Genomic DNA, 144,179 nt, shown 5'->3' with positions numbered 1-144,179 from the left:
GTGGTGACACAAAGGATTTTAGTGCAGCTGTGTTTCAGCATCAGTTCTGCTCTGTTTGAAGGCAGAAACAGATTCTGGAGGTGGGATTTGTAATGGCCACAAAGCATCTGGCATCTCTGTAACTGTCCCCTCTCAAGACCAAGGAAAATTTCTTGATATCTTTTACAGCTCTGATTAAATGCTGCATGTGCCAATGACAGATGTGTTTAAAGCTACTTCCCTTTTTAAGCTACAGTGTTTTATCTGTGTTGAACTTTCCAATAAAGGGGATAGGGGCAATGACCTTAAGGTGAAAAAGCACAGGTTTATGTTAGATATAAGGAAGAAGTTCTTGACCATGAGTGTGATGAGGCACTGGAACAGGCTGTCCAGTAAAGCTGTGAATGCCCCATCCCCGTGAAAATGTTCAAGGTCATGTTGGGCACGGCTCTGGGTACACTGGTGTACTGAAAGTTGTCCCTGTCCATGGCAAGGGGGGCTGAAATTAGGCAGGCTTTAAAGTCTTTTCCAATCCAAGCCATCCTATGATTCTGTGATAACAATGGGCAGGGCTTTTCATGGAAGAGAACTGATAATGATGTATCTATCTAAGGGAGTGTCTCTCTATGCCCTGTCTGTACATACAGAATAGATATTTAATTTTTTTTCCCTCTCATTAGCTTTATTTTTTTCGGTTTCCTAAGGTCTTTATGACATTTTATAGTTTACAATATATATATGAGTTAACATTAAATTTAAGGGTTCACAAACACCATCTCCAGGCCAGTTTGAAGCCCATGCTTATATTAAAATCTGCTTCACATCCACACAGCCTGGTTACTAGTACTTAAGGTCTTGGCTGCACACTGGTAGTTAGGCCTAGAAACACAATAGTCAGAGCAAAGTCAGCTGGCTGTGCTGGGCACTGGAAGATGCTACTGCCAAACTGGTGAGTCACAGCTGGGAGTCAGGGATTTCACCTCTCAATCTTGAGAAAAACAAGAACTCAAACTATGTGCCCCAAAAAGCAATATATAAGTAACTGATTCACCTTAAACTGTTTGAAAACAAATTGAAACATCAGCATAAGTGAAGGTGATGTATCTCTGTCAATCTTTTTAAGGAAATAATTATTGATCTGCCAGAAATTATGCACTCACTCAAATTATCACAATCCAGATGATGGCTTTGTGCTTAGTGTAACTTACTTAGGAACAAACAGGAAATGCCATAAATACATGTTAACACTACTGCCCAGTGATATTGGGGCTGAAGAATAACTCTTCTATTTCCTTCCCCTTATTTTACCCACATATGAGCTATAATTATATGGAAATTAATGCAAATGAACATTGATTTTCAAATATGAAAATATTGTGTGAATTTTTGCATCATTTTCACTTGAAACACAATTGCTGCCAGTCATAACTCTTCTCCAGCTGTTTCATTCTGACAGTTTGCATCATCCTGCTTTTATAGATTTTCCTGTTATAATCAGGTGAATTACCTCAGAATTCCATAATTGTTCTTTGCTAGTACGTCATGGCTTCTCACAGGGAAAAAAATGCAAGATAAATTATGTTTTCATGCTCCTATTTTATAAAAGTAAGCAGAGAAATACACAGTTGAATTCCAATTCAACCAGAAGCCTAAACAAAGACTTTCTGACTCATGATGACACCTTCAATCAATATTTTCCTAAGCAATCAACATAAAATGTAAACAGGGTAACTGCAGTGCTGGTATGCAAGAAGCAGGCTTCCTGAAGAGGAGCAATAGGCTTGTATCAAAATACATGCAAAGATGAAAAGGATATGGCCTAAGTTCAAATTTAGTTAAGCAGTTCATCACATGCTGAACACTGAGCAACTCAGTAGACTGAACAAAGCTAAAAAGCTGACTGAATGGAGCTGGGCTGCCCACGCTTGACTTTCTTCAAGCAGTCTTTGACATAATTTGGAGTTCCTTGGGTTCCTTGGGACCTAGCTTATATTCACCCATCCATCCTTTTATCCATACTACAGCTGGCACCGCTACAACCCTTGAACTGTGAGAACTGAGTTGTCACACTCTGCAACTGACCCTGTATGAAATAGACCCTCCTTCCTATGTGTGCTCACACACACTGTTCTTGAGTAAAAGTAAGATGTTCTCTAATCTCTTTTCACTGCATCTTCCTACAAATATAACAAGAATATTGGGAAAAACATAGTTCACTCGCGTGGCAGAGTTAGCCTTGGTGTTTGGGGTAGCAGAATATTTGCATGTAATTTTGTAGTTTGTGCAGAATTTCTAGGAGTGCACTGGTTTTCAGCATTTTTATGGGTTTTTTATAGTAAAATAGGCTGTCCAATACAATGAGAAATTAAAACTACTTGAAAAAACCCTGGAAGATTTCTTGAATTTTATTTTCATTGATTCATCTGTTTTACTCTTAAAATGTTACTGTTTCTCATCCCATTTATAATGCACTATGTATATAAGCCAAGTAGAGTGTTGCTGCATCTGTCTTAAAAGCAGCCTGTGGCACAGGATAAAATTTACCTTCATGGTGCCCTGAGTATTCATACAGCTAATGGTCTCCACAGCTAATAGATTAGACCCTCTTTTGGGAGATCCATGTGCCTATACAGAAAATAAAGTCATTTGCCAGATAATTATGATAGGTTTGCAACCGCTGGAAACTTCATGACCAACTCCAGTGATGTATTATGGAGGCTTAACTACCTAAGCAGCGGGATTAAATTCCATAGCAGCATGACGATATTTGTCTTTGAGTTTTAAGATACTGAAGATCTAGTTCCATGCAGAAAACCACAATGTTAGGCTTTATAAAAAAATTCTTGCAAGTGATAATATTTACCTTCAGATCCTCCAAAAGGCAAAATTTCTTTCAAAATTTTCAGTACTTTTTATGTGGACAGAATATGAGGATCTCACTCTTTCAGATTTTCAAGTAAGTTAGAATCCAGAATATAATTGTTGAATATTGAAGGGAAGAGGCTGTGTTGAAAAAAACCCAACAAACAGAAAAACACAGCAAATATGTTTGGGTCATGCAGAAGTCTAGAAATAGAGTATTCTGAAAGCTGGTTATGCACTGAATCATCACTCCTTCTGCAGTTCACATTTTTTGTGTTGTCAGAAAGAATGTTGACTCATAAGATTATAGACAATTTATACAAATGGTAAACACACCTTTTTATACTATCATTCGAAATTTTCACTTGGAATGAAACAGAATTTCAGAATTTTTTAGAGCTTTTTATGCCATTAAAAAAAAGTTTCCAAAGAGGGCACACATCAGTAAGGCTTTTCTAGATCAAAAGCTACTTAACTTACCTTTCTCTTTCAGACAATTTGTCAAATTTACTGAAGGAAGAAGCATATTTAGGCACTTAGCCACTCAATTTAAGCCACTTTAGTTGTGGATTGCACTGAAATCTCTAGTCATCTTTTGGAGCTGGCCAGTTTCACATATATGATGGAATAACCCCTGGAACACATGGAAAAATTAATTTAATTATTCATACCTAAATTCAAGCCTTGCTCAGGGTAGTAAAGGCATCCCTTACTATAATTGTAACATTTTAAAAAATGAAACACTCCAGTGGTTTGGAATGGAAGATTTTTTTTCTTTCTTTCTAATCCATAGAAACCTCACCCAATTACCAGACATTGTTACATATCTAATCATTAATTTTAAGAATTGTGATGGGTGTCTAAAAATTAAAGCTAACCAAAGTGCAAGCTCTGATTTCTAATATGTAAATCTCACACTGGTCCATTGTGGTTCTCTTTAGGATTTCTTTTACAAGTGACTAGTTACAAGTGACACAGAGTTTTTCTTGCTTCAGAGCACATAACCTTAGTATTGTCATTCTCTCAAGACCTAATGGGACATTTCAGAGAAATGGATGACCGGATATTTCAAAAGACTTATTTTGAAGTTTCAACAAATTCTGAGGTTAATTGCTATCTTGGGATTTGGACCAGATGACTACAAAGGTCCCTTCCAACCCAAACCATTCTATGATCCTATGATCTTCAAACCCAGAGATGACTCATGTACAAAGGAATCATTACCACTTCTTGGTCTCCAGTTAAATTCTCTTAAGTAGTTTTCAGGCTGAAGTCAGCCATGTTAAAATAGCTTTCTCCATCTCTTTCCTTTATAAAGAAGATATCTTTTTCTTCTGCAGAACCCATTTTCCTAAAAACACATTTCAGTTGAACCAGAAAAAATATGATCCCTTTTTCAGAGGAAATGTTTACAATAGAGGGCTATTCCATAGGATAAACTACTCAAATGCATTTCTGCAGATGAAATGAGTTAGAGATAAAAGAAAATTTTCTCTTAAAATTAGATACTTTACATGAATAACCACATTGCAGAGAAATGACCTTTTTTCATTCTGTAATATAATTTCATATGTGCATACACAGTAAGTAGCTGGAATATCTGGGGTTCTTGAAAACCAAAAGTGAAAAAAAGAGAAAGCAAAATGAACAATTATGATGATAACTTGCTGCAATTTAGGACAAAAGTGATGTTGTGGTAACTAAATAAGATACAGATAACAATTTGCTCTACTTCTTGAGAAGATGGTGGTCATGCAAGAATGAATGTATCTGCTGTTAAAAATTCTCTCAGCCTTTGTAAGGAGAATAGAATGGTAATGTAATTTTAAATAAAGCAGGAAAAAGATAATTTTTTCCAAATTCTAGGTAAGGTGTGTTTCCTTGCATTGTATATATTTGCACTTTTTAAAAGATACATGCTCTCCTCCATGTATGCTTGCCTTGTTTTCAGGAGATGTGCCTGTTGAACAAAAAGAGCTAGTAACACTAAATTAAGAGGTGAATTAAATGCTTGTGAAAGTACCAGTTGGCAGCCTAAGAGCTGGAAAGACCAAGCTACATTCTTCTTTATATAATTTTACCAAGATTCAAGCACCAGTAGCATTTCCTGCAAACATCTTACAGTGAAGTCATTAGCCTAGCTTGAAGAAGTACCAACTCCAAGAGTCTAACCAGGTTATGAAGGTCTGAATTGGAACATTCTAGTCTCAAACAAATGAGGAATTAGATCACCGAAATTAATCAAGTTAAACAATGGAGATGGAGATGGAGATGGAGATGGAAATAAAGAACTTAAGTGTGCAAAATCCTATTGCATATTCATGAAGAATATCTCACCAGCTGCAAAACCAGAACATCACAACCTGCATCAGTGACAGGAAGATTGAAAGTATGTCCAGTCAAACTCTAAATGCTTGTGTGGTGCAGCTTCAGTGAGACTCTGGAGGGCACCATCACTGGCAGGTTAATGTCATTTGGTGGCTTAGCTGACCTGGTCTGGCTGTGGCTACACACCCTCTGCATGTTCCTCAAGAGGGAATCTTGGGGATTAGCTCATGTTGAGACCTACACGCAGACTGAGAATGTTAACTTGGGCATGAGTATGAGTAAAACCTGCAAAAAACATTGATTGTAGAGGAAACTGTACCCATTCTGATGTAGACTGTGATATATTCTTCTTCCAGTTTCTGTAGCGCTTCTGTCTCTGACACTTAATTTTGTTTCTAAACATCCCTCCACCCCAACCAAGTACATAACACCATATGGCTTCAATTCTACTGTGTGAAGATAATACAAAGGAAATGTCATGAAAATAGTTTTGTCATTCTCTAAATGGATGCTTAAATCCTTTTGTTATTTAAAAGGCAGCAACTCCCAATCTTACAGGGTTTTACTGTTTAAATTTCAAATTCTAGAGATGATATTTCCTTGTGAATAGACAGAAATAGTCGCATTTATCTGAAATTGAGATCTCTAATTTCTACCAGTTTATCTGTTTTAAGATAAGATCATCAGGAGCTTAAAATTTTTCTTTGTTTTGAAAAGCATTGTTATTTAAATAGTGTATAAAAAGATACTATAAAGTCCTACAAAATTGACTACATGTACAATGAAAACTCTTGACCTATTGATGACATATTCAAGGAGAATTGACTTCTAATTCTGCAAAGAATATACTTTGGATTTGTGGATGGAGAGCTTCACCATGATGATTTCAAAGATATTTATCATTGTCCAAATTCTCTAATAGAAGAATATAGAAAAGGTATTCTGACTGAGATTAACATTATTGTGTCCTTAACTTTTCTCTACTCAGGTTTGCTTTTCTTTCATTTATAATTTAATTACAACACTTCAAAATTGCAATACTGTGATTGATTTTTAATTTGAATATTCTTTGTAGAGCAAATACACTTGTAAAACCAGAAATCTCAAGAGGCTTTAAAATAAGAGACAGTGAGAATTGGTCTACTATTTATTGTGCTCTAGGTTTGTATGAGTTAGTTATTTCTCGTATAAACTTGTGCAGTATTCAGTATTTGAAAACACCCCTTCCTTTTCTAGGACTTATCATTTGAAGCTAACTGAAGTGTAATTTGTACTTTAAGGAAGTTATTTTGAAGGAGGAAATCATTAGACTCCAGATATATAGGAATTCAGGGACAGCAGGTCTAGTTAAACAAATATATTTGACTTTTCTGGGGATAATAAAGGGAAAAAGGGAGGTAGTTGGCATTATTTTGTTTAGACTTCTAAAGCACATTTTACATGGCATGACAGATAAAAGAAATTTTGAAAATAAATTTTGTGTGGGTTATAGAAGGAATAAAAAAATTGGAATGTGGCTAGAGGAAAAAAAGCAAAGATCTATGATTTAAGCAGTAAACCTGGGCTAAAAGATAGTAATTTGTTCGGTTCATTACACGATATTTGTTAATGTTTATTGTGCAGTTCCTGACCTTTCTAGCAGTAAACTATAGATGAGTTTAAATTACATTAATTTGTTTTTAATTCCCACAAAAATTATGTAATTATACATTAGTAACCTAATTCTAGAGCCTGGTGAACCTGGGTAATAAAATTCAACACAAGCTAATTAGGTATTGAATGTCAATTTATTTGATCTCCTTTACAAATTCTTATTTCAATGCATTTCTATAATATTGATGGAGAAAAAAAATCATACTATTTTACCTTCTAACTGCTATCTTTATTTGCTTGTGTTAAAATTGTGTTAAAAACTTTGTAATAAAATTGTTAAACCTTTTCTGGCTCCTAGTCATTGTTTCGGCTGTGCAATCAACTTGTGTTATATTAGTGTTGAACAAATTAGTGTATACCAATCACATTTCACATGTCCATATAGAAATGTACCTTTCTGTAAATAAGAAGGAGGCTGGAGGAGAAGCTGCAGAAAAATCCTTTTGTTTAATAGAATTCTACTTCAGCACAGGTCTTCCATTTTTTTTTTTTAAGCATATTCATGGTCTAGTTAAACATATTCCTAATTTTGCTCTTTTGACAAATTGGTTCTAGGCTGCCTTCTTTTGAAGGAAGACTGTGTCTGGCTGTTTACTAATTTAGAACATATAGCATTTCAGCTCCAAAATAAACACACTGTGGGAACAGAGGGTGGAAGAATGAAAATGAGGTTCTATTGGATGTTGCCTCTTTTTGCTAACAGTGCATCTCCAGCTATGTAAATGAGAACAGTTGCAAGGGGAAATGTAGTCAAGGGTTCAAGCCAGGTGCTTTCTTCCTCAGTCATATAATCATAGACTATCTTGAGCTGGAAGGGATCCATAAGGATCATTGTGTCTCTTTCCTGTTTATTACATATTATTATTATTATAAGCATGGCATTTCAAATATCTTTTGCAGCAGTATGATTCGAAGACATTAGGAATTATTTCGGAAAAATATTATTTAAAATAAAAATGTTATTAAGTGACTATTTAAGTCAGATTTACAGTATTCACTGAGAAATAAGTGCTTATGACAGAGAGTCCAAGGACACTGAGTAAACATAAAGGATTGTAACTCAACATGACTTTTTTGCCTTTTTCATTACCAAGTCTGGAGGACTTGGCACAATGTAGTTCTACAACAGGAACATCAGATTTTAGATCTATTAACAACAAGTAAATTATTTATCAACTTACAGGATATCAGGAGTTATTTGGCAGTTGGCAGGCATCAGTAAGCCATAGATTAATAGGATACCACTATTGTGTAAAATATATTCTGAGCCATCTATTTCAGAACAAATTTTTTTTAATAGATACTCTTATTAAGGACATCAAATACCCTTAAGCTGCTTTTTTCACTTGCTTATTGCTCTGTCTATAGGCATAATACTATGTTTTATAGAGACTGAAAGGAGAAACTGAATACATTGCCAGTTATTTCTGAAAACAACATTTATGTACAGCAACTTAACAGAGGAAAGGATTTGCACTGTATGCCAAAATCAGTACAATACTTGGGCACATTCTGAAACAGTTTTTTGGTCTTGTTACAATGGGAGAAAAAGTGGCAATAATAGAAAGACACAGTTGAAGATAGCGAGAGCCCATTTCTTCAAAATTATCTCATTGGGAAGCACACCCTGGGCTATACCAAAAACAAAGTGGCCAGTAGAACAAAGGAGGTGATTCTGCTCAGCCCTAGCACTATCCACCACTAGAATAATAACCATGTCCAGCACTGGACACCATTTTCTGTGCTGTCCTCATCACAAGAAAGACATGGATCTGTTGGAGCTGCTTCAGAGTAGGACATAGAAATGACCAAAGGACTGGAACATCTGTTCTGCAAAGACAGGCTGAGATAAGTGTGGGTTGTTCAGTCTCAAGAAGAGAAGGTTTTAGGGAGGCCTCCTTGTGGCCTTCCAGTACTTAAAGAAGGCTCATAAAAAGAGGAAGAGCAACTTTGTACATGGGCAGAGAGTGAGAGGACAAGAGAGTACTGCTTTTAACTGAAAGGAGGTAGGTTTAGATTATATGTAAGAATAAATTCTTTGCTGTGAGCGTGGGGAGGCACTGCAACAAGTTGCCCAGAGAATATGTGGATGCTCCATCCCTGGAAACACTCAAATTCCAATTGGATGGGGACTGAGCATCCTGTGCTAGTGTTTGGCATCCCTGCTCATATGAGGGAATGGAACTAGAGGAACTTCAAGTCCTTTCCAATGCTGGCCATTCTATAACTCTCACTGGCAGTTTCAATCTCATCCCAGAGGAGTGGCTTGTTTCCCAAAGGGCTTGTTCAAGGCAAAATCTAGCAGATAGATAATTTTCTTGTGCTAAAAGATTTTCCTATTCTTATATTCTGCACTTTTACTCCATATCATGCAACTGTGAGCAAAATAGCATTTTGTTGTCATCTCTAGTTGCAGCTGCTTTTCCTCTGTAAAATAACTGAAAACATTGAAGCTTTTGCAGCTTCTTCTGCTTTCTGAAGTGCCTTGAACTTTCTAAGCTACCTGTCATTTCAGTATCTCTGACACTCCTTAAATTTTATCTTGTCATACTGGATCAAGAGCTTAGAAAAAACCAACAAACCTTAGGCATTTTCCTTTTCAGATGTGTTGCAATGGAAAATAAAGGCTTCAGCGAAAGGCAATTTATCCCAAAATAGGAGCTTTCAAAAATTCTCCTGTAAACTTCAAAATAGTTTGAAGATCTCCCTACCTAGGATCCCAGGAGAAGCCAGATGAGGGGGACAGAGGATGATAAGTAGGCCATTCTATTTAGGTGAACTAACAGTTATGTTAAGTTAGAAACACTTGGTAGTGTGTTTTCTGTTGCTTAAAATACTTGTATATTTACATTTTCCTATAAAAATATTAAGAGGAATAATACTTGATGTGAATAACAAGTTCTGAGTGAGAAGTAAATCTCTTGAACTACCATTAAATTTAGAAAAGAATATCACAGAAATTATTAGTATAATTTTCCCAATTACAGTTGCAAATAAACCATATTTTTTCACAGGAAAATGTCACTTATAGCAAAATAAAATTTGGAAATGCTAAATTTTTTTCTTTAACTTGACTTTTAAAAAACGCATGCAAGAATGTTGATTTAGTATAAAATTTTATATATTAAAATAATAATATTGTCCCTACTAATACTTTTTGAGCTAGTAATAAACAGTTATTAAAAATGGTGATCAACTATTACATATCCTATTAGCAATACTTTAAGGGTTAAAACAAACAACAAAACCAACCAAAAGCCCAAAACAAACTCCACTGCCCTCAAAAAACCCCAAAGAACAAACCAACAAAAACATCCCCAGAAAACCCAAACCCAACCCCAAACCTTAAAAATTAAGGAGGAAAAACAGCCCTGCCAATATCTGCATATAATGAGCAAGGGATATGTAATAGGATATATTAATAAAAAGGGTAAACCCTGAGAACTTGGAAGCATGGAAAATAGATAAGGTTAATTAACCCTATAGTGATGGCCACTCCTACCAGATGATGGACACCAATTATGTGCTGTTATTGACCTCATAATACACAATTCTTCATCTAAAAAGGAGATAGCAAATAACCAGTCCTCAGGGACAGATAGAATCAGTTTGAGAAGTGCTTACTAACATTCAATTCTCATTAAAAAATCCAGCGGTTTTGATAACATTTTTCATTTTATACATTCACACACTAACCAAGCAGTTTCTGTCACCCATCCCAACACAAGAAAATCTTGATATTTGTGGGCTAAGCTGAGTGATCTTTTCAAGTCAAATAAGCATTTTGATAATTTTCAGAGAAGGACTATAACACCAAAAAATGTTGTGCTAAAGGAAAAATGGTAAGAACCAGATAATCTGAGTCCACTTACATGATAAGTTCAGCTAAATATTTAGGTTAATATGCTGGGAAAATAGCAAGGAACTAACTCAATGGCAAGCGTTAAGCTAATTTCCATGTAGAAACATAGTTGCTTTTTGAGTAATCTACCCCCTTCCTAAAATTCTGTTTATATATAAAAACCTGCAATATTTATGATCATGGACAAATCACATTTTTTTTTATCATTCCAACCTTTTTTTCCCCACATTTCATGGTAATCAGCTAACTAGTTTTACAACACATAAAATCTAGAGTTATAGTCTATACAGACACACCACCACTCCAGGGTATGAAACAGTTCATAAATGTTTAAAAAAGTGTTCCTGCCCCATTGGTTTTCAGACTATATCACTGCTCCACACACAAAATGACCATCCACTTGTTATGATCCTAGAGTACATGACTGCTAAGAGGCTGAGCAAACATGGAAACATATAACCTTAGTTTGGCAAAGTTATTTCTAAGCTCTATTTGCATCAAAAAAAATCTGTCTTGGTTTTGGGAGTTAGGATTTATTTTTTCATCTCAAAGTATGCACATGTAACAGGGATGTTATGAATTAGTATTAAAAAAAAAAAAACAGCCCTTGAAGCAGGCATCTGGGAATCTGACACATAAATGAAAGAGTAAAGTTATTTCTGCATTTTTTTGTAGAAGCAAATGATATTACATAAAATCTTAATGTCAATTTTAAGTCATACTTTTTATGGTTTTTTTTCATTTTTTATTATTTTTTAGTTTTCTGTACCCATTATTATCATAAACAGTGTCTCATATTATGGTAATAAGAAAAGGCAAGAAGAAAAAGCCATCGTTCCATAGGAAGAAATGCATGTACTTAGGTAGGCATCACACAGAGTTATTTTCAACACTTTACACTCATCAGATCTGATTTATTGTCCCTCCACATACCACAGAAGACTCAGAAGCTAGAATAACACTTGTAAAACAGATGTACTCATAAAGGAAATGTACATATGTATATAAATCCTTATCCAAGTACCTACATTAGATTTAAGTTATCAGTGGCTGTGGCTTGATTTCCCAGTAGCTGTTGGATGGCATTCAATGTGTTCCTAGAAAGCATAATCCTGAATATATTAATTTGAAAGAAAGAGAGCTCATGGTCAAAAAGCACAGCTTTCAAACAGCCTAAGCACAGCTCTTCCAGCTAAAATTGTAATGTCGATGAACCTAGCTGATGTAAGATACCCAAAGTGTCACTGCAGTGTTACTTTGAGGAAAAACATGATTTCCACAAAATATCCTGATTTGGAAGGGAACTACAAAGATCAAAAGTCTAACTCCTGGCCCAGCACAGGATAACCCAACAATCTAAGAATCGCACTGTGTGCCTGAGAGCATTGTCCAAACTCTTCTTGCACTCTGTCTGACTTGGTGCTTTGACCACTGCCTGTTCCAATCCCTAACTATCAACCAGGCAAAAAACATTTTTCTCATATCCAGGCTGAACCTCTCCTGACACAACTTCAAGCCATTCACTCTGGTGCTGCCATTGGTCACCAGAGAGAAGAGATCAGTGCCTGTCCCCCCTCTTCCCCTCGTGAGGATGCTGAAGACTGCACTGAGGTCTGTCCTCAGTCTCCTCCAGGCTGAACAGACCAAGTGACCTCAGCCTCTCCTCACACAGCTTCCCCTCAAGGCCCTTCACCATCCTTGTGGCCCTCCTTTGGATGATTTCTAGTTACTTAAGGTCTTTTTTATGCTGTGGTGACCAAAACTGCACAGAGGACTTGAGGTGAAAACAAAATCCATTGCAGACTGAATACCCTGTCTTGGGAGGTTAGTACTTTCTAAGAGCTTAATACTTTTCAAAATGTTGCTGCTTATGTTTTTTAGCTCATCAATGAAGACAGTTTTACCAAGAAACACCATTCTGTATTTATTTCAGTGTTTCTGAATATATTTCTATTTCTGCTCTTCATAAATATCCACAAGTGATATCAAAGGAAATTTATAATATGAAACCAGGGAATATTTTATGCCTCAAGAAGCATGTGAAAATAATCCTATAACCACCTGTGCCTTATTTTCCTGTGCAAAACTTCTGCTCTGTTAGACTATAACAAGCAGAACACAGATATCACGCCTGAAAGCAGTTTTTTCCCCTGTGAAAGTGCAAGGAGATGACCTGGGATTTTTCTTTAATGTTTTGAAATGAGGTATCATTTGCATAACTAAAATATTTCTGCCTAAATATTGTTCTGAAAAAGCATTTTGAGGCGACATTGAGAAAGTTCTTCAATATTTTACCTCTGGGAATGAAATTCTGACTCCACCAAAGTCAAAGCTTACACTCACAATATCAAGGTTGAAGACGAACTATTCTGTTTCAAAAGTTTGTATCAGAAGAGAAATACTTATTTCCACATATATACTAAGGATCTATCTGTAACATGCTCCTGGAATACTTAAAAATAATAAATTGTGTTCTTGACCAAATGCAAATCTTGTCATAACTGAATGACTACTCTTTCTATTGCAAAAGAAAAAAAAAGCTCATGAGCATATGAAGTCTAGATACCTTGCCTATAGGAACACATATATCTAAAAACATTCAGTCTATGAGTAATGTTCAGATATAATGTAAAAAAAAACCCCAAAACTAACAACAATCAGCAATGATATATTTCTTCAAAACAGTGTGGAATGTAGAACCAGAAAATCTTTCTCCAACCCCAATTTCTCTTCTGCAATAACCTTGCAATATACTTACCACTCTGTACGCCACTGAGTGATTAAATTTTGATGAAGCTATTGTTCCTCAAAAGGAAAAATTCAGCCGAGAACTTTTGTCTCCCACCTCATTTTTATGTCAGGATGCAGTCCATTTTGAGTGAGAAAAGGACTTGTCATTCAAAAAAAGGAAGGTAGATTTTAGTGTTAATAGCTCTAACTGGAGGAGCCACCAAGTGCTGGAGCACAAGAGCAGCTAACAAGAGGTGTATGTACATGTCATAAAAGTGTTTGAGATGCAGTAAGTTTTCCAGCCTTTACAGTCCAACTAGGAGATTCCTACCTAATACAGTTTTATTGCAGAATATGAATCAGACATTCAAGTATGAACAGAGAGCAATGAACCACATTAAAAAAGGGGAAATGTATAGTTATACACCAATGATATTTAAAAATGCTCAGTAAATTATGTCTATTAAAGTATATTACACTCTAAATTAGACTCTAAATAATTATCATATTTGGAACTATATGCCAGAAAGCAAAGAGAAATGTAGCTAAAATTGTTTCAGTTCACCTGTTTGGGTTTTTTTTAATTTTTAGAGTATGCATAAGTATACCATTAAAAAGTAAGAAAACTGTAAGATTAATCTAACTGCTCCTTATTTTATGGTGGCTTTACAAACAGTCTGTCTACAAAGAAATTGTTTATATCTTAAAATAAGAAAGAAACACCTAAATGTTTCCTTGGTGGGTTTTTTGTGTCACTAAATTCTGAAAGCTAGTGCATTTTAAAACAAATGATGCCAGAGAAAAACCCAAACTAACAAACACAACTTCTTACTGAAGTACAGAGCTATATTTCTATTGCATTGTTATAGAGGTTCTTGATGACTTTACACAATCATATCTTTCATTTCTGAGCACTACAGATTTTGACAGAACTCGTTGATGTTATATCTGGAATAAATATGAATTTATGTTTTAAAATATGCTTATCACAATAAGCAAACACATCCACAGTGAAATTTCCATGTTGTGAAATAATTTTGACACAATGGTAAGTCAACTCCCAGTCTGAAGGGCATTTATTATTTTCACATCTTCCAGCGAGAATGTCAATTTTTCCATAAGGAAATCATGCAGTTATGAAATGTCAAGGCTTGAAGTTTCATCTGAATTATGATAATTTCTATTGCACCCATTTTTGAAAAAAAGTTATGTTTTTAGACAGGCAGTTGTGTTGCAAATATCACTTGACTTTCTTTTTGCCTAAAAAAATAATTTAAAAAACCCCAAACCCAACTCCTCAACAAATAAACAAACAAAAATGACAACATTCCAAACAGACAAGATAAAACTTTGAACATACCCAAGCCACTTATAGGGATTATGTGATATAAGATAGGCCACTCTACATAGCACATGAAAACTGGAGCAAGAGCCAGCTCAAACTCTTGGTTTCTTTGGAAGGGGTTGGGAAAGCAAGAGTGACACATCAGCTGGAGTGTGCTGAATACAAAAAAAAAAAATCCTAGATAAATTGGTTGAAGAGGTATTGTAGCATCATAAGCACAAGGAAGATGGAGATTTTTTTATCAGAGGTGGATAGAAAAGAAAATCTAAACGATGGAGGTGAGCCTTCTGGCATTTGTCCCTGATAGGTCCAAAGAAATTGTATATTCTGTCTGCATCTTCTGCCTAAATAAACAAACCTGTACTAATAAATACCCAGATGTTATCATCTAACACAAGACTATCTTAATGACTTTGAATATTATTTAATAGCGAGAAAAGGGAAAACATGTTTTAGCATGCAATCACTGCATAATTTAGGTTGGAGTGACCTCTGGAGGTTATTAGGTTCAACTTTCTTCTCACAGCAGGGAAAATTTAGAACAGGCAACTAATCATCTGTACTGTACTGTGTCACATTAAACCATTTTCCTAATATATAATTGGAACTTTACATGTTATAGATTGTGTGTCTTACTTCTCAACCTGTCACTGAGCCCTTCTAGGATAAGTTTATATCTTTTATCAGGGTATATTCGAAGACAGCAACTAGATAACTTAGTCTTCTCTTTTTAGGAATGAACAAAACCAGATCTCTCAGCCTTTTCCTGAACTTCTTGTGTTGCACTGCCTTGAGCTCTTTCAGGCCTTATGAGTCCTCTCCAAAAATGTCCAACATTGTCCTTCTTCATCTGGAGAGCCCCAGACTGGGCACAGGGCTCCAGACACAAAAGTATCGGCTAGTGGAGAATAATTACTTCTAGCCTGCTGGTTAAATTTTTGCTATTACAGCCCAGAGTGCACCTAGAAAATATGTCACCACAAGGACACTCTGCTAACTCATGTTTAGCTTGTGGGCCACCTGGGTGCCCAAGATCTTTTTCTGCAAAGCTGCTCTATGCCCCAGTCTATATGGTGGTATGGATAGGTGTTGGATTCTTCCTGCACATTTTTCAGGTGTAGGATTTTTCATCTCCTTTTGTTGAAGTGCTTGAGATTATTGTCTGCCCACTTCTTCATTTGATATGCCTCTGAACAGCAACTCTGCACTCCAAAGTATTGAACACTGTCCTCAGTTTGGTTTTGAAGCACAGTGAAAAATGCCTCCTGTAACCAATTTCCACATGGACTTAGTAGCTTTGATCCCAACTTTTTCAGCCCAGGGCTTCTGAGAATTTTCTCTCGGGGCCTCTTGCTGATCAGAGTGACCTTGAGAAAATGTTAGAAAGTCTCTTTTCCCAGCCCGGCACTTGAAGAAGGAGAAGCTCTTCAGTTCTCGGTCTCAAGGTTGTTTATTGTATCTTATCTATAAAACATTTTCTCCTGTCCAGCTGAGGTTCATTTAGCAAGACAGTCCAGGCACTCTGCCCACCTCCCGGGCAGTGTTATCTTTTTATACTAAAAACTACGTGTACAATATTTACAATTACTTTCTAATACCTATTAGCTATGTTAGACAGTGAGCTTCTACTCAAAACCAATCTAAAAGCGCCAACATCACCCAGAAGATGGAGGCTAGGAAGAAGAAGGAGAAAGGCTGGTCACACCCCAATTCCTCCATCTTTCCCCCTGAACCTCTGTTCTAAAAACTCCAAAAAATCTATTTTTCACCCCGTGATAAATTCACTATCATTCTACTTAAACTTTTGTGGCTTGTAATTCTTTATACAAGGTGGGTAATTGTTTTTTCCAAGGGCTAAATCAAAGGCACAGGGGTCTTGGGCTCTGTGCCAGGGTCTCTGAGCCCCCTGACAGGGTCTCGAGTCCTCCATGGCAGCCAGAGGAATTTCCTGGGTTCCCACAATTTTCCTTCAGGCTTCTTTTTTATGTATTTCATCCACATCTCCTCAGTTTGCCCATAAGTAGACTATGGAAGAACACGTCAAAAGCCTTGAAGAAATCAAAGTCAGCATTCAGAGCTCTGCTCTTGGAGAGTGCCAGTAATCCCTTCAGCAGAAGGCAATCACGTTAGCCAAGCACATTCGTCCTTGGGAAATTTGTTCTGCATTTTCCCACTTATCCTTGCTTTTTTGTGCCCAGCCATAGCTTCAATAACTGGAAACTACACATGACCAGGAACTAGTTCTAAATTGTTTCCTTTGACCAAAACAGTATTTGGAGCTGCTTTTCACCTTAGTTCCTTTTCTTTTTTTTGCCATTATAAAAAACTCTGAACATTAATGGAGTGAAAAGCTCACTATCTTGTTACAGCTTTGTGCTACCAATAATGACCATAATGTGAAAAAGTTCAGCTCAAACTTTTCTCTGTCCTCAACTGCTCTTAGCATTGCTATCCTAGGAATGATTCTTTTTCTATGAAAGTCATTATTTCTGAGACCCATTTAGCATTTTCTGTCTCCAGCAAAAAGAAGGTGTATCAGGAAAACCCTACCAGCTTGCACTCTAAATCAAAAAGCAATAGGGCATATTATTATGAGCATGCACTGAGCCTGAAAGGTCCTGAAAAGTGCAACTCAGGTTTTTCTTTTTCCTTCCAATTAAATTAGTAAGTTTCCTGTCTATCTGACAATCGTGCATATTCTATTTGACAGTGTTTTGTTGGAGATCACAGGGAAATCCCAGGTTGGAATTTTTATTTCTTCTGTTTGTAATGGACTTTTGTAGCTACCCTGCAATATAATTAATTAAGCTGTCAATAAATATTGCAGCCACTAGAGAAAGATAGCCTGTCAGTACTTTCCTCAGATGAAAGGCATATTAGAAATGTTTCCACATCTGTCTGAAAAAGGTGGAAATTGACAAATAACTATCTCAGCACTTCACTCTCCTGCATGATTATTGATAATTAAAGCTCTTCATCTGTTCTAAAACTACTTGAGACTTTCAGTATTTTCTCAGAGGCAGATCAATAATTATGAAGAAAATTAATTTAATTGCTAGATAAAATTCATTCTGAAAACTACGAATGGCCTGCAAGCTACAGTGGGAGGGGGAAAATAATTTTATGGAAGGCTTGATCAACTGTTTTGCAGTTAGATTTGTTTTTACCTTGGAGAAAGGTCAGGAAAAGACCAGATAAGCTGAAACATAACATTAAGAATGACATTATATACTGTATAGCCTTTAGCTCAATATCATGGGTTTCTATATTGAACTGATCACCTTAGCAGAGATAAAAAAAGAACAAAACTGATTAAACAAGCAAACAAGCAAAAGAACAAAGTAGGATAGATAAAATAAGAAAGATCAAGATGGGAGCCTGATTCCTTTTAAAATATATATGGTTATGAGAGACTGTGCAACCAAAATAAATCAAGATTTTTAGATGTCCTGAAAGGACAGAGCACATACAGGGTAGCAAACAAAGTCCAAGAACCATAACAGGCAGAATTGACAAAAGTCATTAACACATAGTTTTCTTTCTGGATAGTTCAACATTTTGTATATCGATCACAGGCTCTAGGGGGAAAATAGTAAAAAAAAACAACAACAACAACAACAAAAACAAAACCAAAAACCAACAACAAAAAATAACACAAAAAAAAAAAAAAGGCCTGCTATTTAGCACTGTCAATTTTCCCAGTTTAATCCCAGCCAGCAGCCAAATCCTACCCCACTTGCTCACTGCCCATCAGTGGGTCTGGGGAGAGAATCAGAAGGGCAAAAGCTGGAAAACTCATGTGTTGAGATAAAGACAGCTTAACAGGGAAAGAAAAATCCAAAAGCTGTGCACACAAGCAAAGGAAAACAAGGAATTAATTCACTTCTTCCCATGGGACAGAAGCTGTTCAGCCATCTCAGGCAGAGCAGGGCCCCACCACATGTAATGGTGACTTGGGAAGACAAACACCAAAACTCCAAGTGCGCCCTGATTCCTCCTTCTTTCCTCCACTTTATATACTGAGTGTGATGCCACAGGGTAAGGAATATCCCTTTGGTCAGTTGGGGACACCTGTCCTGGCTCTGTGTCATGCCAAATTCCTATACATCCTTAACTTCCTCACCAACATGGCAGTACAAAAAGCAGAAAATGCTTTGGCTTTGTGTAAGCTCTGCTCAGCAATAACAAAATGTTATCACTATGTTCAGCACAATCATAAACAAAACAGAGCCCCATACAAGCCACTGTGAAGAAAATTAACTCTATCCCAGCCAAAACCAGCATATTGATAGACTTAATTTCTAAAAAAGCACACAGTTCAAATTACAGTGAGTGCTAGGACACATAACAAATACCTACATCTCAGAGATTCTGTCTTAACCTCTCTCTGCCCTAGAACTGGCTCAAGAATCTCCTGCTGGAGTGAAATTGTTTTTAGACAATGTTACATGAATGAAACAAAACATCCAGTGTTATTACTTCAATATTAATTAGAAAGAGTGAAATTAGGCTTGCTATTTCCAATGCTTAGGATGGGATAATGTTGTCTTACCTGTAACATCAACAGAGCCCATATACAACCAAACATGTAGAATCGGAGCACTTAGAAATAGAAATATTTCATTTGATTCCCTCATAAGTATCAGAAGTATCAAAACTTATACTGCTTAAAAATAAGATACTGAAAGTCTTCCCCTTGGTAGTCATTCCACATACATTGATGTATAATGTATTTATCACTGCAAGATTAAAATGCTTTTCAAAGCATCTAATTTAGCATCAGCAAAGGAAATTAGAAATGGATTTTTACATTACGAATCTAAAGAAATCAGCAAGATACTTTATGTGAATCCTTCTAGAAGAACCTTATTGATTACCTGAGAGTCTTTGGCTATACCATTCTAAGAATCAGGCTAGTAATGCTTGAAGTGCATTTTCTGACACATCTAAGCATATTATAAAATTTGCTTGAGAAGGCATAACATAAAAATAAACAACTTTTCCCTCCATGCACACAAACCCCAGATAAAAGCTTGACTAAAAAGAAGTATTTAGATATTTCAAATGTGAAAATAAATTTAACTTTAGTTTTACTTTTACTAAAGTCTCCCTAGATTCACAGTTAAGAATGGAAGCATCTAACCTCATGCACAGGAAAAGTAACATGAGATCCATCATGAGGAAGGAAAAGGGAAAGGAGCCCAGTGAAGCCATGTGTATCTCACTACCATTTGAAACTAAAACATTTTTAGTGCCTTCTTCTGTACTTTAATGGTTGAATTTACATTGATGAAAGGGATAAAAGCTGAAAAAAACTTCTAAAGAGTTCAGAAAATAAAAAGGTGCAACTAGCTTTAGTTTGTTGTAGAATTTGGACAGAGCACCATTATGGGCCAATAGCAGTCATTATTACTGTCTGCAAATTAATGTCACAGTGCATATTAAGTATGTACTGATGCAAATAAATTATTATAAATGATCTCTTGAGCTACCTTTTCTTTTTTTTTTCTCTACAGAGTTCTTAGTTTAATACACAAGTTTTACCCTTAGTTTGAGATTAGTCTGTAAAAAGTGCTAGCAATTGCATTTAAAACTTCCTAGGACTCAAGCTGAATGGCTTGTAAAGGAGTAAGGGAGGTCATAAGGCAATAAAAATCATTCAGCAATAGCAGAAATGGACCATATTAGTTATTATCTTGAACGCACTCACTGTGGAGCTAATTTATTTGCTCAGTAATTTCTTGCAAAATAAAGACTCATCATAAAGCTTGCATATTTTCAAAAGCATAATTAGAACAGCAACACAGCTTAGAATTTGCTCCATTTGCAGTACACAGAATGCTGCACTAACTCTTACAATATATCAGCCCTGAGGTTCAATGGAAAATGGGTCAGTAGATGAGTATGTATCACACAAGCCAAAAAAGCTGACAGATCATTTTGGCTCATAGATGTTCTTGTAGATCACATGACCAATGAAGGCAGAACAACATTCCTGTTTATAATAATCTAATAATGTGTGGTGGGTTTTTTTGGAATATGGAGTAATGTGTAGCTGCTCTTTGACTTAGAATAAAACTGGTTCTGGTTTTCTTCAGAAACACTTGATTCCTATAATCAATATTTAAAGAAAACAGCCACAGGACTTACAGATTTCAAAAAAACTGACAACAGCATCTGTTGTGTTCTATTGTATCTCATACTGTAAGGTCTAGATTGTCTGTGGTATGGTAACTCACTAGCAGAAAAAACTTAATGATGTTAACTTGGTACAAGACTTAAAGTACTCCCAAGTATCTGTATGTAACCGTGCCTTGAAGTTCAAAAGATGCAATAATAATTTAAAATCACAACCATCCAATATACTCTTCAGTGCAAATTTTAAATTTATCATCTCTTTCTTTGAGTTATTTTTACTATTCCATAAATGCCCCAACAAATATTCCTGTATATTAAATGAATCACATAAATAAAATCAATAGATTTTTACATTATTAATTTAAAATGCTTATCAAAAATGGGGAGTTAATTCTATGAATAACCAGGGCAGAGAGTTTATACTTTTTAACTTATGAATTATGTATCTACCCCTGCAGAGCTTACATGAGCAATATAGAGTGGACAACATAAGTGTCCCTAACTTCAAGACTAAGATACTGAGAAAACCCAAGAGACTGACATCAATGAATACCTCTAACACATCCTTGTAAAATTATTACATTTTGTTGGTTTAGCCCTCACACTTTGCAGATAAGAATGGATTTGATACCTTCAGAAGAAATATTATGAAGTAAGTGTCATTTTGCCACTTTCGTGCCTGAACCTTTCAATGCAGTATTCACAAAATAGATATAATAAAGGATGAAGCCGTGCACTCGAAAAGGCTGAAGTGGTTTTGCTCTCATTTTCTTCTTGTGTACCATTTTTAAAGGTGCGGAAAGCAAGAAAACAGAACTTTTAGCTCGTAATACCTCTCCCTCCATTTTCAATAGGAGTTTATAGACTGAACACTATGGAGAATGAACATAAGAAACATATTAAGGGCTCCATAGTTTAGAGTGGTTTGAAGAAATCTCTTGCATATGCTTTACTCTTCTGTCTTCAGAAAGTACTAAGTGGTCACTGGAATGCAGTCTAATAAGACTCCTAATTACCATGAGTTATGTGGACAATTTCTTTTCCTCTGTGTCTTCTCCAATTTTTTATTGTCTTATCCAATGCACTAAAATTCAACAATGATTGTAAACTTAATGTTAAGATACTGTAGCTGAAAGCAGCACAAACTTAAATAATGGAAATGTACACACTAAATTAGGCCAAGAAGAAAATAAACAAACAAAGCCAAAACTAAAACATTAATATCTATGTCATTCTGGCATGAAGATAGAAGGAGCCTGAGTCGGAATAATGTTTTATTTTGCCCTGGGGAAAACTAAGGTCAGCACACCAATGCTCAGTTTCTAAACTTCATACTATATCTGTGGCAGAAAGAAATGGCACTTTATAACCACCATAATTAATTCTAACTACCAACATTTAAAAGCAATTGTGTTAATTAAAGACTGTGCAAAATGTTTATTTCTTTTGGTATTTATGGTAATAAAGCATATCTTTCCCAAACTGACATTGCTAATCTGCAATTTATCTTCTTTTTATAGCTCTTCCAGAAACTCTTGTTTTGATCATGAGAGGAGATTTTTTTAAATGGCAGAAGTGCAATAGGGCTTTAGACAATTATATGACAAGGTTCATTAACAGTGACAAATGTTTACCCACTGCTTGTTCAAAAAAGAAAAAGCTAACTTCATGCTGCAAGAAATTAAAGAAAACACAGCCTAACACAACTGCTAAAGACTGCCAGACCACAAGCTTTCCAGTTATCCCAACTATTTCTGAAGTATTAGACCTTATGCAAGGTCATAATGCTCAACTCATTTCCCAGTCACTTCAATGGTATATGTCCTTCCTCTTCCAAGAAATTGCTTTCAATATTTTCTCATGGTAAGTATTATGTGTCTCTAAGTCTGAAGTTGAAATCGAAATTATATTTTAGAAGAAGCCTGAGAAAATGAGTGAAGCCACCACACTCAGTTTTGACACACAGAGAATTTACTTAGGAATTGTTCAAATCTTTATGGCCTATAAAGTTAAATGGATATTTATGATGTCCTTAAATGTCAGGAGTATTCAGTCTAGTCAGATGCTAATGTCTGAAGTTGCTATCAGATTTAAGAGTCTGCAGAGAAAAAGAAGCAAAAGATCTGCACCTCAGTTTCAGTTCCTTTTTAGATTTATCATTCTTCCAATTATTTTTTGTTCCAGATTTAGTTTGGGGGAAAAACAGGAAAAGTAATAATCTAACTAATTAAAATGCTAGGAGCACAAAGAGCAGCAGTAACATAGAAGAACAAAAACTTTCCCTTATGAAATGTTTTACACTGTCAGAGGTGGTCTTAAAAGACTTCAAGACTGAATTCAGCAAAACAGATCTACAGAAGAGAACTACAAAGCTATTGTCATTTGGTTCAGAATGACTGAAATCACGAAGAACCTTTCCTTTGGTCAGCTAAAAGGGAGAAAAAAAGGAAAGAAAACAAAAACAATATTCAGAGTAGGAATAGGGAAGAAGCACAGCCATACACGAAGCTCTTGTGGCATCACCAGTGAAATACTCCATACAGCTCTGAGTACACAGGGAGCTCAAGCTGGGACAGGAGTAGGGAGGCACTTCAGGCAACCTATTTTATATGATGAAACCTCTCTAGCTAGATGGATAGAACCTGCAGATGAAATCATAATACTTGCTGAGATTTTCTCTTTTCATTCAGAAACATTTACAGTATTGCAATACAAATATAAAATGCTGACAGCTTGAAATAACAAACCCTTGGACAGCTAAGTTGTTAATAATAAAATATTATCTGCATGATACTTCTTATATTTTAACTATAATATCCTATGTAAATTCCTGTGCCATTATGGGGACTTAATTACACAGAAAACATTACTGTAGTGAATGCTGTAGCAGAACATTTTCTTCAACCCCTGTTTTGCAGTTGCACATCAAGGTATTTAGAATATTGAATAGATTGAAACCTTCACATGATGATAGATGCTTGACCATTAAATATGTTTTAAAGGCTCTCTCGAACATGTACATTAAGCAAAAAGAATACTATTGAGCAGCATAGCCTTTTCTTGAGATGATTTCAAGAAACAAGCAGGCCCTTAAAATGAATTAAACCAAGATTATATATTGAATTAAATAAACTACATTTTGCACATTAAAAAAAAAAAGTGAAATATAAGTGCTTTTGAAAACATTAGAAGCTTTTCTGTAACTTTCAGAGTTCAAGTCACAGCTGACCCTACAGTTTTCAGAAATATTGGAGAGCTACTTCTGAAGCATGAGACAGCTTTACAGTGAAAAGGAAGGCAGGAATGTTACTCTACAGTGCAATAAAATATTTTCTTACAAATTCCAAAATGATCCCCTTTTATTGACAGAAAAATGTCATATTCCAAAACATAGAAAATATTGACTCTTTGGAGTCAAAAACTGAAAATTAGCAGGATTATGGGAACAGGCATTTCTTTATGTTGAAGAAAAGAGCAACAAGAATATCCAATGGATCACCAAACACTAAATTACATTTTTTATAGAACACAATGCCATGTATTTTAGAAGAGAATGAAAAAAAAAAATAGCTAATAAAACTGAAAAAGAGTCAAGACATTTCAACAGAAGTAATCTGCCAAGAACTCAATGATACCAAATAGAAAACCAGTTGAAAAGACAAAATATAAATAAACCAAGTTTCAACATGTAAGACAAAGGGACATTTCAGGTGTTTTCTAATCATAACAGGGAGCTAATGGCACTGTTGCTTTACTTTTATAAATGTATTCTCTTTCATCTAAAATTTAGTTAGATTCACTGTATTTTGCGGAACTTTTACTGGGGGCAACAACCTCAATACTCCAGTGGTTCCTGAGGCCTATCATACCCATTTTCTCTCATTCCAGCAGTATTCCTTAGCACAAAACAAGACTTCCAAATATGTTCCTCCCCTATCTACCATTTTTTTTTCAGAACATGCATATCATCTCCAGATATTTATGTTGGTACATTATTAAAGGCATGAAAGTAATTATGGCTGACATCTATTAGATTCAATTATTAGCTGGAAAATCATGCCCAAAATTAGTTGTGATTCAGTAAAGAAACGTATCTGTACCTCTTAATTTGGTTGCTCAGAAATTATCAGTTCTTCCTTCCCAATGACAACTATGTTCAATCAGACAGGATTTGTGAATAGAGATAAAGGGAATATGACTACATCAAGCAGAAAAAATCAAATATGATTAGCTAATAGAATCACCCCCCAGTAATCCTGACCTTCACTCTCCTGTTGTGCATGACTGGAGAAGTAGACACACAGGGCTCCTTCTCACTACCAAGTTCTTACCCATTTCAAAATTTATTGCCCATATTCTGACAGCCCAGCTGCAGAGAACCTGCTATAATTGGCTCTTCCTTGAAGGCTGTAAAATTTCAGGCATTTTGCTACCATGCTGAAGGTCAAAAAAAAGTTCTCTACAGGAACTTTTAACCCAAATGGCCATTAAGGGTGGCTCCCATATGGAGATGATTGTGTCATCCACAATCTGCCATTTATGATCTGCCATGTGTTATGATCTTTCTGTTGGCTACTCCTCTGGCTGTTTGTTCTGTCTCAAACATTATATCAGATTATTTTTCTGTGTTTCTTTTTCCCCTTCTAAGCATAAAAAAGTCAGTGACATCTAGTAACTCATGCTGCATATCACTGGCATTTTTCTTTTGATCATATGCTGATCACTTAATTTTGCTCACATCTTAATCCATTTTAAGAATCTAGAGGCTTTTATTTTATGGCAAGAATGGACCCCAAACCCAACACCAGAACCCAAAATCCTTCCCTGTAACACAAACCAAAAAAAAACCAAACACTTATTTTAAAAATGATTGGGGGTTTTGTACTGAGTTTCTTTCTTGTTAATTTGAGAGTTCAGTTCCTGGAAGTTGTTTTCTTTTTTATTGAGGTCCATTTTTTTCTAGGGATGGGGAACTTCTCCATATCTTTCCATTGAAGCCTATTTTTTCTATTAAAAAATGAGAAAACTTCTCTTTCCAAAAGTGGAAATTTACTATTACGCAAGGAAAGACATGCATCCAGGCATTTAGCTTCCTCTGTTTGGAGGAGATTTGCAAAATGTGTCCCTCCAAAATCTTGGGCAGCCCTGAGACTGGTATACAGGCAAACAAGTGGCAGATCATACTTACCTACAGAGAACCACTGCATCAATAGAAATACATTCATCATTTATTTTCATTACTATCACATCTCTTTGGATAGTACTTTGAGAAGTTTAGCTTCTCAGACTCACAGGTCCCTCAGCAGCTCCTAGTTCATGCTTTCTAGACCCTTCACCAGCTTTGTTGCCCTTCTCTGGACTCGCTCTAGCACTTCAATGTCCTTTTTGAGGTGAGGGGTCCTGAATCTATCACAGTACCTGAGGTGTGGCATCGCTGGTGCAGAGCACTGGGGCACCATCACTGCCCTGCTCCTGCTGGCCACACTATTCCAGATACAGGCCAGCATGCCTTTGGCCTTGTTGGCCAGCTGGGCACATTGCTGGATCATGTTCAGCAGGCTGTCAACCAGCACCTTCAGGTCCCTTTTCACCGGGCAGTTTTCCCGTCATTCCTGTCCCAGCCTGTAGTGCTGCAGGGGGTGTTTTTGACCCAAGTGCAGGACAGAAACCTTCACCTTATTGAACCTCATGTGGTTGTCCTCAGCCCATCGATCCAGTCTGTCAAGATCTCAAGGATAACTTGCTAAAGGATAATATTCCCTGCCCCAAAAAATGCTAAGTATATGAAAAAGACCAAAGAGATATGCTCGAACATCTGCTTTACATGGGGAATTATCATCATAATTATAGATTGTCATATAGAGAGAAATTCAGGAACAGAGATTTATTCAGGAACATCTTTCTCTCTTCCTTTTTACTTTTTCCTCCCCCAAAAGATAAGCTTTTCCCCACAAATGAAAAATAACAGAAACCAAAACTAAGAAAACAAAACTCACCCAGAAGCTATATCTATATTGCCCATTAATTTAATTCAGACTTCAAAATTTTGTAGCCTACAATAAAGTGGTACAGTTTAAACAAAATTAGATTGGTGTCTAAACACTGAATCATTTATGAGCACATTACATAAATATATTTACATTCTGTGCCACATTTTTTGCATTTGGCCTAAAATGCATCTCTGGAGTTTGAAACTTTATATTATCTTTTTTTGAAATCAAGGCCTTTGGATAATTACAGTTACTTTTATATAAAGCAAAAACTCTGCAATCTTTCTAACTTATTTCTAGAGGTAATTGCAATTTTTGTGGTTGTATTTTATTGCTTTGCTTTGAAATAAATAGTAAAAAAATGGCAAAAAACTCATTTAACATTTAATCTTTATGCCTATTTTTTCTTCATGAAAACTTTTGATTAAGTACCTTCAGATAGGTTTAATTCTGTAAATGAAAATAAATATTTTGGTTTCAGAATTACCTAAATACATGGAGAGGAATAATAATTAAATATGATAGTCTGTATCCACTTGTCACTTGTGGCTGAGCTCACATGGATTCAGGTTTTTAGAAAATTATGCCTGGTTGGCACAATACTGCAGATCTTCAAAGTTTACATTTTATATTTATTTATTTATTTATTTATTAATAAAGGGATATCTTAATCACAAGGAAGTAAATGTAGTTGTATACAGAACACTGTCTTGAGTTTTCAAACAAGTCAACAGACTAACACACAAATACTAGTGCATTAGGATTTTTTTTGCAATTTGCCATAAATACGAGTTATTAAGTTTCAAGTGCTACATTAGAAAAAGTAGATGAAAGCATCTCATTGTAGTCCATGCTATCAACTGGATGTATGATGACAAAGTAATTGACAGTTCATATGTGACATCATCAGGAACAATTTCATGGCCATTTTAATGAAAAGAAGGAAGTGGATATGAAAGCTACATAGACAAAACACAGTCAAAGCTCAGGTACACACAGGGAAAGATCATAAACAATAATTGTCCTAAGAGCCTATGGTGGACCTCTGAGCTGGTGAGACCTCTCAGAAGTTCTTGTGTCCAGACCGTCTTATATAGAGGGTTCCCTATAAGGAACAAGTTTTGAAAGCACCAATTTATTAGACTATAAATCAAAATAGCAAATTTTAACAGAAAAAAATCAAAGTGACTTGGGCAATCACAATGTGGATAAAAGGGGTTATACCCAACTCACCCCATTGCCTCATACGTCTTTGTAAGAGTATCTTGCTTCCAGGCTTGGTTTGAGTCCCTCAGTAACCTTCTGTGCGGCAGCAAACTCTGCACAGCTTAGAAACTGAGTTTTTTAGAAGCCCTTCCTTCTTCATCAAAATTGACATCTCCCTTCTCCTCTGAGCAGTCTAGCAATCATGCTGTTCAAACTGCCTTTCCTCCAGCTCTTCCCAACATTCCTTACAGTTTCTTTTCTCTTCTGCATTTGACCAGGATCAGTAGTCACAGATGGTAAGGATCAATCGTACTTTCAAGTGGCTCTGCCTGACACAGTATTTAAGGAATTAAAATAAACTAAATATGTATAAGGAGGAAAAAGACACATATTACCTCTCCTGATGGCCTACTAAGTTGAACTATTTATATTAAAATGGCATCAGAGATAGAAATCAAGATAACAAATAGTGATCAGATACTGCCATTCACTAATATCCATATTTTCCACAAACACCAGAGGAATTTCATTAACACTGGAGGATGGCATGCTTTTCCATGTGTAATCCCACCCACGACTGATCTGACAATCTCTTGAAATCAGTCTGAACTCCTCCATACAACATTTCGAACAGTCTTGTCAGGTCAGAAGTCATGGGTGATACACTTAAAATCACTTTCCATCCCCCAAAAGATCTTCATGATCCCTTACATACCCCACTGACATCAAAGATAATTTTGGAGTTTCCCTCAGGTCTCTCATGTGGCCTCCTTGCCTCAAAGGCAAGGTTTTGTGTGATGTGAATGAACCTACACTCAGCAGTGCCTTGGGAGTGCAATGCAAAGCCAGACAGGCAATTTTCTGCCAAAATCTGTCTGATTCATTCTGTCAATTCCTAGTAGCCTAAACAAATTTACATCATACCAAAGACAATAAAGAACAGCTGAAAATTAATATTTTAATGTATAATAGAAACAGAATGAAACTCCCGTAAAAACAGCCACTATTATAGTTGTAAAATGTGCAGATTCTGAAATCCCGGACCTAGAGAATATGAAGGTTCAGGACAGCCAAATGAGTCACTGCTTTTGCAGATGTTGTCTCCTATATCTTTCCTGATAACATTTCCAAGCACATGAACTCCAGATCTGATACGGACTTAGGAGGAAATGAGGGATGGGTCACATTACAAAGTCTGCTACACAACAACTGCAGTGAAAAACTGACTCCTTAACTTCCTCACTAATGAGCACTTATAACACTTTGGAAAGACAGAAGAGTTAACATTTCCCCACATAGAGACAATTGTTTTCTAATGTGTTTCCTCTGTCTGCTTGGTCAGTGCTCAGCTCTGAGCAGAGGCAGCTGCGTGGGGACGCCCCATACCTCCTGCAGAGCTGGAGGCAGAGAGGTAGGTGGCACAAACACATCAGCGATGGCAAGTGCCTTCCCATCCTCATTTTGACCTAGATTTAGCAGAGGACTGTGCCTTAACTTTAATCCAGTAAGATGTCCTATCACATTTAAAATAGGGCAAATTTCACAGCTAAAACAGTGATGGATGGCTCACTGTAGTGGGCAACAGTGAACAACATTCCCTGCTGTGTATTGGTTACTGTCAAAGCTACTCACTAACAATCCCAGTAGACTTTTCATCCCAAGAACGACTTTACCTACTTATCACAGACACATTTGGCTTCCTGCAGCTCTTAACCTTTCTAAAACTAAATCACTAGACTATTAATTGATTTATCATTGTTGTCTAGGAAGAAACTAAATTGCTGGAAAGTGAAGATGCCAATAACATTATCTTGGGTCAGACAGTGGCTTGGCATGGGATGTGAGTGGGCACATAAATTAATTTATATGCTTTCAGGTAAAACACTAAAGTATCTCATGGTGAAACTAACTAGCAAATTTCTGCAAGGATAGGATGCCACTGGACATTGTGAAGTTTTGATTTAAATTCATTTCTACTTGTTCTTGCTTTATCTTCCTTCTAAGCTGGTTCTGATATTTCTTTTGGGAGAAGAATGTCTCAGAGTAAATGAAATAATGTTTGTTTTTCATTATTCTGCCTAAAAAGTGTTTTCATTTGTTGGTCAATCCTCTCTCCTTTCGCAAGCTCTTCCAGAGCTCTGGCTACAGCACAACCTGTCTGGTGCCCTGCTGGACCCAAATGCCCTGCCATATTGCCTGCAGCTCCCCCTTTCAGCCATGAAACCTCAACCTCTTGGTTAACTCCATAGATGCCCCCTCCTCCTTCAGTCTTTTCTCTATTTCCCCCTTCATCTTAAATACTGTAGTTTATCCCTAAGTCCTTGTATTGGGTACAGGTGCCCAGGCACTGGCCTGGCTGGGGAGGGCTGCCAAGGGTGGCCTCCCACGAGGAACACAATTTGTTCCAACCCACCCACTTCCAGGACACAGTTGAGCACCTCAGGCATGGGTGTGGTGTATCTGAGAATGTGTGTTTAAGAAAGGGTAAATAATGCTGCAAGCAGTTGAGAGAGAGAAGCGAGAAAAATGTGTGAGAAACAGTCCTGCAAATACCAAGGTGAGAGAAGAAGGAGGGAGATAGGGTGCTCCAGGCACTGGAGCAGAGAGATTTCTTTGCAACCCCCAGAGAGGACCGTGATGAAGCAGATATTCTTACTGGGGAGGGTACCACACTGGAGCAGATGTACATGCCCTGAAGGAAAATGCAGCCAGTGTAAAAGACCCCTATTGAAGCAGGAGAACAGCATGAGGAGAAAGGAGCAGAAGAGAGGAGCTGTTATGGATTAACTATAACCCCATTTCCCATCACCCTGCACCACTGTGGGGGAGGAAGTTTGGAGTAAGGAGTGAAGGAGTGAATTTGATGCTGGCAGGGAGGAGGGATGAAAGGAAGGTGTTTTGGTTTTTGTCTTCATTTCTCATTATCCTATTCTATTCTTAATTTGAAATAAATTAATCTTTCCCAAGGTGAGTCAGTTTTACCAGTAATATTAATCAATAAGCAGTTTACCTGTTATTTATGTCACCCCTTGAGCTTTTCCATCCTATTTTCTACTTGTCTTGTTGAGTAGGTGGAGAGGGAGAGAGAAGCTAGGTGGGCATCTGGCAGCCAGCCATGGCCAGCCCACCTGCCCCCCCACCCAAAAAAAAAAAAAAAAAAAAAAAAAGGGAAAAAGAAACAAAATAGGAGCACCACTCTGTTTTTCACTCTGCTCGAGCACTGCATATTTGTTCAGCCCAGAGTACATCTTGTGTAAACAGAACAAAAATCCAAATTGCTGGAACACAGGCTGGTTTAATATTGTACAACTCTGATTGCTAGCCTGTTAAAATGCTCATAATTCATAATTGTTCCTCAATTTGATTACCCACAATCCTGTCTGACTTTCTCTCCATTTCTTGCTAGTGGATTCCTTGGGGGCTCAGAGAAGCACTAAAGCTGTTTATAATGGAAGCATTTGCAGAAAGGATAAAAAAGTAACAGTGGCAGAGAGGAAATGGTTAGGGAAGATCCTTATCAAGTTCATTGCTCTTTAACACAGAGACCTCCTGTGCCACCACACTCTTAAATTTCATCCATGCAGAGGTGAGTGCATACAAAGATAATCAAATTTTCCACATATCACTGTTAAAATTCTACTTGTGTGTGTTTGCTGCCTGGTCTGCAAGTAAACCACTCCTAACACATCCTTGAGTCCTCACACCTTGTTACTCACCTGTTTGCCTGCAGATTTCCTGGCTGTAGAGCAAATTATGTTTTAAAATAGCTCTGGTAGGCAGTCATGCAAAGCATGCACCTCATCTTGTCTCTGTAATTGCACCCAGAGGCATTTGCCACACTGGCCCTGATCCCAGAGCTTTGGCTCACATGGCTTAATGCTAATGACAGGGGTCACACAGAGGCTTTTGATGGTCAGTATAATGCCCAACACAACCTTCTGAACATTCCTACACTTGTCAGGTAATCTCTGGAATAAATGTCAGGGAAATGCTACATTATTTACTGAGTGGATACTCAGTAAATAATGTAGCATTTCCCTGATATTTATTCCAGAGATTACCTGACAAGTTTTATTTCCCTGCTTATGGAAGTAGTTGGCACCCTCTGGTGGTGTGTGGCTCCTACTGCTTGACAGCTCTCCCCAGATGCCATAAGCAGCACCAAAAGTGTGGTACCGATCTCTGCAGTGATGACAAAATCGCCAACAAGCCCTGGGAAAAAACACTGCTCAGTTCTGAAAGCAGACTCAACTCCATTCATCTGCTCAGATATCAAACCACCATGCTGTAAAAAGTAAAAAACAATTAAGAAGAAGCCATTCTTTTTCTCAGTCCCTACACATTTGAAAAAACAGACAACCCCAAACCAGCCTGCACTTTAATATTTTATTTGGTTTAAGATGCTGAAAGTTTACAAAAACACCATAGAAAATTAAAATGGAGTCAAGCAGGAAAGATACCAGGACTATGAAACTTGCAGTAACTTTTCCAGGTGTGTGTGTCTCTTCCTACAGGAAACGTTATACTAGAATTAAATTCAGACTTTTTTTAGTCTTGTTTGTTGGGGTTTTTTTGGTTGTGGTTGTTCATTTGGGGTTTTTTTATGTTTTACAATAGCAAAGTAAAATTTCACTGACAGAGCTAATCTAAATCAAATTTCAGATTGGTTTGACTGACAGGTAGGAAGAAGGAAGCTGCTTTACTGGTGCCTACCTTGTCATGCAGAAGGTTATGTAAGCTCCCTCAAAGCACTTGTTCATAGAAAGGGCAACACACAGAACTGTACGCATCACATGTCATGTTATGAAGGGCAATAAGGCAAATATTATCAGACCTCGGGCTGTGTATGCCCTCATTCTTTTTTTTCTTTTTGTCAATGGAGCGTTACTGCTGACAATACTGAGAATGTCATGGCCCTTACTCTGACAGCACATGAATCAGTGAGGAAGAGATTACCAATTTTTCAAAATCATATCTTTTGCAGACACACATTCACATTTGTGAAGTACAGGTGGGAGCTGCAGTTTGTTCAAAGCTGCTCCAACAGCCATTTCAGCTGCCAACTAATAATTGGAAATGTTCAATGGAAAGAATTATCTACATCATCTTTTCCTAATGAAAAAACATGGTATTTTCCATAATGGCAACAGAGCCTTGTAGCTGTTTTCATGGAAATTCAGAGCATGCCTTTTCTCTTAAGAAAGGAAGCACTTTCTCTTAAGAAAGGAGATCCAGTAGCAGAGGGAACCACCATGTTTTGGACCCAGTTTGCTTATGTCAGAAGTAGGCTGGTAGAGAGGGGCAATACTCTTGAGTTTTTCCGTAATTGTCCTTGATGATCACCATTATGAAGAGGAGATTATTGTCTCTCTCTCCCTCTACCTCATATATAGTGAAACTGAAATTAGGATCTGCAAGATAACTTAATTTATTGGGTTTGCACAGCCAAGCTTTGATAGTGGCAAGGTTACACAGGTGACTTCTGTGAGGAGCTGCTAGAAGCTTCCTTCACATCCAACAGAGATAATCCCTGGCTGCTCCAAAGGTGGACTTGCTGCTGGTCAAGTCTGGGCCAATTAGAAGTGACGGTGATATCTCTGTTGATAACATATTTAAGAAGGAAAATAAAGTTATTGCACAGTTGTAATTGGAGCCAGAGAAGAGCGGAGTGAGACCACTGACCAAGGTCAGTGGAAAAGGAGGGGGAGGAGGAGCTCCTGGCACTGGAGCTAGAATTCCTCTGCAGCCTGTGACGAAGGCCATGATGAAGTAGCTGTGTCTCTGCAGCCTATGGAAGTCCATGGGGAAGCAGAGATCCACCTGAAGCCCATGGAGAAGTCCCACACCAGAGCAGGTGGATGCCCGAGAGGAGGCTGTGAACCCATGGCAGGTCCATGGAGAAAGGACCTACCACTGGAGCAGCCAGGCCTTTTCTTCTCCAGGCTTAACCACCCTTGCTGTCTCATCTTGTCTTCATAGCAGAGGTGCCCCATACCTCTGATCTTTTTCACGGCCTCCTCTGGACCCTCTCTAACAGGTCCATATCTTTCATGTTTTGGGGATCCCATGGACCGAGTGCTCCAGGTTGGGTCTCACAACAGCTAAATAAAGGGGCAGAATCATCTTTCCTGACCTGCTGGCCACATCTTGTCTTACGCAGTCTCGGATGTACTTTGCCTACTGGATGGTTGTCTGGATGGCTCATGTCCAGTTGTTTATCCGCAAGAACCCCCAAATCCTTCTCTGCAGGAATTCTTTCAATAAGATTTCCATGACCCAAGTGCTGCACCTTTAACTTGTTGAATTTCATGGCAGTCTCATGGGCCTACTCTTTAAGCTTTTCCAGGTTCCCAGATGGCATCCCATGTGTGTTGCTGTTGTGTTGTGTCAAATGTTGTTGCCTGCACTGCTCATTCAGCTTTATGTTATGTGCAAACTTTCTGGGTGTGCACTTGATCCCACAGTCAATATCATCAGGTCCCATAGTTTGTGGCTGTTTAACACTATCAAGTGATCCTGAGCTTGCTACTTGCTTATAGTGGTAGGGACTTCACTCCCCTCACACCCATGCAGAGAACTTGAGAGTAGAAAGCCTGACATCAGTGAAGATTGAGGAAAGAATTCATTGAGTGCTTCAGCATTCCTATAAGTTGCCACCAGTTTACCCTTCTTGTTTCTCAGAGGGGTACATTGTCTTTGGCCTTTCTTTTCTGACTTGTCTACTTTTAGAATCCCTTTTTAAAATTCTTCATGTCACTTGTCTAGTCCTGCTCTAGCTTTGCCTTGGCTTTCCTAACTACATCCCTATATATTCAAAACATATCCCTGTACTCTACCCAGGCCACCTCCTTCTGCTTCCACTGTCTGTGCATTTCTTACTGCTCAGTTTGAGGAGCAGATCCTTGCCCAGCCATGACAGTTTCAGGCCTGCCTCGCTCCATTTCCTACACATCAGGACACAGACCTCTTGTGCTCTAAGAAAAGTGGCCTTAAAGAGCAGCCAGCCTTTTGTCCTTAAGGACAGTTTCCCAACTCCTTAAACAGCTGAAAGATTGGTCTTGCAAAGTTCAGGGTTTTGATCTCACGCCTCATTATTTATCACTTTTGAGGGCTGGGGTTATTCCTCAGTTTTGTCTTCATTCTCTCTTCCAGTAGCGACACCCAATAAGGGAACACCGACAAGGTTGCTCAGAACATGTCCTGGAAAAGCCAGCACTACTGGATCTATATAGCCAGCACTACTGTATGGATCAGGTATACCTGAAAAATGCTTTATTTCTGCTGGTGGAAAAGAAACAACATCCTCTTCTTAACCTGATGATAGAATGTCCTCATTTACCCTAAGCCCTCTCTGACACCAGATAAGCTCTCCAAATTTTATTTACAAAGATTGTGCTAGCCTTCATGGTGGCTAAAAGTACAGAATTTAAGGTCGAGATTTTAATTTTGTTGCCATCCTTCTCAGTACAAAGGGGAATTGGAAAACAGCCTATTTATTTAGCAAGGTAATAATTTAGCTGCTGATTGATCAGTTTAAGGATGATCATATTTCTAAAAATTCCCCAATTCTAGTTAAAACTAAATCTAAAAAATTAATTGCTCTTCATTTAAATATTTACCATATAATTTCATCTTTGGCAGCATTAAATACTATGCAATATTCTTTTTGTGTTTACATCGATATATGTCTCTGTCTCTCTGCGAGCCTCTCAGGAACCCTGGGCCAGTCCCGAGTCGGCAGACACCGGGTGGAGCAGCCCCAACACGGCCGACAGCGGGGAGACACTGTCTGTGTGTGCCCCGAGGGTACTGAGGGCACCTGGGCTGGGGGCAGACACTCTCTGTGTGTGCCCCGAGGGTACTGAGGGCACCTGGGCTGGCGGGGAGACACTCTCTGTGTGTGCCCCGAGGGTACTGAGGGCATCTGGGCTGGCAGGGAGACACTCTCTGTGTGTGCCCTGAGGGTACTGAGGGCACCTGGGCTGGCGCCTTTGCAGCACAAGAGACACCAGAGACAGTGGTAGAAGAGAAAGGGCCGACTCATAACAGGGGTTAATCCAAGGTTTTATTAGGATCCCAAAGGAGCTCCTGCACCTCAGGGGGCCTCCTGCCGAGAGCCCCGGGAGATGTGCCAAGGTCACATTTAAAGGGAGGTGGAAACCAAAAGTAGATAACGTTTTACCAACCAATAAGTAACTCTAAGGGATGGGTACTGGGGGACAGACATATAGGACAGCGTATGGGGCAAGGCTTGGGGGGCTGACCCCTGGCCTCTGGCTGATCACTCGACAACTTGGACCGAAACTTCTGGATGGAGGGATGGGATGCTGAGTGATTGACAGAGAGCCAGGGTGGGGGTTTGGGGATGATCTCATCCCGGAAGAGGAATTGCACAGGTTAAGGGAGGGGGGTACAGTCTGCAATAAACCATTTGGGAAAAATATGGGAATACAAAACAAAACTACTTCAAAGTATTACAAAGTATAAAAACGCACTGCAACAGATATATATTATTCTGGGAAGATTTCACGTGCTCTGCACTTCAGCTTACCACAGCAGTGGTTTGAATTTGCCTCAGAACATGAATTTTAAAAAGTCTCTTCATACAGTATATGGTCTTTAGATTCAATTAAGTTGAGAGGGAGAATTCTGGAACTGTCAGCTAAGACCTTTCAAGGTTGGTAATATTCTTTACTAATGTCTGTTAGTTGTCCTCAGGTCTTTCCTCCCTCATTCTCTCCCATGAATATACATGTCTATTTTGCTTTATCAGGTAAGGAAAATTTAGTGTGCTGTTTGTAAGTTTTGATTTTACTTTCTATTCTGCATTTTCCTCAGGGTTGTGCATACTATTTATAATGAATGCAGATCTCAGCTGCTAGTTACAACAGTCATTTAGAAATTATTCTTTTCCATCATGTCAGCAATTATCTACTGAATTTAATTTTGAGTATAGAGAAGACAAAGATAAAAAATAAAAGCATCCACACATACAAAAGAAAACATAGAATCTTTTTTAGATGAAACCTGTTTTTGCACACCTATGAATACAGTAAATTTTAATCCAGCTGACAGATCTAGAACAAAATAGAGTTAACATAAATATTTGAACATAAGGCATTGTATGCCATGCATGGCACTTGCTCACTCTCTCTCCCCTGGGGTCTTTGGACATGGGATTCCTTTGTTTTGTTTATGTTTTTGTAGGAATATTCTTCTAAGGAATAGAGATGTACAAGTCATTTTCTGGAAGATCCACCAGGTCAACCCAACTATTTTACCTTCTCCTCAAAGCCTATCTAACGTCTTGTAAAGTTCCATGGCAAGAATATAATGACCCCAGCCTAGTTCAATCTCTTTCCACCATATGTTATATGAGTAAGAGGTTTTGGGTTTTGATCTCTTTGTTCCAGGCATCTGATAATTTATAGCTATAGCATTTTGATGGATGGACACTAAAATATATTTAAGGCAAGAATCTGAAAGGGAAGCCAGATTTGTGTTGGTCTAGCAGGGGCTGCATGGATGTGATTAAAGTTAGGGATGAGGTTAGGATTGAGTCTAATAGGCACCTCTGGGTTTAGGAGGGTTTACTTCATACAGGTTACTATGCCTGAAACCAGTCTAGTTTTAGGATCTGTCCATGCAAGATTTCCTGTTCAAGTTTTTATTTGGAGCACTCAATGCCTCTTGACTCAGGTTTTTCCATGTGATAAACACCAAAGGACTTGATGCTATTGTGTAAATTGGATAGGAGATTTATCAGATTTATCTGGGTGAAGTTCATTGCAAGGAGGAGGCATTGTAAGGCTACTGAGCAAGCAGTAGCTAACTATGTGTTTTTCTTCTCTTGTGCAACCCAATAACTTAAACACATTGGAGACTGTCCATGCACTCCTTCTTTTATAACACAAAAGTCCAGCATGTTTTATGCCAATCTATAACTCCATGGAATTTTTATAAAGATTGTAGACTGTTAGTCTTTGCCTATTTCCATTGTCTTTACTATACCCAGAAATCCCATCATTTCAACATTTCATCTCAGTTGTATCACTGTGATTTTGGTGCACTTGATGCCAGCGGTAGCAGTATCTTAGCAAGGCCGGTATTCCAGCTGTGTCAAGTTTCAGGTACTGTCTAAATCTGCTTTATGTGTGAAGCTGATGTGCTTGTTTGAATTTGATCTTTGTCTCCTAATGGACATAAGAAACCTGATTTTCAGTTGTCAATTGATTTACATTTGCATGACAGTTTTACAAAGGAGACAGAGGAAAGGGGTGATTCCTTTTAAACTTTCTACTTTTCTTTTCAAGAAAACTGTCAGAGCATGTTTCTTCACATCTTTTATCTGTCTTGGCTTATATCAAACCTATTCACTGCAGTTGAAGTTCTGGTAAAACACTATATTTTGGTTGTGTTTCTTTTTGAATAAATCAAAAACATATTTCTCTCACCACTAACCAATCATTATTGCTGTGATGTTTGAACAGAAGACAAGAAAAGGATCTTAAAATTAGAATTGATTGCTTGGAGGTGAGAACTTTGAACGAAATGAACAATTAGGGAACAGCTATCACCAGCTATTTTCCAGTGCATAAATTCCTGTCCCTTCTTCATTCATTTGTATTACATCCAGACCAGAATATCAAAAGGAAAATTTGGTTTGGCGCATGGCTCACATAACCCCAAATTCTCAGAAAGAAGTGTTTTGTCCATGATTGTTTTTAAACAAGTTCCTTGTCTTTGCCGTTAGGTGTCTCTGTAATCCTTTGTAAAGCACCATATATCGCAGGACTTTTTCAATGTTTCCTGACTTTAATACAAGTCAGTATTCTTTCTAACCCTCTCTCTTATGCTTTTATTTGGGATCTTTAAAGAAAACAACTAGAAAAAATTCTGCAGTGTTGCATCTTAACATAGAGAAGTAAGGAATTTCTTAATGCTGCTTTGTCAGACTACAAATAAAATTCAAAGCATCAATAAAAAGTCTTCCCCCAGTATACTTCTTGCTCAAGTTGAAGAAAATTGAGAGATAAGGTCTTACAAAGATAAGGTATCCATTGTCTGTTGAATCTCTATGTCCTCACAACCTCTAAGCCATCATGTAATTATTGACTGATTTTCTAATCAAAATATACCACATTTTATTTTATCTGTATTACAGCTATCCATAATATCAATGTTTTCTAGAATGTAAACCATCCAGCTAAGTTTGTGAAAGATGCATCTGTATCACCATGCTATTTGAGAAAAGGAGTTAAGAAAACAGAAAGAGCTGTAGGATAGCACCTATAAGCAACTCCTGTTACTTCGCAATAAGAGATTAATCAAAGCTGCCCAATCAAAACAGGAATCTTAGAAAATAATCCTGACATAGGTAGCAATAAGAAACAAGAGTTTTTTCATAATAATCTGTATTAACTTGGGACAAGGACACCACATGTGCCAGATTAGTCAAAGACACACGGTCTGCCTAAGTATTAGATCCTCTGAAGCAAAGGCCAGCAGCCCACGGTGCTTTCTGAGGAGTGACAGATAGTGTGACAGCAATTCCAGCTGTGGGCTGGTGTAGACATGATTGATTAAGCTGTCAAAAATACTTCTAGAGTTTAGGTGGCTGGGATAAGAGGAAATCTAGTAATATTCTGGTTTGCACATTTTTATTTTGGTGCGCCTTTATTTGGTAAAGGTAATATAGGTCTGGACACTGGGCTAGAATCTGTGACTGACTGTATAATATGAAAAAAATTGATACATACATCCTTGTTGCAAATAGTTTTTCCTTTAAGGATTCTGGTACCATTAAAACCAGGTTTATTCTTACAAACCACCCAAACTTTCAAGCAGTTGCAAAATCCAACATATAAGTTATAAAAAAGAATTTATTTCATCCAAGACTCATCAAGAAGTGATAAATGTGAATTCCAAAAAGTGCATTTTATGAAAGCCACTTTTCAGAGCAAAACCACATTTCAATGTCAACTGAGTAGATGCTTTATGTTGTAGAAAAAACAGCTTAGTGTACCATCTGTTGCTTTTAATAGCAAATGAACAACATGAATTGTAGTTAATACTGTTGATGTAAAATATGAGGGATGTTATCAAAACTGCTCACTGATTGATATAAACATGTTTTGAAATATGAATGAGTTCAATAAATTCAATATGCAACTTTTACAAGCCAGCTGTTCTCAAAAGATAAGGCAGTAAAAGATTTTTAATGAACCTCATGCCAGGCAAATGCAAACTCATTTCTCTGGGCCACATGATGGTGGAAGAAGCATTTCCTACCTAAAGCACACATAGAGTCACAGTTTCACTTAACCCCTTCCATCTTGGGAGAACTAATTATATCTTGTACAGAGCAATGAGAGAAGTGGTATGAAAATATCATCAGGCATATGTGTATTTATCTATATTTATCTATCCTATCTATCTATCTATCTATCTATCTATCTATCTATCTATCTATCTATCTATCTAATCTATCTATCTATCTATCTATCTCTATGTCTGCATCTATCTCCTTAGAAGAGATCTTGTGACAAAGATTTTTTACAAAGGTGTCCAGAAAAATCCGCATAGCACTTCTTCATTTTCTACTCTCCATATGATGGTACAATGAGGTGAGTCATAGCACAGGTCTTGGCTCTGGAAATGCTTCTGTCCTGGGACATGGCACATGAATAACAGCCCAGCCAATGAACATGACAGCTGCCTTTGAGAAGTTCAATACTGAATCACAAAGGAGTGAATCCTTATAACAGCTTCCTCATTTTAATACTGAACATTATACATCCTCTATATAGTATGCAATTTTAACACTTTGAATGATCAAGTTTATTATTTAGGAAATTTATTTATACTATTATAATTAAGAGCAGCCATGCTTCATTTCCCTTCTACAAGATGGTATCTCATTGCTTTTAATATCTGCAAAATGTTCTTTCTTATCCTGAATGGTTCAAGAAAACAGACAAGTGTTTCTTGACAGATAATAAGTATCTGAAATCCTTTAAATAGTGTCTATAAGTATTTGGAGGAACTTTTGCTAGTTTTGTTAATCATCTAGAACACCAAATTGATTCTTTTTATCTTTACTAATCTGAAAATAATAGAACATAAAAAGAGCACTTAATTAATGCCATTTATTTTTTAAGAGTTTTCAGATCTCATTGAAAACATACAATTTATAAATCATCACAGGTTTTAATTTAACATCCCTGTGTATTACTCACCCATGATGAATTATATTCTACTTAAATAGAGCTAAACTAACTTCTGGCCCAATTACCTTTCTGTACCTATGCTGAATATTGGTCAGTAATAGGTGTAAGCCATTTAGTTTGGGTTAATTTAGCCAAAAATTACTATCAAAATTATCAGAGACAAGTGGTAAGATAATCTCATAGAATCCAGAATCTGGGTAGTCTGATCTGGCTCCTCTGGTTCCCTTTATAATATTTGGGTTTTTTGTATATTTAAACTTGTTTGAAAGTATGGATGTAAATTGATAAATTAGGACAATGGTGGTGCTGGTAGATTGACATATGGCACATGAATTTATTCCTCTGGGAGTAGGGTGTTAGGAAGTTTGTGAAAGTCTAGTGCATACAAGTTTATATAATTTCATCTAACTTACACATACCCTGGATTTTGACTGGTGAATCTAAACTGTAAACTTGCACATTTGAAGATGTTTATCACAAAAGAACTGCTTGTGAAACTTCAGGGTATTTTTTCGTGTGGCAAATGTGCTTTGTCCTGCTTTGCCTTACTTTCATAGAGCCTTCAACTTCCAGAGTATTGATCAAATTGACATTTCTTTGACAGAATTCCAGGGAGCCCTGTAATGTTCTTGGCAGTTCCACCACTAATAAAATTGTTTCTTTACAGATGGCAAGGACTAACTTTATATCCTCAGTAGGAGGCATAAAGAGACAAGTAATAAAATGGTTTTCAATAACGAAGTTCAGTATTGCATGTTATAGCTTCACATCCATAGACAGGCCATCATAGAGACAATACCTTTAAATAATTAACAGCAGGGAGACATATTGATGCTTAACTGTCCTATCTTAAGTCCTGTTATCAGTAATGACAGTGACCATACTCTATTAGCTCTTTTCAGGATTTTATTACTGGAGATGATCACACTGTATCTAAAGAAAAATTAATAACTAAAGGAAACCAACCTGCTCAGAATTCTATTAACATTACTCCAATTCTGTGTTTAAATTCAATTATATAGATTCCTTCCAGGAGCTGTTGCTTTATATGACAAAACTTTTGCTCATGGTTTTTCAGATGCAAACCCATTTCTTTACCTGATAAATGTGGAAAATTTTAAATTACACTATTACACAAATGCAATTTACTGAGGGCAGGGGAGTGTTCATTTGTTTAATAAGCTTTTAAAAATCATACTGAGAGAGCTTTCCATACATTTATCAGATATGAACAAGGTTTTCTTATCTTGTCTCCTGGCCACAGTGCTGTACCTAAACATGTATATCACTAAAGCAGTTGTTATGACTAGTAACAAACTAGTTTAAATATGTATGCACACATATGCATATTAAATTCTGCTGGGAAGAGATTTCTTACAGCAAATGAAATCATCCTTCAGATTTGAAAGAGGCTTTGGATTTACTGAACAATGCTATAATACAAAAAGATTTATTATTTTAATTATGTAAGACAGTAGCAATTGTTTCTGATGCAAAACAAGTCCTGAAGTCAATGGTATTTGAATGAATATATGGATTAGACTGTGGTCTGCTTGTTGGACAATTTACATGCCAGTCATGCCCTTTTACACTTTGTATAGAGACATAGTTCTTTCTTCGTTCAAGAACTCCACTGGTTAACAGAAATTTAAGTGAGAACTGATATCGCTCCACTGGTTAACAGAAATTCCCAGAAAGAATTGACTGGTAAGTAAAAAAAAAAAAAAAAAGTAATGTCAAAAGCAAGTTCAGGTAGGCTGACATAATAAAATTGAAATTAATAGATTCCACTGATAACATTGCTTAGTTTGATTTAAAATAGGAAAATACTTCTTGTAGCTATTTTGTACATAGCGATTTTGATACTGCTCTCATATTCAGGAGTACTGAGCATACTGCATTTCCTTGATCTAATTTATATCAACTCCAAGTAGTGCCCAGGATTGTCTTTTCACTGTTTTTAAGCTTCAATTCAAACAGCTCTCTACTCAGTTAGTTTCTCAATTCTCAAATATTTAAAGGGACAATTTGAAGATCTTTACATATTCTGATGTGGATCACAGGCAAAAAATTACCATAAAGTACATTAGGGTTCTATAAATCTGTGCAGCCAGAGTCATGTTATTTCAGAAACATATGACACCTCAAAAAAATTTGACACATATTGGTCCATTTCATAAAAATCTAGAAATATATTCTGTATATTTCTGTAACATTTTTCTGTATGAGAAAGAAATATATATGAAGGTATCAAAAGCAGATGTCTGTAGACTTTTGCAGAGAGGAAGACATGAACCTTAGCCCTCATTTTGTCTGTCATTAATAAAAGTTGAGCTTAAAGCTGACATAACAACCATCTTTTCCATTATTTTTTAATTTAATTTTTAAATACAAATGACTTTTTTTTCCTAGGCTTAAGATAATTATTATTAAGCTAAAAATTCTCTGAAGGTTCTGTTGCATTCAGTGTGTTGCTGTTCTTGACAGGTTAAATGTCAACACTGTCAAAATTTATAAAGTAATGGCTCAGAGACTGTGGAATGGACCAGCCATCTGGGAAAATAGACAAATCAAATAAGCAGGAAATAACAAAAACACAACAAAGCAACCAAACTCCTACAAAATGGGAAATTTCTGTTCTTGTCCATGCAACTCAGATTAAGTAATTCAGGACTTAGTTTGGTAAAGACTTTTCAGAAGTTTGGGGTTTTTTTCCCAGATATGCTTTACAGTTCTCAAAATCTGAAACTTTCATGCTTAACTGGCATGTTGTCTTATGACTGATGAATTCAAGTAACTTCTAATTGAATTGGTCTGATGTGACCAGTAGTAATACTCTAGAGGAAATAGATTTTATATGGTCAAAATTTTAAAGGCCTCAAATATTTAAAGGGACATTTAAATGCCTCAAAAAAGGGCCTTCAAATGTCCCTTTAAAAATTTACAGAACATCCCATTTAAAAGATTTATTAGAGATCTAATTGTTTGACTTGTCTATATTAGTCATGTTTTTCATTCCGCTCCATGTTGATGGAAGGAAATAGTTTAAGTGCATCACCTTCTACACACTTCACACTTGACATTGGACAGAATGCAAATGAAATTGCTCCTCAGCAGGACACAATGCATGGAAGGGATTGTTTAATTTTGGTCCTTTTTCAGCAGCACAACCCCGGTAAATGCTCTTCTTTGCTGTGAGTTCCAAAGTGAAGAGCTGCTCCACTCCTCTGAATGCTTCTGAGCCCTGCACCAAGCCCTTCCAGTTGAAAGGTGTATGTGGAATTTAAGTTGCTGGACAGAGATACTTTCCTCATGCAGGACATGGATCTGGTGTCTACAGCAGCTTTTCTTTTCTCTATTTACTCATTGTTACATATTTACTTACAAAAAAGTCCTCTCCTTTTCCAGGGCAGGGTCTTTGCAACAGCAGTGGAAACTAGGTGTAGCCTTTAGTCTGGATCAATTACAAGTATTTTCTTCTACAGCACTGCTATAGAAATGTATGTCCCTAAAGGCAACCATCACAGTACTGACAAGAAAATTGCTTTTTATTAGAACCAGACAAGTCACACTGACATGTTAAGTAAACCATGATTTTATGTATATTCTGAGGCCTGTTGGCTTCACAGACAGCAGGGGGATAATGCTTGCATTTATATCCCCGCAGCATTAAAGAGCATATGCTTGCCCAGCTTGTCTGATCGACACCAGTAGAGTTTTGCCCTTGACAGCTCCTGTTTATACAGATGGTTTTAAAAATGTTATTGGAAGAGAAAACAGCCTGCACTGTAGGAAGCACCTTACATAGGAGCCAAGACTTAACAAGGAAAACTATTTTCATCATTCTCTCCTGTTCATCTAGAAAATTTGAGGAGAATTTGAAGGTTGACCTTAAAACTAAATTTAGACTTATTTTTGTCTGTTATATTTAGACATGTCAAGATTTTTTTTAACGTGATATTTTGAAGATCCTGTTTAAGCAATTTATTAAAGATCTGGTTATTGGACTTGTCTATATTAGTCAGGTTTTGCATTCTTCTCCAAGTGGATGGAAGGAAATAGTTAGGTGAATCACCCCTCACATCTTCACCTTTGCCTTTGGATGGAATGAGTCACTCTCTAGAGAAGCCTGTACCTTCTTGAAAGCTGCAAGGGGAACAGAGCAAAACCCGAAATAGATAACTTGTATGTAGGACCAGTATTTATTTCCAGAATCACATTGAAGTTAGGGAAAAAAATTTCCCATCACTATCAGCTGCAATAGGGCCTCTATCCTTTGTCATGTGAGCTGACAGCTGTAGGACTACTGCCACCAGTCCTACAACAATAATGTGCCTCTGCAAAGTATGCATTTCTTTCAAAGGTGCGGGCGGTGGAAGTTCTGGTAGCTGGTTTTCCTCATCCGGAATATGATTCATTCTCATACACTCATAAAAACAGCCCTGTCCCAGCTGTCTGCATTCATATTTGGCTAATCTCAAACCCCTACCCTCAAAACAAGCAGAGCAATACAGAAGACCTGTCACTAAATTTACCTTTCCACCTGTGGTGAATGAAGGTACCTGGGATGAAATCTGAGCTTTGTGAGACTTTTGACATTGACTTCAGCAAGACTGAGAGTGTGTCCCAGAAAAGCTCCCCATTCTGTGGGCTAAAAGCCTAAACTAAAAGCATATAGTATAACAATAAAATATATGCAAATAATTAATTACCGATGTTACAATTCCTTTAACATCAGAACATGCTCACCTCCTCTGCAGTTCATGAAAACTGTTCACAGTATGTCTTGCCATTGCATTTGAGGTGGTGGTAAAACGACACTGCTGTTTGCAGACAATAGGTATTTAACAGTAACAATATGAAAGCCAACTATAAGAAGATAGACAAATATATGGCCAGTCACTGAAACAGAAATCAAAAGAAAGAGCTTTCAGAAATTTATAGGACATGCCATTAATCTGGGATAATGGAACTGAAAAGACAATATTTTTCTCATCTTTATGAATTCTAATGATAAAATTATATACTTAAAAAACCCTTACGGTAAATTTGTAAACAAATGAAACTGCTATATTTGGAAAATTTTAAGGATTGTTTTTGCATGAATATCATAAAGTCATGTGAACATACTATCATGTTCAACAAATCATAGAAAACAGGAAAAAAAAACTTAGAATAGTCAAATTCAAAAATATTCAAATAAAGTTTTCCTATATCACTGGTCAGTAGTGTACAAGTTTGAGGGGAACACAGTTATCTAATGCTTAATATATCTTTTTCTTCTACATTAAACATATCCTCCAAATTTTTGCCTATACAGGTTTCACAGCGACACAACACAGCAACACAAACACCTTTAAAGTAAAGTGCAGTTTTGTGCACTATTCTAGGATGTCAATCTGCACTGATTAGAATTTATTTTTAAACCACAGTTCAGTCAACTTTAGATGAGATGCAATAATGACTCTGCTTGGGCAGTACTGTGATGTAAGCTTTAGTGAAACAAATGGATTTTTTTCTGTTTTACGTAGATATTTAGGCACAGCACCTGTAGTACTTGGAAGTAATTCTCTTCATTAGGGAAGGATGCATTAGCCCAAGGAAAACTATAATGAAAGAGACGTAAGAAGCTGTCATGTTAAAGACAGAAGTTTGTTTACTGTGGGAGGGGACAAAGCCCTGTTTTGGTGAAAGAAGTAAAAGGTAACCAGACATCACTAGAGCCACAGTGCATTCAATTTATGCACAGACATCTGGCCAGTAGCTGCTTTGGTGAAGGTGTTGTACAGAATTGGAGCTGTGTCCCTACTGACAGTGTATTGAGAAGTTATTGGGTACATCTGAGAGCCATTTAAATGCAAATATAATGTGAGTTTGTCATTGACTAAAAACAATCTCCCAGGCAATGACATTAATAATTAGAAACCATCTGGTACCATGAAAGTTTACAGTACTTTCAGTATTTCCACAGGCCAAAAGGATGTAATTTATCTCCTACTAAAACAGAAACACCTATGCTATATGTTAGTGCTCCAACAATTAATATGCAAAATCAGATCCATCTTGATGTTTTTCCTCTGTGCCAAATCTGGAAAATAAATAGATGAGAAGTCTGGAAAAGAGAGTGCCATAAACTTCACAAAGGAAGTTTAAAGAGAACACACACAAGTTTAAAGAGATGAATACCTGAGAAGATGAAGGACGTGTTTGAAACTTTGCTTTCTTTTTACCTGATAAGATTATAAAGAAAAGTTGATAACTCAGCTGTCATATCTCCTTAAAAAATTATATTCTGTATTTTCAGTGTTTGGTATGTAGAAGTGGATTCAAAATAAATAAATAATGTCAACAGTTTCTCTTTTCTGGCCCTTAGAAGTTTGGGGGGGTTGGAATTTTCATGCTGTAGGGACCAAAATGAAAATGTTCTAGTCCATCCATCAAAACTTAAACTGCCTTTCATCATCATTGTTTTCAAGCTAATACACCCTAAAAAATGTATGGGCAGGTTATTCTCTATTAAAAATAATTCAATAACATCACACTCTCAGTCTCCATCTGAGAGATTAAGTGCCTACTGAAAAAAGAGAATTTTAAATTTAAATTGGTAATTGCAGTAATTGTCTTCTCCAACACCATGTTCACATGACATTTAAAATTGTCAACTTCACTTGGTAGCTTACATGAGTTGAAAACAATACAGAAATTCAGCTTCAAAGTTTATTAGTGATAACCAGTTACTAAGGATATGGAAGAAAGCAAAAATTAAGATATTTAATTTTGAGAATTTCAATAGCTAGAGAAATAACAGGAGAGGCCCACTGTAAGCACAAAAAATTGCAGTTTTTATACACAATGAAACTGTTGAAACACCCCAGTGTGTGGCTATCAAGGTAAAGTGGTTTATCCACTGTAGTTCTGATCTGAAAAAAGCAGGTTTTAAGGCTGAACAGTCAACATCTGCAGACCATCTTAGAGCCTGTGTTTCTCGGGCACAGCTGTGCTTCTCAGGCCATAGTCTATAGAAACTGAAGCTGTTCCTAAATCTTATTCTTACATGTGCCAGTGTCGTATCTCTATTTGTTGTTCTTATAATTCATGGAATATTTTCTTTCAAAAATTCTCTCAGAAATAAGATATGCCAGAAGTACTGAAACTGAGCCATCAAAATAGTGAATAGCAAATGTATTGACTGTGTGTGAAGAGGGTGTTTAAGTGTCTGTATGTCTTTGTGTGTGTGTGGCAGATTTTCACATCTCAGTTCAGGAACAGTATTTTTCCCTTGTGTAGGTGAGTATGGCAATTGAGACTTTCTCTCAAGTTCTCAAGACGCAGGATTTCCTATGTTGTTGATTTCCTGCTTGTACTTTGAAATATATAAGCTCTGAGTAATGAAACTGATTTCCTAGGACAAATCAATTTGAGAATCTCAGCTGTGAATCAAAATAATTTTTCTGTTTCTGGGTATAAATTGTCAGATTAAGAGGTCCTGATATGGTTTTTCTTCTAACATGCACTGCTCTGATACAAAATCAAAATTCTCTCTCTCTGGTAATTATAAAAAATGTCACAACACATTAATGGATTGTTTTATACCCTTACTTCAACCATTACATGATGTATAAAAAAATCAAAACCACTTGTCAACAACAATGCTTCGTTCAATAACCTTGTATGTAATAGCTGCTTAAGTAACTAATTTTCATATCAGAATCCATTTGCTCTCTTTTTGTACATGAGGGGAATTATTTTCCTGTGTGCTTGTGACTTTCAGTAGCAAATAAACCTTAACCAATGAGACAAACCTACATAAATATTCACTTCCCTATAATTTTCTGTTCATTTTCTATGCCATCTTGCCCATCAGCGTGGTTTTCTAATGTTCAACCATTTCACCTCTCTTCTGAGCTAATGCATACACATTATTTTGAAAAGAGAAACTAGCAATAAGGTATTCCAGATATATTTGAAACAATGATAATTTCATAGATAACTACAGAGCATGTCAAAGATTCTTAAGAGTGCAGGTCTTAGGTGGTCTGTAGATAATACAAATTTGTAGATATAACACATAAATTTTCTGCAGAGCACTGTCTGAACCAGGATAATAAGCAATTTGCCACACCACAGTGACGTGCTTGAATGAATTCTTGCATTTCATGTTTCTGTGTGCTTTAAAAAACCTCAAAACCAAACCAGATGTAAAGGAAAAAGGAGATTTGTCTTAGACAACTGAAAAGAAAGTTTAGTGACAGCCATGTAATTTGGTCACTTTGAATTTATGCTCTGTAAAACACATGCAGATTCTTTTTCAAGCTGGAGATGCAACTCATCATCCATAAAGTCCTTATTTTATAGCATCATTCACTCAGAGAACAGATCCTCCAAATCCCCATTCCTATTTTTCTCATGACTTTTCTTGCTTGTCAAAGCTGTTGAGAGCTTTATAGTTTGTGCTCTTCACAGTTTGTTAGCTTATTTTTATTGAATTAAAATATATTAACATAAATGACAGAAATAATTTACAGAGCTTAAAGGAAAACAATTCCAAAATATTTTGGCAGTATTAACATATAACTTTTTCAAGAATATAAAGATGCATATTATAAACATTCTTGTGCAAGTTAGGAACACAGATTAATTACAGAGGGAAATCTATAAATAGTTTTAATCAGTGTTATTGCTGAAAACTAAGAACTAGCAATAAGAAAATAGTACAATGAAGGGAAGAGATTATATAAAAGAACAATCTTAACATTAATTTTAAAATTATCCAATATAATAGCAAATTTCAAAAACCAGTGGCCGAAAGTCAACCTCAAAACTGTATCTAAAATTCACATATAGAGATTTACAGTATAATTGCATTATCATCTACAGTCATATCAATTAGACTTATAGACTATAAGTGGAAAATTGAAAATATAATGGTGAATCTTTCCAGTGTTCAAATAGAATTTTTGACCTATACAGCATTTTAAGTTGCAAAAATGGGATCAAATAGGATCACATCAATCAGGGGAGATACAAACCATGACAAGAGTCACCTAGTAAGGCATTGAACTTCTTATAAGAAAACAAATTATAGGGTGAAATAATAATCCCAATTACAATACATGCTTTGATCGTAATGTTTCCCCAAAATTTGGGTAAACCAGCAAGATCAATGCATTTAATTTCTAATGGGAAAAGAAAGCTGGATTAAATGTAACAGCAAAAATTCTTGAGGAGTATCATTATATCTCCCAAACAGATTTTTCAAGCAGGTCTATTTCCACTTAAGTTCTCTTTCAGTCAACCAAGAAACTCTGTCCTTATGGAATTACTGTAAAAGATGTAATTACCTCAGAAGCACCAACAATCTGTCCCATGTTATTTATTTGTTTTGATAAGAAAAAAAAAAGTAAAAAAGAAAGAAAAAATTAACTAAACATTACAAATAACTCTTTCAAAGGTGCCATATAAAACAAAAAGGAAATGAGGAACAAAATGGTCTGTTAAAAAATGTCAGTTTTTGACAGAACTTTCTACTAGTACAAGGCAGCAATCACTTCAGAGTGTTGGCAAGAAATAGAAAATATTAACACCTTCACATAGGAGGAAAAGGAGAAGAATGTATCAAGGGTGTCTGGATTTAAGAACATCTTTCAAAAATCTTTCAAGCTCTTCTTCCCTTTGTAAATCACTTGCTTGGAAGTTGTGAAAATTACAATTGGCAGTGTCTAAGTTCTCTCTACTGCTACAAGAGATTTCTGGAAGTCCAAAGGCTGTATCAACCACTTCACTGTTCAACCTCTGGATTTTGGTTGCTGCTGATTGCAGTGTTTTAAGGTTCTCAGTTTGTGTCATGAGGATGGAGAGAAAGCAAATATGTGCTCAAATATATAAAGTGGTTTTTAGTTGCCATATTTGTTTCTTTCATAACCAGATATAGAGATAGAGGTAATTTTGGGACACAATCAGATCAATATTGAACAACTGCAGTAGCCTGACAAGATTTCTGCTACAAAAGTGTTATCTTTAGAGGCATCTCAGACAGAGACAGTCCTGCAGATGTCCAAGTCAGATGTCATGTAACTAATCAAGACTATGAAGCCAAAAGCCCTGAAGCCATTGCTTTGCCTGTATTATCAGGAATTCAGGATTTCAGACATTTACATTACTTAATTAGCACTTTTTATTTGGAAAATACACAGGTTCAAGAGTTAGGGGAGATTTTTTTTCTAAGAAACTCACAACAACCAGTACTAAACAAGAACTTTGCAAATCCCTTCTATTTTTTTTTTTTTATTTTAAATACATCCTTTATTTGCCTTCAATTTTGTACCATATTAATATTCTTTAGAGACCCTTGAAAATCATCACTCTTCATAGACTAGTTGATGATTTTGTGTTAGTACTATCATTACAGGTTTGGTGACAGAAAGTAAAGTCTCTGTGGACATTATTGTTTTTACTTCTGAACATCAAGAATTCACATACTAGAGTTCTGGGAGTTTTAAACTTAAATAATCCCCTTTTCCCTAGAAACTAAGAAATATTCAGAAATGTATCAGCATTGTTAATTGTAATTTAACAATTTATTTTATGAACATAAATCCCTACTTCCTAGACCAAATATTCTGAATGTGACCAGCAATGCTTAGACTTTAAAGGGTTTTCTTTGCTTTTAAGCTACACTGGGTGCTCCCCATGAGCAGTGAGCCACACACACAGCCATAGTCATGGGTGAGGTATGGGTCTTATTGTCTTCAGAATCTTCTAAGGTCTCAGGAAAGGATGCCACTTGCTTATAGCAGATTTTGCTGGGAGTTTGTTCATTTTAGGTAGTAAAGGCCTGATCCAAACCCCGATGAAGTCAATGGAAAAAGTCTCCCATTGACTACAATGGGCTCTGGATCATGCCCTAAGTCCATCCTCTTCTTTAATCCAGGATTAATAACACGATGTCTTTCCAGTAGCCTGGAGTGCCTAAGATCCCAGAAATTTCAGCTGAAGGAGTTCACTTTAGATTGTCATTCCACTTGGAATTTGAAATATGAAGTCTTGGTCTTTTTCAGTGAGAAGAAAACTTTAAATGGAGGCATTTTCAGTTCCTGGTTATAGTCAATCCCACCAGTTCATTGAAAATCCTTGGGCATCCTAATGAGAAAACAGGAAGAGCAAATGGAGCCAAAGAAATTTACGTTTTTCAGGGCACACTTCAGAAATACAGTGTTGACTCTGGTTTGACCAATGAATGTTGATGCTTTTGGAGAGATCAGTGTGGAGCCTGATTACAAAGAGCAAATTAAAAAATTATAACATACTTAAATATATAAAGTTTTTGCTGTACTTTTTAAAATTAACAGATAAGGAGAGACATGACATTTTTCAAAGTGTTTTCTCAGTTTGCACAACAAAGCACCATCAGTTCTTCAATAATGAAGAGGGATAGAAAGACATTACAAATAGCAATAGTACCACTAAGTTTTCTGAACTTGCAGATATGAATTGTGAATGTTATACTAGTACAAACTTTGACAGACAGAAAGACAGACAGACAGTAAGTGGATAGAATAAGAATAGTGTTATTAAATCAGATATAAAAGATATCTGTAATAGGATCCATTTTACATAAAAATAAAAATCTGAAACAAACACAGTTTATTATATTACTATTTAAAAATTGCATTTCTGATAAAGTGATGGATAGATCAGCCATTCCAAAAGATCTCTAGTGCTATTCACTATTCACATTTCATTAAATTGCCATTAGCATTATTTATTATTTTACAATTATTCATACTGACAAAAATGGCTCAAAAGTTGAAGCATGTTTTTTAACCCAATTACTAATTGTTCTGCTAAATAGTAACATCCAAGTTGCCATGTACCTTATGATAAGGATATTTATAAAGTTTTATCTAGGTCTTAAGAAATCAATGGAATTTTGCCATAATTTCAATAGTATTTGCTATTAAAATATAAGTACATTTATTGATCTATAAATTCTTACAAACATGTCACCATCCTCCCAATAAGCCAGTGAAATGTTAAGGTTTTGTGCTTTCAGTTTTACTTCTTTTTTTCAGTGACATTTTTTCAATACTCTTTGACCACTCACATTTAGTTTTAAGCAATTTAAAAGCCTGCTGACAGATCTTATACTTAATAATTTTAGAGATAATGGAAGGAGATCTTAAATCTTCACATCAAAATACATCAGTTTTCCAGAGGAATAAGTTTATTTTGCATATATATAAATAAAAACTTGCTCAGCCAAGGACTCTCCCAAAATACAGAAAAAACTCCTGTTTGGATCCACAGTATGAATCATCATAGACTCGTATATTTCTCTCCAAAATATCTGAATATTTTAATAAAATGATGTCATTTTTACCTCTTTCTTTGCCTAGATGAATTGAAAATAAAAGTAATCTTATTACTTTGCTGGAAAATAAACATGCAATTTTTCAAATCTTGCTAGTTTTTGCCAAAGGAAAGTTTGCTTGTAATACAAGGTAACTTTAATGACATCTGAAACTCACATAGTCATTGACCAATATCAAGGAACACCTGAATAGAGTCTAACATGTCCTCCTAAGTCCTTTTTCTCCTCCATCTAAAAATTCTGGCCAGATACACTACTTTAGCTTAGAATATAGTATTTAGTAGCACAGAAACTACCCCAATTGCAACTCTGTTGAACAAATCCAAGGACTCTTTTCAGTTTAACTCAGTGTCTTTTTTCCATCCCTTCATTCTTGTTGAAATTAATTTTATTCAATATTGCTTCATCCAAGCCATAGTCTGAAAGAGAAAATGAAAGGATCCCACCACCTGGATCAGGTGAAAAAAGAGAGAAAATTAGCACAGTTTAAATGCTGTTTTCTGGAGCTAATATAGACAAAATAATTTCCCATCTATTTGTTTAAATAAAAGGCATTAATTTGTTTTCATGTGGTTTTCAATATATCCACTTATCACTTTCATATGAAAGGCTGTGGCTACAATCAGGAAGATCAATAGACATCAAAGCTCTCTAAGCAAGGTTTAGCAACTACTTCCTTAACACATATCTAGCTCGGCTACTAAAATTAGCCTGTGCCATTGGATTATAAATAATATCTTGATCTGTGGTTCCCATTTGATTTAACTAAACAAATATTACATTCCTGTCTTACAGTGACATTGGCAAGATTTCAAAACCTGGAAGCTGTCCAGGATGTACAATGCATAGAAAAGACTGTACATTGATTTCCAGACAAAAGAAAAAAATATCAGTCAAGAGGAAATGCTTTACTGGAGAGGTCTTCAGAGCAAAAGGCTGAATTGAGAAAGGTTCTTTCTTGCCCTTCTATGTTTAGAGCAAGGAATTTAGAATGTGTAGGAAAACACTCAAGAACCCTCATCAGAGGGAAAAGGTAATGACATGGTAGCATCCAATATAAAGTCAACAATAGAAAAGGTTATTCAGACATCAAATAGGTTGTTTTCAGCAGTTTTAAGTCTTTCGATATACATGAGACAGGCATTTCAGATCAGTCTGTAATATTCCTTAGAGACCTAGTTAAATCAATAAACAAGGCCATAATGAATTTGCAAGACAATTTTGTCATTAGAAAACCTTGTAAGTAGTCAATAGTTTAATTCTTAAAAGGAATGGGAATTGCCCTCATGCATCCATCACCCTACACTCTTTAATTTAGGTTTTAGAATAAAAAAATAGAATTAATCACACAATTAAAAATAATGTTTTCCTGACTTGGCACATCAATATTTTGGGTGGAATTTTACTTTCTTCCTTTCTATCCCCTTGCTATATTATTAAACGGAAGTAAAAATTTAAATTTTCCTTAATTTCAGATGCTCTAGAAAGGCCTTCAGTTACCATCTTGCATATACCAATATGCTGTGTGAATGTGCACAGAAAAGTGATAACTAGCATATTTTTGGCCTTGCAACTAAGGCCCAAACCAATAACTGTAGTGCAAAACCTTTGCTTAGAGCAAAGTTAGGATTTTCAAATATTTGCCTGAATGGAGGGTAATAAATCTTTGTTCTAGTATTAGCCAGGCAGTGCTACTGATACATACTCTGCCACCCAACAAGTACATGGTCACCAGAACAAATCTGAAGGAAAATCAAGCCAGAGTCACACAGAATCATAAATATTGTCAGAGACTTCCAAGATCATCTAGTCCAGCCATCAGCCTCACACCACCATAATCACCCCTAAACCATATCCCCAGAGAAACCTGGACTCCTCTTGAACACTTCCAGAGAGGGTGACTCCACAACGTCCCTGGGCAACTTATTTCAATGATTAACCATCATTCTCAGTGCTAAATGTTTTTATAATATCTAATTGGATAGATATTATCCAATATTTCCCTTGCACAACTTAAGGCCGATTCTTCACATTCTTTTAACTAAAAAATGACAGAAGTGACTGACTCCCACATTACCAGAACCTCCTTTCAGGTAGTTTTAGAGAGCAGTGGGGTCCTCCCCCTCAGCCTCCACATTCCCTTTCCCTTCTTCTCTCCACCACTGAAATAGCTTCCTTTGTGTAATAGATCAACATTCAGGAATGTTTTAGAGGTGTTGCTTTGCCCACATCTCCTGCTACAAGCTCTTATCTGAATCTTGAGTCCCTGATATCACATTCCTTTTACCTGTATTGTCAGGGATAGCAACCAATGACAAAAAATTGAATCAAAAGGCCTTATTTTCAGTTATCCCTGGTGTAAGCACTGATCTGATAGATTTAAAAAGAATGAATGGATAAATGTAATAAGGCTTCAGAAATTAATCCAACTATCAGTAATAATAATCTAGTTTTCACAATGAACATTTTGTTAAATATAATGGAGGTTTATTTTTTCTGGAGAGTCTGATGAACAAGGATTCTTAATAATCAAATACATTTTTCCCTTTTTTTCTTTATTAAATTAAAAGAGGAGAGAAAGTGTATGTTTGCTCTCATACCCCTTATTCATCATCTCATTTCCCAATTCATCCTCAAGCAAGCACATTTGGTAGATTAAACCTCCACTAGGAAAAAAATAATGTTCCTGCTTTTTTTCTCTTTAGAAACCATCAAAACTAAAGCATAACCAAAAAGTTTTAAAATAAAGCATCCTCCCTTTGCCTACACACAAAGGAACTCTTAATTAAAAGTTACAGAAGGACAGACAAAAAACCAATAACACAATATCAAAGAACATGTGGACGAGAAGGAAATGTTCACCCTGAGATATTTAATATTTTAATTGGTTATCTGGAAGAAATAAGAAACTGCATGTTATGAGTCTGATTCTAACCTTATTAAATTCAGTGGCAAAAAGCCCAGTGAGTTCAATGGGGCCAAGATGAAGCTCTAATTGAATTAGAAACTGACTTCAGATAAAGTATGCTACCTTCTTTCCTTCATCTTCCCATTTTAGCCAAAAGAAATAAGAAAGATTTATTGAAATTCGCCACAGAGGCAGTCAATTGAGTTTGTTTTGACCTGGATCAAAAGAAATAAGTATTCATGAGGAGAGTAGTTTTGACTATAAATTCATTTAAATAACAATACTGGACACTGAGCTTTCCAGTAGAAACTGACTACTCAACTGAAGTGTTTAAAACCTGTCCTGCACTAAAACCTGAGGTGTCTAAAAACCTTGGAGACAGGGTAGGTCTATTTAAACACAAAAAATATGGAACTGTCCTCTAAAAAATGAGTGAAAATGCAAGATTAGTTGATAGGAAAGGACCACTACTATGTTTATAATCCCCTCTGCCAGTCAGCATTTGCTGTAAGCTCAGATAAGGTGTAAGTTCATATAAGGAGGGCCTGACAAATGAAAATTTCTCTCCCTTTTACTGTTTGCAAGTTGACTTATCAGTTGTTACTGTTAAAGCAGCAGCAATAATACACTAGGAAAAGACCTCAGTTTCCCTTTTCCAACACCCACTCAGGGTCTTTTTCCTCCAACTGCTGCTGGTTACTACTACCTCTGTGACCTTGGTCATCTGTGAGAGAGACTGCATGGAGAGGAGGGGTGGCTGCTGTGTAAGGCATGTGTTGTGAAGCATCTCTTTTTCTCTAGGGATTTTCTTACAACCCTCAGAAGTAGGAGCTCCCAAATTCTATTGGAATAGCAGAATTTAAACATGGAAAGACAAAAGCAGTATCAGAAAGTGCCTTCAATGGTAAGATTTCAGATACTGCTACCTGAAGCTGTGAATTCAGCTTAATGGAAAAAAATTCTAAAACTAATTGCCTGAAGCACAACACTGTAGTTGTTCTTGTATAATTATCTGTTAAATAACTCATGTGAGAATTATTCCTTTTCTTTTTAAAGACAAACATTCATTATATTAATAGGAAAAATGAAAGGAGCAAAGAGGCATCCCATTCCTTGGCCCATTGGTTAGAGACCATTTTCTTTCATGTGGCAGGCTAAGCTTGAAACTTCCCAGATCAGTTTCAGAGTTTCATGAAAATGAATGCAGATGAGCAATCACCTACTAATAAATTAGAAGAATGTCAGACAGCCTTAACATGCCTCTCATGTTTTTTTGGGTTTTTTTTGAAGACAGTAAAAAAAGCATTTTACAGAAGCGGGACTTTATTTACAGTACTTTGGTTTCTGATAGGCTGAAGAGTCTAAAAAACTCCTGAAGTTTTTCAGATGAGGCTGTTTCCTTCCTGAGTCTCCCTGCAGTGGCACAGACTTGGGGAAATGGCAAGTACCCATCTTTCCTTTGGCTTCTGTTGTGCTTAAGCCAGAAAATGTTCAACTCTCCAAGATTTCAACCAAGATTCAGCTTTGAGATAATAAATACTTTTGACTAACTTTCATGAAGAGGGATTTAAGACACAGAAATCAGTAACGAAATACAAATAAAGTTAGGGTGGAATTTCCTTAGTTATGAGCTGGTTGAACAGATATTTCCTAAACATCATGATATTTTAGCTGCATCATTTTTCCCCCAGAATAAAACACTACCAGCACCTTCAGAAAGTGAACAGAGAAGTGTTTTTAATGTATGTTCATCATCATATAAATTGAAATACGTTTTGTAATGCCAAGCATAAAATATTCCGGAAACAGAGGAAAGGCTTTCTTTGTATTTCTCTGTCCAACTTCTTTGTGTAATATCAGTCCAAATACTTGCAGCATTAGCTTGGGCACATTTGCAGTTTTCAGCAAGCTGATGTCTGGGGACATACAAACTCCTGTGTTTGTAATACAATACCCATGTTTGCTCTCATACCCCTTATTCATCATCTCATTTCCCTCATTTCCCATTTCTCATTAGTGCATAATAAGTGATGGAAAGCATGTCACAATAGAAAATTGATTGCGTATGTCAGCATAAGCACCACATTTTAACAAATTAGTCAGTATTAAACTCCACAATATGCATGACTTGGAGTGGGGAGAGATTCATGACTTTTGTTCAAACTTGAGCTTTCTGCAGATTTTTTAACTGTAGAATGAATTTCCTGCTGAAACCAACAAAGTCAAAATGCTGCAATATTGTCATTTCATGTTTATTGCATTTATGAATTTTATGAAACTTCAATAACGATCTTGGGGAAGGCTTGCATAAGCATCATCCTTGCAAGTTATGATTGAAAGCCTATATCAGCACAGGATTCTCCCCAAACAATACATTACCCAAGCAGTAGATGCAGAGATATGCGTTACTATTATCATAAAAGAAAAAATCTCTTTTATGCTTTTGTTCTCCCTTTCTCCTTCACGTTTGCTATTATTGTAGAAATCAGCATATGAAAAAGGACAAAGGAAAGCTCCTTAGAGGTGACTCTGTACTGCCTTTTCTCTAAAAGGTCCTTTTCTAGGGTTTTGTGGATTGCATCCTTGAATGTGACATTATAAAACAGCATTGTATTTTGCCCCACTTTTTGAAACAATGCTCTATGATTACAATACTGACTAGATGCCATAGCTATGCAATGTTTTTCCAGGCTCAACAGGAGTCCCATATCGTAGTTCCTGTGATCTATATATGATCTAGATATGATTTATAAAATAAGTGAAGTAGTGGAAATTGTCAGAACTGTCTTTCTAACACCTTTAAACAGCATTTAGGAATGTAGAGAGTCCATAAATCTTAGAAGTAGATGAAGACAACATAACTAAAGTGTTAGCAGACAATGCCTGATCCAGGTCAAAAAACACTCCCATAAACTCATTAGAAGATTTGCAAGTTATCCAAAAGAAACAGAAGTGGCTCCACTCCAAATTATGTTGTACATTAATTTTAAGTGCAAGTGTACAATTATTTATTTACTTACCATTGCTGGGGTTTTGCTTTTTTTTTTTTCCCCTTATCATCCTCTTTGACTTCTACTTTGTCCTCAATAAGCTTTGAAATTGAAGACAAAGACTGTTTTCACATAGCAAAAATACAGTCTGGTGAATTGAAATGTTAGGGGTTTTTTCCACCTAGCAGTAGAAGGCCCCACATGGCTCTAGTACGCAGATTGCTCTTCTCATTGAGAAAATGGATTGGTAATCTTCTGATGAAAAGTTTTTCTCCTTTCTTCTGATACGGCTGGTATTCAGCACTGACAAAAATCAGCTTCAAACTGGATAGCAGATCCTGAGAGGCTGGAGAGCTTTGAAATGTTAATAAATGTCAAGAGGCGAGGTGAGACAACAAAATTTAAATCTTCAGAACTTAATTCTCAAGTGAAATGTCATTTGAGCCATGGAATAAAATAAGAAACATTTAATAGGAGTTTATCAAGTGAATAGATTTCAAGAATACTAAAGAAAATCCAGAGTGATAGAATGTATTTCAAATTAAATTAGCTACCCTCTCATTTCGACTATAATTAGGTAAAATGTAAAGACAAATAAAATGCAATACAGCTATGCTAAAGGTTATCTGAACCAAATTTTTCATCACCCACTAACTTCTGTTATCACCATCATAGCTGGAGGTGGGTTTTATAGTCCTAACAAAAATGACAAGAGTCTGTCAGAAAGAGCCTTTTGAACTATCAGCTCATTTAGTGCCACCAGCAGCAGAGGGTGCTGAGCCTCAGAGGCCGAATGACAAGATTCTGATTCAGGAACTCTAAGAGAGAAATTTCCTATTTACTTAATTAGCTTTATGCCCTTGGTATGTCACAGCTTTAAATCATATACCTTATAGTAAGGAAACCAAAGGGATTAATTTTGCAGTATTTCAAGGTGTATTTGCTAGGTTCAGAATCACACACCATACTTCTAAACACTTTCACTGCCATGATCTACTTCTGTTCCTTCTTAAATATTGCTTTTTATACCTCCCATTTAAATGGAGTTTTCATCACCATGCACAGACTGTATAGAAAGGAGCTTTTGGAAAATCTGTTTGATTAATACTGAGATGGAAGAAGGACTCATTTTCTCAAGCATTAAAAAAGTTTCTAAATGTTCTCTTACTTTTTACTCCATATACTCCAAACAGATGTGTGTTTAAAACTTCATGCTATATAAAGCTTATGTCCCTGTTGAGATTTCCATAAAAGTTTATGCCTGTTGAGATTTCTCTTTTGACCAAATCCAGTTGAATAATAAAATCTTACAAAACTAAAATTGTGCAGAACTTCTAGAGTAGTTTCCTATTTTTATTTTTATGCATCTCTAATCTAATAATTTTCTAGCAGCACATTGTGATCCAGATAAACTCTAATGACATTTGATAGACTTTTTTATAAATCTGTATACTATATGCCAGCATAGGAATTTTTTTCTTTTTGAGTCCCTGTAAGCTACTGAATTGCAAAAGAGATGCTAATCTGATAGACACATAAAGGCTACGAAGTTTGCATCACAAAAGTGAGGAGTAAAACTAAGAATCCTAGCTGAATTAAAGGAAAAAAAAATCCTAAATCTAACTGTTGCATATTTAATAAAAATGTCACAAAATCCTTGCTGCCTTCTGCTATGAACTAAAAGTTTTCCATGTTAACATCACTCTCTTTTTCAATCATCAAAGAGCTGGTGATATGAACAAATGGAGATTTCATGTTGACATTTTAAAAATGTAAGATTTAAATTATTTCCAGTGAAATAATATTTGCCAAGATTAGTGTAGACTTTCTACCAAGATACTAAAAGTTAACAAGATACTTTATGTCACTGAAGTTATTCTCAAATGACAGCACAAGTCTCTGGGCCTGGATCTTGGCCATGAAACTCAGATAACAGTTGAAGAAATTCTTCCTGCAGGCAGAGCTGCAATGTACTGTTTCATTACAAAAGTGGTGCCAGATATGCTCAGAATATCAAACAAAATCACCCCATGGGTGTTTTCTGCACCAAAACTAGTCAGTGGAAGGTGGGAGTGAAAATGTTGGAAAGAAATTAAAAATGTCTTCCATTTGGCAAGGAAAACTCAAAATGCAGAGACTTGTCCCTGAAAAAAAAGAAAGACAGTAATTCTTTCTGACCAGCAAAATAAGTTGTGCTTAAAATAAAGGATATCAGCACCTTACATATTTTTAAATGTTAAATTTTTAATTTTAAATTGGTATACAAATATAAAATCACTCATATTCCTGAGCTGAATTTTATCTTATGATTATATGAAATTTATTTTAAAAATGAAAGCTAGGATTGGGCTTGTATATACAGTTGAACCAAGGGTTCAACTGTAACTTCTGAAAATATTATTTTTGCTTTGATCATTGGGAAAATAAGCTTACTTTATATTTCTAATCTTCTCTTTCATTGTTTACTTCTCTTTTCAAACTTATATGGGTAGCCTAAGTATGGAACATTAAATTTTCTTTAAATTACTGATTTTTAAAACAAAGAGAAGGAGTAGATGACTTGTATTAAAAAATCCTCTAGCACAGAGAAATGAGAATGCAGCTCTCCTTACTCAGTATAAATCAAATTTTTGTCTTCACTAAAGATAGTGGAAATCATTAACTTTCAACAAACTGATTTTTCCTAACTAAAAGTTTCACTGAACTCAGAAAAAAACTGGATCTAGAAGAAGGATATGACTAAAGTATGAATCAGACACTGCAGTTTTACAAGTAAAATCTCAGATGAAAAGTGTTTTCATTTAGTGATGCAGTTGATCCAAATGAATGGTTCATTTAACCAGATACATTAATCTAGCATCTTTGAAAAAGAAAAGCACCTATTTTTTCACTATAGCTGCTGACCTTTTTCACACAAGTATTTTTACATCCAACTAAACTAAATACCAAGTAATTGCTTTCCTGTAAAGCCAACATTTTTTAAGTAGCTTAGTCTGTTTACTGTGTACCTTTCTGCGGGACTGACTGAAGAATGGAATACTTAAAAGATCTAAATAACTCGATGTTACAGATGCTGCATGTAGCAGCACAAGACTACCCTCATAGGCCCAGTAAGTCTTTGTCTGCCTACATTTATGAAAGAAGCCTTTATGTCCTTCCAGAGGTCTGAATATGATTGGTACTCACAGTTGTAGCATCCTTCTCCTTGGGATAAAGACTTGAAACACAGTTTTCCTTTATCTGAGAATGAAGGGGTGAAATGATGCTGCACAGAGTTGATCAGGCCTGTTACTTTGGTTGAGAAGTCTAAGCAGTCTTATTCTTTCCATTTTTTCATCATGGGCATCTTAATTTATGTCTCTTCTCCCAGCTAGGATCCATTGCTTGAAGGGGATAGCAGCTTCCCTTTTTTTCCCATAGTGACCTTGTTTGGAGATTGTGGATCAGCACAATTCTTTTTCCTGGGAAAGAAAATGGATGGAAGCAGCAACTCCTGCTTCTTCTGGTAGCTGATGTTCTTACCTTGCTGTTCTTACCTTACCTCTGCCACACCATCGGCAGGTGTTTGCCAGGCTGTGCACTGTTTTAATAGGTATGTGAAGGAGGCAAGGACATAGATTTATGTTGTGTGGAGATACATACTAATATAAATACAGCACAGAAGAAAAATTAGAAGTGCTGGACATGGTTTGACAATGGTGTTAACTGGGAGAAGAAAAATGGTGGATGAAAACTGAGGTATGGCTATCACAGGAGCAGTCATGCCAACACATGGAAGTAGACAGCCCAGACAACACTGATGCACAGTCATTAAAATGCAGACCCAGTACACCCTAATGAGCCCACCCTCCTGTCCATTGCAGTGCACCCTCATAGCTTTTCTGGTTTTACATAAAGTGAGGGTGATTAGGATATGCTGAGATCTCATGTTTTTGTTTTGCTGTTTGCAGACAAGGTACGATTAAGATGGCTCTAAAGTGACAGATGGGAAAAGAAGTGGTGGATTCAAGGGTAACACAAAGGCAGAGATCTGGTAGGACTCCAGCATTTTCAGTGAATTTTGAGGTGAGATGGGAACAGAACTAAACTGGAACTAAACTCACTGTGGACAGAAATGAAAGGCAGCAAGTGATAAAGATGTAAAGTGATCATCAAAGAGTAGAGAGATGATCCTAAGGTAATGATGAGGAGCAGTGGAGTTGTGAATGTAAGACTTCACATCAAATGCTGAGCCACAAATGAGGAGATATTTTCAGATCAGATATAGACTTCTATGTTCAAAAGAGTTTTGAATGGTGCAGCTTTTATCCTTTGTATAAGCCTGTATACTTCAGCTGTGCTCTCTCAGCTAAAATATCTTTGTGGTATCAGGGAGATTAACACATAAAGTAGAAGACACACCAAAAAACCCAAATTTTGTTTGTAGGACAGTGTTCTGTGAAGTGTTAATTATGTCTTTTAGAGCTGGACATGAACAGAATGCTTTTATTTGGTGGTTAAAGAATTTATCTGTCCTAAAAATATTTGCAAATTTGGGAATAGGTATGAGCAAAAGTCCTTTATATTCTTCTTCTAATTATACTACCTTTCTGTGTTTCTTTTGTCTGATTTTTTTGAGGGGTGTGGGAGGGTGTGGGGGCTAACAATTTCTCTTTAACAAGAAATCTTCCTACTTTCTCTTATTCCCTCTCACTGGCTACATTGTTGATAAGTTCAAGAGAATATCTCCAGCATAAAACTTGAGAAAAATTGAAGGATGAGGTGCAAACATTTATCAGAGTATTTTTTTTCCAAGCTGTTTTAGAATTTTGAAGAAAGAAAAAGTTTAAGTGAGGATGATTTACAATATGAACTTCCTGAGTTTTTTAAATGATGCTGCAGAGTCCTTGACAAATTGAAAAGACCATATTTCCCAGAGCAGAGAAAAAAGGTTGGATGTGGCTGTTCAACTATCATGCAAAAAGAAAAGTATATCCATAATACTGTATCCATGGAGAGGAAAAAAGAAAAAAACAGACCACAAAACTATAAACAATATTTCAATGCACTATGATAACAAAACCTCATTTTTAAAAAGTATGTAAGAAATAACCATACTGTCAACATAGCTCTAGATCACACTCATTGCACCAGTCAAACCAAAATTATCTAGAAAATATAATTCTTAGTTTTAGTTTAAGGCAAACATGAGGTAAAAATGCATGAAGCTAGGACTAGCAGCTCAGCTAATCCACAGTAATTTACTGGGTTATACAATATTAACATATACAGCTGCCTAAATTTAACCCAAACTTCCTTTCCATAAAATTTAAAACTTGTTTGAACTTCCTTCTGGTTTTAAACAAGTGGATTTATAATAATGAAAAATACTGATAGGAAAGGAAAACTGTTTACTCCCAGCAACAACCCCTTTTATTTTAATATTTTGAGTTTCATAGATCACATTAAGATATGCTACTATTGTGTGATAAGAAGCAAATATTATCTTTACTGTTTGCCGTATAGTGGACTAGGTTATTCTTCACACTGACTATACAAAGAATTCAATTACTGTAAATTAAATATTTTAATTATAGCATTTTATCTGTGTTTGAATTTATTCTTGTTTATATTTTAATAGATATAATTTGACCCTGTTACCCCAGTATACATGTATTTTGCACTTACAATGTTTTTTGTTTTAGGATATACCTAGCTATTAGGCACTATGTTTCTAAAGGAGTTTCCAGGATCAAGAATTAACATTCTCACTTTGCTTGACTTGTTCCATTTACACAGCATTTTATGTTTCTCCCTCCTTTTTCTGTGGCACAATTAGATATTTTAAAAAGAAAGCAAGGGTGTGCATGCTATATAATTATTAATATCCATGTCTTCTCCAGTCCAGTTCAGTTCTTTCAGTTAACACTTCACCGGAAAAATCTTAAAATTAATTTTATTGTGTACTTGTCTAGGAGGGACTAGACAAACTCTGTGTTACAGTGAGACTTAGGCACTTAGATATAATAATACAGCAACTTTAAAAAACAAGTTCAGCATTTTTATGTGTGAACAATATAATTCACTCAAAACTAAATTAATATTTAAATTTTTCCTTATTCTATACACTATCTCCAATACTAAATATCTATAAATGTACATACAAGTGTCTGCATGTATTTGGATTTCTTTTAGCAAGCCTTTAATTCTACTTTTATTTTATAAGGGATGCATGGGTGCATCCATTTTAATCATGGATGTGGCAAATATCTTAATGTATACTTAAAAAAGGGAGGATAAGCTAGGACTTGGAAAGGTTAAGGAAAAAAACAGTGATAAATCGTATGAACTTGTGAAGAGATACTGCTCTGGAAATGAACTATTAGTGCATGCTGCAAACCCATGTAACTGAGGGATGACTCAATGACTCTCAAAAGACTGCAGAAGACCAAGGACTGTTTTTCAGCTAATATGTGAAAACAAACAAATCATTCAAGAAAAAAAATAGCTGTAAAATACCTTGTAAATATAAAAGTAGTCAAATACCTGAAACCCTTCTTCTCATGTCACAGTTTTAGAAATCAGATTTTCTGTATTTTAATTATGCAAATTATGTATTATATAATATGTTTAAATAGCTCATATAGATCATCTTTTTTTTATGTCAGTCTTTTAGGTTTTCTTTTTTCCCCATGTACTTATAGTTTAGGAACATAGATGGAATTCTTTATAATTTTTCTAGTAAATCTAGCAATATTTTTATGCAGAAAAACCTAACAACCATGAGTGACACAAGATAATTCAGAAGGAGCTGAGCTTTGTTTTGGAAGAGAACTTGAAAGATGGACTTTAAATAGATAATGAAACGATGATTTTGTGCATGGCTATTGAGTTCTTAGATGAGGAGGCTCTCAACTTTACATCCTAGTGGCTCTTCCACCTATAGTAATTCTATAAAAAAGTAACCTCTCAATTTTGATTTTGGTGTTGGTTATTAATACTTACAGCTTGAATTACAAACATAATTTCATCATGCATAAGGAAACGGTTTATGACTGTATTTCTAAAGTTGGAACCCAACCATAAGATTTGTGTAACTGATAAAAATCTGCTACTCTACTGTACTGAAGCAAACTTCCTAATAATTGCCATGGAAATAAATTAGTTAAGAGTACAGAATGGAATACATAGATTATCACAAACCTTTTAACTGAAATTAGGTGATCAACATATTATGAATTAATTTAAATCTTTAAAAATTAATGTATTCTGTTCAGTAATTGAGGGATGAGAGACAGTTGTTTCTCTGCTCTGTGTTTCAACTTCCTAGAAACTACACTTTGAGCTTAATCTCCTGAGGATTGGTAAATTAGGTAAAAGAAAACATTGCATTAAACTCAAGGTACGAAATTATTATACATTATTTTATGTATTTTATATAAAAGTTACAAGTAGCAAGCATATGACACAGAAATGGAACAGTAACAGCAATAACTGTGAATGCATGCTTTTTACAATGTATCTAATAAAGGGATTTTTGCCAACTCAAATATTCAGTAACATACATGCAGATTAATTTCTCAATGTCAAATTCAGTCATATTGCTAGATGCTCATCCAACAAACGTTTCTATTGAAGTGATTATGAATGGCTAAATACCTGATTTCAATAAATTGTTCCTGAAATTGGGAATTTTACTTGCAACAAAAAGAAGAGAGAAAAACAAAAAGATAAATGACTGATAAGCATAATAACCAAAGTCTTATTGCCTTCTAGTAATTTTACTCAACACTGCTGAATTTTTTCAGAATAGCTGGTCAGAGTCCATAAAACCTCTAGCTGGTGTTTCCAAGGACGATAGTTTCACATTTCACTGTAGCATGTTCAAAATCACCCAGGAGCGCACTATTCTCAAGCAGTCTACATAATGAAAACAACGTACATATAACAAAAGTTCAATGTAAATCTTCTTCCACATTTCACACAACATAGAAGTAAATAACAGACAGAGATCAACTTAAAGAAAACTATGACTTTAAATAAATAAATAGATAAATAAACAAAAGGACAATCTCAGGAACTAATTTCTTCCTCAAGTTTCCAGCATATCTGCAAATACATTTAATAACTAAGGAGCACTTTGTGGCCAGAAACCAAATTATAAAAAGAAATATATTTTTGTGCAATGGGAATGTCTTGCTAAGGAGGTCAGATATGTCTATACTTCTTAGGTTTGCATGAAGGCAATTAAAATAAATTGGAAAATTGTCCACTCTTTCAGAGAGCTGAGATTGTTCATTATAGATTTTTCCATTCAGAGTTTGCATGACTGCATGAATAGTTTTCTGAAATCAAAAGTAAGTTAAAATATGCTCTCTCTGAAGAAAAAAAAATGCAGAAAAATATTTACCTAAACTATCTACAGGCAATAAAACCATTAATGGATTATTTCACTATAAAATTTCTTTATACATATATACACATAAAAATGTATATACACATATCTATGTTTATATATACACATATAAACTGCCAGACTAGCAGTTATCCATAACTCCATTATAAACATCTGAAATTATGTTTATTAAGTGCTGATAAAAATTATGCAAAATGAAAAGTCTAAGAAAATACTCCAGAAAGTAAGTTTAATTTGAAACATTAACCGTACTGCTACAGAACCTCTAAATTTATCAGTACTAACACACACTCTTCCCCCAACACTTCACAAGATGGGATGAAAAAAAATTAATTGAAAACACGTAGTTCCACATCTTACTGACTTGAATTAAATGGCCAGGTTTTACATTCTATTTCACATGCTGAGGCTCTACCTTTTATTTCCATAAATAATAATTAAGAAATAAATAAATGAAATGCAAAAGCCATGCAAAGCACATGACTCTATTATGCAGCTGGAATTAAGACAGTTCTTGCTAAGGGCTGACTGCAATTCTGTCAAGAATAAGGAATTAGCAGATTTTGTTTCATTTGCAATGCTAAAGTGGTCATCTGGCTTTCAGTATTTTAAAATTCAAACCTGTTTCCATACAAGATGACATAGAATTTGAGACCTAATATGCATTTTAGCAATGTAACAAATAAAATGGAAAGCAACAGATGGTTCAATTGCTGTATAGATATGTTTACTTACCTCAGGTTTTTCTCTTAGACCCTAGTTGTGTTGTACTCAGACTCATGTTTGCTTAGAGACCCAATGAGGCAGAACCTGGAATGTTATGGCTATTTCATTCAAAATAATAGTGTTTGCATAGAAGAAAAGAAATATATGCATATAGATACTTTATAAACAGTACACTTTGATAATCTGATAGATATTCAGGAAGTAACTTACATAGACATGCAATTGGATTAAAATGACCGAAAATCTGTCTTTTTTTTTTTTAAAGAAATGCCTTAATGTGCAAAGAAAATATGGAGGGCATGTAAACTAAAACAAGAAATGCATAAGTAATGCATGCAAGAGAAAACACAAATATATTAAAAAAGAGTTATGCATTCTTTTTCAAATAAATTGTTCATAAATTTTTTGGTTTTCTTTTTCTTTTACTTGTAAACTTTTAATCATTCATATTTACAGTGATTCAAATTGCAATATACAGAAGAAATAGCTCTTTCATTAAAAATATTATGCTTGATTTTTCTTTTTTATTGATTAGAAATATCCCTTTAATTTATTTTTATATGTAAATATATATGTGTTCATTATGTTGTCTCATGTTCTAATCTGTCTATCCATGTTTATTTGACAAACAAAAATACTGTGATCAGTAATGGAACAGATACAGTTTTGGAAACACTGTCATTCATTATAGAAAAGATAATGTGCCATGAGGAAAGGGGTTTCCTTGCCCCAGGACTATGTTCCTCATTCTTGTGTCATGCATTAAAATGGATACAATTATCTTTTATTTATTGATGAATTTATTTAAAGATGGTTAGACCAACAGTAGGTGATATTCAAGGCCACCTCAGTTACAAGGAAATATAATGTGGCTGTTCCAAAAATATAAATTCACACAATCTTCTTTGGTTTTTAAAAATTGTACCTGCTCTCTGTTGACCTGTGTGTGTATGCTTAGGGTTATATGTAAAACAGTAAAAGAAAAAGAAAGAAAGAAAGTTGAAAGGTAAAACAGAGATACAGGATTCTTCAGGAAAGAGGAGCAGAGATGAGAGAGACAGAAAGAGATAATATAATGGCATGTGCTATCAGGGAACAGAAATTTAAACAATAAATAAAGAAGAAAGAAAATATGTCTTTAATGATCAAAGAGTGAGTATGTTTGGGCAATCAAGTCCTTACACAATAGTTAGTCTTCATCAAAAATCTATTGATACTGACCGCTGAACAGCTTTATCATGTCTGGACAGCCTGTGACTTGTGGTTGGCACCTCTTCAATTTCGTCTATCTCGCACGCATCAGCAGCATCTTGTGAGTAGCTATGCTTCATGACAAGGATGTTTCTCCTGTTCATGGGCTGAACAAGTGGTTTTACAGGCTGGGGTTGTATTTCTGTCAAGACAGAAGCATCTCTTGTGCTGAGGTTACTACGGCTGCCCTTAATACTAGACACTTGTGATCCACAGTGATGGTCATGAATGCATTTTGAAGAGGATCTCCGCAGTTTATGATAATTTTCAAAGTCATCTGCAACGTCAGCAAGGTCAGCTGTAGTCCCTGTCCCTCTAAGGGTGCATAACTCATAATGAGGAGGCTCAAACACCTCCTGGAAAACTGTTTGATCAAAGTCTGCTTTCCTTTGGACAAATTTTTTACGAGGCTGCTTGATCTGTACTATAATAGAGATAACAATGAGGATGATCACAATGCAAGAAGTCACCCCAATTATAGTCCCACTGGTATTGGTAAGTTGGTCCAATAGGTTTGCTTTTCTTTTTTCTGTGCGACAGGGAATAAAAAAAAAAAAAAGCACGGCATTAATTGCAGTTCAAGAATAAAAACAACTATGATGGTTTCACAGATTACTGCAAGGCTGAGCTTAGTCTATTTCTGAGCTCACTTAATCAATCTCACCAACAAAAAAGAAAAGGGGAAGAAATCAGATATTTGTGAAAGCCAAATAAGCAATACACAAATCCTTTATGTGCCTATTCTCTTGGAAACTTATTTATGCAGGGTATCTTGCAAGTTTAATCAAACAAAATAATTCTTTTAATTTTTTATAAAAAACAGCCACCATAACAAGCAGATGGCTTCAGTGTCACCTCTGAACTCCATTTGGCTGCTAAAGCCCCCAAGACTTTTACAGATGTTCTCTTCATTATTTTCTCTCTCTCCCAGTAAATATATGCAGCTAGGACATTAGATCCTATGAAAGAACAAGATTTTACAGGATTTAAGTCTAATATTTGTGAGCTGAGTGGGAATTTTGGCAGCAATCAATGAAAAAGCTAAATCAGGAGAAAATAGAAAAGTTATTCAAATTTAGATTTCAGAAAGGAAAAAAAACCAAATTTGTGCAAGTTATTTCTGTTCCCCCCTCCCCCATTAATTACCAAAACCTTTCTAAATAGGCATAAAAATCCAAAAGATCATAGGTAGTAGATCATATCTACTACCCTTTGCTCAGGAGCCTCTAATAAGTTAGTCAGCAAATTCTGCATTGTGAATAAGGCAGAAAAATGCAGTAAAATAATAAAATAAAACCAGTTTCCCCCTCCTCTTGTGCATCTTTCTCTGTGATTGGCTTTCACAAGGCTGCAGGTACAAGATGGTGACTGAGCCTTGTAGAAATTCAAGTTGAAAGTGTTGTTCAAGTTGAAAGAGCGTCAGTCTCTCTCAGGCATGGCAAGACAACTGTGGTTAAGTAAGTTTCAACAACCAGTTTAGTGTAATTTTTCCTGGCAACCCAGGACATATAAAAGGAATTAAGAAAAAGCCTTTGAAATGGAAATTATTGGCACCAAAACAGTAGCATTCATCTCTTCAAAATCTCCTAGTTACCAAAACTTAACTCTTCAGTAGATCATTGTCTAAGCTTGCAGATTCACTCAGTGTTTCTCTAATTGACTGACACAGACTCTGGAGAAAAAGCAGAGTTAGGAAAAGCAACACTGCAGCAAACAACATTTTTGCTGGAATCAGCAAACCTCCTTTTTGTAGTCAGAAAAACAAGAGAGGATAAATGCGCAAGACCTGATAAAAGATACTTGACAAAGGAAAGATAAAAATCATTCTGGAAATTGAAGAGTGATGAAGGTTTTCTGTTTTCCTCTATTGTGAAGAGAATGAATAATAATTTCCCAATTGTCTGTTTAGTTTCTTTGAAGAATATTATGCTATGCCACAGTTTAGCTGTGTTCTTTTGAAGTGTGTGTTTTCATTTGTGTTTTACCCTATTTCACTACTTGTCAGGATTCTACAGGCTTCAGTAGATTTATGGGCTGACTGCTAATCCACTTCATTCTGAATTTTTTTCTTGATTGGTTCCTAAATTTGGCATATCCCATGCTTTCAGGAACAAATCTGCAGTAGGGGGGAGACAGGGGGATACAAGACAGAAGTGAACTGTCTCCCTAGCCTGCAATATAAGTTTGCTAAGCTCTTTTCCCTGAAGACAACACAGATGCTGTTTTGGGGCTTGTTTGTGTGTTTTTTGTAACAGAACCACAGAAATATTTAGAAACCATTGTCAGTATATGGATAGGAACATCACTCCCTGCCTATGAAATAAAAATTACATCTGATTCCCAGATGTAGTATTTACAAGCTTGTTCCTTACACTTCAATGTCACTAGATTATAGGTAGATTTGGTTGCTTTCTTACAGTGTTAATTTCACCTTCCTTTATAAGACTACTATTATTGCCATAGCATGCAGCTAAAAGACACCTGCTAGTCATATATTACTCCACTACAAAGGCAACTATGGCACAGGAACCAAAATATTACATTTAATTATACTTTAGATTGTATGGAAAGCAGAGACCAAATGATCAGAAAGCCTCCCAGAAGTCCATAAACCGACAGCAGGACACAACCAATGCAACATCAGAGAAAAAAAAATGAAAACCCTGAAAGTAAAATCCACTGGCATTTTTTACCTTCCTTCATTTCCTCTATTGCTTAATATATGCTCTCTCCGAATTACTCTTCTGAGACTTCACCCATTTGGCACATACTTAACAAGAAACTGAAGATTATATGCTGTATCTCATGCAGTGCAAATGACAACTTTTTCAATTTTACATGTTACCTTTGCAGTGGTTTTCATCCCAGGGATACACACAATTCTGGAGTCCATTGCAGACCAGTGTATTATTTATACACATATTACTGTGGCAAAAGAATGTGTTGGCTTCACAAGGGGCTAAAAATGAAAGAAATTATAAATGATATTAAATTAGTAAACCATTCAGCTTTCCTCTACAAACATATCTAGGAGTGGACACATATTCTATAATAGGACAAAGCTATACAACATGTATTCCTTGTGTATATTAAATATTTGACATGCAGCATGGAGAGCAGTCAAGCCATAAACTCTTTATTATTCTGTGGCAGGAGGTTCTCAGTTTTGCCTAAAATGACTGAACATTCCCCTAGTATGACTCTCCTGCATGTAGCAGGTTGGATTCTAAACATTGTTGGGAAGTCACCGATGTGTTATCAACAGTTTTTAACCACAAATCCAAAACATATCATCCTATGGGCTGCTATGAAAAGAGTTAACTGTACCCCAGACTGATCCAATGAGTGATATCTTCTAAAGTTTTTGCTGAAACCTCAATTTTATAAGAAAACTTTAGTGACTCAAAGAAGAGATGTACTTGACGGCACATATCAATGGTGTCTGACCATTTATACTCAGAGAAAGTAAAATTATTTTAAAAACCTTTTAGTCATAAAAAAGGCTACAGTTAAGAAGCACCTTTTTGATCACAAGTATGAAGATAAAGAAGCACAACAGTCTTCAGTGTCCCTGAAGCCCATGGCCTAGAAGAATCATGCAGATTAAAGATGCAGAAAAATGGTGTTACTGATAGCCATGTATTATTACTGTGAAGAAACTGCCTGAAAGCCTTTGGAAGGTACCGAAGATGCTGCTAAACTGTGATGTTTATGGAAGTATTGGGATATCATTAGGTGTTGGGGCTGTGCAGCTATTGATCCAAAAGTGCATAATATAGTAGAGATAAATTACTCCTCATATCTCTTCTTTAAACAAGAAAGACTTCTGTAACTTAGAAGAGCTACAAACTTTGTCAGTGTTAAATTATCAAAAACGAACTCCTTTTTTTTTTTATTTCAAACAACCCAAAAGTGTTATTATAATTATTTTTAAGGGAGAGATAAATAATAAATTAAGATCCTAGCTAATCAGAAAGCAGTTATGATGCTCCTATTACTGATATTACTGATACTTCGAGTTTGATACTTCATGGAAATTGCTCTCCTCTGCAACTTTAGAAGCAGTTCCTATGACAACATAAATGAATAGCAGAGAGAATCGTTTAATGGCTTGCAAACGAAGGACAAAACAAAGGATTTGTATGACTCAATAGATCATGTCAATAAATCTACTTACCAATAAGTGTTTAAGTTACGATATCCATAACTGGCATATTTGGAGCAGTTATGATGTGTTAAGCAAAGAATAAATGCCATCAAAATCAAAAAGCACACCCCAAATATGCAACCACTCACTCAGATAAAACACTATACATATACTGTATCTCTTAGCCAGAAAACATCAAGCAGCCTGTCCACTGTTCAGTTTTTGTTTTCAAATCTGGTATACCATCTCTTGAAGTGCAGGGAGCCTGATCACATTTTAAGTTTGTTACAGAAAGGATTCTACTTTATGCTGGGCAGATCAGAAGAGCAATGTGAATATTAGAAAGGGAGGATATTTAGGGCCAGTCCTTATCTATCTGTTGCTGTCATATGGGGACAATGAAGGCTGAGCCTGGAGGATGCTGTGCCACATCCTGATGTGACACATCACGTAGATAACACATCAAAGGCATAATTGTCCTTTCACACTCTAGCTGCAGTCCCTGTTTCCAGGCAAGGTGAGGATCTTTTAGGATGTTTCCCACATGCAGAAACAGTCTCACTGCCTACTCTGAGTAAAAAGAAGTGAGAAACCTAAGATGATCTAAAGAGGCATCCATTCAAAATACAAAGTGTACCAAAAAAAAAGACCCAAATATCAAACAGAAACTTTAAGGAGTGACACCGGAAAAATGGGGAAATATTAAAAACAAAAACAAACAAATAAACATTTGCAGGACTAAGATAGGTTATACAATAAAGCCCACAAAGAAAAAAAACCAACCAACCAAGCAAACAAACAAAAAAAACCCCGACGAAAATGCCAAAAAACCTCCAGAGTGGAATGAAGAATCTTAAAAGTGAAGTCAAAAGGACATTGTGCTGTCTAAATTCAGAAGTATAGTGGTGATAAGTGGAAAAGAAGAACTAAAGGAAATGAAAATAAGACAAAGAAAGAGAGGCATCAACCGGAAAAAACAATGTCAATTGGTTATTTTATTCTGCACTAAAAGAAATAGCGAGATTTTCTATCAAATGAAAAAATATTAGAAAATGTTTCATAGATGAGAGAAAAATAAAGAGGAATAAAAAAGACCTTTTTTCAGATTTAAGAATTAATAATTGCAAAAAGGTGACAGGGACATCTGGAAACAAAAAGCAAGAGAAAGGAGGAAAAAAGAATGAAAATTTAAGTCTTCTTAAATTGTGCTATTGAATGGTGGAGGAAAAAAAAATGGCATGTGAATAAATGTCAAAACAAGATGAATAGAGAAGCAAAGCAATTTCAGAACCAATACAGCAAACTTAGCATGAGAAAAACCCAAATGTAAGATTCATAAAACTAATGACAAACAGCCCCCCCTTGTTCATGTTTGTAAAATTAAAATAGCCAGGTTCTCTCTGTGGTCCCATGAACGCAGAGTGATTAAACTGGACAAGAAGTCAATATGTTTTCCCTACTCTAATTAAGGTATTTTGTCGAAATGAATAAAAGTATAAAGGGTAACTGAAAACTTGTCAGTCCTGTTACACATTGGAAAAATTTGCTTTCTTGCCCAAAAAAAAGGCTCAGCAAAAGAGTCTTGGGATGCTACATCAAGGACATTCTAGTAATACAAAAAAGATAAATGAATTGATGGTAAACCAGATTCTTTCACAGCAAGATGGATCTGGTCCTTATGCAGTCTTAAAGCTGTTACAGAACCCAGCATGACAGTGGAATCAAGAAGTATGTGACATCAAGCTTGGAGATGTTTTCACAAAAGGAAATTACTACTATCATTAACTTCAACTAGATAAAGCAGCACAAACCTCTCCACACACCAGAAGCTGTCCTCTATCATTCCATGGTCTTCCCCATCACTATATAAATGCTCCCCTTTATAAGAGAGGAGAGCAGGAATGCAGAGAGCTCACCCAGGTGAGGAAATTAGTAATTTTTTGGTCATGATTAGTGGAAAGCCCAGTGGAAAGCTACCAATATTGTAATTTGTGTCTGGACTACTTGATGAGCAACAAGCAGTCAATGAAATCTTCTTCAGGCAGATGGAAGAAGCCTCACAATCACAGGCCCTGGTCCTAATGGGGATTTGAACCATGTGATATCTGTGGAGGGCAACACAGCAGGGTACAAACAAGCCAGGAAGTTTCCAGAGTGAATTGATAACTTCCTGACACAGCTAATCACAGAGTTGATGAGGGTAGCTCTGCTGTTCCTCATACTTTTATAAGCAAGAATCAGTTGGGAAGGTGAATGTCAGGAGCACGAGATGATGGAGTTTGGGATGCTTCAAAGAAGGAACAAACCAAAAAGCACAACCGTAATTCTGGGCCTCAGAAGAGCAAAAGTTCACTGTTGAGGGGTATGGGGGGGACAAAGGCCATGGGAGGTGGTCCTGGAAAGATACAAGTTCAAGGAGAGTTGGTTGATTCTGTAAGATCTTCTCCTCCAAGTTCAGCAGTTGAATATCTGGAGGGCAACATGATCCCAGCAGAAATATGACTTCTCTGAGTGGAAGGAGCTGAGGTTAGGGAAGGTTCAGTCAACTGGACAGACATGAACTCCCAGGTTCTATTGTGATGCCCCCAGTAGGTGACTCACATCACTGTGAAGCCACTCTTGACTAACTCTGAAAAGTCCCACTGATTGAGGCCTCAGTGGGCTGGGCAAACAGGATCTTCAAGCAGATCAACAAAAGGAAAGGTAAAGTCCTGTGCCTTGGGAGGAAAATTTCATGCACTGGTACGTGCTGGGGACTGACTGACTAGAAAGCAAGGTTGCAGAAAAGGTTTTGGTATGCAATAAGGTCACCTTGAAAATCACCTTGAGCCAGCAATGTGCCCTGGTGGCCAAGAAGGCCACCACTCTCCTGGGCTGCATTAAGAACAGAATTGTCAGCAGGCTGAGAGGTTTGATGCCTCCCTTCTATTTAGCACTGTACAGACCACATCTGCAGTGTTGTGTCAGGTTCTGGACTCCTCTGCACACAAGGGACACAGATGTCTGCAGTGAGCCCAGCAAGAGGCCATGAAGGCCTTTAAAGGCTTGAGATATTGGAGGTGAGAGGAGAGGCTGAGAAAGCTGGGACTGTTTTGATCAGGCTCTTGTCAATGCATCCAAACACCCACTGGGAGGGAGTGAAGAACACAGAGCCAGGCTCTTCTCAGCAATGCCCAGTGACAAGACAGGAAGCTATGAGCATTAAAAGAAATATAGAAAATTCCCTTTAAATGCAGGAAATAATTTTAACTTTGAGGCTGGTCAAACACTGTGCAAGAGCTGGTTTGCCAAGTGAGGTTGTGGTGATTCCATCACTAAAGATATTCAAAACCCAGCTGGGCACAGCCCTGAACCACCTGCTGTAGCTGACCAAAAGGATTGGACTAGACCATATCCTGGAGTCCCTTCCAGTCCTTCCATGGCTCTTTAAAAAAGCCCTGACTTCATATTTAGATTAAAAGTAACAGCTGGGAATACACAATTGTCTTATTTCTCCTGTGTCTCAAAGCTGCATTAAGTCAAGCTCTACCAAGGTACTGGCCTAGAAGTGAGATAGCATATTCAGCACGATGAACAATTTGCAATAATTTTAAAACAACTGAGAAAATTAGAACTACACATATAATTATACTTGATATATTTTGATAAAGTCTCTAATAAATTCTTTGATTTTTACAGCACGAAAATACTATATTCTAAATAAATAACTAATTAAAGAAAAATTTTATGAAAGGTTCTTTTTCTAATTTGTAATTGAACCAATAATTATTTTTTATAAAATAATAGTTTTTTATAAAATAATATATACAGTATTAAAAATATAAAAAAATTCATTCTGCATTATTTTAATGATTATATTTTCTTTTTATGGATGTGAGTGCTATGTGTAAGAATACTCTGTATCTTAATATACAAACAAATTTTATAGTTCTTGAATTCATTATAATGCAACATTTCCTGCTTTGCAACAGCTCTTTACACTGAACACAAGAGGGTGCTCTTATCCTAGAAGATATATAAGCAAGTATGTTAACAGGAATAGACATGCTATCCGTCTTTTTCAGGTATAGGAAACCTATGTTTAAAAACCTCAACTGTAACAATAATAACTCTATCTCTGTTACCAAGAATGTAAATATCTTCTGTTTCTAACATAAATTAGGATACTGTTATATTATTCATATTTCCAGAAGGTTTCCACCACAGTATTCAAAAAAGTTTCTGTTTCGTATTTGAAGCTTTCAAAAATTCTTAAATTCCTACTACTGCTTTCAAAATTCTTAAAAACTGAAACAATGTAGTAGCCTATATTTTCTTACTATAGGAAGGTTTTAGAAATGCATGTAATCTACACTTTTAAATTTAATAAAAAAACCCTTATATTGCAATCCTGAATAGCCCTAAGACAGAGAAATATAAAATTTATTAATAGTTCTTCCATATTCCATTTGTACAAAGATACATGAAATAAAAGCAGTCATAATTTATATTTTAAAAAAGTTATAGTAGTTTCACTCAGACAACAAAATAGTCACAAGTAAGGCATTCCAATTTATACTTTAAATTACAGAATTTGTAAAGCAGCACAGAAATTAAATATTCCATGTTATTAATAATTATTATATCATTGTGATATTATTACATAAGTAAGAAAACACACTACATCTGTGCATTAAGAATCATTGTGTTGGGCATTACAGGATACTCTGGATATTAACTGCAGTCATGGGCAGGCCAAAATATTTTTACAAGATGGAGCTAAAAGCAGATCTGTTATGGAACTGGTGTGCAGCCTGGCGGCTCCTCTTCAGTGCAATGCTTTCTCCTGTGTATTTCTCACTATTCCTCAGCACCATCCACAGTTAGTACAGCTCCTTTGCTTCTAGGGTGAGAAATAGCTGAGCCAGGCAGCTTGGGTGTCTATGCTGTACTTCATTGAACTGTGTGGATTTACCCTTTGGGCCTGTTTCAAGGCAGGGATTTCAGGCCAGGATGGGATAATCTTAGACAAATGTCCTACCCTACTTGTTATTTTTAGGTCTATCTCTCTCCCTCCTTTCTCCCTTTCCTTTCTTGTCATAACATCTTTGAAAGGTCTCACTTCCTCCTAAGGGTGAATGGGAAAACTCTGAAATCTTAACAATGGTTAGATGTGAGAAACATTTTACTCTGAAGTTGTTGGAAATTTCACACCTACTCCTCCTCTCCTCAAGATAGCTCATTGCATCATGCTCTGCACACACAAATTCTTTAAGTACAGATCATTTGGATTTTCCCATTGTTCTTAAATGAAAAATAAGACTTTCTTTCCTCATAAGAGAAGGAAAATTTAAATTCTTCAAATGTTCCTTGAAACATCTTTGAAACAGAAAAAGATGTTTTCTATCAGTCTCTTCAAGGAAAAATATTTATTGAGAGACAGTTTCACTTGCTTTATTAAAATTATAAAATTAGTGTTATAGTACTTTGCACTACAAGAATATGATTTGCCACTAATAAAACAAAAGGCTTGTTAAAATACAGCTATTAGAAACTTGAAAATGAGATGGGCTTAATACTGATGCTTTCTCAGTCACCTTCAGACAGCTCTGTGAAAGATAAATGTAACTTTTACAGGTAGTTGATACCATATGCAGATCAATGATCTAGTCGTTCAAAAACACCTATATGTGGTTTCATGGTTTTTTGTTCAGGATTTTTTTTTTTTTTTGACAAACAAACACACCAGAGAATGGCAGGTTAGGAGCCTGTGCTCAGAGCTCCAGCCTGTGTTCTGTTAATACACTCTGGGCACCACAAAGAATTATTTTGTTCAGGGTCAGAGAGTCACTGGGATGCTTAGCCAGTGAGGGCTTTTCACTAGAGATAGCTGCAAATAGCACAGAAGGGAAGAAAATCACAGATGAGTGCTCACCAGTAACAAGGCAATCCCAATGGTTTCCTTTCAAAATATTAGTGTGGAAGCAGAGAGCAAAACCAGCAAAGCTGCAATCTGTTTACATGTCTAAGTCCTTGCAAAGAGAAACTGCTTCTTCACAGGTTTCACTAAACAGCTTGCTGTTCACTTTTTCAGTACTTCCCTTAGATTTGCCACAAAAACACAGTCTCTAGCACTGCATACCTGCAGTCCCTCTTCCTCATTAAATGCTGCCCATGCTGGGTGATCCTCTGCAAGTCTGTAAACAAGGACTTAAGTGCTGTTAGTTGATCAAACTGGGCACTATTCTTCTAAGCATGGCCTTAGACTTCTGTCCAAATATGAGTTTTGTTCATAACAACAAAATAAGAATGATAGAACTTGTGCTTCATCAGGAAAGTTGTGTGTGACAGGGCTCTAAAAACAGACTTTGAGCTCAAAGGGACAATAAGAGAAGGAATGAAGTCTTTCTGGTCTGGGGTTTCTGGTGCAGGTTTTTGGGCACAGAAGTCGTGCTACCAAAGGGCGGTCAGAGGTGAGAAAGTGAACATCTTGTCTGCTGTGCATACAGAGGGTTTTTCTCTTATGCCATATGCCCTGGTTCTACAAATCTGCTTTTAGGCTAAAGCGTAGGTGTGTCTGCTGAGGAGCAGCTCTTTGAAGAAGCTGTAGGTGTAGCATGTCTGTCATTAATCAGGCTGGAGATCACTCTTCAATCATGGAAAATGAAATGAACATTTAGTCAGTGGGTGAGAAAACAAAGACTCATTTGTCAAGTCTTCTTATCAGATGAACAGACACCTTCTGATTATACCAGATTTTTGTTTACCTTTTACTGATTTTTATATTAATTTGTTGGATATTTAAAATCTAGTATAATAGTGAATCCCATGCACAAAAATATGATCATGGTTAGAAGATATCTTAAAAAATAAAAAAATAAGGACACAAAAAGAGTCAAACCCCAAAATGACAGTTGGAACATATAATAATGCTGACAAGAAATATCAGAGCATCACTATAAATTATCATCTATTAAGAATTAATCAGTTATTAAGAGTTACTTAGAGCTAACTACTATTTTGATGACGATGAGAATCATTCCTGATTTTCTGGTGCAGGAAATTCAACCACCTCATGCATTGTATGCCTTTCCTTAAGACATATTTACAGCACTGCTGCTCTGAAAGCATCACTGTGAGAGGTTTGGGAACTTGTAAGAGCACTTTTTAGATGCCAACAAAAATGCATACATATTTAAAATGGATTTGGAACACACTAATTGAAACATATAAAAACAATCATAGAAGAAATCTCTTTAAAATTTCTCTGTTCTGCACAAATGTCAAGTTCCCAAGAAATGGGTCTGCAACTGGAATAAACACTGAATAGACTTACACTGAAAGAAAACAATGTTCAGGCTTTAGTAGCTTGTTTCCACAAGATACCACTTCCAGTACACAGAGCCTTCTGTAAGGGAAAACTCACAGTCTCAACAGCCTAACTCCATGTGGTGGTTTGACAGGAAATGTGTTTTTTGAGATGCTGTGTTTTTGGCCAATGGATATTCAGATTTTAATATTGGCATTTAACTTGACTATTGAGACATGGACACGCTTCTGAGAACACGGGGTTAAAAGCAGAGCTCTCTCCTGAGAGGGTTTTCTTGGGTTTCTGGCGGGAAAGAGTTCGGGTCTCTCCCCCGGCCCAGCTGCTGGCTGGGCAGGGGGAGGGGAAAACTATGTGGCTGAGAGAAGTAGGCCTGAGCTCGGGGGTGGAAGGGTGGAAGAGAGAGAAAGAGAGAGAGACCGGGAGCTATCGGGCAGCCCCCCTTGAGAGATACAGAGAGAGAGAGAAAGAGAGTCGCTGCCTGGGACTGTAACTTTGAGACTTGATAAACATGGGCCTGTGCCGGCAGCACGGCTGGGATGGAGAAGAGGGGGGGGGTTCAGCCGGCCGCTTGTAGGAGCTTTTAACCCCTTTTTGGAGAATGAGAACTCTACAGATCATTGACTTCTCTTAGAAGATAGAGTAGAAGATGAGGAAGGAAATGGGCCAGTGTGAGAGAGGTCTAGGTGAGTGAGAGATAGTAAAAGAATAGAGAAGAATCTTAGTGAGAAGAGATGATGGAGTGGCTTTTGCTAGACTCTTTTTGTATAGCTATGGACAGAACCATGTTCCTTGTGATACAGAGACTGCATTCTAGGGGGAGGCAATGGCTTCAAGACTAAGAGGGTTTAGTGTTGGTGCCTCTCGGCCCCAGGGGGTGAAAATATGGGGGAGACAGGTGTCTCAAAGGAGAGATTGTTTGTGATACAGAGACTGCTCAGTGTTGATGCCTCTCGGCCCCAGGGGGTGAAAAAATATGGGGGAGACAGGTGTCCCAAAAGGAGAGATTGTGGGGACAGGTGTCCTAAAAGAGAGACTGTGCCTTTTTTGGATCGGGACAGAGCATCTTTAAAAGACAACCTTAGAAGCAGTTCTGGTTCGTGTTCAGTGGTGAGAGCACTGGACATGGAAAAGAAGAAGTCACGACGGCAGATGTACTCCGGGCGGTGCTACAAGTGACACAGAAACACACGAAGCTTCAGCTGTGTTTCCAGGGGAAGCCCATGGTACAAGAAGGACTCCTCTCCTCTTGATGAACTGAAGATTGATTGTCTAAAAAGTGATGCTAGACCGAGAGTTAGTGATTTGAAGAACAAATGTATTGTGTTAGAAATTTGGTGGGGGGAGGAGGAAATGCATTTGTGAAGTTTTCATTTTCCCTGTGTGTGTTCCTTTTTATCTGTAGTTGTAGAGTAGTTAATAAAGTTCTGGTTCTTTTCTTTCCTAAGTAAGAGCCTGCTTTGCTTATTCCTGGTCACATCTCACAGCAGCTACCAGAGAGAATGTATCTTCATAGAAGCACTGGCATTGTGCCAGTGTCAAACCATGACATTTTTGGTTCCCTGACCGGGAATCGAATTTTGGGAGAATGATAAGATAAAGTTGTGAGTAAAGCTGTGAGATGAGACCAAAGAAGAATAAGAACAAAGCATGTATTGAGTTAAAATCTGGAGATGAAAGGTTTCTTGTTTTGTAGAAGTGTTGAAGTGTTTTGTAATTTTGTTAATAATTTTAGAAAGTGTGTTCTCAGAGGCGAAAGGTGGAATGTGGTGGTTTGACAGGAAATGTGTTTTTTGAGATGCTGTGTTTTTGGCCAATGGATATTCAGATTTTAATATTGGCATTTAACCTGACCATTGAGACATGGACACGCCTCTGAGAACACGGGGTTAAAAGCAGAGCTCTCCCCTGAGAGGGTCCTCTTGGGTTTCCGGCGGGAAAGAGTTCGGGTCTCTCCCCCGGCCCAGCTGCTGGCTGGGCAGGGGGAGGGGAAAACCATGTGGCCGAGAGAAGTAGGCCTGAGCCCGGGGGTGGAAGGGTGGAAGAGAGAGAAAGAGAGAGAGACCGGGAGCCATCGGGCAGCCCCCCCTGAGAGATACAGAGAGAGAGAGAAAGAGAGCCGCTGCCTGGGACTGTAACCTTGAGACTTGATAAACATGGGCCTGTGCCGGCAGCACGGCTGGGATGGAGAAGAGGGGGGGGGTTCAGCCGGCCGCTTGTAGGAGCTTTTAACCCCTTTTTGGAGAATGAGAACTCTACAGATCATTGACCTCTCCTAGAAGATAGAGTAGAAGATGAGGAAGGAAATGGGCCAGTGTGAGAGAGGTCTAGGCGAGTGAGAGATAGTAAAAGAATAGAGAAGAATCCTAGTGAGAAGAGATGATGGAGTGGCTTTTGCTAGACTCTTTTTGTATAGCCATGGACAGAACCATGTTCCTTGTGATACAGAGACTGCATTCTAGGGGGAGGCAATGGCCTCAAGACCAAGAGGGTTCAGTGTTGGTGCCCCTCGGCCCCAGGGGGTGAAAATATGGGGGAGACAGGTGTCCCAAAGGAGAGATTGTTTGTGATACAGAGACTGCTCAGTGTTGATGCCCCTCGGCCCCAGGGGGTGAAAAAATATGGGGGAGACAGGTGTCCCAAAAGGAGAGATTGTGGGGACAGGTGTCCCAAAAGAGAGACTGTGCCTTTTTTGGATCGGGACAGAGCATCCTTAAAAGACAACCCTAGAAGCAGTTCTGGTCCGTGTTCAGTGGTGAGAGCACTGGACATGGAAAAGAAGAAGTCACGACGGCAGATGTACTCCGGGCGGTGCCACAAGTGACACAGAAACACACGAAGCTTCAGCTGTGTTTCCAGGGGAAGCCCATGGTACAAGAAGGACTCCTCTCCTCTTGATGAACTGAAGATTGATTGTCTAAAAAGTGATGCTAGACCGAGAGTTAGTGATTTGAAGAACAAATGTATTGTGTTAGAAATTTGGTGGGGGGAGGAGGAAATGCATTTGTGAAGTTTTCATTTTCCCTGTGTGTGTTCCTTTTTATCTGTAGTTGTAGAGTAGTTAATAAAGTTCTGGTTCTTTTCTTTCCTAAGTAAGAGCCTGCTTTGCTTATTCCTGGTCACATCTCACAGCAGCTACCAGAGAGAATGTATCTTCATAGAAGCACTGGCATTGTGCCAGTGTCAAACCATGACACTCCACAATGAGGAGAAGAACTATAGGAACAACAGATCACAACACCTCCTGGTCATTCCCACAGGAACAGAAAATACTTCGCCACTCTTTACCATGCACATTACTGCAACATAAATGTAATCTTCTGTTTTGTTCCTTTCTCAGCTCTATATGAACAAAATAGAAATTTTTTTTCCTCTTTCTTTGTCCCTGAATAGACACTCAGGTGTCTGTTCCCTGATGCACATCTCACTGAATGAGATCTGACATTCCTTCTCTTCCATGCAGATGATCTAATTATTCCCACACGCTGCTGAAAGGCGTTGCAGTTTACATGCCACGAGCTGTGTCTCAGTGTGTCTCACTGACATCTGCTCTAGCCAGCTCCTGACAGCCAGCACCAGCGTGTGGCATAGGGCAGCACTTAGGGACAACTGACAAGACACAGAAAATACCATCTGCATCACCTTTAAATCTTTAAAGGTAATTCCCAGCATAAAAATCACAGATGCATTATCTTCTACTATTTATGAGCAGGCTATGTAGACATATTTCAAAGTATTATTTAGCCTTTAATAAACTTTCTGCTTTTAGTGAGCAATGACTCTTCAGAGCAAATTTACAGAAAGCACATTTTGTTAGTATTTTGAATTTCTCAGTCAGAATATTTTTCAGTATAAACTATCATCTGCTTACAAGAAAGGAGTAGCTTATAAGATGTAGCATGTCAGGTAAATATATTAGGAATATTGTAAGAGATAAAAAACCACCACATTTTTCCTTATTATCCTTTAAAATATGAGAGCTTTGCAAACATACACTTATTCAAACCTTCATTTCAAGTTAGTCATCATAGTGCTTCACTCTCCAGCTCTTTATATGCTGTGAACCTCCAGTGTCTATGCAGTTGTTTCTAAGGTAACAGATCAAGATGCCTTGTGAAAAAAATGAATCAGATCTTGAATATTCAAGACATCTCCAGTTGCAGAGATGAGAAAAGGGCAATATCATCTCAACCAAAGGTTCTCAATGTCTTTTAGACCCTAGCCTGGTTTGCAGGCAAGAATAATATAATCCACCCTAAGGCTGTGAGTGTGAGAGTACAGCGGTGCATGCAGTTTCAGGCATGTAAAATGTCAGAAATTTTTTAATCAGAGCCATAATTAAGGAATTACGGAGGCTGTTCTCAACAGAGACTCGTTGCCTCATTGCAGGGTACACACACACAGAATACAGATGAAGAATGTGTTTGGTGGGTTGAGCCTTCATTCCAACCACTGAGAGTCACAAAGAAATCTTTCTTTCTGTCAGACACACGATACAGAAACCAAAAACACAGAAAAAATTAACATGAACCAGCACGTGAAAATAAATGCACCTTTCTAAAGAGGCCAAATATGTATTATTCCTATCAAAGAACACAAATAGATATCTTTCACAGGTCTTTCACAGGATTATCTGGGTCAATAGTTTTCAGTGATTTGAGCTACTGGGTTTTGTTGAGGGATTTTTGTGATGTTTTTGATTGTTTCTTTTCTTAAACTGGCTAGAACTATATTTTGTTTCTTTTACAGGCTATATTGCTTATTATCTGAGTCCAGATGTCATACAAAATATAAACACAAGTAAGGCACATAAAGAGAATATTAACCAAAATATGAAAGGATTTTAGAAAGCTTTTGTTGCTATAAAAAAAGCCTAAACTCTTTGCTTAACAATATCTGACACATATGTTCACTGTTATACGCACACACCCACTACTTGTGCTAAAATAATCATAAGGTATTCTTCAAATGCATATTATAATGAGATCTAAAAAACCAAATTCAGAGAAAATGATCTGACTTGATAAAAACTTTCAGAGTTGTATTATTTTCCATGTTGTGTAAGGAAAAACTTTCATGTAGCTTGGGGATCAGACAAAAGTCACAGTTATATGACTGGACAGGTCATGACCACTTGTACCTGCTTTCTTGGTTTTGAATCTTGTGGTCTGTCTGCTGCATTAAAAATATTACTCACTACAAATGCTTGGAATAAAAACTGGTTGAATATTTATATAGCTTGTTTGGCAACATACTTCAGTGATTGCTCTGCATGAAGAAAATATTAACAGATTCTGGAACTGTATCATTGAATAAACTTAAAGGAAGGTGCATTGATTAGGGTCTTACGTTCTTGGAAAGATGTGAAGAGCATCTGGAATCGGCTGTTTCGACTGCCTTCATCTGCCCACATGCGGATTACACCCAGGCCTGTCCTCAGCATCACATCATTAGCAACTGTGCTGCAAAACTTTGCCTTCAAATCTTCCACTGAGCTGCTTCCATCGTACACTGCTACAAAATTCCTTTTGCATTCGTTGGAATTCTGCATCTCGTAGTCCAAAAATCGCAAATAGATCTATAAATTAATCAAACAACAAAGGGAGCATGTACAGACATTTGAGAATGACTGAAAAAACATCAAGCAACTTTTCTCTACATTGCAGGAGAAAGAGTACACAGCAATTCCATCAAAATATTTTTTCTGGAGCTGGTGATCCATAGGGCACTTCCTTAGAAGGCTATTAATGTGCAAACTGAGCACTGTTTCTACTTCCTGGTATTTTGTCTTGCTTCCAAGTAGAATGTCTCAGAAGATCTAGATATTCCTTTGTTCTTACCTACAGTAAGGTCCTAATTTGCAAATACATACTTTTTTTCAGAAGTATGTGCAATGATTCTTCAAGCTGAAGGACAGATAAGCTAGAAATTTCTTTTTTTACTGCTTGGCATAATATTGCTCTATTACATGACTGGCATGTGAAATAATAAGGCAAATCATTGCTGCTCCCTCTCCAGAGTCAATGTGTCATCTTATACGTTTCTGCTACACTGATTCAGGAAGTGAGAATCTAAGAGCCAGGCAGAACACCATCATTAATCTTTTTATGTTTCCTCAAGGATCTGGCCACCATCTCAGCTCTTCTAAACAAAGCATTGTGGTATACATTTTATAATTTAAGTGGCTTGAAATCAAGCATATTTTGTGTAAACTCCTAGTAACCTATGTCTCTTGCATACAAGTTAATTGTCTCACAATGTAAAAGATACATTGCCCTTTGCAAAGAACTCTTAAAATCTACTTAAAAAGAAGGAGGGGTGAAGATAAAAGACTGTTATTTCGTATTCAAGTGTATAAGGACTTTAGGGTAAACCACCAATTTTAAAAGCAATTGATTATAAAAGCAACATCAAATATTCAATTCACAGAGAATGCAAGTACTATTTTCAATAGATGATACATAATCAAACTGCCAACGGGACTCCTGAGATTTCAGGAGAATGATACAGAAAGGTGAATTAGGACAGAAATTTTATAAAAAGGCAGTCAGCATACACAGCATAGAGCTGTATGCATCTTCACTTGAAAAAATTACTAAAAAAAAGAAACCCCACCGTATTAGACATCAAACATACTTATTTCCAAACAATGTTATTGACTTCAGGTATTTTTTTTTATGCACAGAACAAATGTTTTATAAGCTCTTCTGCTTTTGCAAAAAGTTCACAAGCAGTGCATATCCTAGTAGCAACAAGCCTCATAATTTCACCTCATTAATATATTAAAATTCTTATGGTTTTAGAATTATGTACTCTCAAGCACTCTGCTACAGTTTAATAATAGCTCAGATTTTTTAATGGGCCTTTTCAGGTATTGTGTTATTGTATATTTTCATTTCTTGTTATGATTTGCATGAGTGTCCCTCTGAAAAGAATATTTGTGAAAAATTTTTACTAGCAAATGAAATTAGGTATACCAAAGGCATATCTTTTTTATAATCTGTCATTCTTACAGTGACTCTTACTCATACTCCATCATTTCCATCTTTCTGAAGAGTTCATAGGAATATATTTCAATTAAAGTGCAGTTAAGTGTACTTTAATTTCACCATATATCCTGGAGTTTACATACCAAAAATTAAGGAATCTGCTATTGGTCTCTGCTGAGACCAACAGCAGATTCCTTAATGGAGCAACTAACAGAAATATACGAAGACATATTGAGATGGAAATATCTTATATCAAGGTATAGTCTTTACAGTATTTTTCACTTCCTTTACTGGTCGTTCAGTAAAACAGTGACATGATCCACACTACTGTGCTGACAGAGAGAGATCCCACATGGGGGGATCCCACTTGGGGGAGGGAGGTATGGGAAGAGGCAGAGCCATGATACAAACACCCAGCAACTGACCACATTTGGGACACACCAGAGAGCTGCTTCTCAAGGAAGGGTGCAACAGGCACTGTGCAGCCCTGGCACCCAGCCTCTCCTGGGAAGCTGCTGAGACAGTCCATAATACATCTCTGCATTACTTAGGGAATTAAGTGTGCCCCTTGATTTTCTTTTCTCACTTAACTCTGCTTCAGATGGGTGTCCCAGTGCCTGCCAGCCTTGCCACAGGAAATGCAATGAAATTTTCCTGCAGATGATTATAGTCAATATTGCATACATGTGACTGTTTCCCAGGAAGAGAAATGTGTCAGATAGATGGTTCACAAAGAACAGAGGGCTTGCAACATGCTTTGTCATGAATCATTACTTTTACTGTCTGCATATGCCTATTATATGTACACCATTTATATTTATATGCCATATATATACATATATATATATATATGATAGACCACAAAGTTATAATGCAATATACCACATCACATTTTTGTCTATTCTCCTCTTCAAAAATGCTCATATTTACTCCAGAAAAAAGATTGCGTTAATCTGATGGTAGAACAATCATAAAACTATACCTACTGGGTGAAAGGCCTAGCAAACCTGTTCACATGTTCTCTATTTCTATCCTGCTTCCTTTTTTATATGCATTTATATGTACAATTGCATGTGCATATATATATGTATTTCTTTTAAAGGGTATCCCATTTCAGTATGGAGATGTAATTTTTATGAGTTTTCATTCTTACAAGAAATGTGCACTAATCCTCACTGTGGTTACAAAATATCAGCTCTCCCAGCAATTTCCAGCATTCATCAATTATTCCTGATCTGTTCAAAGACACTGTTCATATAGCAGCACAGACAAAATCTTATTTCTATGGGCTTATCATTTGACATTCTTTAGTTTCTGGAGGCATACCAGCCTTATAAAATAGTAAAATATTTCTTAGAGTAGCAGTCATAAATACTGAAAAGGAATCAAGAGAATAAAAACTCAGCATTTTGTTTTGAGTCTTCCAGGGGAAGAAGCCAAAACCTTCAGTTTTTCCCAAGCCTGAATTCTGCTGTCAGTCATACCTGTTCATTCCTCTGTGTGGGAAATTCAGCCCACACTGTAATTATATAGACCTGATAGGTAATGGAACCACTAGAAGAAATATTTGACTTAGAAATCTATGTCTATCCTGTAGAAGAAAGATGCCACTTTCTCCAGTGCCATGAAGTTTCATAAATTAGATAAAATAAGCTGCTCATATTCTGAGGTGAGTTGGAGCTTCATTTTCGTAATTGTCTTTGGAGATGACTACTCCCAGAATTTTATATAAAATATTGAGGACTTTGTACAACACACCCTGAAATCAGGGGGTTTATTTCAATCTATTTTTTTGAATCAGACCTTTAGCTTAAGACTGCAGTGTATTTTTAAAAACTGGAAACTGATTACACGAACTGACAACCTGATATTGGATCAGATTTTATTTTAAAGAGCTGGAATAATTTAATTGCATCTGCACGCCTCTGCCAACTTGTATGGTTTCATTGCTATATATTTGCCATTGTTCCTGTCACTGGCTGTAAGACCCACACTGGCAGAAGAAAATGACTAATAATAAATTGAGTTCCCCAGGGAAAGAATAAAACTGATTTTATGACAAACCCTTATTTAATGCAAAATGTTCCCTGTACATAGCTTTTTTGAAATCAGGGAAATATTCTCATTGCTTTTGCTGATGTGTGGATGTCACTAAAACAAATGTATCAGAAAGTGAGAGAAAAATTATCAATATTACTGGTTATTTCATTTACAGAGATTTTAGCCACTACTTCTGCCATCAGTGGATAAGAAACTTTGTTCCCCTGAAAGAAAATGAACTAAAGCAGAGGTCACAGACTCAAACACCACCATCTGCCTTCATTAACCATTTTTCATTGATGCCAATAGGAGCTTTTGGAAGGAACATTTCCATAGATACTGACACAGTATATTAGCATAGTCGAGGCATTCTTGCTGAAGAGAACATCTTATTTGAAAGAAGCATAACTGCCATATCTTCTTCTTTCACATTTTTACTGCAAAGTTTTAATAAGTCACTTTTGTCAAGTCATCAGCTCCACATTACTTAGGAGAGGGGGCTGCTCAAGTATTCGATTAACTGAGTTTTGAGATGTCACTGCAAATGCCAATGTCATTAGCAACAAAACTGATAAAGCTTCACTGCAACTGTGGCATATTACACTCAGTCACATAATATTTTAAATAATTCTCTTGTCACCTGTAAGTATGGCCACCATAAATAGTAATTAAAAAAGGAAATGATTGGAAAGTTTTACTATTTCTTTTGATTTAAATTTGAAAACAACAAAAATCTTTGACTGAACATACTAGAAAAAAATCCTGCAAAATTATTGTAAACTACGAATAATATATCACCTCAGTAAAATAGTCAGATTATAATCTCCTCATAGTGAATCACTTCTGATGAGTTCTGCTTTTTAATCAATCACTGAAGGTTAGGGATGACAACATGATTGATCAGGCCAGTCAGGAAAAGCTTCAAACCATATCCCAGCATATCAGACTTAATATATCTGCAGAGACACTCGGTTGCCTTAAACCAAACCAAACAAAAAGCCATCATTCAGCTGCCAAAAGTAATTTAAACATAAGAGAAAAACTTCCTCTTCATCCATGTGTAATGTCCAGATTTCACATACTCTCCTTCTGGGTTAATTCACTTGTAATCACAGGACTGGGTTAAGTTGTCCTGTTGCTCAGTGATAAGTTACAGCACCTGTTTTATTCTACATCTTTTTCAGCTCTGTGTGATTAACACAGTACTTTCAAGATGATGCCTCCAGTATTTAGGCCTGGGAAACCCAGTTTTTTTAAAGCAGATTGTACAACACTAATTGAACTCCTTCAAGGAAACCAGACACCAAGTATACCAGTCTAAAAAGCATGTTACCAATGAGGCTTGTATTTGTCATCTGAAATGCTCTGTCCTCTTGCTCAGATGTTATCTTTTTTTTTTTTCAATCAGCATTACTTCAATGCAAAAGTGTTAATAACAAATCTGTTGCATTTTTGTTTGTTATTTTGGGGGATTATTCTACATTTTTGGTCTTTCTGTTACTAGTCTGGGACAATGTTGTGCAAACAGAGAGCTCCATACTTCGTATTTTCTTCTGTTCTGGAGCTTGGAGAATACTGTCTGTCAAAGATGACAATTTTATATGGTACTTCTAAGATACTGTGATTCACAGCCAAGGCTCACATATTGGAACACCAGTTTTTCTAGACAGGTAAAACTCTGGATTTCTTTGCTTTGTCCTATTTGTTTCTTCAAACTTCTCTGACTATCCAATAGTTGACACTTACTCTGTCAAGTCATCCTCATTTTTTTTCTTTTACAGTCCAAAAATGCTCCCAAGTGAGAAATATTTACAACTCCTTGGTACTATCCTGCTTTTTAACACTGAAAACTGGAAATCACATCCTGATTCTGCTGTTCTCTTTGACAGACATTTTATTACTTTCTTTAATAGCTTTTTTAAATTGCATTTATTAATAGCTATTTGGTTTGAGGATGCTGAGTTTCATTATATTTCTATACCTGAATGGAATAGATTAATGGTAACTTAAAAGTGGGGCTTTTGACAGTGTTACTCTGGCATGTGAATTGACATGCCTTCATAGTAGAGATATATACATGATTCCAAACATGTACTTGTATTGCACCTTCATCTCAGAAAACTATTTCACATAAGAGATTTTATTAGTTTAATGTAGGTAAACAATATTTTCTACTTGTTTAAACATAATTTGTTCACCTTGTACTCACCATATTGGACAAAAGTACATATGCTGTACTTTTTAAAGTTATTATTATAATATTTTTTGCATTATCTGTATGCTAGTAAGCTTCAGAGCTTCTTCAAAGAAGTAGATCATCTGAAGATTGCGAAAGTATCTCTGGCTGTTAGGTTATTCAGCCTTTAAATTTTATTTTTCTCTAACATTTCAAGAATCACCACTCAAATCGCTCCTATTAAGTTTTAGTGCACCACTTAAAGCTTCTCTTCTATAACTGATTAAGAAGCCTCCAAAAAATTAGTGCATCTTAGTCTTCCAGTGCCAACAGCTTAAACTGCTTTTCTTACTAGCCTCATCTAAGAGCACAAATTTCCACTTCACATGGGAGAGCAGAAAATGTTTTGGTTTAGTCAGATCAGTTCAAACAGACTCATTCAGAGCTCTGCAATTTTCTTCACCGATGTTTCCTCCTGACTGCCTAGGAAATGCCCGTACAACAGCCCAGTCTCTCTCCAGACTGCACTCCCTATGAAGGCAGGCACCTGGAATCAAAGAGTCATCCCTCCATTTGGTCAGGAGCATGCCTGGCAGCAGCGCAAACCCTTAGTAAACCTGCAAGTGTCTTGATCACACTGGGTCCCACTGCCCCACTCCCAGCCTCATTCCTTCCCAGCCCTGCCAAGCTATTGGCCAGCTTGTGCTTGGGCCAGCCCCACTGCCTGGGCAAACCCAGCCACCATGGCCAGGCCTGTCCCAGTCTCATTTGTCACGTCCTGGCACTATGGCCTCCCTCATCCTGGCCCCCTCCCATGTGCTGGGTATCCCCTTCCCACTGCTCCAATGGCTCTGCTTGAAACAGATACCACCACTCCCTGGCAGCTCAGGGTTAAGGATGCTGCCATGATGTGCCAAATCTAGACACTCATTAATTGGTGCTTTGGGTTTCCTTAATGTCTTGTGTTAAGTCTTGTGTGCTATAACCTTTGTCCAGTATCCTGTTTAGGTTGGGCAAGAGAATTAGACGTCATTTTGCCTAACTACCTTGTAACTTTGTTTTATTTCTCATGGTGCAAATAAAGAGGCTACTCCCACTATTTGTTCAGCCTAAATGTACTTATTGCTTACTCCTCCAGAGCAGATTATTTTCACTGGACTACATTCAAATTAATTCCTGTTTTGATGCTGTTTCCTGAGGTGCCCAGACCATCTGATAATAAATGGTGTTTCTAAATGGTGTCACTTCTTACTGTTTTATTCCCAGCATAGGAATATCATATTTGTAAATATTTTATTACTCTAACTATCAAGTTCTGCTGTGTTGTTTTTTCTACAGAGCATCTCAAAAAACAGGCATGGCACAAATGTACCTTGCTAGGAAAGTTGCCCACCAAAGCAAGCACAAACGTGGTTCTGTCTTCCTGGGGGCTTTGTCAAACTATGCTGACCCATCCAACATAGAAAAACACTTGTTGATATTATCCTCCAATACTTTGCCCTTAACAGAAGGTAAGAAAACTACAATTCTATTCATTTTCTTATTTTCTAGTTCTAAATAAAAAAATCTTTGTGCATCCACTGTTTGCAGCGAATGATGTCCCAGAAATTTTTCAAATCACTGTGCAATGAGCTTATACACCTCCTTCTTTGGGCTTTGTTCTACACTGAAGAATTTTCAGATCAGGAAATCCCTCCAGAACTTTATGGTTCTGGATTGGTTAGCACTTTCAGTCAGCAGCTCTCTTCTTAATTTCCCATTCTTGCTCTGAATACAAATTGCAGTCACATTCTACATGAAGTGCAGAATCGCAATGTTACTCCACTCAAAACTCACAGCCATCTTACTCAGCAGGAACTGACTTTGAATGATTACAAGAAACACAGACTTTACAACTAGTCACTTTCACTGTATGAGACTCTACCTCTGCATAAAAGTTGTGTTCAGACTGCCTTCTGCACTTAGAGAATGTTTGGGTTCTGCATGCATTTCAGATTTATTTTTTGCTGTGTGTGTGTCTGTGTCAGGGTGTATGTGTGTGCATGTGTGATATAAGGTAATCAATGATGTCTCTATTTTAAGTGTGTGCAACAAATTTTCTGCTCTCTGTCCCATTCCAGAGCACTGAGGATAGAAGCATTTGACCCAGACTGCCAGTTTGAAGCTCAAGCTTGGAGACCTCAAGTACACACTTCCTGGCTGATCTCATTGCTCATATATTGAGCTCAGACTTGGCTGGAATCTGGAATTGGAAACCAAGGGAAGCACTTGCATCTTGCTTCTGCAGACAGTTTAGACTGGATGAGCTTACGCCAAATGAAATTGCAAGCAACTCACATTCTGGCACAGTTTAATTAAGAAACTAAAGATGAAAAAATCCAACGCAAATTCTCTCTGAGAAACTCTTGCCTTTTAGGCATAATTCCCAGTAACAAACTGTGCAGCCCAGAGTACAGGAACATGTGGGTTTAAAAATGTCTGCGTAGTTCTCACTGTTCTTAGCAGGAGAGCTTGTTTTCATAGGTGCAATCTGACATAAATTAAAATGATGTCATTAAGTCACTGTACTGAATATGCCATTAATTCAAGGTTGGATAGGGACAAAGGAAGCTGACTGTAAAAAATGGACAGTAGATTCTAATTCAATTGAATCAGACCCATAAACAATCTTATCATAAACCTTACTTCATACAAAGTTCTTAAAAATTTTTCCACTTGTCCCTCCTTCCTCAATATCTGTATATTTTTCAACTTTTCCCAGTGTGATGAAACCATAACTATGTGTGCATCTATGCATGTATATACTTGTCTGTGTGTACATAAATATATCTGTTTGAAAAACCACACTAAGTTCAAATGCTGAATTGGACTTACCCCCCAAAGATGGATATAGCCTTGAAAAATCTTTTTTTTTATCCTAGCTTGCTGTGAAACCTTTCAACTCCACATTAGGAAATACTGATTTATATACTTTTATATTGCTCAATCTCTCTAAGCAGGTAATTCTGTAAGATGGGAACAGCAGGATCCATCAAGAGATGACCCAGTCCAGCCCTCTGCCTAAAGGTAGGATTATTAATGTTTCTCTCATTTTTCACAGGTTGTTATCTAACCTGCACTTTCAGACCACTAACAATGCCAGCTGAACCAATCAGCCCTCCCTGATGTTCGAATTTTCTTCCTTCATATTTAACCTGAAACTTTCTTCCAGAGTGTGGGACTCTAAGTTATCATACAGTCATGGGCATCACAGCATTCCTTCCTCCTTGTAAGAGCCTGTTATTGCATTGTATAACTCTCCTTCACACAATTTTCTAGATGACATTAAATAACACTCAGTATTACTTCATTTTTCTAAAACTTTCTTGTTGCTCTCCATTCCAGGTGCCCTTCAGCTAGGATACACTTCTTAGAATGCAACAAAACTAAATGCAGATATGGAAGTTTATGAAGAATTAATGAACTTTAATTTTTAGCCCTCTACTCAGAGTAGTAGTTTAGTATTCTTCTGATACACAATGTATTTTCAGTTACATAAATACCTAGTTTGGAGTTTTACATCAGAACTGAAGTATGAATAAATACTACAGGTAGGTAAAATTGAGATTTTTAGCAGGGCTTTGAATCATATAGAAGTTCAGAGTCAGACCAAGTAAGAATATCACAATTACATTATATGATCAACCATAAACTTGAATTTAGACTATAGGGAAATGGAAATGCTATTGGCTTAATTAACTGTGCTGATTTTAACAATAATTCTGTGTTTATCTGCTTTCCTTCTACTAATACCTAAATACATCATAGAACAGTTTAAATTTGTAGGGTTGTATAAAGATCAACTGGTCCATCTTCCCTGTCATAACTAAGGATGTTTTCAACTAAATCCAGTTACTCAGAGCCCCATCCAACCTGGCTTTGAATGTTTCCAGGATGGTCATCGACCAACTCTCAGAGCAACATGATCCAGCATTTCACAACCCTCATTGTAAAAATGTCTCCCTCATATCTAGTCCAAATCTCCCCTCTTCTAGGTTAAAACACCTTGTCTTACCACTACTGATAAAATACTTGTCCTCTTTTTCCTTACAGGCTCCCCCTTAGTACTGGAAGGCTGCTATAAGGTCTTCCCAGTCTTCTCTTCTCTGGACAGAACAAACTCTCATCTCTTAGCTTTTCCTCACGGGAGAGGTTCTCCATTGCTCTGACTATTTTTGTGGCTCTCCTCTGGAGACATTGGCCAAGAGGTCAATGTATTTTTTGTGCTGAGGACCCCAGAGCTGGATGCAGCACTGCAGGGGGGTCACACCAGAGCAGAAGGGCAGATCTCCTTCCTTACCCTGCTGGCCATGTTTCTTTTGATGCAGCCCAGGACACAATTGGCTTTCTGGGCTGGATGTGTACGTTTGTGGGGCATGTTCAGCCTCTTATCCACCAGAATCCCCAAAACCTTATCAACAGGGCTGCCCTCCATCTGTTCTTCCTGAAGTTTGCATCGATACTGGGATTTGCGCTGAATGAATATAAACTGCCTATAACACATGGAATAATCATTCATCAGTCCAATAATTTCATATCACTACTTAGTGCAGCGAAATGGGAAGCTCATCTACTTAATTGAAAGCCTCTATCAATATTAATTTTATCCAAAAGTAAAAAAAAAATGTTATAAAATGAAAGTATATTCTGGAAATCATTTATCTGTCGTCTTTATGAGCCAACTCCTTTCCTATACTTTCCCAACAGAAAAATGCTGATACTAATGATTTTTTCTCTTCTGAAAATCTTTCCTGAAGAGAACCCTTCAACATTCATCCATGTGTCATTCTGATGATGAAACAATTACATATTCAGTACAGTCTCCTCACTGAGGTTATACAAAAAAAGCCCTTATCAGTTTAAAGGCAGCAGAGAGTAGTGCATATATAAATCCTACTTTCTAAAACCTTTCCTGTCCAATAAAATACATCTAGAAAAAATATACTGTGGGGTGTCTTTTACACAGTGAATGCGAGAAGGTGGGAGGCATAAAGCTGTTCCTGTTGCAGAGAGGGGAGAAGTGGTAGTGTAGCCAGCAATAATTAATGCATATCATAACTGATAAGTTATGGATAAGAGAGAAAATCAAGGGGAATCCAAGAAAAGTATTTTTGAATTCATTGCAGCCCTCTCATGTTTCTTACAAAGCCCTGGCTTGCTAACTGTGGAGGAAAAGAAATGAGAATACTCTTTTTGTCTGTGTCTCTAAACCAAAGGAACTAAAGGCTTCATATGGAGGAACAGTAATTTACTTTATGTCCATTTTCACAGTCCCAGATGAGAAACAATGATGACCTCAGGGAGCCAGCAGTGCCCCCTTAGTTGTTCTCTATGTTAGGTGTTTGAAATACAATGAAAATTAAAATTATAAGATTACTTCCCACTTTAAAACATATATTGATTCTTTAAAAATATGAGCAAAATTAAAGATGAATTTAAGAAAATTACATATGGCACAAAAAACACATTAGTATTGCCCAAATAATCATTTATGAAGAAAGGTGGTTATTTTGGCTGAGATGACAAATTACCCTTCCACAGGAGAAGGAAAAAATAGTTTACAGTTCAAGCTGTAAAGTTATTAAACAAGATCTGACTGTACTAAGAAATGCACAATATATTAGAAAAGGCAATTTCTTAAATTAAATGGCAAATCAGCAAGTGGATGAAGGACTGACCTTGGATCGGGGTGGTGCTCGGATGTACCATTTACAGTCTACTGCTTCAGTTTCAGAAGCTTTTCCTTCTTTAACAATTTGTACAGATTCCACAATTCCTTCAGGTCCTCCCATCTCAAACTCACAAACTGAATAACAAAACACCAGAAAAAATGAAACCTGAACAGCAAACAAAAATGTTTTCTACAGCAGAGTATAAAGCCCTCCAAGTTAGAAAAAACCCCCAAAACAACATACCAACCTGGCAATGGCTTCAAAACGCCAAGGTCCTTAAAATCTGGATCTTAAAAATAGAGAAAGACAAAGTTAGTTTTATTCAATATCTAGGATGTTATGCTAATATGTTCAAATTTTATAATGTACTTTAGTTATATAATTATACATATACTTATTGGAAATGGGAACTGTTTCAAAACTATGGCAACACAATAATTATTAATGCAGAAATTATTGATACCATCATACCAAGTCATTTTTTTCTGTTATGAAATCCTGCTTTTTTCTGTCTCTCTGTTTCAGAAGGGTACAAAAATATTTCTGCATACGTTAGCAAGTGAGAACATCACATAGCTAACCACATGACATTTTAATACATCAGTGTAGTGAAAGAAGATATATTTACAGATCCATTCAGAATCTTTTTGCCTATTTTGCATTTTGACAAATAACACTCAACTTAATTGGAGAAATCCCAACTTAATTCTGTGTTTATGAATACTCTGCCATCCCTACTGACCAAAAGGAGACACTTTTTTTGTCAGAAGCATCCTTTTGGTCTTACTGGAAAAAAAATACCATAAGAATTACCATTAGAAGTCATTGTATGAACAAGTTAATAAGTCTAATATGTGTGCTATTTTCCATCAGATAAATATTATTATATTTACTATCTGAGAGAGCTTGTATCATGCCTTTAGAGTCAGGTGTAATACAGAGATGAAATGAGTTGGTCTTAGATGGATGTGTTTCAACAGACAACCATCCACAGACAAATCATCATTTCACAAAATTTGGCTCGGTTTGAAGATACTGCCCAAAACCAGAAATATGGGAGGCTAAAGCAACTCAAAAAGTGATGTCTTAAAATAGACTGGTCTTATCTGGGAAATTTTTATCACTCGCACTGCTTTTCTACCTAAAATTAATGTTGTGCACTGTTTTTCTCATTTACACATGAAACTGATCTTGTTTCAGAACTGGGTCAGTGTAGAAAGAATTATCAATACAAAAAATGAAGTGAAGCTTTGGAAGAAGGAGATATATCAAATGAAAAAAATTAAATTCACAACCAAGCCACAAGAACTGCTCTTTCCCTCTAGCCTTAGTCAATTAGGAACAGTAAGAATCATAACCAGATAATATAACAAAGTAATTTAGTACTATATAAGCAAGATCAGCCATTTTAATCTAAACGGTCAAAATGAGTTGACTTAAAAAACTAGAGTTGTAAGACTGCTTTTTAGATTGCCCCTCTACAACCAGGCTGCTGTTCTTCCCAATTTCTTTTACAGTTGCACAACATAAATCATGAGTAAATACTCTTGAACTTACAGGACTGCAAATCTAGCTGAGTAGGCAATTAGTAATAATTGTTGCATATTTTTAGAGATCAGTTGATAGATATGATTACCAACAACACTAAAGGTAATAAAATATTTCAGCTAATGTACTTTGGATGCTGATATCTAGCTCTGAAAGTGAGATACTGAAAGGAAATCTACTTTTACTTATGGTTTGAATTACCATCCCAATATCTCATGTAACTATTGCATTTCTTCCTTTTACTGAGTTTGCAAAGATTACTCTGATTTACTGAAAACACTCCACCACATTAGTAAAGTACATATGAGGAAAGAAAGCAAAAACTGTCTTGCCAGAATTTTCCCCATATGAGAGTCTTCATATAAAACAATGTTAGTATCAGGAATCCAGGCTGAAGTACAATCTAGACCATATCATTTCACCCACAAAACAGCTCTGAAAATATGTTATCATTTAACAATAGAGTAACATTGGAATAACACATACAGAAATGCACATTCTGTTAACATTCTAGAAATATGATAGACCTGCTCAGTTTTAAAATATAAATTTTTGCAAGTTCTCAACTTGCAAGAGTTTCGAGACTGAAAGGGAAATAAAATCTATGACATCTGAGGTGATAACCCTTCATTAAATATTGCTATTATACCAACACTACTGTAATAAAAACAAAATCTGTAAATAAGGTATTATCACGCATGCTTAAAATTCACCCATGTATGAGCATATTTAACTAGCAAATATTTGCTTTTCAAATAGTGTCCCATTAAATGGATTAGATTTTAGAAGCTCCTCTGTATGTAATTCAATCAAATTGTTATTCTCAGTCTGGCTGAGTCAAAACATTAATGTTATATAAACACTGACTGGCCAGATTTTCCAATAGATCAAAATCATGTTCCTGTGAGGAAAACACACAAGACTGGAAAACTTTTCTGTGAAAAATAAGATGGATCACCTATAAGTAGAGGGAAAAAAAAAAAAAAAAAACAGAGAGAAAAAAAAAAGAAGTAATATGGAGCTGCTAGAGACAATCCAACAGAGGGTCATGAATTTTTTTAAGGGACATATAAGGAGAGGCTGATAGAGTTGGGATAGGTCAGTCTGGAGAAGGGAAAGGTAAGAGGTGATCCCACTAATGTGTACAAAAACCTAATGGAGGGGCACAAAGAGATTGAAGTCAGGCTCTTTTCAGTGGTTTGTGGTGACAGAACAAGATGCAATGAGCACACATTGAATCACAGGAGGCTCCATCTGAATATCAGGAAACACTTCTCCAGTATGAGGTGACTCAGGACTAGCAAGGTAGCCAAGAGGTTGTGGAGTCTCTATCCTTGGAGATATTCAAGGATATTCATTGCTGTCTAGACACGATCCTAGGCAAATGGCTTGAGGTGGCCCTGCTTAAAAAGGGGGTTGGACAAGTCAACCTCCAGAGATACCTTCTGAGACCAGCCATCTTCTGATCCTCTGATTTTGCAATAACTAAACAATAGAATTGGATAATAGTGAAATAGCCAATCAAAAGTCTAGACCTGTTCTCTGAGGTAGCAGCAGAAGTTACACAAATCTCTATCACAATGCAGATTTAGTTTTGTGGACTTTGCTCTGAGTTGCAGGAACATATACAGGCCTGGTTTCAAAAAGCTCCACTAGGTCTTCATGGGAGGCTAACAAGATTTCAGATGCTAGCTTTGGAATCTATACTTTCCATACTTCTACATATATACTTTCTACATATCTTTATTTGTCATTTCACTGTTTCTATGCAGGAAGTCTGGCTCTTCTAAGCAGCTGGCAAACATGGAATTTAAATAGAAAAACAGGAGGCCAATTGTAAGGAGTTAGGGTACCTGATTGCTCAAAAATCTTATGAAATGAAGAAAATTGTAAAGTAGAAAGGCATTGCACATCAATTCAATTAAGTCTTCAAAAAGTATGTAAATGACCTTGTTTACAAGTACACTGCAGCATCTTATGGGATTGCCCAGCTGAGGCATATCCACACAGAAATACATTTACCCATCCATGCATGCACATACACATGCAACACCTCACTCCATGTCACTTACTTACACAGAAAGTGAAATTGTTTAAAATTATATTGCTTGAATAATTTCTGTAAGACATAGGAGAAATGCATAAAGTTCAAACTAATTACTAGCAACATGATGTTCTGCTGGTAAGTATTATTGTAAATCAATTCTAAAAGATCATATGTCGAATTAAAAATCCCACACATAAAAAGATCATTCAACTTGTCTTCAAAGAGAGATGGCACAATGCTTTTAAAAGTAATGTTGTAATACAGAAAAATTAGAGTATTTTTACTGTTAAAAAGGCAAAATTCCCAAATACATCTCTCACATTTTATTCATCTTTCCTTAGCTTTTCATGTAAAATTCATCTGGGCACTTTCTTACCCAGAAAACTTCAAACCCGCTGCTTTCACTGATAAAAAATAATAGATATCTCACTCTGGAAGTCAAAAGATACCAGTCAAAATTTTAATATCTCTTTTAAAAATGGAAGATTGAGTTTATGTGTTCCTGATCATGTCTGGACTACAGTATACTTAATTACACAATTTTACTTTTTAATATCTGAAGTGAAATACATACAGTAAAGAACACGAGCAATTGCTGTACAGTTAAAAGTCAAGAGGAAGGAAATGTGCAATACAAAAATTCTGGTGCTGAATAACTTTTGAAGTATTTTTCTCTTTTCTTCCATAAATGACATGTGGAAGAATTATTTGAACAATTTGAATAATCAATACATTACAAAGAGTTGATGTTTAAAACCTAAGGAGGTTTTTGCCATTTGTGAATACAAAAACTTCCTTTTAAATGGATACATACAGAAAGTAGTCGCAATAGTTTGAATCCCTATTTCCTAATCAGAAGTAGGGAAGCTGTCCTCTTTTATTCAATGATCAGACGGCTGTACATATATCTTTTCACTTCTGTCTCTGACTAGAAATAGGTATTCAACTCCTATCCATCAATATTTAAGTAATTTTAACACATGCACATGCTTTTCTGTCAGATAACTTATTAGAGACCTGATTTGACATGTAAATACTCATAGAAAAGTAAAGAGAATTGCACTATACAGCAAGCCACTACTTATTTATCTGTAAGTTTACTAAGTCAAGTTGTTTTACAGTGATTTCTGGGAGCCTAAACCAGCCTTGTCCTCTTGGGGGTGAGGTATAGTTCTCTATAAAAGCAGAACTTGCACAGCTCATTACAGAAAAACATGATTATTCTAAGGTATTTTATGTCATTGCCTCATAGTATTTGATGATAGGGTAAAAGTAATGGAAGAATATGGCCAAAAGATTTTAAAAACATAAAAATCTTCTCAAGGAATCACTAATATAATTCTAAAATAGAAAATAATTTCTGTACACAAACATTTTTTTTGTGGTGTTGAAAGGAAATTTTGCTATTCTGCTGGGGAGAGTAAAGAAAAAGTAGTAAGAAAAAAAAAATGAAGCTAAATTGCTATGCAAAACCCCATAAATTATTTCTTATTAGCCTAAAATGAAATTTGTTCTGATGGCTCCTTTCATATTTGTAGTCTTCTTGAAACTTCCATATATATTTCTATATTTGTACTAATGATACCAAAAGGTGTTCAAAGAAAGCCTCTAGTTTGCTAGACACTGTGGAAAGTTCTGTAGTAATTATAGTTGGCAATATTATGATCTGTATTTGCTCTCTATTTTTATGTTTTCTTTTTGAGAACAATATTGTGATCAATTGCAGCTCTTTTGAAAAATACATATTTGTAACTTAAAATAATGCTTCTCAAATTTTTTCCTTTATTAACATAGTGATGAAAGAACAGAAAGCTTATAAGTGCAAATGTAGCAATGAATATAACTCCTGCTACTTGACCTTGAATATCTACCTATCATTAAATCAGTAAAAAGTCATATGAAGGCAAATATTGTTGAAATAACACAAACTATTATCCAAAAGTTTGATTTCTACAATACTTACTTTCTTTTTTATTTTTTTTTCATTTGTCAATTTACTACTCTCACCTCATACCTACAAAGTATTTGTTTAGTGTAATTTATATATATTGTATTGCTATGGTGACCTCAGTAAAACAAGCTATACTGCAAGTGTTAGCAATAGTTGCACATTTCTATGCCAAAATTAGGGGTTTCTGTGTTTCATTGCAATCTATTTAGAAATAAAAAAGACAACACTGGAAAGAAAAAATTAAAACAAAATCCATGACTTTTTGAGTAACTTTTTGCTAAGACTGTTCAAACTGAGCGGACAAGAAGCACCTGAATAAATTCCACTGGAGCAGAGCACATGATAACAGAAGTTCCTGTTAAATTTCTGTTTTCATGCACACAATGGCAGGCTTTGAGATTTTAGCCTGCTTGTCTCTGTTGTCTTTTCTGCAAACCCTTTAAAAAATAGGGCCTTTCTCCTGTGTAAATTTTGTTATGGATGTCAGAAAACAAAAAGTCGCATGAGATTCCAGGTCTCATCCTGAAAGGGTGTTTCAACCCTTCAATATGTGCTCCAAAATCCCAGAAGTGAGAAGTGCTTTTTGGAACTGTCCTAGTGACAAAGGAGAGCAAGAATTAGCAACAATGTCATACTCAGGCTGATGAGTGGAAAGAGGAGGTCCTGGAGCCTTGCATGTGGGATCATTTTTATTATGTTCAATATTTACACAAGCAGCTGAGCACTCTGTTTAGTCATTACATTCCCTTTATGCAGCACACTCTGTGTGGAAATGCAGGGAAAAAATGATGCCATGATGAATATTTCAAGGGCTGCATATACCTTCACCTGCTGGTTGCCTGAAAATATTGAAACAAGACTGAACGAGCTCAGGAGTCCACTTTATCTGAGTAATGCAGCCTTGCTGTGACAGTGCAGCTGACTTGACCGCCAGGACCGACTATCAGTCAAGGGCAGCACCTTGTCTGTGTCTCCCCAAGATAATATCCTGGAGGCTTCCTGTAATTGACTAATGGCCTCTTAACTGGACTACGAAGAGAGATGTGCAACGCTATAGTGGTTTTCCTGAATAATGTTAAATTCTGAGGATTCCTAGTCATGCAATTTCAGCAGGATACTACTAAAGGCTCAGGATTTGTCTCATCATTTTTTTAATAGATGACTCCTGGCCCAGTCCAAGGAAATAACACTTTAAGTTCATGTCAGATGACTAGGGGAAAAAATGAGCCCAAATGTTTAGCCACAACTGAGTACCAGGCATTACTTCTGCAGATTGAACCTATTTACACATGGTTATTTCTTGCTACCACTGAATGCAGAATCTGCACATCCTTTTCAGGATATTTATGCTGTACCAGTCTGCTGGGTGAATTTCTCAGGACAGAAGGATCTTATGAGAATAACTTTGTGATTTAAAATAGCCTTTGTTGTTTTCATAGGAGAAATGTTTTCTCCTAGTTTTACCTCAGAACATTTAACAGAATGAATGCATTCACTGTAGTGTTCTTTTGAATAGCTACATATTTTAGACCTCTTATAGTTAACAGAATATACTACTTGGGCTGCTTCAAGTAGCACTATATAACCTGTTGTTCACTGCACATTTTGGCACATTTCCAATTAAAAAAGAAATACAACACAGTGTTTACACCTACTAATATTCTCCTGCTGTAGCTGGCCTTGCCAGTGATGGCATCTTTTTGAAGATAACTGCCTCTCACATGAGAAACTCAAATATCTCCTATAGTTTCCATGTGTAATAACTCACTTTCCACTTTAACAAGCAAATTCAGACACTGCCTCCATTTTTTTCTATTACAGACAAGCAAAGCACCAGGTGATCTTTTGCTAAAGTGAGGAATTGTGTTAGAGAGCACCAAAGGGAGCTGAATTGTGTTTGTAAAAACAACTACTTTCTTAATTGTTTCACCATATATCAGAAAGAGATGAAACAGACAAAATGCTACAGAAAATAGGATTCTTAGAGTAGAAAAAAGTGAAATAGCCATAGGCTGAAAAAACCCCATTCATTAGTTTATTGTGCAACTGCTAGATTTTTGAAAGTTGTTGAATGAATTATATTCTACTACTCTCCTGTAACAAAGTCATTGTATGATTCAAAAAGTCAATGTCACAGGATGCTTTTAAAATATATTCTGTATCCACAGTAGAAATCTTTAGGATCAAAGGGAAAAAATCTAGGTTTTCATCCCCACTGGAACCTGAATGTTCTCTTTCTAAAGGAAAAAATTAGAATGAAAAAGTAGCATATATCAAAGGAAAAGTGAAATTCATTTTTGAAACCAAATTGTCACCTCCAATTGTAATTATATATGCTCACCACAGACACTTTCAGTGAACAAGAAGGGGAATTATAAAAGCCACACAGCTCAGTGAGTTGCTGAGGAAAGCATATTAACACCAACTCCCAAAAACAACTGTGGAAAGAGTAAGTTTTCTGTCCTCTCATTTTAGAATTCATAGCAGTACAAATTTCAGTGACACCAGATCTTTCCTTTTTCTTCTGCTACTCTTAGGAGGTTTTCTGGCTAGAAATTGTCCTTTTAGGGAACATTGAGCTGTTGACCTCAGCAGTTTCCCCAAATGTACAGAATGAGAAGATATGTTTTTAAGAACTTTAGCCACAGAATATATTGGGGAGGATCTTCGGAGACATTCTAACACTTTTGCTTCTTCATCTTTTTAACTGCATAGGGCAGCAGCTCTCTCTGAGGAAATGTTTCGGAAGGAACATAGCTCTGTGTTAACTGTGAATTCCCTACATAATTACCCACTCACATTACCCACAAACATGAATTTTACATTTTATTATACAAGGTAGCATTCAGATATTAAAAGGACATAAATAATACATTGGATGTAAGCAAGAATCATCCCCCCTTTTCCAGTATTATGCCATTCGGCTTCCCCAGAGGTTATGGGAGGAAAAAGTTTAGACAATTTTTGGCTAATCTAGACTTTACAGACAGTTTTTTTTGGCTTTCAGTTAATTTGTTTCCTGTTGGTTACAACTTCATGAAAACAACATTCAATTTTGTTCAAATTGATAGTTTTTCTCCAATTTCATGCAATTAAAAGTGCCAGAGAAAGTTCAAACCACACTTAATTTCTTATACTGACCTAGAGTTGACATAAACTGTTAGAAACAAGACAGAGGTCAACTGTGACTGCTATTATTTTGATGAGAAAAGTCCTAATGTATGCTTTACTATGTAAACCAAGCACAATTCATACCAACTCTAGCCCCAAACTTTTCCACTGAAATTAACAACTAAAGATTGTTTCTCATAAACAACACTAACATATGTTTTACTGCATGCCTGTAGGAAAAATTCAACATGGAAATAAATTCTAAACCAGGGGATATTGTCTTCAATCTTTTTTACTTTTTCTTTTAACATTCTTCCAGTGGATCCTCAGTCCTCTCTAAGTAGCATTTATGCCACATGCTCTGTGTTCACAAAATGACCTCAAAGTGGTTTGTCAAGAACATCACAAACAAGTGAGTCTGTGAGTAAGTGGAGATTTGCAGCCTAGAATTTGAGCAGAGTTACATTCATGTCTATAAAACTCTTTTGCCTCTGACTTTTCCTTACCCCAGAAACTCCAGATTCTGCTATCCGTAAGGTGTGATTATCTTAATATAGATTAGTAATTTTTTAGTTCTATTATCATGACTTTAGATTTTTAGGTGTAAAAATTATTGTTTACATGGAATTTAACTGATTTACATTTTTTCCTCCTCTGATCAATATCTACTGGTCTGAGGAAGTAATTTTCTTTTCACTGGATTTATTCCTAATTTTAATACTGATTCTAAAAGAAGCCAGTTGAGTCCCACAATCTGAACTGAATTTAGCAATTGATTGAGTCCTACACTAACTGACTGGTTCAGCCTAATATAGAGAACAAATAGTGATCCTCTGCATCACATTAATGAAAAAGACTTTGTGATTCATTGAATCACAATTTAGAAAGGCAGTGTTCATAAGTCCTTACATCTGCTTTACACAATACCCAATATTGCTATGTAAGTGGCTGAAGAGACAGGGAAAAGAACTGCAAAGTGGGTACTGATTAGAGATTGTCTAGTTCTACCATTGATGTGGTAATATTTAGAAGGAATGAGGTCTCAGGAGAGTTTTGACTTGCAGCAGAAGCAGGTCAAAACATGATGGCCAGTCACAGCTCTCAGGATTGTTAAGTAGGGGTCAGCCGCTTACCCAACAAGTAGACAATAATTAAATTTCATTTGACCAGATCAAGTTTTTGACTGCCAAACAGCAGGATTTTTCCTAGCTTGATTTAAAAGAGTCATTTACAGTTCTAGAGATAAAAAGAAAAAAAAAAAAAGTAAAATATAAATTAAATCTTTCACTTAAAAGTACTTGGTAAATAATTGATCTATATTTGTACTGAAATATCACTAATATGCAACATTCTAGAATACAAATAACTGTTTTATTGCTAAAAATGATTTGTATGGAGGATGCACATAAAATTAAAGAGATCCGAACTACCAAATCTGATTTTTAAAATCCTAGGCCAGTATGTTATTTGTTTAAAAAAATTATAAAATTATTTTGTAGAATTTCAGTATGGAATTCATAGTTAGTAGCAGTTAATAACCAATTGTCTAAACTTCATAATGAAATAAACATTTAGGAATAAAATCTGTTTAGGAAGTATTTTCTGCATTCTCTTTTAATATTAGTTTTCACATAGACTTGAGAAATGAGCTACAGGAAAAGAAAAGAAAGAGAAAAAAACCCAAAAGGAAACAAGAGGAGTATAATACAAACTTTTGTTAACCCACATACTGCAACCAGCAGATTTGATAACATTGTCTCTTGAGCTTCAACTATCAGATAACATCTGGCAAATGATGTATGTAAGTCCTGTTACACAACATCTTCTGGCTTCTCAGTGTCATCTAGGGGACTGATATGTGACTGGAATAACACATTTCACACTGCCTGCTTCAGTCATGCTAGCACAAAATTTTAACAATGGATGTGTCACAAAAACGAGTTTATTTATTTATGAATTCTCAAAAAATATTTTGCAATTCCTTTTTTATCATCTTATTCATGACTCAAAAAAACTTTCTTGACAGAAATTGCTGGATATTACGTAGACTTTTGACATCCAAGTATTCAAATAAACTTTTTGCATCTCTAATTTGTAGTGACCTCTGGAGCAATATTTTTGAAGTGTTGATCAAAAGTATTTGCTTACTTATTTTCACAATTTTACAATGAATTGAAAGAAATAAATGAATTTATTTCTTTCAATGGCATCCTCAATTATTTGGTAAATCTCATCACCCTATATATTAAAAGACAAAAATTAATTGGAAATACATTTTACAATGTGTATTCCAAAACATTTTTTTTGTCACTGAAGTTAAAACCACCTCTACAAACCTAATTGAGGAAACCACAATTTCAAGCATTCATCTCCCTATTGAATTGCAGACTATGCTGTGATCATGTAAGCAATTTAAAAATATTTTAAAAATGCATTTGAAATAGTCAAGAAGATTTTTCAGAGAAAGAATAATAGTATGATTATTATTATTATTATTATTATTATTATTATATAATATTATTTTCTCTTTCTAAAAACTCTCCATAAGTACTGCTCCATTTTTATTTTAAAAAGACCCTTTGACAGTGGGTGCATGAACTAAAGTTGTAGTGGAAATGTGGTAAAAAATGCAATGGAAATTTATTTTATGTTTCAAATTTTAAATCCAAGGAGTGAAACCAGTACTCACTGCAAATGATTGCAGAAGTTGTATCACTTCATTTTACAACTTGTAAATCTGACTGACCAACTGAACTGAACCAAAAAAGCTTATCTGAATTAATTATGTTCTAAGCAGAAGATAATTGAAGAAAATAATTTCATTTCAGACAATTCCAGGGTAGCTTTTTTAGGGACAAGGGTATCTAGAGGAAGAATAGTTCAGGAAGACAGAAAAATCATTAATCATTGTTTTCTAATTCCAACAAAAGCTCAGCTTACTGTAACAGAATATTAAAAAAAAAAAAAAGAAAAGAAAAACTGAGTGAGTAAGTTGAACCTATTTAAGGCTATATTAATTTGATACTGATCAAATGGAGAAATGCTGAATTGATATAGATCTACCACATAATTTGTGTGAAGGTAGAAAACTAGTTTTAATTCATTAAAAGAGTTGAAGAAATGGTAGTTTTGCTCTCCAAAACCAACAGATATTTAATTTTTACTTATTTCCCTGGATAGAAAGGTAGAGGACAGTCTTTAAACATACTTACTTTTAAGTAAGAACCCAAACCTAGAGATTGCCTGGATTTAGGCACATGCTTATATGTAGGCTTCCTGAAATTCTTTGCTAAATTGAGACTAGATTTAGTGGCTTGTCAGTGCAGCATTTGAGTATAGTAAGCTTAAGCAACTGTTCTTTGGAATTATCCTTGGGCATATCAGAAAGTAATTTCAGAGATTTTTGATGGATTACAGTGTTAAATTATGGTAGCTGTTATTTTTATTTGGCCTGAGGACCTTTATGAAATGAACAGGTTTTGCAGAGAAAAAAATCAGGACACCTAGCATTTGGATTTGTCACAGGAAAAAAAAATTGTTGATTTTCCCAAACAAAAGATTAAGTATATCTCTATCCAATGTGAATTAGTAGTATAAGGAAAAAAAAAAACAAACTTGCCTAATCTATTCAGTATTCACAAATATTAAACAACACCCACAAATGAGCAGGTGACTCTTGCATGAACCCAACTATAGTGAAAATTGAATCCTTTTAAAATAAGACTTTAAAAAATTAGCTCCTCTCTACCTCAATTTGTCATGATCATTTTTAGGACAGCACACCTTGTTGTACAGATGTCATCAGTCAGTGTTTTGATAGGAGGTTTGTTTGTATCTCCTCAGTGTATGTATAGGATAAAAGTACATATGGTGAAAGGAAGTTGTCAGAAGGTTGAGATAGACTATAATTGTACAGAAAGAGAGAGAAAGTAAAAAAAAAGAGGAAAAAACAAATCAGACTAAGTCAGAATGTTCATAAGCTTGATTCACAGTCCTGATTTTCCAGGAGTTTTGTGTCTAGCAATAGATATATTGGTCAGATTTAACCATAGACATGACACCTACTTCTCACAGAAATCATTGTATGATCTGTTTCTCACATGAAAAAGACTTTACATTATATTATTTCCCTACCCCCTGACAGAAGTACGATACTAAATATCACAGGCTCTTCAAAATCTTAGTGCGTAATAGGGGAAAAAGAGAAGATGGATCAGAGGCATAGATGTTCTAATGGGCAAGGTAACTTTATTTGCAAAATATTAAAAACAAAATTTGTGTCAAAGTTGAATGAAGCATGATTTTTAGATCTGATCATCAAATCAGCTCAAATGTGATATGTGAAATAAATATATTACACAGCCTGCATTACTCAACAAGACAGTAAACAAATCAAGATAGGTCTCAGCCATCAATATGGAAAAAGATATATTAAGATGACAACAAACACCTACTAGAACTACAAATATGCAAATAATATTCAATGGCAGTCACCTCAGTACTGGTAGGCAAAAGAGATTCTCTGGATTGCCCTCTTTAAAAAAATATGAGTACTACCCTCTGAAAATGAGCCAATACTAGACAATAGATGAGTGTACATAACAAATGGTGACAGAGGATTTGCTTCCTTGTTTCTTTACTTCTGACACATTTCATCATTTACTAAACATTGCATACTGCCAAAATATTCAGTTCTAGAAACAGAAACATGACTCAGTTTTACAAAGACTTAAGTTTGCAAAGCTACTAATTATGGGGCAAGCAGCCTGTTTATTAGTTACAGGGAACTGAGTGACTTCTAACAACAGTTTGTGTATATTTCTTTAAGGACAATTAGCTAGAAGCACTATACAAACAGTAAAAAATCTGTTAAGGAAAGATAAATATCTCAATAAAGATCACTATTTTTTGCTGCTAGAATTGAGAAACAGTCCATGAAATAAATTAGACAATAGCTAGAACTATCTACAATCACAGTTGCTTGAACCTATGCAAAAATATGACTGAAAAGAAATTAAATAAAAATGGGTTTTACCTAATATATACTGACAGCTAAAGAATCAAACCTGTCACAACTGAATGGCCATACTAAAAAAGTTTTTCTGACCCGACAGATGGGGTGTTCTCAGACTGATTAGACAAAAGCTCTGGGGTGATTGCTAAGATTTATTGGCTATACCAGTAATATCTTATAAACCTGTAGATACAATGCATAAAGATGAAATTTGAACAAATTAGGAAAAGTATTAGTGAAGAAAAAGAATTCCTTCAATGTCAGCAGAATGTCTCCAGATATCCACACTTCCAAGGTCCCTAAGAGAAACTATTACAGACAACAGAGTTGTCAGGAGGAGACCACAATACAACCACCCTGGAGTGCACCCCAATATGAGATATTAGAAGATCTGCCAGATGAGAAAATCAGATGACCTGGAAAACCTTTGAAGAGTAATCAAAAATTTCTTATTCATTACATATGAGACAAGAAGTTTCCAATTTTTCCCCTGAAGAAGTAAGTGCTATAATGTTTGAAAGAGAACTACCAAGTAACACAACAACAGGCTTTGGAGGTGCTGAATGTGGGTAGTGAAAATTTTCATTGTAAATATGTTGGATTAAACACTCGTGGAAGACAACTACCCAGGCTTTCTGTTCAGCACAAATTCCATATTATCCTCCCTGATCTGCCATTTCCAAGTGCTTTACAAACGTTGCAGAGAAATCAAGGATTAATAGGGAAAACAAATTTTCAGGGCCCACTGGTTAGTTCCTCATTTTGTAAGTGTTCAAAGCAAAGGGTAGTCACTTTATATCAGACCTCAGGTTAGGCTAACTCAGCATAGTATTTACATAAAGTCAAAAGTTTATCCTTAGGGAAAAGAGGATAAGAAAAAGGCCACATTTAAGGAAAATCCTCTGATGCTTCTAAGATTTAGATTTAATTGTTTTGTAACAAGTAATAATATAAACTATTTATAGAATGACAACGGTATTATAAAAATGCAGCTAACTCTAAAAATGTTAGTGTTCTAGGACTAATTTTTAATGTACATCTAGGCTTCCTAAAGATCCCTCACAGGTACTCAAAAAACACTGATGTCTTGTCAGAGAAATGAGGCTCCTCTGAAAAGAATATTTATCATTGCAACACCATAATCACCATTATTGGTGAGGTCACCTACAAATGAAGAAAGGTATTTCCTGTGGAGGTGGAATAGTGGAATAGAATTATTTGTATCTGTACTGCTGTAGAGTATCCTAGTAAACCTTCTCTAGAAGTCCATGTCCAGCTTATTATGGAATGAATACAGGCAAGGGATTTTTGTAGAGAACAGGGTGCACTGATGGCAGGGGAAGCAGTAAGTGTCCTAGTTAAGTTGGCACTTTACTCCAGTGCTAGAAATACTTAAAACTGTATCTTATATTTCTCTTGCTCTGTTTTTACATCAAAGTTCAATGGTGCTGGGATTTCAGTGTTCAACTTCCTTCTGTTGGTAATATGAAACTCCCAGCACACAGAGATTTGTAAACTAGGAAGTTCTGTATTTGCCTTTTGCGTATTGTTGAAAGAAACATATAACTATGTGATGGCAAGACATAATATGGGATCTGAGAACCCCATGAGACTTTTTAGATGCTCATTTGCTCCACATAAGGTATTATTTTTCACTTGAAATTTAATAGAAACCTGTGATCATGATTTTCAATGTAATGCATCATCCTACTTGAGAGAAATTCCTTCCCTTTCCCAAGACCAGATGCCCTAATGCCTTGTAAACAGCATTGAAGTGTCTGACTCTTATAAAGTGCACTTGTAGAAACACAATAAAAGTTCATAACACCAGGAAGCTGCTTATTGCAATTTGAAGTGCTGGGAAGTTATATCTCAATAAATAAAACAGATTCACACTTTCCAGGCTTTTTTGACATCACATGGTTCTGTCTCAAAAGTTTAAATGAAGTTATAATGAGTCATTTCTCATCTTCCAAACCAACTCTGAATCCAAAAGAAAAACATTGTCTGGTTTAAAGTTACATGACTCTGGCATTGTTTGTTTGTTCTCAAAAAGCTTAACTGGATTTCAAGTTGCTAAAAAGTGATTGTCATTGCTGATACTAAATCAGAAGTAATCAGACCAGGTTCAGAAGAGTAAACAAAAAAGTACAAGTGACCTAGCTCACATGGATATTCAGCTATTCCAGATGCCTGGGAAATATCCCTTGCAATTCAAGGCAGAAGATCGATGTTAGATGGCAAAATAATTTGATAATATTTTAGCTAAGTTTTTTTAGAATTGTGATTGAATTTAATAAATTCTCATTAAATTTTTCATGAGTTCTAAAATATACAAATTCCCCAACTAGGAGGAATTTGGGTTGTTTTTTATTTTTTTCCCTCAAGATGGCTAACATAATTATTCTATTACTCTGACATTCACTGTAATGGGAATGTAAAAGTACTTTTACTCCAGTTAGAAAGTGTTTCATATTCCACTTTTTGGGACACAAGAGTATAGATCTTTTTTTGTTTTCCATTACCAGGCAGTTGAATAGAAAACGTTACTGACTGACGTTTATATTAATGAGGCTAAATAAAAACACAGATGGCTTCTACTAAGTGAAGGAACTGAAAGTAATGATGTGCTATCTTAAGCCACTGTCCTGCAAAATCAGGGACCAGGATAAACAGAAATCTGATTATTCTAGCTGAGCAAGAAAGCCCAGATAAACACAGCCTCTCTCTGCCTGAATTCTTCTCTGTACTAAAAAAAAGAAAAAAAATATTCTTTTTAAAGAAGAATTGTCAATAGTTTGAAGTAGTACTCGAATTTTTCTACACAAAACAGTGATTCAACACCACTTTGGAAGACAGTCTTGAGATGAAACTTTTTAGAAAAAATAAGTGCAATAGATTGAGTCAAAGAACCCAGAGCTGTGAAATGAAATTTCAGGTGTAGGCCTTCCAGTGGCTCAAAGAATGACAAAACAAAAGCAAGCATGAAATGTCCTTGTGTCATGGTTTTTTCCCTAGCCAATCAATATTGTATTCAAAATGAACCAGCGGGACCTGAAAATATTGCAACCTGATATGTGTTTCTCTCATACATCAGATTTCCTTAAAAAGAAGTAACCCAACAAAAAAAGTTTCTATACATTTATGAAGTTTCAATAGGTTCAATAGTTCCATTTTGAAATGAACATGGTTAATCAGAATTTTAACATAAAAAATAAATTATAATAGTACATCAAAATTAAAGAAGCTTTCATTTGTTTATAAACTCTCATGTATGCAAAATGGTTGAAAATTTACATTCAAATGCATCTGATTATTACTGATATTAGCTGTAATTATGCAAAAGATGAATACTTTTTCCCTTAGTTTAGAGTTTTGACAATGAAAATAGTTTATTATACTGTACGCACAACTTCATTCATCCACTTCATTATAGTGTCACTTAACACTATAATTTAGGAATGACAAAAACAAAAGCCTAAATTATTCTCTTAATAAGGAACTTATTGCAAAACCTTTAGTAGTTTTACCAGTTTCTGGGTGTGTTCATTTTGGCTATGTGTGTATCTCTGGTTTTGTTGCTAAAGTTTTTTCTTCTGCAAGATCTCTCTTTTTAGAGTACTGAAAAGACCTCTGAAAAAAGGTTTATTTAAAAGGAAAAGAATGTATGGCAAAAGAGTTACATTTGTTTCTGAAACACAGTTCCTACTGGACTTTTGTCTTGGTGGATGGATTTCCAACCATTTCAGTACCAAGGAGTCAAAGAAACTATTGAACTGAAAAGTTGTCATAATTGCAAATTATTAGTCTATCCCTTAGGATTTTTATATTTAATTTCTCTTTATAGGACTTAGTCCAAACTAGATTTTAAATGCCTTAGGTGAAGGACTCTTTCCATTTGCACAAACTAATAGATATTCATTTCAGCATTTTTCATTATATTCTAACTGATCTTTTTTTCAACTTCATCCAGTTATCTGTTTTTATACACCCTGGAGACATAGTAAATAATTTCTTTCCCTGTTTCTCCAGGTACCATTCAAATAACAATAAACAGTTGCAGCTTCAATTTAGCCAAATTTACTTTCTATTTTTTAAATCCTGGCACACACCCACATGTTTAACACCACGTCTCTTTATTCTCCATTAAGATCTCAAATGCAAAAGAGGCAGATGAGAAACACGTCAGGGCCAGGGGTGGGGACCCTCAAAGATTGCTGATACTCAAGAAATAACTGCATTGTGTCTGGATGAAAAAAGCCTCCTCAGCAGGTTTGCAGTTAGGAAGAGTGTCCTGCTTTTGACAAGTGAGATAAGTGGCAACAAAAACCACATCTCCCATGAGCTTTCAGCTGCTTGAGACAGCAACAGCTTCCAAATGAGTCTTTGCTTTGGATCACTTTCTTCAAGTTCTTTAAAGAGAAGTTAGCTGAAAATTTTCTTCTGATCTGTCCATTGCTCATAATTTAATTTTTTAAGTTGTCACTACCGAAGTTGGTTCTAGGTGGTTCAGGTGATCATTTCTGTATTGAAGTCCTCTCTATGCTACTCTGTTATACTCTGGAGTGGAATCCTCTCTCTGTTACTCTCTTATACAATCTCAAAAGCCATAATTCTGCTTTATGAGTTGGCAGGAACCCCTCCCAGTGCACACCTATGGACAATAGATCTCAAAATGTCATGCCTTATCCATGTCCGCATGATAAAAGACTGTCCAAGTAATAATGTGGAATGTGAAGTTCTTCCTCTTAGCAGTGATCAAGAAGGCAGCAGTGCTGTTTTGCAATTGTCAGATTAATCATATTCTCATTTTGGCCAATATTCCTAGAAATTCTCTACTGCTTGTAGAGCTTCTTTTGAAATGTATGGAGGGGGAAAAAGGAAAGAATCAAGGAAGAAAAAAGATATAGCTATTCCATCTGAAGTCTAGAATAATTTATGCTGCTGTACTAATTTACCAGCATTGATCTTCGTGTAGAAATTCTCCTTACATCAGTAGAAAAGGAATAACAATAAAACATGGTCCATGAAATTGTCTTTTACATCAGAGCTTTTAGACAGACTAAGTTGCAGATTTTGCTATTAATATCTTTTCAACTGGAATGCACATACATTTGGAAAAAAAAGCAAAGAAATCTAAAGAAAAGGACTTATGGCACAGGGGAAGGAAATGGCAAAAGCCCACAGACCCATGTTAAATGAGAGATAAAAATTTAACTCTCTTTTCAGAGTGCATATGCATGGTTGTAACAAAATTTTGTCTTTTGTCTTTGAATTTACAGCAGATACATATACCTGGCTATCAGATTATTTGCTACAGAAATTCTCCCTACTGTTCAAGTCTGAACCTTCTAGATATTTTTAGCCAGTGAAAAACAGTATCATGGACTTGAAAGAAAATTTTACTGTGCTGGTTAGTTTTATAAGTATTTTCTTTGAATTAATGAAAGAAAACCAGAAAGAAGAAGAGCACAGAGCCTGTAGACCTGCCATCTTCTATGATGCTACTGGAATAATTAAGGAAGAATTTTGGGTCTGCTAATTTTAGGCAGTACTCTAGAGAACATTGTTCAACCTAATACAACAATTTAGCGGAAAAAATAGTGACATAATTGACAAAATTACATAATAATTACAGTGCTTTAGAGTCAGCTATACTAAAGCATGACTCATCACTCAATACATAAGAAGTCACAGAACTACGTCACATCCAGCAGTGCAGTTGCAGTGCAGTATAGTGGAGCTGCAGCCAAAGAAGAAATTTAAAATCAGCAATCTTTTGTTAACAAGTGGGGGAGTGGGGATTTAATGGAAAGTATGACTATGAATTTTGTTTTACTTTAATAAATTAAACAGAGACAAGGAATACTGGTACAATTGCAATTAAGATTTACAGCCTTTGAAGAAAAATATTTAATACATGTTACTATTTGAACCTCACACATCCTCTGGTAATACTTGTAATAGTTTGCTTTATTGAGGAAAGAGAACTATTCCACTTCTCAGCGGTGGAAATGATTGGTGAAGTGGAAAAGCAATGATAGAATTTTCTGAGATAATTACATTTTTTATTAGAATACTTTATCAATGATCTTTTTGAAAGAAAAGCTGTCCAGTGTAACAGCCAAGCATAAAACACTAAACTTCCCATGAAACATTTTGAATGACCTTCTGTAGTAGCATTCACTTGAAAATAATACTTTTAAAAACTGCAGAATCTGAAAATCTTTCCCTTGAATAAGCATCACTTGTTATGCAAAAGATACATATGACTTTTATCAATTTCCTACCTATTAATACCTTCCTTGACAATAAACTAAGCCCCAGCTAAAGATATTATTCAACAGCAAGATTATACATCATTAGAAAAGTTACAATGATAAGCTTTTTCTATTAAAAATGTGATGGTTTGGACTTACCAGGTGTAAAATTATACCGAGCAGAAAACCCAATAGATTCCAGTTCAGCATCAGCAAAAAATTTAATCCACAGGAATCTGCCACTGGATTTTATCATAGGTGGATTTTGCTGTCCACAGAAACGTCCAAGGATTGGGGAAAAGCCAAAAGGTCCATCTCGTACTTCTATGTGGTCAAATTTACACTCCCAAGAAGGCTCTATGGAATATTTTTCATCAAAGTGTAGTTCAATGCATTGTCTAGGAGCAGCTAGAGACAAAAAAGAAAGTTATCTTATTATTTTATAACCCAAGACCCTTTCAAAACTAAAGCAAAACTGAAGAAAATCAAATTTATCATTTTGTATGGATTCTAAAATTTTGTTTAAAAACTTGTGCAAAAATTGGAACATCTATATTTTTTTAATTAGAAATTAGTACATCTATATTTTTTATAGATTTCACACTGTCAGATTATTTGTCTGCTGTTCTCCTTTTAAAAAAAGTAGTTTTGACAGCAGTGCTTAGTAAAGCTAAGAGAGAAATATCCATGATGAACAGAAAAATATAGCCAGGAACAATTTCTTCAAATGTAAAATATAAAATGTTTCTAAGAAACTTACATATTTAGAAGAATTTATTTTTTCTCTTATATTTTGGGGAGGGGTGTTAATCAGAATACTTTTTTTTATACCTAGTACTGAGAAAGATGATGAAAAAAAGGCTGATCAGAACTGTGCTACAGTAAAGGCAGATTATCTTCCTACATGTATTGCAGTCAATGACAAACTGGAGTGTAATTGCTTATACTCAGAATTACTTCTCATTGGAAACATAAGAACAAATGCAGTGAATTCTCGCTTAAGAAAGAATGATAAGGATCCTGGATAAGGATGATAATAGAAGAGCAAATTATATACTGAAAATCTTGAAGGAAGTTCATAGTGGCAATTTAATTAGACATTTTAAAAAAATTCATCTTTAATGATAGGTCTTAAGTCTTGAGACATTCGGAATTACTTCTAAAACAAATATTTCCTGGGATCTCCTGTATAAAGCAAAAAAAAAGTAACTGGTAGAAATATAGTATATTCTTATAAGGAGGGCAAAAATCATGGTTTAATTGATACATTCTATAAGAGGCAACCTTTTAGAGGTGCACTGTTTTCTATGCTCAATCCTGGCCATAGCAAAAACTGTGCGCCTTCTGTGTCTAGAGCATGGTGCATTGGAGCCTTTTGCTGACAAAGCCTTCTGCTAAGACAAGGATTTGTTGTGTCATTGCCTGCTGTGCCTCTCATGGGATCATGTCCTACACTTTACACATATCAAAAGAGGTTTGTATTACCATGAGCTTTGCCAGAGTTACCATTCTTTTCACATGAAAATATGCAAGATCAAACTGCATGCCGAGTTATTAGCATGGAAACTGCTGCCACTCCAGGAGTCAGTATCTCTATATTTATTTCCTCAAGAATAATAAGAAAACTGTCAGTGTTACAAGAACAAAGATCTTGTTTGGATTCTGAAATGCTTTTAAATTTTAATCTTTTGATATGAACTCATTACTCACATAAGAAGAGAGATTGTTTAAAATTAATTGAGTAAGAAGATATCAGGTAAATTTTGAAATCTTTACATAAGAGCACATAGTCAGATCCCTCTTACAACTATTTCATGTAGAAAAATACAGCCTCATTTTATAAGAAACATTTAAGAAGTAAGTTAATAAAACATCTTATTAGAAAAGGAAGATTATTTTAACAGCTTTACTTAAAATGTTAATATAATTGGATGATTGATATTTACTGAAACATTTAATTTAACATAAGAAAGAAACATTTTCTACTGTTCTCAATCTGAAGACATTCACATTCAGGGAAATAGTAGTGACTTGTCATTATTTATATCAATTTACAGGAAATTTGTGATCTTCATGCCCATACAAATTCAATAGAAAAAGCAGAGGTCTGTGTTTTACATATAATTGCACCAAATTCACAGTCTATGAGAAAGAAGTTACTTTGAAAATACAAAAAGTTTAAAGAAGTAAGGTCAGATGATAAAGCTTGTAAAGGAGATCATAATGATGTTATCCTTGGTGAGGTTTGAAAACCAAAGTAAATCTTTTTAGATTATAGTAAAAGATTAAATACCTGGAAGACATCATAGATTAATTTTATTCAGAAGTTTCTATCCTTGACTTTACACTTTTATAAAAATTACTGATTTAAACTCAACTAAGCAATACTAGGACAGAAGAGAGCAATCAGTGACTTTCAATTTGGGATCATATTCTGCATGTTCTTATTCCATTTAAGGAGATTTGTTGAGAGCTGTTCATCATCCATCTAAGGACCACAGAGTCAGGTATCAGAAACTATCTTGAAAACACTTTAGGTAATCTTAAGAATGCTCATCATGGCTTGAAAATCTTACACATTCATGACTCCAATATTATGCTATTAACCTGTCTAGAGCTTTATTATTATGTTTTAATGTCACAAACTAGATGTGAAGATCGATTCTCCTACTACTGACTGTCAGATATGCTGACATACAGCAGCATAGCTGCTGTGCTTCCCATAGCCACAAAGTGATTGCTTCAAAACTGGCTCATGCCATTATCATAACACATTTATCCTTTAAAAACTTTCTTTTCTGCTGCCTTGTTTGATACCAAGGAGAGGGTTACAAGGGCTGGCCCATAGCTAAATCCTTAACAAGTCTTCTCTGTATCCAAGACTCATGTAACGTCAAAAATGGCCACGACAAATTCAGTCATTTGACATGATTTTTGGTGTTGAAAAGGAACCCTAGACCCAACTACAGCCTTCTTATAGGAGGCTCTGAAGTAAAAGGAGAGATTGTAGATAAATAAAAAACAGGCCTACAGAGTTACACATGAGTGCTATTGGCTGGGTGAATGAATGACCTGAGAAAAAACAAAATTTCCAAACCCAATCTCCATGTAGCTTTCTGAATCTCACCAGATAGAGATAACTCACTGCTAACCAGTTTTATGATGAGAATATTGCTATAGTTGACACAATTCTGCTTTTATCTATTTTTTGACAAAGTCAAGATGAGGCTTTTCCTAGTGAAGCTCAGATCTTGCTATAGGATCAGAGAGAATCACATCAGCTCAAGGAGAGCTCAGGTTTCCACTTTTCCCTGAAGGCCCTGTGAGTAGAGGCTACTTCACTTTAAGAATGGAGTATTGAATATTCATTAGCAGCACTTCTCCACTGAGGATAAAACAAAGCTGGGGATTGAGTTTGAGGGTTGGATCACTGCCCAGTTCACACTCCTTAAATGTAAAGTCATGTTCTGGCACCATTTTGGCCATGCCACTAGGAACACTTCATATTTCTGTAACTTTGTATAACTCCAGGGTACAAAACACACATCCATGACCTTTTCATGAGGTACTTTTAAAAGCACTTTCGTTTTTCTTCTTGTGCTTCATATTTAGTTAATGGTAAAATGTTTTGTTTGCAGTAATCTATATATAAATTAATCAAAACTTGCTAGATATGACCATAAGTGATGAAAACACATAATTCAAATTCTCCACTTTAAGTTCTTTTAAGTAAAAATGGTATAATTTCACATTTATGCTCTGGTTTTAATGACGGGTTTCTTTACCCAACACAAGGTAGAAGAAGCAGCTATTGTTTAACCACACATCTTGTGCCACACCCTTTGCAACAAAGTGTGTGTAAATGAGGTCACAGAAATAAACTGGGGACAAGTCCAGAATAGTTACTGATAATAGTGTATGTGTTCCTACAGAAAAATAAAACAAACAAACAAAAAAAAAAATCCAGAATATGCAAATCTTCCAGACTAGCCATCTAATCAGAAAAGGAGGGATGGAGTGGTTATTTCTGGTATCCTAATAAACAGGTAAAGTCCATTCATGTCTTCAGACCTTCTTCTGTGTCTATGATGTCAGGCAGTTGTTGCCCTCTCCAAATGAAATATATTGAATAATGTATCATAAAATGACTTGATTTCAAATGATACAACTTCCATATTTAATTTCCAATTATATTTCTTCAAAAAATGTTTAGAACCATGGAAAGGCCTACTTAATGCTTGCATGTCTTGTCATATTTTTCATCTAATTATCTTACACAAGTGCTGTCTTAAGATTTTAAATCCAATGGAAAAAAAGAGTCATTGGGTTCCAGCTTGCAGTAGAACAGTTGCAGCAAAAGTGCACAATTAAGGTTTTAATTCTGATCAACCTCTAAGTCTGTGTAGTGACAGCTGAAGTTAAGTGAAAAAATCTGTTTCAATTTGCCACACTTTATGGAAATGAGAAACAACTCAACACCTACTGCCATCTCTATGAGCTGTTACCCTACTAATAGTTTCAATAATCTTCATTCCTTCCAGTTATCCTGCTATTATTGATAAGGAAACCACATTTATCTTCATTTGAAAATAGGGTTCTTTCATTGTTTTGGTGAAAATTTTTTCAACACAAAAATCACTGTGAAATACAAAAGGACTTTGAGCAGAGGTTTTTCACTTGGTGATAACATGACAATTTTCTAACACTTGTGAAATATCATGAAAGAGTTTAATGGTCTTTTGTGAAGACATGAAATTTTCAAGATTGAGAACTCTGTATGCTCACAAACTTGTATAGTGGAAGATATATTTTATATCTCCATAGAGCAATTCTGGTCCATAGCTGTATTTATAAACAAGCACTTAATTATTAAAAGCAGAAGAGTGGTTACAATTTTACAGGTTTTTCACTAATGGGATTGTTTAACCCATTCTTAAGTTATAATGTGTATAGTATGACTATCCCACTCCCCAAATATTTTAACACAAATAAAAAAAGCCTTTGCTCCTGCAAAATCTCCTGTGCAAATTTCTTTTTATAGCACACATGCCAAATGTTCTGCAGTCTGGCAAAGGCTATTGCTGTCACTGCTGTGATTGTTCTGGGCAGCTGTGAATTTTGTCAGGTTAGAATCATGAATATGCAAAATAAGGGTGAAATTTGGCCAATTTTCTCAGCTCATTTTCTATGTTTTCTATATGCCAACTAAGATTGAAAGAAAAAAAAGAAAGAAAAAAAGAAAAAAACCAAACAAAAAGAAAAAATTCTCACTGTATTTTGAAAGGCAGATGGGATTCATCAGAAGCTCCTTGGGGAGTTGTATCAGCCCTCCTCCAAGCCTCACTTATGACACTTCTCTGTAGCATAACAATTTTTGTACAGAGGCCATGATTTCTAGATGACTTAAAGGATTTCCTTTAAAAAGGCATTCAACCTGGACTTTAAAATTCCAGTGATAATGAACTCTTGGAACAACTCTTAGTTGTTCTAAGAGTTCATTATCACTATTACTAAATCAGAATTAAAAAAAAAAAAAAAAAAAGGCAGAATAATCTAAGAAACTTCCAACTGTTAGACTTGCTTATGTCTTTGCTAGGATAAAAGCATCCGCAGTCAGGAATCTCCTTTTCTTTCAGAAATTCACAGTCTATGATCATGGCAACTTTTGCCAGCATCACCAAAATAATTTTGACATGACAAAAGGATGTTTTCCTCCCCATTGAGCTACAATGGGGAGGAAAAAAATTGAGAGGAAATTCAACTGTTTGCAACACACTACAAGCCGGAGTACTCAGTAAAGACCACTAAAGGCACGAAGAACTGTGTTTGAATTTGCCCCAAGACTAAATGAAGGAATGAATGCAAGCATCCAGGAAAGAACTTAGTGATTCATATATGCATTTATGCTCACATCATACAGCTTTCAGTATGTTATATACAGTCCTGGTAGGCTGAATTCCCTGAAACATACAACAGGGAGATAGTGATGAGGGGGATGATATTATAGACCATATCAACAGTCCCCCTAGTTTGGTACTTGGCATTCAACAAGATTCAGAAGCTGTTCAAGCATATGGAAATTTCAATTCTAAATATAGAAATGAAATGCATAAAGAGATGTTTCTGTCTTACTCTAAAATATTTATTTCCTCCATTAGTCAGGATTATCGACAATTTCTGTAGATTGTTATCTGATTTCAAATACATTGCTATAAGTGTTTTATAAATCCTTTAATATCAGTGTCTTATGACAATGAGTTTCACGGAATATAAAAGATGTGGGGAAAATTTGATACTTGCTAGACTTCTTGATCATTTTCTGTTATTTTGCATGTTGCAAAAAGAATAAATATGGACAAATGATTTATTCTAATTACAAAAAAGTTTTCTGTTGACCTTCAGTAGTTCTTTTGCCTTTTTTTTGAAATCTGACACATTTTAAAGTATTATTGCTCAGATATCTTCCTATATCTCTGCGTATTTTGGTGATATTTTCCAGACAGACATGACTACTTCTGATTTTTTATAGAAGGCAGAAATAGACATGGGGAGATCAGAGCTGAAAATGTTGTGCAATGCCTATGGTTCATTGTGGGTTTTAAAATGACCAGCTGCAATCCAAGCTGCTATTAGGCTGGATGGGAAGAAGAAAATACCCATGCCATAGAAAAATTGTGCTCAACTGGACTTTACAAGATTGAGCTTTCTGATAGATTATAACAAGATGTCTGTTGATTTTACTCTTTTCCTTATACATTACTCTAAACTTGTCAATGTGGAATTTCATCTGTGTCATAGAAGTTGGTTGATTAAATCTTTCTTTCTTAAATTGTTCTTTGGCATTTCCGTTTTTAGATATATTAGATCACATAATTTCAACAGTGTATTTTTGCAGTCTTTCAGCATATATGTTTTTGTAAGTACTTAATTACTATTATAAAGATAAAAGTTTTTACTATATTGGACTTTCAAGCACCTTCTTACTGTGAGGAAGAGCATCTCATAACCTGAGGCATGGGACTAAATTTTACAAAAATGGTGGGTTATTTTCTACACCACTTCACTTTAATGACAAAACATCCTGTGTTTCATATCTTTGAAGATAAAACAGGCTTAGTTTTCCCCAGTCTCACAGGTGTGTTAGATAATTTGATCAATAGATGCAAAAAGACCCAGTTCTAGCAACATAAGTGTAATTGGAAAAAAAATAGTGCTAAGTTGTACCTTTTGAACCTATACGTTTTTCTTCTTAAAAAAACTTAGTATTTTAAACCAATTACTAAACTATGGAGGAATTTAAATATTTAACATATGTCTGTTTAAATTTCAGACATGTACAGACTAGCTTAAATTTTATTTTAAGAGTTTGTCTACATAATTTATAATCACCTCTTCTGACTTACCCCAGTCAAGTTATCTAGCACCAAAGTGAAAGTCAGTCATTTTGTTGTGACTTTTGACTTTCTAAAAGTACAGAGTGTGTGTGGGTCTAGAACAGTTCATTCAATTTAAATCAGCTATATATCTTTGGAAATATATCTTGGTGCTACCTGCGTCTTTTGTAAAATAATGATTTCTGTAGTTCCTCACTCCATCATTAATTCATTAATAATTTTCTAAATGAAGCATGGATAGAAGACCATAACTGTTTTATTCTACATGTATTCACAACTCATGAAAGATTTTTTTTGATTCCAGGGATTTACTACACAGTACATGATTCATCTTTTCTGAGCTCTGAGAGGATCTAACCTCTATTACCTTCCACAGATTCATTATCACAACAATCTCTCCAACATGCATTGTACTAAGACTAATGAAAAGAAACCACATAGTTTGTAATACACCTTTAGCCTTTCCTAAATCACTTCCATGCCTGCAATTATATACTTTTTAAAAATTAAGTTTTAGAGATGCTTTGTCTCCTCTAGTTTTATTTTGTAGGTTGTTTGTTTCATTTTCATTTCTTATGAACAACTGGATGGAAAATAACTTTAACACTCACTACATGGACATTTTCTGTATGACTTCTTTTACTGTACTAAGCTTGTCATCCCTGGTTCAGTTACAGTAAGTTTAAAATGTCTGCATGAAAGTAAAAAGCATTTTTGTTTCCCATGTTTACTTTTACTTCTCATTCTAAAATGTCCTTTCTTCTGTCACGTTGCATTTTAGGTTCTATTCATTTTTGAAATATCCTGAAATAAATTCCTGAAGTACTGTTTATTACTGAGTCTCACATACGTACCACCTTAACTAATTTATGAGTTATATCAAAACAGAAATCAAGAAGTTCTCTGAATCTTTTGTCTTGAAAGTATTTGTTATCACGACTTCACCTACTCTTCACATATAATAAAAAGTATTCTTTTCAATACAAGTGATGGTAAAATATAAAGATTCTTCTTTTGGTCACCTTCTATAATGTAGACACACTCTCTGTCCGGAGGATACTTGTTGGGGTAATTTGGAGAAGTGAAGATGCCTCCTTCTGCATATTTTGTCCAAGTTCCACACTGCACTGGTCTCTGTCCTTCGGAAACAGTTTGCTTTTCTGTGAAATGATGACATTAAGCATTATATAATTAGCCCCAAAATTATCATGTACATGTGACACTTAGAACTCTCTAACAGGATAAATACAACAGCCTCTTTTCTGTCAGTGGCCTCAGACTTTTATCTGTTGAGTCTGAGTATGATAATTGATCTAGGGGAAAAGAAGTCCGTTTTTTAGGGGTACAAACATAAAATTCTTACTCAAAATATGTTTTTCAAAGCAGATGAGAGGTTTGAGTGTCCAGGGGAAAATAATTTTGCATTGCTTTTAAAATAATAACAGTCTAAGGAAAGCACATGCTTGAGAATTGGAAGGCATGAATTTCCCACTCATACCTCTCAAAAAGCTCAAGCATGTGCTCTATCAGCAATCTTCATGCCATAATACAGTAATATATCAGCCACAAAATTGAGGAAATAACCCAGAAAATTATGATAATATATATAAGTTGTTTTAAATCTGCAGCATATTTTGTCTATATTCACTGGACAGAGGTAGACAGGGGAATTCCTGGAATCCGGTTCATGGATTATTTTTATCTCACTGTTTGCTGTAAAATTAATAAATTCCTAGCTCTGAGGCCAGGAATCACAGTCCAGAACTTTCCTCCTCCTACGTGAATCTTCAGAGAGCAAGAGTCTTGTCTGCTTTCTTCCTAGCCCTAAATCTCTTGCATTTCTTTCTGCTCTCTGGCAGAGAGACTGGAGTCAAAGGTTTGGGCCAGCTCAAGCTGAAGAAAATCAGGGATCCTTTCCTAAGCATCTTGCTTTGACAAGTAGGCTAAAATGAGATGGATTCTTCAGAAGGAAATATATCTAGGCTGCTATTAAAAGGAAAGATAGTAGGTTCTAGACTGATGTTGCTCTGAATGAGGTATTTAATAATCAATGAGTTGTCCCTATAGCTTAAGCCCCTTGTGCATAGAGTAAAGGTGTTTGAGGCTCCCTCTTAGGATCAATGGATGAAAACAAGCACTTTCCAAGGATGATAATAACCATCTGAGATCCGACTTACACTCTGTTTTTCTTTATATACTACGTATTTTCTTTACATTTCTTTTTCACCCTGGTGCATATCCAGGCAGAGTATGACATGGAACCTAATTTCCTGCAATGAATTCCAGCCTGCAAGGACTGTGCATTCAGACACAGGTTCAGACACACATGTGCTTAGCAGCATTCCCTGCTAGGCTCTCCTCACACTGAGAATCCAAGGCTTTCAAGAATCTCTTTCTCTACTCCCCCTGTACAAATGCACCCATGATACCAAATTTCAGGTTTTTAATTATACTTCAACAAGAAAAAAGGTTTTAAGTGTAGGTAGCTGAGTGCCCAAACTGGACTTCCCAATTTGAAAGTGGGAGTATTTTATCGTCTTTAGTTAGAGCCAGGCTGAGCCTGATGAGCACCCCTGCATTTTTTGTGTGTGTACAGCCATGTGAATGCTCCAAACAAATGGACAAAGGGCAGACACTGGAAGTAAATGGGCTATGAAAATTTCAAAAACTAAACTAAAACTCAAATCCATATTTTGGTCTCTAATAAATTGTCTAACAAAAATGTTTCATGTTTACATACCTGTTCCTTTTTTGGTTGCCCCAGACAAATGTAGGATGATTAGACTTGCTACAACTGAAAGAGAAATATGCATTAAATATCACAGAGTGATAGTTTCTGCAATCAAATGACTTGTACTCATATATCTCACAAGAATACAAATGAAATAGCATTGCTGTAAAGAAAAAGTTTCATTTTTACTTGCATCTTTTAATTGCACGTATTGTATAAGCAAGTTTCTTCATGGCCTGTTCTTGTAAGTACTTATCTTTGCAAATGTAAGCAAATAAAGAGGAAATCTTTTGGGTTTAAAACAAAATCCACAGGCACTGATGTTCTCATCGTTTTTTTTTCCTTTTTCTTTAATATTAGAGAAAAACATTTTTACCAATACCTATTTATATAATAATAGTTCATGTCAGTAGTGGAAAAGTGGCTGCTTTTAACAGAAGGAGACTAAATTTCAGTGCCACTGTATGTACTAAATGTCTCTCACTGTGGCATAATAAAATTTGAAAATGAGTACTGGGAGTAGGAAAGAAGTTAGAGGTTGGGTTCTTCACATCCATCAAGCATTTGCAAATCTCTAGTGAAGTAAATTATTGTGTGTGCTTAACAATCTCATTAATCTAGTTTGACTTGTTGAGAGGGTGTTGCTTTTTGCTGCAGTGAATCTGCAGCCCACTTTGTAAACAGGTATCTGCTGTCTCCAACTGTGATAGGACAACTATGCCTCTTGGAAACAAATGCAACCTTTCTGAAAGGGACTTTGACCTGAAGATAATGACTGGGCTTCTGGGAATTTCCAAATGTAACAGTTTGACTAGAAAAGGATAAGAGGCAAACACTTTGTAGAGTCATAATGAGACTCATTTGGAAGATCAAAGTCACTAGCTAGCTACCTGATGAAGAAATCACACACTGATTTTCTTGTCATCATTCATATCTTCTTTGGCTCTCAGAGAAAGTGGAATAGCAAGTGCAGAAGAGAACAGATCCATCGGTTCTTGGAGTGCTTAGGGCTTTGCCCCGGCTAGTTTGGCATTAGGCCCAAACACAGTGCCCAGGCTGCACTGACCTTAAGGTGGAAATGTAGCTGCATGCTTATTCAGAGCATTTTGGATCAGTCAGCTACCATTTTGTTGATGACTATGATGACGAACTGATCAATTAATAAAAGTAATTGAATGGCATACTTTCTTCTTATTTTCCCTAAGAGACACTAAAAGCCACCATGGGCTAGTAACTATGATCCATTCCAAGATGGTGCTTTCAACATTTTCACCTTTTTTATCACAATTGATGTGCAATTTTCACTCCAAAAGAAGGCAGTATCCATATTTCCAGTATTCTGATGGCATTGAGATCCTTTTTTCTATGTCTTTGACCTTTCCCATGTGACAGAGGGTTTGAGGCATGGATGATGGCTGCCCTATTAAGCAGGGTAAGATTGAAATTCTGGGAAAATGAAGGCTTGGCAGCAAATTCACTATTTCTTGGTCAGGCTCACAGCCCCTAGGGATGGATGTTGGCAGCACTGATAGTTAAAACTCTTGTGTGTCACAGGCATTCAGTGAGAACACTACACCTTCTGCTCACATCTGAATGCTACCTAGCCATTCATGCCTTTACTCTCCTCAGGGATGAATTCTGGAAATACAGGCCAGCTCGGACTCTGCCTGCCAACTCTGTCAAAATCCGAAGGCAAGGCAGGAGTCACCCCTGTACTGAGTTGCTCATTTCCTATAGCTGTGTTTCATGCAGTGGTCATAATGCATCTACACTTGTAATCTTCACCAGACTACAACCTAATTTCTCAATAGTGTAAAGTGGATTGGTGTTCAAATGTGGAATCAGCTGCCAGTGTTCCTTCTGCCCATAAATTTGTGGAAGCCAGAATAGGACACACGATAACCAAACTCCATGTGAGAAGCGTTTCTTTTAGGCAATTAATAACAATGCATATATGATTCTTACATGTTCGTTTCAAACATCTTTATCTATTAGATCTCCCCTCATTTTCTATACAGAAAAAAGTGAAGTTCAGAGAAGTAAAGAAAGTTGGTCCAAGTCACAGATATATCATTATCAAGATGACAAAAGCCCCACAGATCTTTTCAGTTCCAGCTGTAACTGCTAGAAAAGAGGTTTCCAAACCAAGCTGTTTTCCTAAAGCATAGAGCTTTACTTAAATGTCATTATATCAGTATTTGCTAGTGATAAGCAGTCAAAATAATCTTGATAATAAATCTAATAGACAAGCAGAGACGTAGAAACTAAGTGTTTGAGGGTTTTGGCTTTATTCTACACATCTAATATCTAACATTTGGATAGATAAAGTGAAACACTTCTCCCATGTTAAAAAAAAAAAGAAAAAAGAAAAAGGCTCTTGTTTTAGTGTTATTAACAGCAGCACCAAAATATGCAAGTTGCCAGAAAGTAATTAAAATTGTGATCTTCTTGGGAAAAGCCAACACAAATACATATTATTCAAGCAGACAAGGCAGACCATTTTATTCTATGATCCCTCTGCACAAATGCACCCCTGATACCCAATTTCAGGTTTGAATTTCTCATGCCTTTTTCTTTCTCAAGCCACAGAAAAATAACAGTGCTTTTCAGAGAGGGGGGAGAAAAAACAAGACCCCAAAGGGACCAACCATGGAACCTTCACTCTTTGAAAATTGTCACTTGGGAAGTGTTGGCAGCATAGCAACAATATTGTCATTATCTCGGTTTTGGAATTATTTTAAAGAAGTTTCCACAGAATTTCTTGTTGCATTCTCACGGTCTTCCTCCTCCCCCTTTCCCTCTTAATCACGGGTGTAATTATAATCGTGCTTTCTAGTGCCACTCTGATTACGCATCTTTCCATCTTTTTTGGATCTGTACATTTTTTTCATTACAAGCTGTACATTAAGTGATTTATCTCTTGGCCAGGCATTTAGGAGGCTGTGATTTGGCACAGACGTGGCTTAGCCTGGCGAAGAGTTGTTGGACAAGCAATACCTGGTCATAGCGCTATTGTACAGGTGTGGGCGCACAGAGAAGTGCTAGGAGGAACTGGGGCCAGTCAAGCCCCTTCAGAACAGCGGACCCTCCGCAAAGCAGAGGCGGGAGAGGGAGTCCCACCTCGCGCCTTGAGGCCCCTAAGGTCTTGGAAGAGTAGGTGATATCTTTCGGTGCCTCCTTGCTAATCCTGGTGGATTTCAGCCGAAAGCGCCGCCCCCGCCCCGCAGCTCTCCGGGATCCGTGCCCGGTGCGGCCGCCCCCGCCCCCGCCGCGGCTCCCGGCGCTGCCCCGCGCCCCCTCACCCTCGGCGGCCGCTTCGAGCCACGGCCGGGGCCCCACGGCGGCGGCAGCTCCCCCCGCTCTCTGCCGGCGCGGCAAAAGCCACCAAACCTGTCGTGCCCAGGTGAAAGCCTCCAGCCCCGGGAGCGTGCCCCGCCGCCCGCCCCACGGCGCTGGCAGACACCGGCTCTCCTCCGGTGCTCCGCAGCGTGGTGGGGGAGAGGATGCTGTGTGTGCGTGGGGGGAGTTCGCCCCTTGGCCCAGGGAGCCTGGGCGTCCCGTTAGCCAGCCAGGTGTGGAGCAGCGGAGGGCAGGAGCCCGTGCGCGGCAGCGGAGCTCGGTCGGGGGTGGGAAGGGGGAGATTGATACTCACTGTGAAAGAAGCTGCGCCCATGGGTCATGTCTGTTCCTTACACAAGGGGCTTCGGTCTCCACTAATTCCATTTAGATACGGGAGGACTTCCAGTGGCGGGGAGAGGATGGAAGTAGGAAAAGAAGAAGAAGAAGAAAAAAAAGGAGAAAAAAAAAAGCCCACACACACAGCAGAGCCGAGCAGCCTTTCCTCACCCTCGCTCTCCCTCACCGCCTTCAAATGATCACCGCCGGCTCAATCCCATCACACCCGAGCGATCACCAGCACCGCCACGAGCGGTGCATCGCGGCGGCGGCGGCGGCGGCGGGCAAGGCGGCGGCGGCGGCCCGCGCATCCAGGTGCCGGCGGGCGGCGGCGGCGGAGCGAGCCGAGCCCCTAGTCACCAGTTTCATACAGAACCAAAAGCAGATCGAAGCATTTCCTGCAGGACTCCGAGCCCAGCGACTTCCAGCCCTTCGGCTTCTTTTGATGCATTGAAGAAGGGATTAATGGGTCCGTCATCAGCTCCCTGTGCTTGCTCCTCTGAAGGGGTGGGGGCGGGCGGGAGGGAACCCAAAGAGGAGGGGTGGGGTAGAGAAAGATTTACCAAATAGGGGATTTAGTCATATTTGTGTGCAATGAGAACCTTATTAGAGAAGAAATCCTTTAAAATAGAATAAATCCATTTTTGCAAAACCCTCTCCCTGCGCATAACACAGTATCAAGTGGTAGCAGCGGCAAGAGGCTGAAAACACATTGCACGGTCTGAAATCCCCTTGAGAATGGATGGAGCGAGAAAGAGATGGATGAGGATAGATAGATGCCCCCTCACTTCTCCAGTCCAGGGTGAGAAACAGAAGAAAACCGTGGAGACTCTTGCATTCATTCAGTGGAGGGGAAGGGGAAGGGAAAGAGGAGGGGAAGGACGGGAGGGCGGCAGTGGTGGGGAAGGAATGATTTCAAAACTGGGAAAGGAAGGGTAAGAGGAGAGGGATCGCTTCCCCTCTCCTAATCAGTTCATGGATCAGACAAAATGCTCATGAGTTCCTCCTTGACCTGCACCTGCCAAAGGGAAATTGAAAAGATTTTCCCCCTTGAGAGACTTCTTCCTCTACACACCCACACCCACGCACGCACAAAGACACGCACACACACGCACAAAAGGGAGCAATAAAAGTTTATCTGCTAATCCTCCGGCCGCAGATACAATGATTACCTCTTCCAATCAGCCCAGAGACGACTGCAAAATCTCTCCCTTTCTCTCCCGCCCTCCCCCCGCATCTAGGACTTATCTTCCTCCCCAGCTACAACCCACCCCAAACACCCATCCTTTTGACGAGATTGCGGAGCGCTAGTGGTCAGGGCGGGAGGGACAGGGGGCAGAATCTAGTAGAGAAAACATATTAATAATAAGAGTATTGAGAGGGCCTGAAATGGTCTCAATGGAAAACAAGAGGGGAGGACGAGCGGATGAGCAGAAAGGGCTGTGTCCCCTCTCGGCCCCGGGAGCCGGCCCTGCAGAGCCGCGGCAGCCCGCACCTCTGACTCCCGCAGCGCCGCGGCCTCGGCGCTCCCGGCCCGGGAGAGGAGAGGGCGCCAAGAAAGGACAGGGAGCGAAGCGCACGGCTGGGGCGGCGGGGAGGCACGAGGAGAAGGGAAGATTTGTGTCACAGAAGTGCAAGGGGAACAGGATGGCATCCTCCGGCTCCTCTGCACCGCTGTTGCGGCGGCCAGGCTGCGGGAAAGCCGCCGACCCCCGCGGGGATGGGGGCAGAGCCAGGGCACCCGGGATACCCGCAGTCCCTGCCCCGGGCTCCCCACGCCGCAGCAGCATCTCGGAGGCGGGGTCGGCGCCGCTCCTCCTTGCCCGCACCTGATGCTCACGCCGTTTGCGACAAGAAAAGTGTGTCTGGAAGAGCAGCCGGGGCAGGGAGAGGAGGGGGGGTGTTGGGAAGGAGGCTGTAAGTCAACTACACATGAAATACAGCCCGGCATCCTGCTTTGCGCGGGTGCGGAGAAGCACGGAGGAGGGGGGTGAGCGCAGGTCGGAGGGCAGCGGTGGCTGCGTGCCCGCGGCTCCGCGGAGCCGGGCTGCCCGCTGAGGGCCAGACGGGCCTGTCCCGCATCCCGGGGTCTGCCGGCGGGCTGGGGCTGTGTTAGCGTAGGCGGGAGGCCTGCTGTCTTCAGGGCACCTTTTAATGAGGTGGGTACCCTTGCTGCCTTTGGGACAGCACTGAGCAGCACAGCAGCTATTCTGGAAGATGCATGATGAGGAAGCCTGGATATTTATTTATGCATGTATTTATTTATTTATTTTTCCCAGTAAAAAGCCATGTTTTAATAAAAAGCCTCGGCGTTTTTTGGTTTTTTTTCAGCCTGTGGATGGTCTGCCCCATACTCTGGAATGAAGACTGTATCTGTTATCAATGTTTAGGACTGCAGGCAGTCAGCAATAACAGTGTACACATTAGGGTAAGTCAGAGGTGATCTTGGCTAGCAGGATTCACCCACTCAACCAGCCAGCCAGCCATCAGCCAGCCAGCCTGACTGAGCTCTTAAAAATCCTGCAGGGTGAGCAGGGCGCAGGGTTCTGCTACAGGGCTGTGAGTAAGCTCCTTATAATAAGGAATATAGAAGATGTAAGACTTTGTGAAGGCATTCACGTGTTTTGTGTAATCCATCTTGCCATGAGCAACATCAAGTTTGCAGCTGTTAATCTCAATAAACTGTCCCTACTCTGCTTTCTAACCCTCTCAGCACTTTCTCTGACCTTCCTTATTCTCATCCACAATGAGTTACAGAACTTTATTCGTAGAGTAATTGAAAGACAGCTGATTTATCCATAGGATAAACTTCTCTACAGATGTGCAGTCTATCTTAGGGAACAGTAGAGTAAGAGAAAAAGGGTTGTGTTGAAAATAGTCATACAAATGTTTATAGACAGTCAGATGTTTCTTCTGCAGGATGATGCAGACATCCATATGGCTAAGTTTCAAGTTATAGTTACTTAAAAAAAAGGTAATAGAACAAGTAGGCACAAAACAGCTGATTTTGCTGTTCTGGGAAATGTGCTGTGTCACATAATATAACAGTGAGCTTCACATTTTTCCTTTTCTGAAATAGGATGTTTCCAGTTTTAAAATTCCTAGATCTTTTATTGTCACTCATAATTTTAAGGACACCATTGCAATAGTATGGAGAAACAGAAAGTAGAACATACCAAGTGTGTTTATGCCAAAATGTAACCAGTAACCATCATTATGGAGGGAGACATCCACAAAATAAATGAGGCATGACCACAATGGCCACTGAGTGTTCTCATTAGCAATGAGACCTTAAGGAGATATCTCAGGATCTACACCATTGAATGTAAAAAGCTTATGCAAGTGTTTATAAGCAAGTACCCAGGGTTTGCAATTTAGAGATTGTTCAAAATTGCTTTCTGCTCCAGTAGATATCACTTCTGTAGAGAGTTTGAAATTTTGAACTTCATACAACTACTGAAATGTTCACCACCATCTTTTTTTGGCTTTATGTCTCATTTTGTTGCAAAATCTCTTTATGTGAGTTTTGGTAAATGCTCCTACCAGTAAACTAGTAGCTCATGCTCTTAGGGGGGCACATCTTCCATTACTATGGAATTCTACAGCTAAACTTTTATAAAATTAGCATGTATTTTTACATCTCTAACTAGACAATTGCCAGAACCTTACATTTCTACTAGGCAGTAAATTTAAAAAGGAAGAAAAGGACTGACATTTAATAAAACATGAAATGTTTTAAAAAAATGGGAAAGCCTAACAACCAAAATCAATTGTGTCAAATGGCATCTTAGTAGTGTTAGGAAGTCTTTGGATTTACTTGGTAAAAGTCCTATTGATTTTTAAATGAGTTTAAGGCTTTTTTTAGATTTTGCACTTTTCTTAGAGTAACAACATTGGCTTATTTTATTATATGGAATGACAACTACACTTCTAGATTAGAAATGTACTTTTATTAGTTCTATATTGGTTGTCAGCTGAATCTTGTTTTTAAAAATAAGCAAGAAAACCCAACACAATTATGTTCCTTGATTCAGTACATACAATGCTATTCTTTGTAGTTTTAAACACTGCAATCTCTTTATATGGTGCATTTTGTTGGCCTCTCTCTTTCACATTCACAGCTGAATTTTTCTATTGATTTTTAGAGCAATATGTTTGAACTCAGAATATTTTATTCAGCAAGACATGAAGCACTTCCTTCCTGTTGTCTGACGTCTTTCGGCAAACTTAAGACACTGATCAGCTTGAAGATGGTTGGTTTGGCAGAAAGGAGATCACTCATTTATAGACCAGTTTAAGCACTGTGAAACATTTCAAATTGAGATTACAAGATGGAAAAAGGTAAATAAGCATGAAAATATCTCACAGTTTTGTCCGAAACAGTAGTGTACAATCTCCTATTGAGATCTATGTGAAGCACTGGACAGTTTTCTTCAACAGATAGAAAAAAAAGCTTTTGCCTCTGAATTGTGTTATGCTGGTGTTTCAATGTCAGGAAAAGAAAATAAAAATTCTGCTTTGCTGTCCTTCTCTTCGGTGGTTAGCCTATATGTATGTCAAAAGCAGAAGTCCTGGGCAACTGGCTCTAAGTGGTCCTGTCCAGGCAGGGGGTTGGAAAAGACAATCTCCAGAAGTCCCTTCCCACCTCAAACACTCTGTGATGCTTTGAGTCTGTAAACAGTGGGTGACAATGGATCATAAAGTGGGGGAACAGTTTCAGAGAGAAAAAGAAACTCCTTAACATTCAGCACAGTCTTGGCTTACTTTCAGTTTAGTGTAAGATAATATATCTCCATTATTTTCTCCTTGAACCAGAGATTATTCAATCTCTGTTAAAATGGTAAGTTATTCACACTTAAAAATTCCCCAGCACGGAGGAATCTTAGGTAAATTACTCCATACCTTTCTCAATTAAATTCTTTCTTGTGAAAAAAAAACCTGTCCAGCATTTGTCCATCCTTTCTTGGCTGCTTTGAATAGTCTTGTCTTACCCCAACTCTGCTATTGACAACTGTTCTAACTATAGCCTATAAAAACTAAGGGAATTAATTCCTCTTTGTGTAGACAAAAGACTGAAAGGATTCAAAATTGCCACCAGTTTCTCCCACATTTTCAACCAAACATTCCTTGAACTGGAAGAAACAGCAGTTATGAAATGGAGAAGGCACCGGCTTCCTTATTTATGGAAAGCAATCTATGCTTCTGAGAGTGGGAAGGAAGAAATACAAGAGTAGTATTTCTCTTCTTTATGCCTTCTTTAAAAACATTTTGGATTCTATGCTGTCATGTGTAATCACAGATGCTCTGTTTGCCACAATTTCTTTGTGAATGATTTTTTATTTTTTTGCGAGTATGTAGCAAATCCAAACTACAGGCTCAGTATAACACATACACAGTGTGACATTTGGAAACACTGAAATGAATCATCAAGCTGATCAGCGCATCTACATTCATGGTTTAGCTCAGATAAAAAGTGTGGTTCTAAAATGGATCTCCCAATTGCCCTCACTTACTGCATTTTGGATTGCAAATTGGAGCAGACTCTGAGTGTGTGAGCTGTTTTTCTTACAGATGAAACTGAGCTGAGTGATGTGTTCCTAGAGCAGTCTGTTTTCCAACTTCTAAAGGGCATGCAGCCCCACAGGAGCAGAGTAAAACTAGTGCTAAATAAATACAGGGACAGAGCAGGCATGGAGAGCTCAGTACCAACCATTTCACCTTCCAGACAGGCTCCTTTTTTCCCTGAATTGCACATTAATATGGACTTAGTCAGTATTGCTTTCAGTGCCAGCGGCTGAAACACGAAAAACTGAAATATATTCCATTCTTTTGTGATGAAATACTTACAGAGAGGCATAACATATACCTTCCTGTGTGATATCATGATAATGGAACCTTTTAGTCCCTTAAAATAACATCTTTCCTCTTATCCATTTCCTGGTCATTCACAGACTGTCTCTTGTAAGTGCAGAAGGACTTTGGGTCTGCACTCTTCCAACAAACGTGCTCCTGAATATGACACATTTAGAACATCTCTTCTGACACAGTTTTCTTGAAAATTGAAGTGCATTTCTGTTCTGCAAACCAGTCTGGGGGATAACCCTTAAATATAAGAAGAAAGCAGTTTAAACAAGGAATGAAGAAAAATCTGACACTTTTCAACTGCAGTTTTTCATAATTTTCATAATTCTTGCATTTAATAAGTGCAACTTGGATTTACACGACACCACACAGTTTCAATGGATAAAAGACTTCTCTTCTACAGGACACTTTTATTTCTTCTTCTTTTTTTTTTCTTTTATCCTGTTTGACTAGTGTAACTCTGAAATGGAATGAATAAAAAAGTAATTATTTGGGGTCATACAGGAATTGGCAAGGTTGCCTACTGTACTCAGTTCTCTTTCTTTATTTAGAACAGTGGTCTCCAAAATGGAGGGAAATTGTGGACTAGTAGAGTGTATAATACAACCCTTTAGGGTGCAGAAAGAACTTTTTTTTTACACCATTAATAAATGAAATGAAATAAAACAAAACTATTTTTAAAAAAATGTTTGTTAGCTCATCCTTATCTCATCCTTCTTAATTTTTGTTTTTTGTATGTGGTTTAATAAATACAATGAATTAGTACAGTAGTCAGTGTTTGTATTTTTGTATTTTATAAATAAATAAATAAACATGTATTGGGCCACATGCTTAAAAATTTCTTACTAATAGGAGTTTCAATTTCTTACTAATAGGAGTTTCCTACCAGAAAAAGTTTGAAGAAAACTAAAGTTCTGCCAGCTATCCCCTCTGAAGCAAATGGCATTTGCAAAAGTGCTAGCTCAGATTCCACATTTAAGAGATAAATTTGTCACTTGAATTAAGGCTTTCAAGAACTTTTAATTCTACCATTTCCAGAGGAAGGGCAGTTCAGAAGGTGGGGTGGGTTGGGGGGTTGTTTGGGTTTGTTTTGTTAGCTGTATTGTTTTTTTTTTCATTCACACGTTGATGATTTGGTTTATGAATTAAACACGGACATGTTGCTATATAAAAGAGCTCAAGAAATTCCATACATGTTATTGGCAAAGTCTGGAAGAAAGCTGTTGGACAGGAAGACTAAAAAAAATTTTCACTTTTCCAAGTCATCTAGTAAGAATTTTGTGATTACTACTCTCTGGCTAAAATAACTAACATCAAATGAAACCTCCCAAAAATAAGCAAAAGAATGAGAAAAAAATTATAAATAATCATTTTTCAAAGAAACAACTGTAAAAGCACATGAGACTCATGGCAAATCTTCCCAAGATTTTATTCTGAGTCATCTATCACAGGTTAAGAATTTGAAGACAACAGTGGAAGGTAAACCATGGGAATCTGCACAATTTAAAACTAAAACCTGAAATCGTAGAAGTTAAAATTAGCTTTAAAATAGATAATTAGTTCCTTACAAAACTACTATGATTACTACATAATAAAAAATTAACAAAAAATTACTAGTTTTTTATTAGCTAATTCATCTGCACTTACCTCTGAGCCATTCCATTGCAGCTTTTACTGCACTCTTTTTTCCTATATCTCTATTTAGGGTAAATAAACCCAAATACTCAATGGGGGTCCCATCTGAAAACTGTATTTAGAAATAATGTGACATATATATGGACTGTATGAACCTCTTTTTCATTGTAAGAATGAAGAAGAGTACTTAAGAGAAAGTATAATTCAGTTATATAGATATCTGGATGTTTTCCTGAAAATATTCTCTTTAGTACTGACAAAAGAAATTACCTCCTTAATAAGATGAAGCAGCACCATTTCTCCTACATAGTAGTGAGGAATCTTGGAAGGGTTAATTGGAAAGTTCAACTAATTCTTATTTCATTAATGTCCCATTGGAATGCTGTAATTAAATGTATTTTTCCAGGGAATTGTTAATAGGACTCACTATACCATTTAAGACAAATAGTCATTTTTACACTAGGGAGGCAGGGTGAGTCATATTTATTATTTAAGTGGAACACTTATAATATTGTGCCATGGAAAGAAGTGGATGAATCTTGCTGTCTTGCCAAACATTTCATTCTTGCAAGAGAGTAGCAGAGGTGGTGGCAAATCATATATTTTGAATTTAAATTAGTTATTGCAAGATACTATGAAATTACTAATTACTGTAGACCTGGTTCAAAAAAAGCATTTATTTATAATCTCTTGTGGGAAAGGAATTTGAAAGCTCCATGCAAGTTTCTAATTTCCAAGTCAGCATCTTTGCTACATCCAGCACATGAGTTATACACATAGTGCAAGCAGCAAAGCTACAAGTAAATAAATAATGGACTCCAAACTAGACTGAGATGAAGGCGGAGTGGGAAGAGTTATTTGGGAGCACTGAATTAGAAAAGCCTGGCTTGATCGGCAGTTGTAAATCAATAAAATTTCACTGAAGATGCTGGATACATATTTGTCAGTCCAAGTAAAGTCTTATTTTAAAAGATTAGCTTCAAGACTAACACATAATTTAGACATTTTTTGTATTTTATTTCTCTTAATCTTGAGATGGGGGACAAAGGGGAAGGTTGGCAGAAGATGGAAAGAGTACATACAAAAGGCGAGTAGGTATAGTCCTAATGGAGACACTTGGATATTAATGGATAATACTGAAGACTTTTCTCAGGTAAAATTGATTCATTACAAACACTAACAGACATAGGAATCTGTATACATGGGGTTGTGCTTTCAGGGAACTGGCATCAAAATATTCTAAATAAGACAAAATGATTGCATTATGCTTTGGGGCAATATGTTAGTAAGCACTAAAGTTGCAATTTTTCCAAGAAGGTAACTAAAAATATGGAGTCCTTCTTTGACTATTATTTACATGAACAAGATTTTACAGGTTAAAAATTTTCTTTTTCTAGTTTAAAATGCATGTCCTGTCATTTAGGTCCTGTAACACTTTTTCATAATTAACAAAAATATGTTGAACCCAGCATTTTTAACGTCATAGCTCTTTTTAAAGTCATAGCTAGGACAAAATTTAGTATCATTAAGTCAATAATGCTAAAATTACTTTCAGTTTCCATCTTCTGAATGGCCTTTTATTCACAGTGTGCATATGCAAATTTTGACAGAGGTCTTCATCATTAAATGAATAGTATGATCTTGCACATGACAGTTTTTTAAATTAAAGTTCATCTTTCTCAGTGTATTCTGCATCAGCCTACTAAACTGAATAGCCTCAAGTCTAGCTACTCTATTTTAAAACTGTCAAACATTATTAGCAGAGCAGAGAAGCAGTTCAAAAAGTAATTAATTCCAGGGCTTAGAGTAAACTGCTATTTTAATTAAAAGAACACTAAATACTAATGTCCTGATTCTTTGTATTTAGAACATGAAATAAAACAGTCTAAATCACTTACATTTAATACATTTTAAATGCAAGTTGAAATACATGAAAGGCACATGTCCTGTTCCTGCTCCTTATAAGCTGACTCAAAAAAGATTATATGCCATATTTATTGGTTATGTTGTGCCATTTTTTTATTGATTCTCTTCCAGTCTGTGCTGAGTAGGAATATCAACAGTTGCACCATATTTGCACAGTGTAGGATGCCAGACCTCAGCTGTGCAGCTATGCCTATTGCCACCTATAAGCCCACAGAAGATGTGAGCTCCAAAACACAGAAGATGCGAGGTTCTCTTTTGAAGCCATGAAGTGCTTTCTATGCCCTGCAGATTCACAACTTCCATCTTGTGCAGTCTTTAAATTATACACAGGGAAAGCACTTTGCATGTGAAGAAGCACTGTTCAGAGCACTAGTACAGGCTGCACAGAGAGGTGGTGAGCTCTCCTCCTCTGGAAATATTCAAATCCCTCCTGGATGTGATCCTGTGCAATGTGCTGCAGGTGAACCTGCTTTAGCAGTGGGCTCAGATGACCTTCAGAGGTCCCTTCCAACCCTCGTAATTTTGTGATTCTGTGAAATAAGACTTTTAGGCGGTTTGGTTTTTACTACAACTTTACAGTCTCACATCTTTGGTGGGCCTCTCTCCTCATGGAGCAGTTGAACTCTGCAGGCATGTCTGCAGTTTGCCACAGAGCACAGCGTGGCTGGTCCTAAACTAGCACAGATTCCTTCACTGCCTGACAGAAATCTCCATCAGGATCATCATCACCATGGCCTGAAGAAGCTTGAGCTACAAGGCACCCATGCAATCAGGGTTGATTATCTGGAACAGAAGAGTTCCACATGAGTGCTGTGTGTACCGCATGGTGGTGCCAGCATGGCCTGGGGCTAGCTCAGACATCCACGCACAGATCTTTGCTCAACACAATTCTGCCTCACTGCTTGTGTCTGTAGTGAGGAATCTTAGAAGGGTTAATTGGAAAGTTCAACTAATTCTTATTTCACTAATTTTCCATTGCTTATGATGCTTATCTAGCCTCAGAGCTTAACTGCAGTGATGCAATACTTGTCACCACAATGACATGTGGAGAAAATTCCAGCTTGTGCAAGATGATTGACAAAGACAGACTATGTTTGTCCTTCCCTCTCCACAATACTTGACTTTCTCTATAATTTCTTATTAAGTTGTTACTTTATGGCCAGGAACCCAAGAAAACTAAAAGATCAATTCAAATTTTGGTAAGGAAGACACAGACTACAAGCTTAATCATCTAGTTAAAAACAAAACAAAAAAAGCAAAACAAACAAACAAAAAACCTCCACAAAACAAAACAGAAAAAACTTACCCAAAACAAAACCTAAAATTTTATCACAGATTATATGTCTAGCCTGCAAGAGCATCTTGTAAAATTTAAGTAACCGATGCAAAATTTTGTCATCACTGTGAAGGAAATGACAGAAAAATACTCCCCTTTCTTCCCAGCTACAAGGTTCAGCATTTTGACCTTACCTTCTCTTAAACTTTTAAAGATTTGGAAAGAAAAGCTGTATCTGAAATCTGTGAAATTCTGATTCAAGCGGTTTTGGTTTTTCTTTTTCTGATTTAGTCTACTGATTTAAATTAGAGGTGCTGCATTCTAAATAATTATCGAGAGGTTGACCATGGGGTTTTGTATTATATATTTAAATTTCCTGGAAAATTGAGTGCTGGATATCAGAATCCTTTTGGTGCTCTCAACACTTGAGCCACTGTTCTTTGCTGCCTCCAGACAAAAATTTTATGTCAGTATTGCTTTTTTTGGGGGTTTTTTGGGGCTTTTTTTTTGGTGGGTTTTTTTTGGTGGTTTTTTTTTTTTGTTTGTTTGTTTGTTTTGGGGGGGTTTTTTGTGTTTTTTTTCTTGTGGCAGAAAATTTAATCTGAATTATCATGGCATTATATGAGACAATTTTTTTTTTCATCTGCACTATGGCCACATGGCACATTAATATTGGTCCAGTATTATCAATATGAGAAAAAATTCTGGAAGGAGTATCAAGTATTAAGGCTTATCTCAAATGTTTTAACATTTTTGGTTTTATGTTCTATTCTCAGTTTCTTATACTTTTATAAGTTTTATCCACCTGTATAAGCTTTTTCTCTGTCAAGTATCTGATTCTGTCTTTATACTTTGTAAAAATTTCAAGAATGGTTGAATAATTTCTCAGTCTAATATAAAGAAATAAAATTCTGCTAATTAATTCTTTATCTGAAATGTTTTTAGAGACCTTTCTTTACACAGAAGAAAATTTATTTAAATTTTTAATACTTCATGCAAATAATTACAGTATTAAAACGCTATATAAATTTCACCAAATTGGAAATACAAAAGGGCTCTCTTCTAGCCAGTAAAAAAAGAAGGAGGAAAAAAGTTAGATATGAAAGGACTAACAAATAACTGAAAGTAGGATTCTTCTAGATGGTGCTATTGCTTTGCTCTTGTGTGAAAAAAATCTTTTTAGAAGAAAATAGATTTTGATAAATTAATTAAGATCTATATTATTGTTGTACAAGTGAGAGACATTATCAGGATATAAAATAATCTCACACATTGGCATCCCTAACTTCTAAGTGTATGATATATTTATGTTTTCAAGTACCTTTCAAGGTAATTTTCAATTTTGTATATATTGTCATATCTGAATTACACTGCATCAATTAATACTATCGCTTGATTTTATCTTTAATATTTATACC

The 144,179-nt window shown here is 36.5% G+C and overlaps 1 protein-coding gene across 4 annotated transcripts; it reads right to left on the bottom strand.

Annotated features, from left to right (window-relative positions):
• Positions 1 to 49,784: 49,784 nt before the first annotated feature.
• Positions 49,785 to 133,087, bottom strand: NETO1 (neuropilin and tolloid like 1). Of its 4 annotated transcripts, XM_054516591.1 has the most exons (13): positions 132,040 to 133,044; positions 128,397 to 128,450; positions 126,679 to 126,816; positions 118,422 to 118,670; positions 98,579 to 98,620; positions 98,338 to 98,465; positions 86,765 to 86,993; positions 72,808 to 72,921; positions 69,933 to 70,491; positions 68,721 to 68,795; positions 62,777 to 67,489; positions 59,621 to 59,944; positions 49,785 to 54,141 (listed from the first exon to the last, which is right to left on the bottom strand). In XM_054516591.1, the coding sequence occupies exons 1-10, from the start codon at positions 132,065 to 132,067 to the stop codon at positions 68,735 to 68,737; spliced, it is 1,602 nt and encodes a 533-aa protein (XP_054372566.1). In that variant the 5' UTR covers positions 132,068 to 133,044; the 3' UTR covers positions 49,785 to 54,141; positions 59,621 to 59,944; positions 62,777 to 67,489; positions 68,721 to 68,734. The 4 variants fall into 4 exon arrangements, with proteins under 4 accessions (XP_054372566.1, XP_036253110.1, XP_036253101.1 ...); XM_036397217.2 differs by having other exon boundaries at positions 49,785 to 59,944; positions 68,721 to 68,771; positions 132,040 to 133,059; XM_036397208.2 differs by having other exon boundaries at positions 49,785 to 59,944.
• Positions 133,088 to 144,179: the final 11,092 nt, after the last annotated feature.

This window comes from Molothrus ater, chromosome 1 (assembly GCF_012460135.2).
Source record: "Molothrus ater isolate BHLD 08-10-18 breed brown headed cowbird chromosome 1, BPBGC_Mater_1.1, whole genome shotgun sequence".
Taxonomy (NCBI): domain Eukaryota; kingdom Metazoa; phylum Chordata; class Aves; order Passeriformes; family Icteridae; genus Molothrus; species Molothrus ater.
The sequence above is the reverse complement of the archived record's forward strand: the minus strand, read 5'-3'. Positions and strand labels throughout refer to the sequence as shown.

Bases quoted from the DNA above. Each gene is read 5' to 3' on its own strand.
- NETO1 (XM_036397208.2), bottom strand. From the start codon at position 132,067: ATGACCCATGGGCGCAGCTTCTTTCACA. The intron at 118,671-126,678 runs GTGACCAAAAGA...TTTTGTCTCTAG, and splicing joins GTGTGTCTACATTATAGAAG to CTGCTCCTAGACAATGCATT. The intron at 70,492-72,807 runs GTAACATGTAAA...CCTGTCGCACAG, and splicing joins GGATGAAAACCACTGCAAAG to AAAAAAGAAAAGCAAACCTA.